The 144,179-nt window shown below is 44.1% G+C and overlaps 4 protein-coding genes across 7 annotated transcripts in view; 2 read left to right on the top strand and 2 right to left on the bottom strand.

Annotated features, from left to right (window-relative positions):
- The window catches only part of IKBKG (inhibitor of nuclear factor kappa B kinase regulatory subunit gamma), a 48,961-nt gene extending 3,582 nt beyond the window's left edge, over positions 1 to 45,379 (top strand). Inside the window, exons 2-14 of one of the 4 annotated variants that reach the window (XM_082262898.1) lie at positions 4,699 to 4,985; positions 11,020 to 11,130; positions 15,963 to 16,022; positions 16,111 to 16,172; positions 23,300 to 23,353; positions 23,522 to 23,624; positions 31,965 to 32,083; positions 33,846 to 33,986; positions 38,486 to 38,582; positions 38,659 to 38,808; positions 43,332 to 43,438; positions 43,530 to 43,588; positions 44,895 to 45,379. In XM_082262898.1, the coding sequence (XP_082119024.1) occupies positions 4,699 to 4,985; positions 11,020 to 11,130; positions 15,963 to 16,022; positions 16,111 to 16,172; positions 23,300 to 23,353; positions 23,522 to 23,624; positions 31,965 to 32,083; positions 33,846 to 33,986; positions 38,486 to 38,582; positions 38,659 to 38,808; positions 43,332 to 43,438; positions 43,530 to 43,588; positions 44,895 to 45,040 (1,496 nt within the window). In that variant the 3' untranslated portion in view covers positions 45,041 to 45,379. Of the gene's footprint in view, positions 1 to 4,698; positions 4,986 to 11,019; positions 11,131 to 15,962; positions 16,035 to 16,110; positions 16,173 to 23,299; positions 23,354 to 23,521; positions 23,625 to 31,964; positions 32,084 to 33,845; positions 33,987 to 38,485; positions 38,583 to 38,658; positions 38,809 to 43,331; positions 43,439 to 43,529; positions 43,589 to 44,894 lie in introns of all 4 variants that reach the window. The other 3 variants (XM_082262897.1, XM_082262900.1, XM_082262899.1) reach the window with 3 other exon arrangements.
- Positions 45,380 to 53,689: 8,310 nt separating this feature from the next.
- LOC309559584 (selenide, water dikinase 2-like) lies at positions 53,690 to 77,863 on the bottom strand. The gene is made up of 8 exons (XM_082262906.1): positions 77,585 to 77,863; positions 70,592 to 70,695; positions 65,717 to 65,824; positions 61,228 to 61,382; positions 58,659 to 58,749; positions 58,472 to 58,571; positions 57,624 to 57,836; positions 53,690 to 53,964 (listed from the first exon to the last, which is right to left on the bottom strand). The coding sequence occupies exons 1-8, from the start codon at positions 77,805 to 77,807 to the stop codon at positions 53,741 to 53,743; spliced, it is 1,218 nt and encodes a 405-aa protein (XP_082119032.1). The 5' UTR covers positions 77,808 to 77,863; the 3' UTR covers positions 53,690 to 53,740.
- A 370-nt stretch (positions 77,864 to 78,233) lies between these two features.
- On the top strand, positions 78,234 to 81,446 carry INVS (inversin). Its single transcript, XM_082264235.1, has one exon. The coding sequence runs from the start codon at positions 78,344 to 78,346 to the stop codon at positions 81,401 to 81,403; it is 3,060 nt and encodes a 1,019-aa protein (XP_082120361.1). The 5' UTR covers positions 78,234 to 78,343; the 3' UTR covers positions 81,404 to 81,446.
- An 8,644-nt stretch (positions 81,447 to 90,090) lies between these two features.
- UBL4A (ubiquitin like 4A) lies at positions 90,091 to 100,691 on the bottom strand. The gene is made up of 4 exons (XM_082263454.1): positions 100,533 to 100,691; positions 94,542 to 94,647; positions 91,518 to 91,693; positions 90,091 to 90,290 (listed from the first exon to the last, which is right to left on the bottom strand). The coding sequence occupies exons 1-4, from the start codon at positions 100,578 to 100,580 to the stop codon at positions 90,180 to 90,182; spliced, it is 441 nt and encodes a 146-aa protein (XP_082119580.1). The 5' UTR covers positions 100,581 to 100,691; the 3' UTR covers positions 90,091 to 90,179.
- Between the last annotated feature and the right edge of the window lie 43,488 nt (positions 100,692 to 144,179).

Here is a 144,179-nt window from a genome sequence, read left to right as displayed (position 1 = left end):
ATCTGTCTGGGTTTCTTTTGTTTCGGTTCTTCTTCCTGGACAGGTGAAGTGCCTAAATCGTGTGGATATGTAAAACATATGGGATGGTGCATGAGGATTAAAAAAAGGTCTCTGGTTCATTCTAAAGTTCAATTGCTGGTCTGGGGGACATAAAATCCAGGATACTCATGAAGTTTGACTGAATAAAAGGGCATATATGGATCCCCCCCCCCCCCCCCCCCCGAAAACCTGGTCCAGGGACACAGTATGGATTGTAAAGTTGGGTACGGTACCAAGATTTGGGAAAGGTAGTTGTGCTGTTGGCTGTGCATAAAAGAAGCGATGTGGAATACTGCCCACTTTCAGGAGGTGGCGCTGAACTGTTGCACTGTATATCCTAAACAACCAGCGCAACCGCTTTTGCTTTCTATCAGAAGAGCATCATAACATGGTGACAACCTAGAAGCACATTTTGAAGATGGGGGCAGAGTGTTTTCACCCCGATACAGGAGGTGACTGTATGAGTTCCATTGTGGCACAATCACCGGATATGATTTTAAAGTGTTACTAAACCCACAACGGTAAAATCAGTCTGTATATGCAGTAAAGTATGCTTGTTATACTCACTGCGGAGCCTAAGGGGTTAATCCTCTGCATTGTGTAAAACGGCTGTTTGATCCTGTATGCAGAGATCCTCCTCTTCTTGCATTGTTCACATAACCTGTCTCGATAAGACATAAGTTACTGGTGTCCAGGCTGCAGATGCTCAGTTTGTTTTGCTAGAGTGTTTTTTTTGTTTTTCCCTTGGAAGGGGGGGGGGGTGCATGTAATCGGCTCAGGGCCAATCGGCACTATCCAGACAGAGTGTCAGGGTTCCTGTAGCCTCATAGGACAGTCGGAGCAGAATGAAAAGTCCTGCAAGCTTTAACCAGACCCTGATGGAAGCCACAAGTCTGCTATATACTGCTGATGAGAAAAGCGGTTTAAATTTACTAAAACTATTGCATTTCCATGTTCTGTGTATTATGGGAGACCAGATATAGTGAATGCAGGCTCCTGGGTTTACCAACAATTTAATGAAAGCTACAGATTGTTTTGTTTGTTTTGTTTTTTGTTATACATTCTTTTTTTAGGAAATGTCTGAATTTAAATACAGCATATAGCAAACACAGTACTAGGGATAGACAGATATGTTTTTTTTTCAGGGCCGATACCGATATATTGGTCACAACGTATCGGTATCGGCTGATATGGGCAGATGTTTTGTACATCCTATGTCAGGGTCCGAGACTAGTCTTCTCCTCCTCCAACCATTAGGTGGTGATGCTCATGTAAGGGTAAAATGATGTCACATAGCGTAATTCCGTTTACAAATGTTATTGAATATGCCACTCACATATGTACAAAAGATATAAGCTATTCCACATTAGCAGATCTGCTGGCAGATCGGTATCTCTCACCCACTTGCTGTAAGTGATACCCAAGTGATACCGCTCCGTTCGGCATTCACTCAATACTGCTCTGTCTCCCAAATACCGCTCCGTCTGTCACTTGCCGTAAGTGACACCCGGGTGATACTGCTCCTTCCGGCATACGATCTCGGAGGTCACGTGGTCACGGCGTGACCACATGACCTCCTCAGAAATAAGTATGCCGGTGTAACGTTAAAAAACCATACCCCGTGGAGAAACCATACCCTCGTCACTTCCGGTCTGAAACAGCTGAGCAGCGCAGTAGTGCGCATGCTCAGAGCCCCGGATACGTGATTGAAGAAGAAAGAATTTGAGAAGTGCGCATGCTCGGTGGGCATGAATTTATCACGGCACTGTCTCTAAAGTTATACTTGCGGCGGGTACATTAAAACACTTCGGGTGCAACATAAATCATGTCCTCTCCTATCGCTGTAACTTCCCTCATCTCCGGTAATAAATATAAAAGCGGCGGCGGGTGTATGAGACGTAAATGTGACGGCGATCGCGGCTCCGTGATCCGCTTTTATATTTATTACCGGAGATGCGGGATGTTACAGCGATAGGAGAGGACATGATTTATGTTGCACCCGAAGTGTTTTAATGTACCCGCCGCAAGTTTAACTACCGTGAGAAATCCATACCCTCCGTAGCGGAACCGGAAGTGACGAGGGTATGGTTTTCTCACGGGTATGGTTTTTTCACGGAACACCGGACGGAGCAGTATCACCCGGGTGTCACTTACGGCAAGTGGGTGAGAGACGTATCGGGTGGGTGAGGGACGGAGCGTTATCGCGTACGGCAAGTGGGTGAGAGATACCGATCTGCTAATGTGAAATTGCTTATATCCTTTGTACATGTGTGTGTGTGTGGCAAATTCAATAACATTTGTAAACGGAATTATGCTATGCGACATCATTTTACCCTTACATGAGCATTATTTGGAATATCGGTAATATTGGCCAGTTCTGGGGCCGATAGAGATATATCGGCAAAAGTGAATATCGGCCCTCCGATAATTGGCCTTGCCAATAATAGGTCGATCCCTACACAGTACCAGTGGTATATAGTAGAAAATCAGCACAACATTTCACGATTAGTGAGACGTAATAACACCAGACATTATTGATCTACCGAATATCTGATTGCCTTCGAGGATCAGGAAGCGTTTTTATACTTGTTGGAACAAATCCAAAAATGCTTTAGCTACATCATTTCACTGGATCATATAGGATACAGCCAACCTGTACATGTCAATTTCAGACTGGCTGTAAAGGTAAATCCCACAGTTTGCATGTGTGTTTGGACTTAAACACTGCCCGAATGCTGACCCTCTATGCATTGGTCCCATATAAATTGCATATATATGCATATAGCCACAGCTTCAGTCAGCCTACCGTTGATTTGCACATGCTGTATGAGCCTGACTAACCATGGGTTGGTTGCGGGGGTGGGGGGGATTGGTAGTTGGCCTGGATAGGAAAAGTGATAGTCTCATTGACAAGGGAAGCCGAGTAATTGCATACCTCCCAACTTTATGAAATGGGAAAGAGGGACATTTATTAGCAAACGTACTGTATGTAGACATAGGACATGCCCCCTTAAAACAGAATTATGCTAAAAAAAATGATTAGCTAAACCCACAAGTGCCTTTTTTTTTTTTTAACACTACTATTCCTTTTATACCAGCTCTTTAAATTTACAAATGCAGCCATTTAGAATTTGGATGAAAGGTTTACCGCTGTAAGGCCCCTTTGACACAGGGAGTCCGTCAGGCGGACTCCGTTTTTCTCAGCGGGGGATCGATCCGCCGCTCCCCCGCTGAGCAGGAGGATGGCAGCTCTGTCTCCACGCTGTGTGCGGAGACAGAGCTATCGGGTCCCCATGCATCTCTATGGGGGAATCGGATGAGAGCGGACCGTCTGTACGGAAAATAGGGTTTCCATCCGTCCGGTTTTGACGGATTGGATCGGATGTCAGCGGACATGTCTCCGCTGACATCTGATGCCCCATAGAGATGCATGGGGCATCCGTTCAGATCCGCCAAAAAAGGACAGGCGGATCTGAATGGACTCCCTGTGTGAAAGGGGCCTAAAACACTTTTTGAAAGATAAATAGTGCATTTTTTATATACAACTAAATAGATGAGACCAAAATGAGGGACAAATGTGGAGGAAAGAGGACAGAGGAACTTTGTTCGAAATCACGGACAGTTGGGAGCTATGTAATTGCAGATTTATTTGCACCCCTAGTGGGTAATAAACACAAATTCTGTAAATAATGCAAATAACAATGGAAGAAAACATGTAAAGCTGCACATATCTTACAGAATGACCTGAACAAAATAAGAGTGGGCAACGACATGACAAATGAGGTTTAATGTGGAGAAGTGTAAGGTTTTGCACTTGGGGACTAAACATAAAAGCACAATACACTTTAGGGGGAATCAAAAATGGAGAAGGATCTGTGAGTCTTAGTAGAGGATAGACTAAGCAATAACATGCAATGTCAAGCTGCAGATGCCAAAGCCGGCAGAATATTAGCATGCATAAAGAAAGGGATGTTTTCCAGAGATAAAACTATAATCCTTCCACTTTATAAAACTCTGGTCCGACCACATCTGCAGTATTCTGTCCAGTTCTGGTCGCAAGTCGTCAGGAGGGATGTGTTGGAGCTGGAGAGAGTCCAGAGAAGGGCAACTAAACTAATTAGGGGATTGGAGGACCTTAATTATGAAGAGCGTCTGCAATCGCTTGATTCATTCTCCCTGGAGAAGAGACGCCTGAGAGGGGACATGATAGCAATTTATAAATATCTCAATGGTGATCTCAGCATAGAAAAAAAGCTATTCAGTCGCAAGGATTGCATGAGGACTCAAGGGCATACAATGCGATTAGAGGAGAAGTGTTTTAACCTCAGGCTACTTGGGGGGTTCTTTACTGTTAGGGCTACAAGATTGTGGAATTCTCTACCACAAGATGTGGTTTCTGCGGGAAGTATGGCTACTTTCAAAAGACTCTTAGACTTGCATCTCAAGGATTAGAACATTAAGGGGTATGAGAGATGATTACAGCCACACACACCTACACAGGTTGAACTGAATGGACTATTGTCTTTATTCATCCTCAACTACTATGTAACTATGCATAAAAAATTAGCTTTACAGTAAACATGATAAAAATGCATTGAAAATACACTGTATGCTTTCCTTTAAATGTTCTGATGGGTTTCTTCTTCTTTTCTCCCCCAGTGGCCTTAGAACAGAGTAATGCAATGTTGCGGAAAAGTCACAGCGAGATGGTTGAGTTTCAGACTACACAGAGGAGAGAGAGGGCATTCGTTGCATACAAGGTCAACGAGGCCAAAAACCTTGTAGAAAGACTGACAAATGAACGGGATTCTCTGCAAGCCCAATTTGAAGCGGCTAAAAAGCAGCTGGCTGAGGTGACCTCTAGGGATGAACAAATTACAACTGACCGAACTGATATGGAGGAACCTTTCTGTCCCGAGATTGCACAGAAGAAAGCCTTCGAAGAGGTACTAAGGCCATGTTTTCACCTCTTAGATTTAACGCACAAGTGGATTGATCTTCTTTTTTTCCTAGAGGGCCTATTCACACCTCTGCACTGCTATGTTTTGGGGAAAAATCGTACAGGTGTTTTTTTTTGGCACAATAGACTTCAATGGCAGGGCATGAAAAATGCATTTTTGCACGTGACCAAGCCCCCCATCCCCTAGAAACCTTTACTACTTGTCCAAAAGAAAAAAAAAAATTCAATACACATGAAAACGCACATCAGTGCTTGTTAAAACGTGCATCAAAAATGCAGACGCAAAGGTGTGAACCTAGCCTAAAACTCTTCTCCTCTTTACCATTACTGTGTAAATGTAGCTGATGTCTACATAAGCATAGAAGCAAGGTGTCCTTTCACTAGGGTGACATACATTCACTTCTGAGATGCTTCCATCATGACATTTCTCTGTGAAAGAGGAGAGAGGTGTTGTGAGCGGGAAGATGTCTGAAAGATGTGTGTCTTAACTTTAGAAAAGTGACATCAGGAAAACCACAATTCATGAATTCAGTGGTGGCCTTCATGGTGTGCAGACATCAACGGCAAAGTTTCAAAATACCAAATGCAAGGGGTTTGCCTCCAACTAAGAGCCGGTTCACACTGAGGCGACACGACTCCTTACTACTTCGGGGGCGACTTGTGCATTACCATGCACCACGACTTCGGAGCGACTTGCAGGGACTTCACATAATGGAAGTCTATGCAAATCGCTCCAAGGTCGCCCCGAAGTAGTACAGGACCCTTTTTCTAAGTCGGAGTGACTTGTGTCGCTCCTATTAGAACGGGTCCTGTAGCGGTCAATGGACCGCGAGGGAGTGCGACTTGTCAGGCTGACAAGTCGCGCTAGTGTGAACCGACTCTAAATGTTCATCTTTTATATAATTGTTAATCTTGCAGCTGAAATGTGAATAATGTGGACTAGGACCTGATTTGGTTGCTATAAATTGTTTGAAAAGGCACTGTTCATGTTGTGACAAAAATCTCAATGGTCATTCCTAAATGCTTTTTAATTGCACAGACCTATGAAAGATTTATATTTGACCCATTTATTTGGTGATGACTGAGGTCTGATTTGTTGCTGCCATGTCAGTTGTCTGACCTCAAGCTCCGGAGTCTGCATAGCAGTATCAACACCGCTCCAGATCTTAGGTATTTGGTACTTAGTGTGCACATGCACTGTTTTAGGCAGGTGTGAAAAAATGCTGTAAATGAAGAATTCTTTCAGAAATAAGTGTTTTTAATAGTTTTTTTTATCAATTAACAAAATGAGTAAAAAAAAAAAAAAAAAAAATGAACAGAATAGAAAACCAAATCAACATTTGGTGTGGCCACCCTTTTGCCCTAAAAAAAAAAAAAAACATAAATTCTTCTAAGTACACTTGCACACAGTTCTTGAAGCAACTCGGCAAGAAGGTTGTTCCAGACATCTTGGAAAACGAGCCATTGATCTTCTGTGGATGAAGGTTGCCTCCAAATCCTTCTGCCTCCTCATAGAATTCCGGACAGACTCGATGATGTTGAGATCCGGGCTCCGTGGGGGCCAAGCCTTTACTTCCAGGACTCCTTGTTCTTGTTTACGCTGAAGATAGTTCTTAATGACATTGTATGTTTAGGGTCGTTGTCCTGCTGCGGAATACATTTAGGGCCAACCACACACCTCCCTGATGGTATGGCATAATGGATAAATATCTGCCTGTGTTTCTCAGCATTGGGGACACCATTGATCCTGACCAATCTCCACCCAATTAGCAGAAATGCAGCACCAAAGTTTGCAAGGAACCTCCACCTTGGTTCACTTTTTGCCTGCAGACACTCATTGTACCGCTCTCCAGCCCTTTGCCAACAAATTGCCTACCGCTACAGCCAAATATTTCACATTTCCACTCATCAGTGCAGATCACCTGCTGTTCTTTTTCTGCAGCCCAGTTCCTTTGTTTTTGTACATGGTTGAGGCGCTTAGCCTTGTTTCCATGACGTAGGTATGACTTTTTGGCCACAACTCTTCCATGAAGACCACTTTTGGCCAGAATTCTCTGGGACAGTAGATAGGTGTACCTGGGTCCCACTGGCTTCCGCCAGTTCTTTACTGATTGCACTGCTGGACGTCTTCTGATGTGGAAGGGAAGTTGGCACGATGTGTCTCATCTTCTGCATTAAGTTTTCTTGGCCGACCATTGTGTCTATGGTCCTCAACGTTGCCCATTGCTTTGTGCTTCTTCAAAAGAGCTTGAACAGCACATCTGAAACCGCAGTCCGTTTTGAAATCTTTGCCTGGGTTATAAACTAAAAAACGAGCGACAATTTTGAAAAAAAAAATATATATATATATTTTTCACATGTGCTATATAACCTTCCCCAAAAAAAATTTAAAAATCACATTTTTTTTTAACATTTTATGTCTTGTTTTCTGCTACATATTTTTGGTAAAAAAAAATCGCAATAAGCGTATTTTAAATGGTTTGCGCAAAAGTTATCGCGTCTACTAACTACGGGAAAGATTTGTCATTTGTATTGTTGTGGTTTTATTTTTTTTTTTTTTTTTATTAGTAATGGCCACGATCTGCGATTTTTTTTTTTTTTTTTTTTTTTTTTTTTTTTTTTTTTTTTTTTCCCGACATTGCAGCGGACAGATCGGACCCCTAACTGACGTTTTTGACACTTTTGGGGGGACCAGTGACATTACTACCGTAATCAGTGCTAAAAATATGCACTGTTACTGTAATAATGACACTGGCAGGGAAGGGGTTAACAGTATGTGATCAAGGGGTTAAATGTGACCCTAGGGGAGTGATTCTAACTGTGGGGGGGCGTGGCTTCTGAGATGACCACGGAGACATGTGATCCTATATAGAAGGATCACGGGAGCTCTGCGATCATCCCAGGGAGAAGAACGGTCAGATGTGTTTACAACAGCTGACCGTTTTTCTGTCTCAGCGGGGAGCGATCGCGGGTGTCAGGCGGCAATCGGACTGCGCGCTCGCAGGCGAGCCATTGTAGATCTACGTCATTTTGCCTGTATGAGCCACCCTGCCGCTGTAAAAAGGTGGCGAATGGTCGGGAACTGGTTAATCTTGCATTTTGTAACTTTTCATAAAAATAAACAATTAAAATATAGATTTTGAAAGCATTCTTACTTTACAGCATTTCTTCACACCTGCCTAAAATCTTTGCACAGTCCTGTAGGTGCTGGGGCATGAAATGTTTTATGTGCTTTTTGTCAGACAGCTGACATGGTATTAGTTGTCAGTGCGAAGTGGGTGGGGCTCTGAAATCTGACATTTTTAGCTTTGGATTCATCTTCAAAGTGGTTGAGTGTAAATAAAAGACAAATATACATCTTTCATAGAGGAGGCTTGCACAATTTTTACCATATGAAGAACCAATCTATAAATTCTAACGTAACCCCAGTTGTCACAGGTTTTCTTTAAAATATTTTCTTGAATGGCTTAAAGCTTCCCTTCATGCATGCAGCAGCCTCTCTAAAACTGCCTATTTGGTCTTAATGCTTTTACCGCTTTACACATTTTATATGTATAGTTCTAGTTTTAGTGGGCGAGTACTTGTAAATAAGTGTCCTTGTCACCCACATTCCCAATGGAAGCTCGGGACTGGTTTTCCCTGGTTTAGATTGGTAAAGTGGAATGCCTTCCAAAACTTTTCTGCATAGAGTGGAGAAACTGTGTCAAATGTTATCACTGTACCAGTGACACGACAGCAAGTTGGAGTGAATCTCCCCAGTGTGAAAACCTAAAAGAGTTGGTCAATCTTTTATTCTTCTCCAACCAGGTTGAACTGGATGGACTATTTTGTCTTTATTCAACCTCAACTACTATGTAACCAAAAAAACTGTCAGAAATTATACAGCTACTATTCTCGGCCTATTTCTATACATTCTAGTGGCTTGGCTCTTTGATTATCCCAAAAAAGTATGCAGATTAAAGTCAGAGTAGTGTGAGAAATCTTTATCTGCGTAACTTTTCTGGTCAGTGACTCAAAGTTTTGCAGCAAGAGGTCCAACATAACTGCAAATGCCAGCAATGCGGCCTCCAACTTTCTTAAAACAGATTTCCTCAAGAAAAAAAGTTTTGGCTGGAGTTCTAGCTTTATTCTAAACACTGATTGGCTGCTAAAGGCAGGCAACTTTCATTTCCACATTGGGGGCTTTTTGTATTTAGACTGCTAGTTTAGTACAGGCCTGCCTGTGTTCACCAAGCATAATATGGATTTCTGCACAAATTGGTCAAAAAATGTGATCTGATCATCATCTAAGTCAGAACAATAGACAATCACAGTCTGCTTTAACTAATAACACACAAGGAATGAAATGTTGCCATGTTTTTATTGCACACCCCATGTAAACATTCACAGTGCAGGTGGAAAAAGTATGTGAACCCCTAGACTAATGACATCTCCAAGAGCTAATTGGAGTGAGATGTTAGCCAACTAAAGTCCAATCAATGAGATGAGATTGGAGGTGTTGGTTACAGCTGCCCTGCCCTATAAAAAACACACCAGTTCTGGGTTTGCTTTTCACAAGAAGCATTGCCTGATGTGAATGATGCCTCGCACAAAAGAGCTCTCAGAAGACCTACGATTAAGAATTGTTGACTTGCATAAAGCTGGAAAGGGTTATAAAAGTAACTCCTAAAAGCCCTTGCTGTTCATCAGTCCACGGTAAGACAAATTGTCTATAAATGGAGAAAGTTCAGCACTGCTGCTACTCTCCCTAGGAGTGACCGTCCTGTAAAGATGACTGCAAGAGCACAGCGCAGACTGCTCAATGAGGTGAAGAAGAATCCTAGAGTGTCAGTTACAAAAGTCACTGGCAAATGCTAACATCCCTGTTGGCGAATCTACAATACGTAAAACACTAAACAAGAATGGATTTCATGGGAGGATACCACAGAGGAAGCCACTGCTGTCCAAACAAAACATTGCTGTATGTTTACAGTTTGCACAAGAGCGCCTGGATGTTCACAGCAGTACTGGCAAAATATTCTGTGGACAGATGAAACCAAAGTTGAGTTGTTTGGAAGAAACACACAAAACTATGTGTAGCGAAAAAGAGGCACAGCACACCGACATCAAAACCTCATCACAACTGTGAAGTATGGTGGTGGGGGCATCATGGTTTGGGGCTGCATCAGGGCCTGGACGGATTGCTATCATTGAAGGAAAAATGAATTCCCAAGTTTATCAAGACATTTTGCAGGAGAACTTAAGGCCATCTGTCTACCAGCTGAAGCTCAACAGAAGATGGGTGTTGCAACAGGACAATGACCCAAAGCATAGAAGTAAATCAACAACAGAATGGCTTAAACAGAAGAAAATACGCCTCCTGAAGTGGCCCAGTCAGAGTCCTGACCTCAACCCCGATTGAGATGCTGTGGCATGACTTCAAGAAAGCGATTCACACCAGACATCCCAAGAATATTGCTAAACTAAAACAGTTCTGTAAAGAGGAATGGTCAAGAATCACTCCTGACCGTTGTGCACGTCTGATCTGCAACTACAGGAAACGTTTGGTTGAAGTTATTGCTGCCAAAATAGGTTCAACCAGTTATTAAATCCAAGGGTTCACATACTTTTTCCACCTGCACTGTGAATGGTTACATGGTGTGTTTAATGAAAACATGGCGGCAACATTTCATTCTTTGTGTGTTATTAGTTTAAGCAGACTGTGATTGTCTATTGTTGTGATTTAGATGATGATCAGATCACATTTTATGACCAATTTGTGTAGAAATCCATATCATTCCAAAGGGTTCACATACTTTTTCTTGCAGCTGTAGCTGGGCTTGTTGGCGGATGTCATTGGCGTTGCAATCTATATATAGCTGCTGTTGATTTCCAAAATCCCGCTGTAGATTTGAATGCTTGAATCCAGTTGCTATGCACAACACAATCGCCTTTCCATTGCATTAGAGCCTCCTGCATTCTTTCCTCTGCCTGACCCCTTGGCTTGGCCCCTGCTTGACTGCTGTGCTATATATCATTAGGCTAACAGCCCTGGGAGCTCTCTGTCCTCCTGTGAAACGCTAACCCCCAGTATGTGTGAATCCATCAGAGAGTCAGCACGACATCACCAGGGGCCACCCCGAGCTGAGCAGGTGAGAGGTCCCGTCTTTTACTAAGTGAAGCCTCTTTATAAGTACTACAGAGTGCAGAGTGTTCAAAAAGAAAGATCACATTGTTATCTTGTAGTACAGTCCAATGCCGAATGAACCCTTCTCTTAATGCCTGTCCTTTATCAATGTTTTGCACCAGGGAGTGCTTGGCGCTTGCCAGAAATGCCTATCCGGGGGTTCCTTTTTATTGCTCAGGTGTTTAAAGCATATGGTGGTTTGTTACTCTGGAAGAAGGTCCTTTTTTTTATCTGCTCAGCTTAAACCCGCCAGAAGTTTTCACGGCACGATGAGTTTGTTACTTTAGTATTTTTTTTTTTTTTTTTTTAATAACCCGTTTTGCCATATTTCCCTGAAAGTTGTCCACATTTTAAAGCAAACTTTTGAAAATGCACAGCCGTTGCCATTAGCAATCCCTGTCTCCAAGATGCTGATTTGTAAAGTCAAAGATAGACCTCCTTATTTGCATGTTTGTTCCGGGTAATGGGCAAAATATTGAAGCAAGAGGATCAATATGGCAGGAAACTAGCTTTTTGTAAAATGTTGGATGGCATTGTGGCAGCCTCCAGTTTTCTCGAACTTTTCTCCTCAGCGCAGGTATCGATGCCGGTCAGCACCCTGCGTATTCTATGTACAGGATATACTTTGTATATTCTCTTTAACTAAAGCAATAAACCTGCATACCTCTCAAAGTTGGAATGGAATGCATGCTTCACTTTGTGGTGTTCTATGGGATGCCAGACCTCTACCTAGGTAGAGTGGCCAATGGTCTGTGGGGGAACGCTAAGAGATCCTTAAGGGGTTAGCATAGGCTGCTTGTGAATCGCTTTTAGGAGTGTAGGTACTGAGTCAGACCTCTGACATGAAGCTTAAATCGGGATGAATATATAATATAGGTAAGATCTATTTAATATATAGGTATGTTGGGGCGGTGGGGTCCTTCAGAAACACAGAGGACAAAGGTATGCACAAGCGCCTTTCCTGCAGTTAGTTTGAAGAGCATGTTCAGCAATTTTTTTTTAAACATTTTATTGGTAATAAAAGGAGCAATAATAGAAAACATGAAATGGAAATGGAAATACAGACATAAACGGATAAACAATGCCAGTACATCAGCATAACATATGACAACTATCCCAGCCTATACCGGATCAAAAAGCAATCAGTCTCCGGGTAGGTGGAGGGCATAGGAAGCAACTATGTAGAAAGGCCAGTGCTCCAATGGGTACAATGAAGACAAAAAGGAGCCTATGGGAAGTGAAAAACCCTTGGACTGAAGAGCGAGGGTGGGGCGGGATCCCAGCGGCAGGGGGGGGGGGCGTGAAGGCCTGTGGAATTATGGGGATCCCTAAGGTGGGAGCACGGGCCTACAGGGAGCAGGGTGGTGTTGTGTACTTCCGTCCCCCGGGCAAAGGAAGCCCAGGAGCGGGGGGGATAGTCATCAGCGTAGGGGGGGGGGGGAGACCCAATGTTGGGCCCCAGGGGGAAGGGCAGGAAAGGTGCGAGCGATATGGACCAGCCAAACCACCAAATGGCACCTGAGCAGGCCGGGGGGGGGGGGGGGGAGAAAGAGAGGGGGGGTAGTAGAGAGCCAGGAGTAGAAACCATGGGGAATGTTCAGCAATTTTAATTCCTAGATTCAAGGAAAGTCTTTATAGAGGCAAAGGAGGAATTCACTTCACACAGGTGTAGAAATTTGTGTAATGGCATTGGAAAAAAGGGTTTGTATTTATGTCTATTTGGCCCTGAGATTTATGTAGCCTGCCAGACCCCACAGCCACCTTGGTGATCTAACTTCCCTCTGCTGCAGCATGTTCCTTGTCTGCACATGTGCATGCAGCTCACATGCTTTGGCTTCTAGTGCTTTCCCTCTTTCTTATAGTCTCACGTGCTATTTTTGAAGACTTTACAAGAAGCTTATACCGAGCCATATTCTAGTACTTGCATTACTTGCCGGTAAAATGTGTTTTTACTGTTACCTAAATTAACCAATATGTTAAAGAGGAGCCATAGCAAATGGCCATCAATCAAATTTCATCTTTCTTTCACTAGGGCAATGAAGAAAGGCATTTAGTTGCAATGAGACACAGTCCTTATGTGATGGACTTATACCCTTGGGTAATGGATGTCTTCTTCTACTAAGAGCAGCTTACCTTGTTTTTTCTTTTTCCCAAGAATCTTCTATCAATATTCTTAGCTACTCTATAGCCACTGTAACTCTATCTCTGCAGCTTTCCAGATAGGGTAACTCTTTTTGGCTAAGCCTTGGGAGACCAGACCCTAGAGTTGCCACCTCATCCCTTTAAAACAGAACACAAATTAATTACACAGGTTCTGAGGCTAATTTAATGCAGAGAAGGCTCCAAGTGAGTTTAATTGCCACCTTAACCAGCCACAGAACCTGTGTAATTAATATGTGTTCTGTTTTAAAGGGATGAGGTGGCCACCCTACCAGACCCTGACTGGAAGAAGATGTACGGGTGCCTGTAACATTGCTTTGGATACTGGATCATGCGTGGGTGCTGACCTTGGCATGTAGTGCATCTCATTGAGTTAGCCGCAGGGTGCTACAGTATACTGGTCCAGGATTGTGGTCCATCTGCAGTGGAGACCAGACCCTGAGGAACCCTTTGAGGGTTATGTCCATTTTGGATCTCTCTCTCCAATAGTACTGTTTGCCCTGACCACTGCCTCTAGTCTGATTTTCCAGCCTTGATTTGAGTACCGTAGTTTATTTACTGTGTTGCCCACCCCTCAGATGGACATATATACACATTCCATAGGCTTATAGACATTCCATAGTTAAGACTGAGATCCTGTGTACCATTAACAAAATTGGACATTTGACTTCTAACCCTTTGCTTGCAGTACAATAAAGGACATGGGTGCCCCCCCCCCCTTTTTTTTTTTTTTTTTACGATCTCCCTTTTGAGTGCTACAAAACCTGAGGCTTGCCAAAAGTGGTAGGGGTTATATAGGTGATGGAGCATTAGTGTCCCGTCCCTTATAGGAGGCTGCATGTAATCCATGGCTAAGACTAGGATCCTGTGTCATATATACAGTACTCCCAAAGAGCATTTTACAGGTAAGTCCAAATCCTATTATTCCATCTGAAATTTAAGTGAGAGCCTTGTTGAGGTCTACTAAATTGATTGTAAAGTCTCTTTAAAAACAACAAATATGTTATACTTACCTGCTCTGTGGAGTTGGTTTTCCACAGAGTGGCCCGGATCCTCCTCTTCTCGGGTCCCTCTTCTTTGCTCCTGGCCCCTCCCTCCTGTTGGGTGCCCCCACAGCGAGCAGCTTGCTATGGGGGCACCCGAGCCGAGTCACAGCTCCCTGTGTCCATTCAGACACAGAGCTGTGGCGCGGCCTCGTCCCCTCTCTCTCCTGATTGGCTGGCTGACTGGCTGACTTTGATGGACAGCAGCGGGAGTTAATCACACCGGCTGCTGTCTCAGCCAATGAGGGGAGTCCTGGGTAGCTCGGCCACTCCTGCAACATCGCTGGATAGAGATCTCTTTAAGGTCTAAAGCTAGCCATACATTGCCATGGATGGGTAGAATTTTTTTTACAAAAATTTGTAGTAAAAGAATGGTCTAAGAAAGCTAGTTTGTTTTCAACTGCAGTGACAAGAAAAAATGAAGGAGCAGGATCGAAAACTTGTCTTGAACAAACTGATTTCTAACAGTATATGTGATTTTCATTCAGTAAAATCCATTTATTCCAAAATCAAATCATGAAAGCAAACAAAATCTTTGGAACAGCATTCAAATTTTCTGAGAATTTTCCTAAGACATTTTGTTAGAAGTTCTATCCATCTATTGCCAGCTTAACCGTATGGCTTTTCACAAATGCCTGATTTTTATGCTCTTGGGGGGGGGGGGGGGGTGTATGCTATGGTACGGTACGGTTCAGAACGGTACACCGCCAATAGTACCCTTTCATGATAGGCGTGGTGTAGCCGGAAAGGTGTGATAGACGATTCTCTGTCAACCAATCAAAGTTCTGCAGAGTGTAGCTCCACCCTTTTGGTACGGTACTAATATGCTTGGTACCCAAACGAAAGGGTCCCAAAAAAGTGATACGGTTCGGAATTGGGGTACCATTCATAATGGAAACTGCAAAAATTGTGTACCGTACTGTACCGCTCAGTGGAAACGAGCCATAAGAGGACATGTGGCCACACAATGAGATTAGAGGAGAGGCGGTTTAACCTTAAGGCTGCGTAAGGGGTTCTTCACTGTAGAGGCAGTGAGAATGTGGAACTCTGTTCCACAATTGGTGGTAGCTACGGGGAGTATGGCTACTTTTAAAAGATTCTTGGATGTACATCTCACAGATCACAACATTGAGGGATATGGGAAATGATCACGTCACTGACACACACACACACACACACCTGCACAGGTTGAACTGGATGGACTGTTGTCTTTATTCAACCTCAACTACTATGTAATATGTTGCAGAGATGTACTGCATATTTTTTTCTTTATTTTGCATAAGCCCTTTTGCGATTGGTTCTCTTTAAGAGATTCATCACGTAAATTCTACAATTGCTGCATATTTCCTGGAAAAACAGTTGCAGCAGAAAGGAGAGGGGTTTTGTATCCCACTCCATGGAGAATTGAAAATTATACATTTCACTTTATTTTAATTTAAAGGTTTTTTTTTTAATTTCTTTTTTTTTTATTGTACATAGTTTAAAATATAGAAGAGAATTCTACATTGCTTTCTGTTTTATCACAGTGCATTTAACCACTTATGTTTTATTATCATTTTACGGTGTTTATTTTTTTTGTCCTTTCTTGTCACAGGATGATATCTTAAAGGGAAGTGAAAAGAATCGACTGTTTGGATTGCCAACTAAAGACTGGGTCAGGATTCGGGTGAGGGATTGTCAGATCAGTGGGCTGTTCAGTATTTTTCTTGTTTATATCAACTGACGGTTTGTGTTGTTTGCAGGAGGAACCCGCTGCCCGGAAGGCGGTTACAGAAATAGAAGTCCTGCAAGGAACAAATGAATGGTGAGTTTCTAGGGTGAGGGGAGAATGGCGATTTGTGTGCAAGGTTAGGGCACACACTTTCAGATGTGATTTTTGATTTTTTTTTAAAGCAGAGTTCCACCCAAAAGTGGAACTTCCGCTTTAGGGAGTCCTGACCCCCCGACATGCCACATTTGGCATGTCATTTTTTGGGGGGGGGAGCGGGTACCTAGTTTTGACAGGTACCCGCTCCCACTTCCGCTCGGAGCGCCGCGGCACCCTGAGCGGAAGTTCTCCTCTCCCCCTCCCTCCCTGCAATCTTCTGGGACACGTCAGAGGTCCCAGAAGATTGCCGGCCAATCACGGCACGCAGCACGACTCGCGCATGCGCAGTGGGTACCCGGCTGTGAAGCCGCAAACTGTAACAGCCGGGTGCCCACAGCAGTGATGCCGGCGCCGAGGGAGAGGATCGAGGCTTCTGGCGGCCGCATCGCTGGACCGTTGGACAGGTGAGTAAATGGCTGGAACTCCGCTTTAAGTCTGGAATATTTAGCAAAGACTCTGGAGTGTGAAATCCTACCCGATCTAACTGATGAAATTCTAATTACTTGTGGACAGCTATAAGCTAGGTAGATTGTTTGCCACAGATTTATTTGCCACAGTAATGGTCAGATCTTGACAGATTTGGGTGACCCAGGTGGATTCCGATCACCAAGACTGTTAGGCTCCATGTACACGGGATGTTGTTAAAAGTCCCTTTGAATGCTGGAATTTTTAGGACGTTTGAAACGTCCGTTCAGTCGCGTTTGTACCCGCGTTTAGAACCGTTCCTAGAGGTCAAAAAAATGATTCCCCTTTTAAAATGGAAAAACGCGAACGCTAAACGCGGGTCATCGCGTTCGGACGCGTTTGTGCGTTTGAAACGCCGGGAAACACACGTTCGAACGCAAATAATTGCGTTATAAAAAAAGTCCCTGAACGCAACTGCCTGCAAATGACTGTAAACGACCTGGTGTACATGGACAGATAAGATAACATGTAGATGGGTTCAGGGGCTTCTGAAAAAAACGCCCAACTGCTCCTAAACGGCCATTTCCAGCGTCCCGTGTACATGGTCTTAAGGGGACACTGGAAACCATTGTTTAAAACTAAATTCTAAGTAACCATAAACCATGGGGCAGACAGGGATCAGTCCCTATTGGTGGGTGGGATGGGGAAAAATGAGGGGGAGGGCTATGGCAGGTGATAAGGTTTCCATGTTACAAACAAAGATTGGAAATAGTAAAATTTATACTAAAATAAAAAATATGCAAAATAATTGTGCAGAATGTGACAATGAATTAAAGTTTGTTCACCAATGGCAAAAATCTGCCAAGCAAAATAGGTAGTTGGAAGCTTTGGTAGAGGAAGAGAACTATGATTAAATTGGTATTGCTGAATCTTGGCTTCATTATTCACATAACTGGGCTATTAACCAGTTGCCGACCGCCCCACGCAGACCATCCAGCAGGAGTCAGGCAGCGGGAGGAGCGTCAGCGACCGCCCCCGGCCTTCCGCAATCGTCAGAGAAACTGACAGAAGACCCGCCTGCTTATGTAAACAAAGCAGGTGAGTCTTCTGTCAGACAGGCAGAGAGAGATCAGGAGTTTCAGCTAAGCTGAAACTCCGATCTCCATGTGCCTGTCACAGAGCCCTTCCCCCCCCCCACACAGTCAGTAAGCATTATCAGGCATACATTAACCCATTTTAAAAACCCCCCGTATTAAACCCTTTCCCTGCCAGTGTAATTTATACAGTAACAGTGCATAATATTTAGCACTGATTATTGTATTGTCACTGGTCCCCAAAAAGTGTCAAATGTCAGTTAGGGGTCCGATCTGTCCGCCGCAATGTCGCAGTCCCGCTAAAAATTGCAGATTGCCGCTATCACTAATAAAAAATAAATAAATTAAAGTCCAAAAATAATAAAATTAAAATACGCTTTTTGGGATTTTTTTTTTACCAAAAATATGTAGCAGAATACAAATTAGCCTAAACTGATAAAAAAAAATTCGATTTTTATTTATTTTTTTTATTGGGAATGTTTTATAGCAGAAAGTAAAAAATATTGTTTTTTTGTTTTCAAAATTGTCGCTCTTTGTTTATCGCGCAAAATCTAAGGCTCCGTTCACATGTAGGCGTTTTGGGGCGTTTTTGGAGACTTTTTCTGCTCTGGGATCAGCTCTCAAAACGCCCAACAAGACAAATCCTATTCATTTCAATGGCCCCTGTTCACATCTGAGCGTTTTGACGCTGTAAGCAAAACTCCCAACGCTCAAAAAAGTACATGAGCTTCTTTTTGGGCAGATTACAGGCGTTTTCCATTGGTTTCTATTCAATCTAAAAACGCCTGCACAAAAAACGCCTGTAAATCGCGGTAAAAACGCTACGCTCAGGTGTGAATGTAGCCTAAAAACCACAGAGTTGATCAAATACCACCAATAGAAAGCTCTATTTGTGGAAAAAAAGGACATCCATTGTATTTTAGTACAGCGTCGCATGACTGCGCAATTTTACGTTAAAGTAACGCAGTGCCGAATCGCAAAAAATGGCCTGGTCATTAAGGGGGTAAAACCTTCCGTAGCGGAAGTGGTTAATATTCCCGGCTATGCTCTATTTCGGAGAGACAGGGTAAAACAGAAAGGTGGTGGTGTCTGTCTCTGTGAGAAGTGATCTCAAAGCGAGTGTGAAAGAGGACCCAATTGATGGGGAGTGTGATGAGGCTGAGGCATTATGGGTGGAACTGTACATGGATGTGCATACTACATAGGTAATGGTTGGATTTTGTTATAGGCCATGCAATGTTAATGAGGAGGTGAAGAATTGGCTTCTTGTACAGATAGAAAGATCCCTGTGAATCAATGAACTACAAGTACCAACAGCCTTTGTGGCTGTCGACTTGTAGTTCTCAATGATCTACCAGGGTGCTATTGATCTTCCTGTCATTCAGTAACTGCCTGCCTGTATTGCAGGCATGGACAGACAGTCTGCAGGACCATGGGATTACACCCACAATCTGCTGATCATGGGTGCAATGCTTTACAGGTGCCTAACAAAAAAAAAAAAATATTTACCTGCAAAAAATGTGCAATTATTATTTTTTTATAAAGGTGAACTTTCACCTCCCAAACTAGAGCTGGATGGTACTGTTAAAGACTTCACAAAGCTGCTAAAAGCTTGGCAAAAAAAAAACCTTACTGTGCACACTGCTCTTAACCACTTAAGCCCCGGAGGATTTGGCTGCTAAAGGACCAGGGGTTTTTTTGCGATTTTTTTTTTTTTACTGCGTGACTTTAACGGACAATTGCGCGGTCGTGCGACGCTGTACCTAAACGAATTTGACGTCCTTTCTTTCCCACAAACAGAGCTTTCTTTTGGTGGTATTTGATCACCTGTGCGATTTTTTGATCACGCGCTATAAACAAAAAAAGAGCGTAAATTTTGCAAAAATAACAATATTTTTCACATTTTTTTATATGAAATTCCCCAAAAAAAAAGTAAAAATCTAAATTTTTTAACATTTTTCGGCCAATTTGTTTTATGCTACCTATGTTTGGTAAAAAAAAAATCGCAAAAAGCGTATTTTAATGGGTTTGCGCAAAAGTTATCGCGTTTACTAACAAAGGGAAAGATTTTTGTCATTTTTGGTGTTTTTTTTTTTTAACGCGTAATGGCGGCGATCTGCGATTTTTTTTTTTTTCGGTACTGCGACATTGCGGCGGACAGATCGGACCCTTGACTGACATTTTTGACACTTTTGGGGTTACCAGTGACATTACTGCAGTAATCAGTGCTATACATATGCACTGTTACTGCAAAAATGACACTGGCAGGGAAGGGGTTAACTTTATTGGACAGGGAGGGGTTAAGTGTGTCCTAGGGGCGTGATTCTAACTGTGTAGGGACATTCCTATTGGTGTAAAAGCAAAGATCAACCGTTCTACATAGTAGAACGGACAGATCTTCACTTTTACACAGGGAGAACTGACAGGCAGCTTGTTTACACAAGCCGCTCTGTCTTTCTCCCTTCACAGGAGCGATCGCAGTGTGACTGGCGGACATCGAGTCCGCCGGTCACACGCACTGACTTGCCTGTGAACGAGCCGCGGCGGGCGCGCGCCCGCCCGCAAGTCAGTGACAGGCGAGTGACGTACCGATACGTCACTCTGCCTGGCCGGGGCTGACCGCCGCAGTATATAGTCGTGCGGCGGTCGGCAACCGGTTAAATAAGCTGAACCCTGAGTGAATAAGGCTAAGAGTGTGTCATGTTTTGGCATTACTAATACAGGTGTAATCCTACCAGAGTGCCTGATTTAACCACTTTACCACCGGAGGATTTTGCTGTCTTACGTCCAGGCCACTTTTTGCGATTCGGCACTGTGCAAATTTAACTGACAATTGCGCGGTCATGCAACGCCGTACCCAAACAAAATTTACGTCCTTTTTTTCTTACAAACAGAGCTTTCTTTTGGTGGTATTTGATCACCTGTGAGATTTTCATTTTTTGCGATATTAATTAAAAAAGCAACAATTTTGAAAAAATAACAATATTTTTCTACTTTGACAGTTAAAAAATATCCAATATATTCAATTTTTGTCATATATTTAGGCCAAAATGTATTTAGCTACATGTCTTTGACAAAAAAATTCTCAATGAGTGTATTTTTAACCACTTTATGACCGGAAGGTTTTGCCCCATTTCTGACCAGGCCATATTTTGCGATTCGCCACTGCATTACTTTAACGGACAATTGCGCGGTCGTGCAACGCTGTACCCAAATTAATATTTTTATGTCCTTTTTTTCCCCCATAAATAGAGCTTTCTTTTGGTGGTATTTGATCACCTGTGCAATTTTTACTTTTTGCGCTATAAACAAAAAAAGAGCGACACTTTTGAAAAAATAACTATTTTTCCCATTTTTTTTTTTTTATATATGAAATTCCCCCCAAAAAAATTTAAAAATCTAAATTTTTTTATCATTTTAGGCCAACTTGTTTTCTGCTACATATTTTTGGTAAAAAAAAATTGCAATAAGCGTATTTTGATTGGTTTGCGCAAAAATTATTGCGTTTACAAACTACGGGAAAGATTTCTGTCATTTTTGGTGTTTTTTTTTTTTTTTTTTTTTTTTTTTTTTGCGGGACTGCGACATTGCGGCGGACAGATCGGACCCTTGACTGGCATTTTTGACACTTTTGGGTGTACCAGTGACATTACTACAGTAATCAGTGCTATAAATATGCACTGTTACTGTAAAAATGACACTGGCAGGGAAGGGGTTAATTTTTATTGGAGAGGGAGGGGTTAATGTATGCCTGGTGCTAACTAACGTGTGTGGGGGGAGGTGACTGAGTGACACAGGGACAGATCGCATGTTCAGCTATGCTGAACCCTGCAATCTGTCACTGCCTGTCACTTAGGAGATCCGCCCGCTTTGTTTACACAAGTGGGCGGATTTCCACACTAGATCCCTGATGATCGGGGAAGAGCGGCGGTGATCACCACCGCTCCTCCCCTGGCCCGACTCCCGCTGTGACTGAATACAGCGGGAGCGAGCCTCCAGCAGCGCGGGAGCGCCGCCGAGAGAGGAGAATGTCTGGTGACGTAGGTCTACGTCGCCAGATGATAACGAGCCACTTTGCCGCAGTACAGTCAACGTGACTGGTCAGCAAGTGGTTAAATATATAGACAACCCCAAACGCAATAATCAGCTCTGCTGGGCCATAAAAATGAGGAAGCCCATAAAACAGCCAGTTATCCACATAAAAGAAGCTTCCCTGATTTGTGTAGCTGTAGTGTGTTCACATTACACCGTCTGCAGGATAATGTGTGTAGCACCCTCCTAGGTAGGTGCTAGGAAAAAGCTTCTATTTCTCCTGCTTCTTATCAGGGGAGCCTGATCTGTTATCTGACAGGTAGGGTCTTTCAGTCTGTATTCAACGACATTCAGGTCAGGACAGCTTATATACAGTTCATAAAGGGGATGTGACATTGGTTTCCTAAACCAACTAAAAATATACATGTAGCACCCTCCTAGGTAGGTGCAAGGTAAAAGCATCTTATGCTTCTTCTGCTTATTAGGGGAGCCTGTATTAGTTTGCCTGTTGCATGTCTCCAGGTGGGATTCACTGGGTCTTAGGGAGTGTCCCCACTGCATCCAAGGAGGGAGATTGTTGGACAGTGGAGGAAACCCAGCCAGTGACACATCAGGTTTTATGGCAGTCCCAGTGGGAAGGCACCACCGCAGTGAATCCTGGGATTGACCTTAAATACTGAGGGGACATGCGACAGGGCGTCTTTGAGGGAAGCAGAGTCCCAGGAGATGATGGACGGCTGTCTCTCCTCCTGCTGAGTGTGAGGAAGGTGGTCTTGGGCAGTCGGCCTAGTGAACCCGGTGTGTGGAGCGGACGGTGGAGTTGCTGGCAGAGTCTCTCTGGAAAAACAGTGTCTGGGAGTACCAGGGGACTTGCCTAAGGGTCTGCCCAGGAAGGGGGACCACTCCAGTGAAGTCAGGGGATCAAGGAGCTAGCTCACACAGGGAGTGTTACAGTAAAGTGGGTGGCGTGTAGAAAACCCTAAAGAATAGGAACAAAAGGGGGTGCCAGGAAGGGCCCTGAAGTGTGTCCTGCAGTACCGTTCAGCTTATCTCAAACAGTTCACTAATTACTACTTCACTGCTAGTGACAAGGGGAAGCAGCGGCCTTGCCGCACACAGCAATTCTTAGTCGTCCCAGCAAATTGTGCATAGTTTATTCAAGTTGGAGTCTCCCACTCATTCCCTTCTCCTATCCAAGTTCTCAATAAAACACAAAAAAACAAAACCCCTAGACTGTTTCCTGACTGAGCCAGAGCACTTTGAAAATGCTAATCTGCTATGTTGTTGCTAAGGGGAACCTGTAACATGTGAATCGTTCTTTCTATCCTATCCCCTTTTCTACATGAATCTCTATTTCAACCACTAATATGCTTAAAGAAACTATATGCCATTGTAGCCACAATCCTGAACATCACCATATAAGTTATTGCATAATATACAAGGATGTCTGTGTTTAGTATTAGCAAGGCTTTCTTGTGTTTGTTACAGCTCTGCACCTGACCATACACAGCACTAACAGCCTGTCTGTTTTAGGTGTACAGCAAAGGAGCAGGATCTGCAGAAGAAGCTCCAGGAGGCAGAGAACCGGTGAGCGTCTCAGAAGATCTATACATAAAAGTGATGACTGGGTGTTTATGTACAAAACCTCTTTCTACAGAGGATCTGATGGGTTGCAGGACTACACAGACATGTTTGAAAAGGTCCAGTTTGTTTATTAAACTGATCCCTGAGTCTGCTTTTTTTCCTTTTTAACAGGAATGCTCAACTGCAAGAAACCATTACGGAGCTGCAGCTGGAGGTGTCAGGCCTGAAGGACCAGCTGAAAGAGGAAGGAGTCGAAGCTCAAAGACAACTCCAGGTTAACCATCTATCATACTACAATATGTTAAATGACCGAACTGGATTGGCTTGTAAGACCTCATGCACATGGACCTCCTGTGTTTCCCAGAGGAATTTATATGGGAAGTATAAACAAACTTTATACTTCCCAGATCCATTTCTCCTGCATGCAGATGTCCCTGGGATGCACAAATGTTTTTTTTCTGTAAGCGCAGCGAGACTGAATGCACATAGGCACAGCTTGAACCGGGTGTGAATTGAGCTTAACCAAAGCAATGCATGCTTCCAAATGTGCTTTTACATATGATTTCCAATTTCAAAATCTACAAAAGGGCATGAATCCACGTCATGCCTGCTAGATAGGTGGTGTTAGGAACTCAGGTGCAGACATCTCGCTGCCAGCATATCCAAGAGCTTTAGGAAGCCAGGTAGTGGTTCAGACTGCCAGCATGTAGTCCGACCTGAATTTTCTGTTTTGGGTGGTGTTACTGTTAAGTGCAAGACTGGACAATGCACAGTTCTACCTTTTTACTCTGGCTTTGTAATGTTTTTATTAAGAAAATTCTCCACCACCACACGTTCCTTCCTTCACCTCCACTGCACTGACATGCACTCCTTCACTCTCCTCCGCTACACCAACACACATTCCTTCCTTCACCTCCACTGCACAGACATGCACTCCTTTACCCTCCTCCACTACACCAGCACACGCTCCTTCCTTCACCTCCATTGCACAGACATGCACTGCTTCACTCTCCTCCACTACACCAACACAGGTTCCTTCCTTCACCTCCATTGCACAGATATAGTTACATAGTAGGTGAGGTTGAATAAAGACAATAGTCCATCCAGTTCAACCTGTGTAGGTGTGTGTGGCTGTAATCATCTCACATACCCCTGAATGTTCTGATCCTTGAGATGTACGTCTAAGAGTCTTTTGAAAGCCACCATACTACCCGCAGAAACCACCTCTTGTGGTAGAGAATTCCACAATCTTGTAGCCCTAACAGTAAAGAACCCCCCACGTTGCCTGAGGTTAAAACGCTTCTCCTCTAATCGCATTGTATGCCCTCGAGTCCTCATGCAAACCCTTCGAATGAACAGCTTTTTTTCTAAGCTGGGATCCCCATTAAGATATTTATAAATTGCTATCATGTCCCCCCTCAGACGTCTCTTCTCCAGGGAGAATAAATCGAGCGATTGTAGACGCTCTTCATAGTCAAGGTCCTCCAATCCCCTAATTAGTTTAGTTGCCCTTCTCTGGACTCTCTCCAGCTCCAACACATCCCTCCTGAGGACTGGCGACCAGAACTGGACAGAATACTCCAGATGCGGTCGGACCAGAGTTTTATAAAGTGGAAGGATTATATTCTTATCTCTGGAATACATCCCTTTCTTTATGCATGCTAATATTCTGCTGGCTTTGGCAGCTGCCGCTTGACATTGCATGCTGTTGCCTAATCTATCATCAACCAAGACTCCCAGATCCTTCTCCATTTTTGATTCCCCCAGGGGTTCCCCTCCTAAAGTGTATTGTGCTTTTATGTTTTTAGTCCCCAAGTGCAAAACCTTACACTTCTCCACGTTAAACCTCATTTGCCATGTCGTTGCCCACTCCGTAATTTTGTCCAGGTCATTCTGTAGGATATCTGCTTCATGCTGTGCAGTTATTGCCCTGGCCAATTTTGTGTCATCTGCGCTCCTTCACTCTCCTCCACTACACCAACACACGTTCCTTCCTTCACCTCCACTGCACAGACATGCGCTCCTTCACCCTCCTCCACTACACCAACACACGTTCCTACGTTCCTTCCTTCACCTCCACTGCACAGACATGCCCTCCTTCTTCACTCTCCTCCGCTACACCAACACACTTTCCTTCCTTCACCTCCACTGCACAGACATGCACTCCTTCATTCTCATCAACTACACCAGCACACGCTCCTTCCTTCACCTCCTCTGCACAGACATGCACTGCTTCACTCTCCTCCACTACACCAACACAGGTTCCTTCCTTCACCTCCATTGCACAGACACGCGCTCCTTCACTCTCCTCCACTACACCAACACGCTCCTTCCTTCACCTACACTGCACCGACATGCACTCCTTCACCCTCCTCCACTACACCAACACACGTTCCTTACTTCACTTCCACTGCACAGACATGCACTCCTTCACCCTCCTCCACTACACCAACACACGTTCCTTACTTCACTTCCACTGCACAGACATGCACTCCTTCACCCTCCTCCACCCTCCACTACACCAACACATGTTCCTTCACTTCCACTGCACAGACATGCACTCCTTCACTCTCCTCCACTACACTAACACGCGTTCCTTCCTTCACCTACACTGCACCGACATGCACTCCTTCACCCTCTTCCACTACACCAACACACGTTCCTTCCTTCACCTACACTGCACCGACATGCACTCCTTCACCCTCTTCCACTACACCAGCACATGCTCCTTCCTTCACCTACACTGCACCGACATGCACTCCTTCACCCTCCTCCACTACACCAACACACGTTCCTTCCTTCACCTCCTCTGCACAGACATGCGCTCCTTCACCCTCCTCCACTACACCAACACATGTTCCTTCCTTCACTTCCACTGCACAGACATGCTCTCCTTCACTCTCCTCCGCTACACTAACACACGTTCCTTCCTTCACCTACACTGCACCAACATGCACTCCTTCACCCTCCTCCACTACACCAGCACATGCTCCTTCCTTCACCTACACTGCACCGACATGCACTCCTTCACCCGCCTCCACTACACCAACACACGTTCCTTCACTTCCACTGCACAGACATGCACTCCTTCTCTCCCCTCCGCTACACTAACACATGTTCCTTCCTTCACCTACACTGAACCGACATGCACTCCTTCACCCTCTTTCACTACACCAACACACGCTCCTTCCTTCACCTACACTGCACCGACATGCACTCCTTCACCCTCCTCCACTACACCAATGCACGTTCCTTCCTTCACTTCCACTGCACAGACATGCACTCCTTCACTCCCCTCCGCTACACAAACACACGTTCCTTCCTTCACCTACACTGCACCGACATGCACTCCTTCCCCCTCTTTCACTACACCAACACACGCTCCTTCCTTCACCTACACTGCACCGACATGCACTCCTTCACCCTCCTCCACTACACCAATGCACGTTCCTTCCTTCACTTCCACTGCACAGACATGCACTCCATCACTCCCCTCCGCTACACAAACACACGTTCCTTCCTTCACCTACACTGCACCGACATGCACTCCTTCCCCCTCTTTCACTACACCAGCACATGCTCCTTCCTTCACCTACACTGCACTGACATGCACTCCTTCACCCTCCTCCACTACACCAACACACGTTCCTTCCTTCACTTCCACTGCACAGACATGCACTCCTTCTCTCCCCTCCGCTACACTAACACACGTTCCTTCCTTCACCTACACTGCACCGACATGCACTCCTTCCCCCTCTTCCACTACACCAACACACGTTCCTTCCTTCACCTCCTCTGCACAAACATGCACTCCTTCACCCTCCTCCGCTACACTAAGGCTCCATGTACACGGGACGTTGTTAAAAGTCCCTTTTGAATGCTGGAATTTTTAGGACGTTTGAAACGTCCGTTCAGTCGCGTTTGTACCCGCGTTTAGCGGGCGTTTAGGGGCGTTTGTGTTTAGAACCGTTCCTAGAGGTCAAAAAAATTATTCCCCTTTAAAATGGAAAAACGCGAACGCTAAACGCGGGTCATCGCGTTCGGACGCGTTTGTGCGTTTGAAACGCCGGGAAACACACGTTCGAACGCAAATAATTGCATTCTAAAAAAAGTCCCTAAACGCAACTGCCTGAAAATGACTGTAAACGACCTGGTGTATATGGACAGATAAGATAAAATGTAGATGGGTTCAGGGGCTTCTGAAAAAAACGCCCAACTGCTCCTAAACGGCCATTTCCAGCGTCCCGTGTACATGGAGCCTAACACACGTTCCTTCCTTCACCTCCTCTGCACAGACATGCACTCCTTCACCCTCCTCCGCTACACCAACACACGTTCCTTCACCTCCTCTGCACAGACATGCGCTCCTTCACCCTCCTCCACTACACCAACACATGTTCCTTCCTTCACTTCCACTGCACAGACATGCTCTCCTTCACTCTCCTCCGCTACACTAACACACGTTCCTTCCTTCACCTACACTGCACCAACATGCACTCCTTCACCCTCCTCCACTACACCAGCACATGCTCCTTCCTTCACCTACACTGCACCGACATGCACTCCTTCACCCGCCTCCACTACACCAACACACGTTCCTTCACTTCCACTGCACAGACATGCACTCCTTCTCTCCCCTCCGCTACACTAACACATGTTCCTTCCTTCACCTACACTGAACCGACATGCACTCCTTCACCCTCTTTCACTACACCAACACACGCTCCTTCCTTCACCTACACTGCACCGACATGCACTCCTTCACCCTCCTCCACTACACCAATGCACGTTCCTTCCTTCACTTCCACTGCACAGACATGCACTCCTTCACTCCCCTCCGCTACACAAACACACGTTCCTTCCTTCACCTACACTGCACCGACATGCACTCCTTCCCCCTCTTTCACTACACCAACACACGCTCCTTCCTTCACCTACACTGCACCGACATGCACTCCTTCACCCTCCTCCACTACACCAATGCACGTTCCTTCCTTCACTTCCACTGCACAGACATGCACTCCATCACTCCCCTCCGCTACACAAACACACGTTCCTTCCTTCACCTACACTGCACCGACATGCACTCCTTCCCCCTCTTTCACTACACCAGCACATGCTCCTTCCTTCACCTACACTGCACTGACATGCACTCCTTCACCCTCCTCCACTACACCAACACACGTTCCTTCCTTCACTTCCACTGCACAGACATGCACTCCTTCTCTCCCCTCCGCTACACTAACACACGTTCCTTCCTTCACCTACACTGCACCGACATGCACTCCTTCCCCCTCTTCCACTACACCAACACACGTTCCTTCCTTCACCTCCTCTGCACAAACATGCACTCCTTCACCCTCCTCCGCTACACTAAGGCTCCATGTACACGGGACGTTGTTAAAAGTCCCTTTTGAATGCTGGAATTTTTAGGACGTTTGAAACGTCCGTTCAGTCGCGTTTGTACCCGCGTTTAGCGGGCGTTTAGGGGCGTTTGTGTTTAGAACCGTTCCTAGAGGTCAAAAAAATTATTCCCCTTTAAAATGGAAAAACGCGAACGCTAAACGCGGGTCATCGCGTTCGGACGCGTTTGTGCGTTTGAAACGCCGGGAAACACACGTTCGAACGCAAATAATTGCATTCTAAAAAAAGTCCCTAAACGCAACTGCCTGAAAATGACTGTAAACGACCTGGTGTATATGGACAGATAAGATAAAATGTAGATGGGTTCAGGGGCTTCTGAAAAAAACGCCCAACTGCTCCTAAACGGCCATTTCCAGCGTCCCGTGTACATGGAGCCTAACACACGTTCCTTCCTTCACCTCCTCTGCACAGACATGCACTCCTTCACCCTCCTCCGCTACACCAACACACGTTCCTTCACCTCCTCTGCACAGACATGCACTCCTTCATTCTCCTCCACTACACCAGCACACTCTCCTTCCCTTACCTCCGTGCACTTTGTGTTTATCCCATTGTTGTTACAAGTGCAGAAAGTCTCTTTCCAGCTACTCCTTGGCAGCCCTGACAGCCGCATTTGCCTACCAGGAGCACAAATAAAGAGAGATTCTCCTTTTGTTCTTCTGGCCTCACTGTTTTTCCCGTCCTTCCTAGAGTAGAGAGACAAGGCACATATGTGCATTTTTAGGATGTTATTTTTCAAGGAATCTTTAGTTGGATCTCTGTAGTTTTGTATTCAGTAGTCCCCTAACCTGTCTAGAGTCCACTAGTTTTGGGTTTCCTCCTACCTAATCAGTGTGGTACTGGAAAATAGTCTTACTCTTCAGTCCTGCTGGTTCCTTGGGCTATGTTACAAATACAGTGAGGTAGGTGCTGCAGGCCCCGTTTCTTGTCAATCCACAAGGCACAAAGGATCAGTGCTTCACTGTCCTATCTCTGGGTGTAAAGTCTCCTGGCTGGGCTGAACATGCACTGTATAAAACCCATGCATTTCTGTTAAAGGCCATTTACCATTGGAACTTGTGTTGGATGGTCCTTTCATAGGATCTACTAGAGATTCTAATGCATATTGTCCAGCCAGGAGAAATTTCACAAGGAGGCTGTGCAGCTTCTAGCAGGTCACATGGTAAAAGTCTATGTGGATAGGTATGGGTACACTCTAGGGCTGATGCTAAGGATGAGGGTTATTTAAAGGTGAAAGTTGTTGGCTTTTACCCACTTGACCTCTGGAAGATTTAACCCCCTTCACGACCAGCTCCCGCTGTGTATAATCACAACAGAAATAGGTTGCTGATGGGCGCGCATGCACGCCCTAGACCCTGAAATGCAGGATCGCTGCCTTGCCACCATATACAGTGGGTACGGAAAGTATTCAGACCCCCTTACATTTTTCACTCTTTGTTATATTGCAGCCATTTGCTAAAATCATTTAAGTTCATTCTTCTTCCTCATGAATGTACACATAGCACCCCATACTGACAGAAAAACACAGAATTGTTGACATTGTTGCAGATTTAATAAAAAAGAAAAACTGAAATATCACATGGTCCTAAGTATTCAGACCCTTTGCTCGGTATTTAGTAGAAGTCCTCTTTTGATCTAATACAGCCAGGAGTCTTTTTGGGAAAGATGCAACAAGTCTTTCACACCTGGATTTGGGGATCCTCTGCCATTCCTCCTTGCAGATCCTCTCCAGTTCTGTCAGGTTGGATGGTAAACGTTGGTGGACAGCCATTTTTAGGTCTCTCCAGAGATGCTCAATTGGGTTTAAGTCAGGGCTCTGGCTGGGCCATTCAAGAACAGTCACGGAGTTGTTGTGAAGCCACTCCTTCGTTATTTTAGCTGTGTGCTTAGGGTCATTGTCTTGTTGGAGGGTAAACCTTCGGCCCAGTCTGAGGTCCAGAGCACTCTGGAGAAGGTTTTTGTCCAGGATATCCCTGTACTTGGCCGCATTCATCTTTCCCTCAATTGCAACCAGTCGTCCTGTCCCTGCAGCTGAAAAACACCCCCACAGCATGATGCTGCCACCACCATGCTTCACTGTTGGGACTGTATTGGACAGGTGATGAGCAGTGCCTGGTTTTCTCCACACATACCGCTTAGAATTAAGGCCAAAAAGTTCTATTTTGGTCTCATCAGACCAGAGAATCTTATTTCTCACCATCTTGGAGTCCTTCAGGTGTTTTTTTTAGCAAACTCCATGCGGGCTTTCATGTGTCTTACACTGAGGAGAGGCTTCAGTCGGGCCACTCTGCCATAAAGCCCCGACTGGTGGAGGGCTGCAGTGATGGTTGACTTTCTACAACTTTCTCCCATCTCCTGACTGCATCTCTGGAGCTCAGCCACAGTGATCTTTGGGTTCTTCTTTACCTCTCTCACCAAGGCTCTTCTCCCCCGATAGCTCAGTTTGGCCGGACGGCCAGCTCTAGGAAGGGTTCTGGTCGTCCCAAACGTCTTCCATTTGAGGATTATGGAGGCCACTGTGCTCTTAGGAACCTTAAGTGCAGCAGAAATCTTTTTGTAACCTTGGCCAGATATGTGCCTTGCCACAATTCTGTCTCTGAGCTCTTCAGGCAGTTCCTTTGACCTCATGATTCTCATTTGCTCTGACATGCATTGTGATCTGGAAGGTCTTATATAGACAGGTGTGTGGCTTTCCTAATCAAGTCCAATCAGTATAATCAAACACAGCTGGACTCTAATGAAGGTGTAGAACCATCTCAAGGATGATCAGAAGAAATGGAAAGCACCTGAGTTAAATATATGAGTGTCACAGCAAAGGGTCTGAATACTTAGGACCATGTGATATTTCAGTTTTTCTTTTTGAATAAATCTGCAACAATGTCAACAATTCTGTGTTTTTCTGTCAGTATGGGGTGCTATGTGTACATTCATGAGGAAGAAGAATGAACTTAAATGATTTTAGCAAATGGCTGCAATATAACAAAGAGTGAAAAATTTAAGGGGGGTCTGAATACTTTCCGTACCCACTGTATGTAAGATATACAGTTGGCAATTGGTTAAAGTCGTACAATAATGATTCAAAATGTGTGCTTCAAATATGTTTGCCCAGTGAAGTCCATGTTTAAATATGTTAAATTTATTGCAAATATCAACCAGTTTATGTAGGTAATGTTACATTGTTGTCTTGTAGCTATTGGCTGAGCAGAAGGCTTCTGTCAAGGCTCAGGTGACTTCTTTACTGGGAGAGTTACAGGAGAGTCAGATGAGTCTGGAGTCCACTCAGCAGGAGCTGAACAAGGTGGAAGGGAGGTAAGGGAGCCAGTACTGGCAGGTATGACCAGTCACAAGGCATATGGATGGTAATCTGCACTGTACTGTGGCTTCTGGTGGGACAACTTAAACACAGAATGACTTTATACCTGAAATTGAACTGGACTTTAAAAAGGTGCAAGCATTTTAACCAACCAATGTCCATCCTGGTGCTTACTGCGAATACTTTCTATACCCTATTCTACTGGTTTACCTTTAAACCATTTTTTTTTTTTTTTTTAAAGAACCGTATATTGTCATTTACAGTTCTTTCTTTGGCTAAATGTTGCGGCTCTTGACATTTTGTTAAATACGTTCTCACCTAAAAATTTAAATAAAAAAAAAAAATAAAAAAGGTGAGGGCAGTAGGGAACAGTGACCTCTATGCCTACCTGATCACACAGAGACCTTTCAGTTATTAGAGGAAATTATTACGAAATCTATTATCAGCCTGGAGATGGCACTTCAGTCGTCTTGTTAAGAAAAAACATTCCCCCCCCCTGGGTGATCTATGTACTGTACAAGGATTTTAACAAACTTTGCTGCAGATTCCAACCTTTTTGTTATGCTGAAGAAATCACGGTTTGCACTTCTGTGCCAAGTGAGTCTAAGGCCCCTTTCACATATGGGAGTCTGTCGGCGGACTCCATTTTTGTCAGCGGGGGATCGATCCGCCGATTCCCCCACTGAGCAGGCAGATGGCAGCTCTGTCTCCGCGCTGTGTGCGGAGACAGAGCTGTCAGGTCCCTGCTGTTCTCTATGGGGGAATCGGATGAGAACAGACCGCCTGTCCGTTCTCTTCCGATCCAATCCGCTGGACGGGTGGAAAATAAGGTTTCCATCCGTCCAGATTTGACGGACCGGATCGGATGTCAGCAGACATGTCTCCGCTGACATCCGATGCCCCATAAAGATGCATGGGGCATCCGTTCCGATCCGCCTGAAAAACTCACAGGCAGATCTGAACGGTCCGCTAGTGTGAAAGGGGCCTAATGGGTGCAGTTTCATAATTATCAACCAGCTGCTGCAGAATTAGGGCTGTAATGAAGAAAGTTTCAGTTCTGCATCCCTTTAGACATTATTTCCTTTTGGGAGTATCTCACCAAAAATTACTTTTTTTGTTGGAGGGGATGCCAAAAATCTGACTTGTATCTTAGTGTAGACTTCTGGGAAAATCAGTGAGCCAATCACACAAGCAGGAAAATAAAGATTATATGTAATAAACGGTCAAAAGTGTGAAAAACATGTACACAAAATAATACTATAAAAAATGTTTACGTTAAACCATTCTAGTATCCCTTTAGAAGTAAAACGAGGAACAGGTTGTGTGATGGGTTAATTTTAGTTGGTAATTATGCATGGATGATGAAATCTGAAGGATCGGAAATTGAACTGCCCTGTTATTGTGTGAAGCCTTCGATATATGATGATTGAGATTCCGTAGTTATGGATGATTTATTGGCCTACGGTTTACAAAAACATACACTGGGCACATCATTTAATATAACAGAGGAGATTGTAGGCATAAGACCCAGGTATGATAGCAGCAGGAGGGAAGGGCGGAGGAGCAGATCGGAGCTGACAGGCAGGCAGGCAGGGAGGAGAGGTGCGGATCAAAGGATTAGTCCGCCTAAAACTGATCATTTAGATTGGACAGTGTTCATTCTCTGTTTTAATTGGCCACGCTGTAATGTGTATGCCACCATTTTAAATGCCTGTAGATGTGAAATGTGATCTGACTCTGGTGTGTGTTCTACTGCAGCCTGCAGAAACTGAGAGAGCAGCAGCGAGAGTGGGAGCTCCAGATAAAGCAGCATGTGATACAGCTGGACCAGCGGCGGATGCAGGTGCAGAGTCTAGAGACGGCACTGAAGGTGGAGCGGCAGAATGCCAGTGAGGAGATGTAAGTAGATTTAGGATGAGACTGATGGGGACCTATCCTTTTTATCCTGAGGTGGTCAGTGCCCACTTATGTTTAAAATCAAATTTAATACCCATGTCATTGTTTTGGGGCCTTATCCTAATATAAAACCTCCACTATGAATATTATGTCCAGCTTTCTAGGAGTTCAGAATCTGATTGTGGTGCCCTGATGGGCACATAAGCCATACACCTAGGACTTGCACAACTGCTAATGGCTAGTTGGAATCATTAATGCAAGTTTGTTTTTTTGTTTTTTTCTTGTAACGTGGAGGAATCCTCAGTTCCTTCCCTGTTGCTCCAGTATAATAAATCTTTGTATCCGCCCTCACAGCCAACAGACCCAGTGCACACAGGGTGGAAGCATGGCACATAAGGCATCGACTTTTTTTTTTTTTTTTTCTCAAGGTGGCTGAAAAGCTTGACATCCGTCCTTTATTGTATACAGGCGGTCCCCGAGTTACAAACATTCGACTTACAAACGACTCCTACTTACAAACCGAGAGAGACAACAGGAAGTGAGGAGAAATCTACCCCTAGGAAAGGAAATTCACTCCTGTAAGAGTTCTCATGGGAAAAAAGCGTCTCCAAGGAAGCTTTATCACCAATCCTTGTTTCAACAACCCAAAATTTTCAAAATTCAGTTGTCATAGGGTCAGAAAGTGAGGTGAAATCTTCTGAACAGGGGTACAGACAGGAAAATAAATGGTACAGGTTTGTTAACCCCCCCCCCCCCCCCCACGCTATCCAAAAGACTTAAAAACTATACTTTTGGCTGGGGTTACACTTAAAGTGGTAGTATCCCGCTTTTTTTTCACTTTTAACTACAGGTAAGCCTATAATAAGGCTTACCTGTAGGTACAATTAATATCTCCTAAACCGGCACGGTATAGGAGATATTTGCAGTCCACGCAGCCGCTCACGCGCTCTGACGGTCCGGCGGACCTTCAGCTTCCCTTGCCGGAAAATCATGCGCGCGGGAGTGACGTCATCGCGGCTCCGGCCAATCACAGCGCCGGATCCGCCGAACCCGGAAGAGACGCCGTGGGATCATGTCAGCGCCCACAGCGGTGTCCGGGGGTCCGTGTCGGGGCTTCGTTCTAAGGTAAGTACGTAATTCATAATGAGCTAGTATGCGATGCATACTAGCTCATTATGCCTTTGTCTTGCAGGGTTTGTTTTTTTTTCTGGGTTTGCAACCGCTTTAAAAAAATGTACCTGTTCCGACTTACAAACAAATTCGACTTAAGAACAAATCTACAGACCCTATCTTGTTTGTAACCCAGGGACTGCCTGTATAAGAGAAGTTCAACTTACATTTTGTCACTGAGGATTCTACCTCCAGTGGTCATTTCTCTTCCTATTTCTTCCCTGTTGGAACCCCTTGTGATCCCACTACCTTCACCTCTTCCCTTTAGCAGGCCCTAAACCACGCTCTACCTCTGAAGCCAAGCACAAGGCAGGTGTAGAGGTTGGTGCTGATCCCCCAAAAAGCAATACTAGTCCAAGATAGGAAGGTGCACTCCCAACATATGTCATTGCTAAAACATAGTAAATTAGTCCTTCTAAAATAAAGGTGAAAGCCCTGTGCAAAAGTAAAAATATGTGCACACTGCAGTCAATCTCAAAAGAACAATCCTGCCGCCAGAAGTAGTATACAAACTCAGGCTACTCGTACGCCATCAGAAGAGAAAACTTCACTCTGAATGCCTACTAATGCTTCACCCTATGCGTTACACCATAATGGCTTTTTCAAGTGAAAGAAAGCCATTTCTGAGTAACACGTAGGGCGGAGCATTAGGAGTTCAGTCAGCACTGAAGCCAAGGAGATTTGTGAGACCCTGGATACGTCCCGCTCTGCAACCTTGTTGTTTTCCCTCTGAATACTTTGTGCTTGTGAATGTGATTCTTGGCTTTAGTAAAGACTGATATTGTTTATAAAATAAAGAGAGCACTATTTCCCTTTTTGTAGGAGAGGAGTCTTGAATGAAATATCATCAGCTTGATGATGCTCACCACGGACACCTAATGTCAGCAGCACATGTGCACAATGGCCGACCCTTGACCCTCTTCACTCCATCCCCTGATCTTCATCCATATTAAATCCCACACATGCCTGGACCATTCTCATGCAGTGTCTTACAATTTGCCATAGTTGAAGGTTAGGGCTCTGTAGACCTAGGCGAACGCCTAAGGCCACTAAGACATGGGGGCCCAAGTCACCTGCCGTACGATACAGTAAGGAGTTCTTCTCACGCCACCAGGAGGGCCACCACTTCCCCCAATAACCACCAGGTCCTGGGTTGATCAGATTTGCACTTTACACATGAAAGCGTTTCCTTAGCTCTGCACTTTATTTGCCTTTCATTCAGCTGTGCATTACAATACTTTTTGAACACATTGCTTGGCTTATCTTGCATACATGGACAATGGTAATTTTAATCCCAGACCCTATATCATTTATAAAGATATTAAAAAGTAAGGGTCCCACCACTGAACCTTGGGGTACACCACTGATAACCTTAGACCATTCAGAGTAAGAATCATTAACCACTACTCTCTGAATTCTATCATTTAGCCAATTTTCTATCCATTTACAACTGATCTTTCCAAGCCTGTAGACTTTACCTGGCGCATTAGCCGTGTGTGGGGAACTGTGTCAAACGCTTTTGCAAAATCCAAGTATACTACGTCCACAGCCACCCCTCTGTCCAAGGTTTTACTTACCACCTCATAAAAAGAAATCAGGTTTGTTTGACAACTTCTGTCTTTCATGAATCCGTGCTGTCTGTTGCTTAAAATATTTTTTTTCAGCAAGAACTCATCTAGGTGGTCTTTTATTAAACTCTCCAATATCTTCCCAACTAGAAGTTAAACTAACAGGTCTATAGTTACTTGGTAAAGACTTTGATCCCTTTTTAAATATAGGAACCACATTGGCCCTACGCCAATCCAGTGGTACTATTCCAGTCCTTAACGAGTCCATAAAAATTAGAAACAAAGGCTTTGAAATTACAGCGCTCAATTCTTTTAGGATGCGTGGGTGGATGCCATCTGGTTCAGGCGCTTTATCCACCCTTATTCTGTCTAAATATTTCTGGACCATATCATAATAATAAGACCAGACATACTAAACTGTACTTATTCTGGGTCATTGCCATGGAAATGATTGAAGCGAGAAGGTTGGCATAATGCTAGGTAACTACTATTTTTAGCAATAAAGTGAAGTGATTTCCCCTAAAATACATTAACCATGCTTGATCAGTTTGCACTATACTCCTTTTTTCTTTTTTTTTTTTTCCAGGGATTTTTTGTCTTCCTGTCATTGTTCCTGTCCTGCAGATTGTGAAGCATCATCCTGGCTCATGCCCTGCTTGAGCTGCAGCAAACTCTTTAGTTGATAGAATTTCTGCATCTCCCTTCTTTTAATAAAATTAATACTGTTATAGTAACAAGATACAGTAACGAGAGCTATCATTTATGAGAGCTTTTATGAGGACTTAATAGCAATAAGTGCCCTAAGTGGCAGCTTTGAGTTGGTTAACAAATACCCCATAAGCAAAATAGTTATTTGCAGTACGCCTTGTTACAGGTTTTTCTGCAACATGTAGCCTTTATTTGAGGATGCAATGATGGAAAAATATGTCCAATGACTTGGGATGGGACTTAATGGAGAGCCCTAGCAACAGGCTAGAAGATGATTAAAGCTATAAGGCAGACTATAAATAAGCGCTGTTAGACTTTACCTAGGGCTACCCTTCTACATCCATCACCCAAAAAATCTAATTGTAATGCTAGATTATCAAAATTGTTTTCAACTTTTTTTTTTATACTCTCAACGAGAGCGATGTCAGGAGTCAGCAGATATTCTACAGAATAAAAGATCTTCTACCAAGTTGCAACAGAATCTTTATCATATAGGAGTGGTTAGAGCGGGTGAACAGGAAAAATATGGTAGAAAGTGGACATTATTTTTTAGGGGAGCAGTTGGGTAGACCAACTAATTACTGACAAAAGTAGGTATCAATCAGAGCAGCAGAACTGGCGGGCCTGTAGATTTGTCCACCCAGGGTACCCAGGAAGTGGCTCCAGTTTTCTCCCATCTGTGAGCCCCTGTTGGGATAATGGGGTGGTAGGTTTTGTGACATGTTGGGTGCTCCTTACTATGCGCCAGCACATCACATACGATTCCTAACCCAAATGCATGCTAGGGTTAGGTAGGTGTAAACAGACAGCCGGCATTTGGTGTTTTCATTCTTGTGCCACCAGGAATAATACTGGACTTTATACCTGTATTTATGCTGCTTCACTTTTTTTGTTGTGTTTAGTCAGCTTAATTGCCACCAAGAAATGTATAAAGAGAGACCCACTAAAGAAGCATCTAAAATCTGAAAATGAAAAATGTTTGATAAATTTATATTCGGTAGGTTGGTCCAACTGAAAGGTATCTTTTTTTTTTTTTTTTTTTTTTTACTTTCATAGGAGGAAGCTGGCCCAACTTCAGGCTGCATACAGCAAGCTGTTTCAAGAATACGATGCTTACATCAAGAATGGCCTTAAGCAAGAAAAACACATGAAGGTGAGAAGAATCCAAATCATGCCTGGAGTGGTTAGTTCTGAGAATGGTTCACTAACATGGAATTTCTTTTAAACAGGGCTTGGACCTCCAGCTGCAAGAACTAAAGCAGCAGCTGCAGGAGGCCGAAGAGGCTCTGGTAGCCAAACAAGAACTCATAGACAAACTAAAGATTGAAACGGATGAGCAGAAGAGCCTGAAAGAGACAATTGGTGTGCTCAAAGCCCAGGTAAACCAGTCTACAGTGCTCATGTTAAAAACAGCAGTTCCCCTTCAAGTGCTGCCAACAGTTTGTTCATAATGAGGGCAAAAGCAAACAAATGGCATTAAAAAGTGGATGCTGCCATGTAAGATCTTTTACTAAAGGTGCAATCTTGCAGGGTCCTCACATTTATCCTTCCTTTGACTTATCGTAAAATCCATTTCTCTGATGTTCATTGATGGACTCAGCTCCTAAATCTTCCTAACTGTTGGGTTATACTGCCCCCTACAGGAGTAGCACATTAGTTAGGAAAAAGCTTGAATACGCCTATGGGCAGTCCCAGGGGGTATACATACACCCACTCTCCGCTATATGCACTCAGAGAAATGGATTTTACGGTACGTCAAAAATCCAATTTTCTATTTCGTTAATTGACGGACACAGTTTCTGATTCTTCTTAACCATTGGGACGTCCCAAAGCAGTGTTGGGGTGGGAAAAAAGCAGAAAAAAAAAATACCCAAGGCTAACAATAACCGACCAGGTAACATTAAGTTCAACCACAAACAACTGGAGCTGACCTGAAAAAAACAATACACCCTCAAAGCGGACCAGGTCCTCTAAACAGCTGCAAGTAAAACCTTGCAGCCAAAAGAAGCATCCGCAGATGCCAACACATCCACTTTATAAACCTTTTGTAAAAGTGGGCACCAAAGACCAGATGGTCGCCTTGCAAACCTGCGTCACTTACACTTGATGACGGAAAGCCCAGGAGACACTAAGCACCATGGTAGAGTGCTCCTTGACAGGGAAAGGAGAAACCTGACCCCTGATGCAATAGGCCTGAACCACCGTCTGTCTGATCCATCTGGAAATGGTCGCAGAAGAAGCAAACACCCCTTTGTGAGGTCTGTCCGTGAGCACAAATAGAGAGTCTGACTTTCTAAAAGACTCCGTAGCTGCCAGGTACACTCTTAATTGCCCGGACCACATCCAAGGTATGCAAGGTAATTTTCCTTCGAATGTTTAGCCTGGGACACAGGAAAGACAACACAATGTCTTCATTCAAATGACAGTCCGACACCATCTTAGAAAGGAATGACAGACGTGGCGAAGTACCACCTTATCCTTGTGAATCACCATAGAAGATAAACGACAGGATAACGCCGTCAGTTCCGACATCGTGCGCGTAGAGGTGATAGCCACCAAAAAAAGGCCACCTAGCGCAAGCAGGGAAACCTCCCAAATATTTTCAAAAGGAGGCTTCTGTAGAGCTGAAAGCACCACATTAAGATTGCACGGCGGCAATGGAGTCTGCACTGAAGGAACCCAACATCGGACACCCTGAATAAAAGTACGCAACAGGGAGTGTGAGGCCAAAGGTCGTTGGAAAAGGACTGCCAAAGCCGATACCTGGCCCTCGATGGTACTTGAGGCCAATTTCTGTTCAACCCCTTGTTAAAGGAAGGTTAGAATCCGATCCACCGAGGAGCAGCGAGGATGAACCCCAAGTGACTCACACCAGACAATGTACGTCTTCCACGTACAATGGTAGATCTTCCTAGAAGTAGATATCCTAGCTTTCAACAGCGTAGGAATCACCGACTCAAACAAAGCTCCATCCTTCAGCACCTGGCGCTCAACAGCAAAGCCAGCGACCTGTAAAGCGGGATGGAAGGTTGGTCTTTGGGACAGCCGATCCTCCCTCAGAGGAAGCCCCCAAGGGGGAGCAGCGACCAGCTGTACCCCATCGGCATACCCAGAGGTCAGTCTGTACGGAATCCCTTCTGCATTGATCCTGCACAGGAGTCGTGGCAGAAATTTGAGAGGGCTGGAACGAAACGGTCAGCCCACCTTAGGATGCCAGCTACTTACCGAGCCACCAGGACACTACTTGGGCCCCCTTGGTGAGTGACATAGACCACGGTATTGTCCAAATGAATTTGTACCGGACACCCCTGAAGCCGAATTGTCCAATGAGCCAGACAAAGGCTGATCGCTTGGAGCTCCAGGACATTAAATCGGTAGTCTGGACTCTGCCAGAGTCCAGACCCCCTGAGCACATCTGTGCGGAGGACGCCTCCCCACCCGGACAGACTGTCATCTGTGGTGACCATCCAGTACAGGGGGAGAAAGGATTTTCCCTGTTGGGTTAAGTGCCAGAGAATGAAGCCACCTCTAGAGACTGTGGATCTTAGTCCCATTTCACCAGATTCTCTTTAGCAGAAATCTTGTGTGGAACTGGGCAATCAGACCGCTTTGAGGGTGGACACCATCAGGCCCAGCACCCGTATGCAAGCCCGGAGGGATGACATCTGCTGAAAAACAGAAGCTGAATTGCCTCCTGCAATGTCTGGAGTTTTTCCAGAGGAAGAAACACTCTGGCTGAGGCCAAGTCCAGAGTCAGACCCAGATATTCCAGTTTTTATGGACAGAACCAAAGCAGACTCTTGAAGGTTCAGAATCCAACCGAACTCCCTCAGTTTGCAGAACAATCTTCATTTGTCCATCAGAGCAGTCGGATACTCTGCTCATAGAAGAAGATTGTCCAGGTACCCCAGTACCGTGCTCCCCCGCTGACACAAACAATGCCAACTTTTTTGTGAAGACCCGAGGAGCGGAGGCGAGACCAAAGGTCCACGCTCCAAACCGATAATGCTCCTCGCCCACGGCAAAACAGAGGAAGCATTGGGAACTGGCACATATTAGAATATGCCGGTAGGCATCCTTGATTTTCGATAGAAGCAAGCAGAAATCCCCCTGACGTAGGGACACCACTACCAAGTGAATGGACTCCACGTGGAACTTCTGTACTCGCCCCAGCAGTTTAGCGCCTTGCGGTCCAGAATTGGAATGTACCTTGCCTTCCTTCCTGGGAACTGTAAAGAGGTTAGAGTAAAAACCCCTGAAATCGGAACAATCACCCCTTGAAGGAACAAGTCTTGCACTACCCCAAAGAGACCTGCAAGTGATCTGGGGTCAAGTGCAGGTTGAAAGGGAAGAACCTTTCCGGAGGATAAGACTGAACTCTATCTCGTAGCCTGACTGAATAACGTTGTGGACCCACGTGTCCTATATCAGGGAGGTCCATGGATCCGGAAACCAGCGAAGATACCCAATGGTTAGGAAGAATCGGGAGCTGTGTCCGTCAATGAATGAAAGAGAACTGTAGATTTAGGTGTTGGACACTGAATATGCACTTGCTTGGCTTAAAAGGATTGTAAAGGCAGAAGCTTGTTTTTTTTTTTTTTATCTTAATGCATTAAGATGAAAAAAAAAAAAAACCTGTGTGCAGCAGCCCCCCCGAATACTTACTTGATCCTGTCTTTATCCAGCGATGTTGCAGGAGTTTCTCAGCTTCCCAGGACTTCCCTCATTGACTGAGACAGTAGCATGGCACGATTGATTTCTGCTGCTGTCAGCCAATCAGAGAGAGGGGCCGGGTTGTGGCTCCGTGTCTGAATGGACACATGGATGTCCCCATAGCAAGCTGCTTGCTGTGGGGGCACTCAATAGGAGGGGGGGCAGGAGCAAAGAAGAGGGACCCGGGAAGAGGAGGACCTGGGTCACTCTGTGCAAAACCAACTGCACAGCGTAGGTAAGTATAACGTGTTTGTTATGTTTTTAAAAGGAGACTTTACAATCACTTTAAGCTGGCCACACAGTGTTTAAAAAAAATCAGCTGGTTCATCCACCTTGTTTGTATGGATGGAGGAAACTGTTAAGCCAGCTGGCTGAATGAAGAAACAAATCCTCTGGCTAGCTTTAGGTTTGTAGTGGCAGCTTCCACATTACTAACATTTAAGGCGAGTGTAGTGATTGTACCGAGATACGGTGGCTGCCATATGTTTCTTTCAGAAAATGCTGGGCAATCTGCCCGTTTCCTGGCTTCCGTTTGTTACTGCATTGCAGTGGTGTGCACTGGAAGAAGTACTGCATGTGCAGTGTAGCAGGTTGTGGCTGAAACTGCCTCCCCTCCCCTCCAATACATAGGTCACCTATTGGCCAGAAGTGCTGATCTAATGCTTGTTTTCCATCATAACTGTTCGACAGAAGCCGGTTATTGGATCAGCCAATTTTCAGCCCCTGTATACCCTGCTTTAAGAAAATGTGACATGACATTTCATTAAAATTCTAAAAAGAAAAAGTAAATAGCATGATGTGCCAGGATTGGCTTGCTTTTACACAGTGGGGTTTATTTACTAAAGCTGGAGAGTGCAAAATCAGTCTCACTTCTGCATAGAAAGCAATCAGCTTCCAGTTTTTATTGCCAAAGCATAATTGAATAAGCTGAGATTAGAAGCTGATTGGTTTCTTTGCAGAAGTGAGACTGATTTTGCATTCTCCAGCTTTAGTAAATACACCCCACAGACTTCCCAGTACAAACCAGGGGGTCGTGCAGTCAGCACACCCGCAGGTTGTGTGTGTAAACCTCTTACCGTGAACTTGTCTGTGTAAAGAGTTGGAAAACAAACTTGTGGTCATATCTTGTAAACAACATAATGCTTAAGTTTGTGTATATAATTTTTTTTTTTTTTTTACACTACTCCAGGCTGATATTTTTTGCGCAGACTTCCAGGCTGAAAGACAGGCGAGGGAGCGGCTTCATGCAGAAAAGGAGCAGCTACAGGAACAACTGGAGGAATTAAAGCGAGAAAGGTAAAGGAACAAGTCTGGGGAAGGCAAATCTGTGTGTCCCCCCAAATACAGCTGATTGTATTTTCGATAATGTTCTCTGTCTGTGTTGTAGGTTGAGGATGGAAGACATGAGAAACAGGCATGTCGACAACGCACGACCAAACCAACCCTGTGAGTAGCACTAATGTGTCCTCTGTATTTTGCTGTAATTTTTTCTACTTTAACCACTTGCTGCCAAATCATGTACCTAGAACATAATTTTCCTTCAAGTGGTTGTACTGGGGTGATGCCTGCAGCTATCACCCTGGTACTGTTTTTAGAGCCAACTAGCCACGTGATTGCTAATAAGATACTTCCACGGCTCTCTCGTCCCACCGGGAGACCCGAGCTAGGCTAGTTAGTCTAAAGGCCCGTGCACACGATATGAAAATCCAAAGGTAAATTTAGTTCGAACGATCTGATGATTTTCTGATTGTTAGTGTTGTGCTTTCGACAGCCGATTACGAATTTTCGGACGACAAAAACTGGATGTGCAGGCTATACATTTTTTAATCTTAAGTCACCACAACGTCCGATTTTCGTTTAATTAGTACAGTTTTCATCTGAAAAAAATCATAAGAGCAAGACTAGGCATGCTCAGAAACGAAAGAACACATACAAAACAATTCAACACATGACATCACTTCTGAAGTTGAATTCTGTTGTATGGGAATTTTCGTATGAAAATAACCTCTTCACTTTCGACATGAGACTAGCATGCAACAAAAAACGGACAACAGATCGTTCGATAATCTGATCGTGTGTACGAGGCTTGACTCATACAAGGCCGGAATTTGCTTTGATTGGGTCTCCACTATGGTGACCTGGAATTGATAACATGCAATCACTTCCAATTTAGCTGGATGTCAACAGCACCAGTTTTTTTTTTTGGGGGGGGAGGGAGGGAAATGAAAGTATTCAAAAACATGCAAAGAAGGGATTTGGGGTCTTATTGACTCCAGATCCCTCCATAAAAAGTACCTGTCGCATGTATTGCTGTCACAAGGATGTTTACATTCCTTGTGACAGTGAATAAAAAAAAAAGTAAAGTAACTGTGTAAAAATTAAATACATTAATAATTTTACGTACACAAACTGCAATCATCCCACACGTGCGGTATCGCTGCGAACGGCCGATCATGCCCAGTAATTGTAGCACCAGACCTCTCCTCTGTCAATCTAAACTAGTAACCTGTAAAATTTATATAATTTGTAGCTATGACGTGGGCAATTTTAAAATGTGATATGTTTGGTATCCATTTACTCAGCTTATCTTTTAAAAACCTGTGACATAAATTGCAAAACCCACCAATTTATTTTCTAGGGCCTCTACTTTAAAAACACAATCTTTTGGGGTTCTAAATAAAAAGATTGTTACATGTGAACAGAAAAGGTCTGGCCTTCAGAATGGTTAAATACGTTTTTAATTTCTTTACAGCCCTCTACCCTCTGCAGTACTCCAATGTGCCAGCGCCTTCTTTCCATCCTGTAGTAGAACCTCAGGAATATCGCTGCCCCAAGTGTCAGTACAAAGCCCCAGATATGGACACGCTGCAGATCCATGTCATGGATTGCATACAATAACCACTCAACACTAAGGACTGCTCAGCCTGCTGCCTTATGCGCCATACACCTCAGTGTGCTGAAGACTGCAGATCACAGCACCCCTTGGAAATATAGACCTGCTCCTGATTGCACGGTACCTGCAGCAGGGTTTGTATTCCACCACATTGAAGCTTGGTGTTGCTTTGTGAAAGATTCCTTGGTCTGTTTATGTGATGTGCACTGGAGTTCTCTTAATCTGACAAACCTAGTTATTGAAGGATGATTAACAAAATATGCTGTTTCAGCTACTTTGGAGGGGGCGCTCCCCTTTTATTACTGTAAATATTTACTACCATAAGAATGTATATAATATATATATTTTAGAGAAAAAAAGTTGATGGTGTTTTTGGAACATTGTTTTTTTTTTTTTCCCCCCAAAGACCCTGGAAAGATGTCAACTGACTAAGGACAGTTTGCTTGGTCAAAGTTAAGTGTTCTCTAGTTAAAAATGTTAAACAGTGTTAAATCAATTGATTTACAGTCATCATAAAAACTGTGACCCAGAAGTGATTAAGCATCTGTTGGCCAATAGAAACCAAGCAGATTCTTTGTTTTAAGCACTAGATCAATCACAGAAGGAATCTGGTTGGTTTCTACTGGGCTGGGTCCTATTATCAGACTTGGTTCTGGCATACTGGTGTCTTCCTTTCTCAATAAAACACAGCTGCTTATAAAATATTGCTTTAAAGGAATCCAGATTTTTTTTTTGACTAGCTTGAAGAACAAAATGGGAGCTGCACTCTTCTTACTAACGTGGAAATGTTAGTTGCCTGGCTGTGTCTGCCTTAAAAGCCTGAGTCAATGACCAGCAAAAATTCTAGGTTATTGAAGGTAAGCATGTAAATCGCACGCATTTCTACAACCAAAGCAAAAATATGCTATTTAGCTGAAGCACAGGGGCGCTATTCATTCACGACGGCCTCACCACGCATTGGAAAAAAAAAAGTGGCATGTTTTCCCCATGCGCAGAAATGCATTGTACCCAAAGCACCATGTGGTTTCTGTGCTGCTGCAGGTTTTAGTAAAGGATCAGGGACCTTTTTCCCCACAGGTATAGCAGCCTATTCAAATTAATGTGCTGCTATGCCAGTGCAACTGTGGCTGCACGGAAATGCATAGAAGTGAAGTTAGGCTAAGTGTGCAGATCATAGGAAGCAAATAACATCAAGTTGTTAAGCATAATTAGTCCCCATTTTTTTAAGTTTTATACACGTTAGGAATAGCATATTTTATATGCAGGCTCTGTGTAAAAGTACAACTGATTGTGCTTTATGGTTTTCTTAGTGAGCAGTGAGCATATTAAATGTGTTTGTAAAGCTGATCTCCAAGTTTCCTGTAACTATAATTGGATTTTTGTCTTACCGTAAAATCCTTTTTTCTGATGTTCATTGAAAGACAGCTCCAGAAACTTCTTGGTCATTGGGTTATGCTGCGCCCTACAGGAGTAGGACATTAGGCAGGAAAATTTTTTACCATACCTATGGGGCAGTCCCAGGGAGGGGGGATATATACTCACCCACTCTGCTAAAGGCATTCAGTATCAGAAGAAATATAACCTAACTCAGTAGAGGGGTGGGGTTTCCGTCAATGAACATCAGAGAAAAGGATTTTACAGTATACAAAAATCCACTTTTCTCTTTCATTCTTGGACAGACATAGCTGCAGAATCTTGACCATTGGGACGTTCCAAAGCAATGTCAAACATAAGGGGTGTTGTGGGGGGGGGGGGGGTGAACTACACCCTCAGAGGACTTAGTCCTCTCAAACAGCAGCCTACACACTTGCGACCAAAAGCAGCATCTGTAGATGCCAGCACATCTAGTTTGTGAAAGTGTGCAAAGACAACGAGGTGGCTGCCTTGCAAACCTGCCTCACTGATGGCAGGAGGCACTAAAGCCCCGACAGATCGGCTGTCTTTTGTCCAGGGCTGTCGGTGTCTGTTGAAAACTGCACAAGAATTTTGTCTGCCGACTGCAGAAGTGATGTCATGTAATGGTTAACTTTCCCTGTGTTTTCCCTATTCTGAGCATGCCCAGTCTTGCAAATCTGTTTTCTGTCGGCCGAATTCTGTACTGACTGGCGAACAATCGGCCGCTCTGGTGTCGGCATACAAAAATTTTAATGCTTGCATGACAGATTCTTTTCGGCCGAATGTGCGCTGTCGGAGGCATCATACTAACAATCCTACAATCGGCAGGTCGGTCGTCGGCCGAAGCTTTTCGGCCGACGATCGGTACGTGTGTACGGGCCTTTAGTGTCTGTAGAATGTGCCTCAACAGGGAAAGGAGGAACCTGACCCTTGATTAAATAGGCCTGCACCAGCCTCTGTCTGACTCAGTTACCGCCAGGTACCCTGCTTGCCTGAACCACACATCCAGAGAATGCAAGGCAATCTCCTTAGGCCATAGGGAAGGCAACACAATGTCTTTATTCAGATAGAAACCAGAGACAACCATAGGAAGGAACAACTGCCAAGGGTGAAGCACCAAGTAAGGTGAATGACAAGAAAGCAGCCAGCCCTGACACCCTGAGTGCAGAAGTAAAAGCCACCACGTGGGCTACCTTCTGGGACAAAGTAAGCAGAGAAATCTCACAAATATTTTCTAAAGGTGGTTTCAAAGAACTGACAGTACCAAGTTGAGATCCCACACGGGCACCAGAGACTGCAATGGGGGGGCGCTAAGTGGCAAACCCCCTGAACAAAAAGGTGCAAACCAAAAAAATGCATAGCCCAAGCACGTTGAAAAAAAAAATAGCCAAGGCTGAAACCTGGCCCTTAATAGTACCCAAGGCCAGGCGTTGTTTCACACTGCTTTGGAGGAATGCCAAAATTCGAGCCACCAAAAAAAAGGGGGGGGGGTGTAATCCCCAGAAACTCATACCACGCAATGTACAACTACCAGACAGAATGGTAAATCTTTCTAGGAGGTAGATTTTCTAGCTTTTAAAAGCGTTGTTCATACAACCCCCCCCCTATCCTTCAGCACCTGGCTTTCAACAAACAAGCCGTTAAAGCCAGTGACTAAAGCAGGATGGAAGATGAGCCTTGAGCCAATAAGTCTTCTCTGAGACTGAGTCTCCATGGGACATCAGCGACCAGTCCTACTAGATCCACATCCCAAGACCAGTCTGGGGGCATAGGATGACAGTAATTTTCTGCCTCAATCCTTTGCAGAAGTTTTAGAGGGGGGAAAAGTGTATATATATCAGACGAACCTGGCCCCCCAAGGAGCCACCAGTGTGTGTCTGTGGCCAGAGGATCCCAAGACCTCGCCACTAACCTCTGCACGTTCCTGTTGAGATGAGAGGCCAACCTGCCCACCTCGGGACTTCCCCACTGGAGACGCAGCTGATGAAACACCTCTGGATGAAGTGACCATTCCCCCTGGTCCAACGCCTGCCAATTTTCCACCCCCTGGCCTATGCACAGCAGAGGGGGCTGGAACGAAACACATTAGAGTTGTCACCTTACCACTTTAGAGTTCTGGCTACTTCCCGAGCCGCTAGGAAACTTTTTGTGCCTCCTTGGAGATTGAAATATGCCACAGCCGTGGCATTGTCCGATTGAATCCATACTGGGCCCCCCTGAAGACAAACTGTCCAATAGGCCAGACAAAGTCTGATCACCCAAAGTTCCAGTATATTGAGTAGTAGTCTGGACTGCTCCAGTGTACAAACCCCCTAACCACAATCCATGCCCAAGACACCTCCCCACCCAGACAGGCTGGCATCTGATTACCACCAACCTGTAAAGGGGACGGAAGGATTTTCCCTGTCGGAGCATCGGAGAGCGAAGCCACCAAATTAAATAACTTCTCGTACCCCCAGCTCAACAGAATCCAATTGTCTAGAGACTGTGAATTCTTGTCCCACTTGGCAGGAATCTCTCTCAGCAGAGGTCTCATGTGGATTTGTGCAAACGGAACCGCTTAAAAAAAAAAGGTAGACACCGTCAGGCCCAGCACCCACATGCAAGTGCTGAGAAAGGATCGACTACTGGACAACAGAAGTCGAATTGCATCCTGCAGAAGAAACACCCTGGTAGAGGCCAAGTCCAGGGTAAGGACCAGAGCAGATTTCCAGAAATTTAATGTCCATCCAAACTCCTGCTCCTTTAGAGCAGTCGAAGATCGTCCAGGTAACCCAAACCCCCGTTGTCGCAACAGTGCCAACAACGGGGCCAACACTTGAGGCAAGACCAAAGGGTAACACCACAAATTAATAATGCTCCTCGCCCACGGCAAAGCGGAGAAAGCGCTGATTTCCGACATAAATCAGAATATGAATGAAGGTAAGCGTCCTTGATATCAATAGAAGATCACCTTGATGAAGGCATGTCACTACTGTACAAATGGACTCAATCTGGAACTTCTATACCCGCACAAAACGGTTCAGGGCTTTGAGGGACAGGACGAACTTTGACTTCTTTCCTGAGAACTGTAAACAGGTTTAAATAACAACCCTGAAAACGTTCCAACCGGTATAATCACCCCTTGCAGTAGCAAATTTTGTACCGCCCCGAGGAGACCACCCAAATGGTCTGGGGACAAACACAGGGTGGAAGGAAAAAACCTCTCTGGAGGATAAGACCAAAATTCGATCTTGTAGCCAGACCAAATCAGCTCTTGGACCCACCTGACTTAAGTCAGGGAGGCCCAGAAAGAAGCAAATACACCCACCCCCCCCCCAACACAGGTGAGGGCACCCCTTCAGGCAGAAGAGGGCTTGTCTGCAGGCCTAGAAGGACCTACTCTTGGCTTACCAGGCCAGGGTCTCTTAGAACCTCCAGAGGCTGACCTAACGGCTTTGTCCTGAAGAACGAAAAGTCCCCTTATGAGCCGAGAAAAAAAGACCACGTCTGCAACGAGACTCCTTGCCCCTGGAAGCCTGTGGGAGGAGAGTACTCTTCCATCCTTAATGATTTCGTCCAGGGAATACCTAAACGGACAATCCCCCCCCACAAGTTGAAGATCCGATAAGACCTTCTTGGAAGCTTGGTCCACAGACCAGCATTTCAGCCATATCATGCACTGAAGGACCACTCCTCTCACAGACAGCCTAGAAACCAAGGGAACCGCATCCAGAGAGGCATCACAGACAAACTGCAACCCCCAGACTAACTAGTCCGCAAAGGCAGGGGGAAGCGGTACCCCCTACAGATCCTGGCGCAAAAGCTTTGCCCATTCCGTCCAAGGTCTGCGACACCAAGGCAATGGTGAACATGGGCCTAACAACATGTCGGAGCAATGTCTCCGCTCTATCAAAAGGGTCTTCAATTCCAGTGGATGAGTCTCTGGCTTTTAGAGTGGATTTATTCAGCCTTGAAACCTGAGAATCCCCCCCCCCCCCCCCCACAGGTAAGACTGTCCACTTTAAACAGGGACTCTTCAAAAGGGATACTTTCTAGTAAAACACTAAGGCACCGCCACATTGCGTTTAGGGCAACCCCACTGACTCAAAACAATTTTGTCAAAATAGGTGGGAAAAGGAAAAACCTTTGCTGCTTTTGAGTATTTTCGGGATTTTAAAGTGACCGCCGCCTACATTTTTAAAGTTTCCCACACCGATACAATTAGTGCATCCACCAGTGCTTTTTCATGCATGGCTGTAGTAGAAGAGGAATTCTCCTCATTATCAAGAGCACTCAGGAATGCGTGGGAGCAGACCCAGTAGCACAACTCACGCCCGCCCAGACTCCGGATCTAAAGAGACAGATGGGGGTGGTCCACTTGGGACCCAGACATATGTAAAGGAGGGGATTCCGGGGTTATGACCGTCCCAGGGGGGGGGGGGGCCAAAACCACCCCAAAAGGCCATCAGGGAAAGGGGGGGAGAGACACTACTTACCATGGAACCGGGTGGGCACTGCTCCAGGCAGACCACCGCACCATCGGATTGGAGGCACACTGACTCAGGCCTGGTCCAGGTTGTGTGCGCCCTTGCGAAAAGTTTAATTCGCAGGCCAGCCCCGGTCCTGTGGGGCTATGTCACGGCCGACCTAGCACAAAGCTGAGGCCTGCACGCGCTCACTGGCCTGACTGGGGAGACCGTAAGGATCTAGAATATCCAGTTTGCCGCCTAGTCCAGCAGTTGATTGTAGTTCTCACAGGAACAGAAAAATTATTAAAGAAAAAGAAAATATTTTTAAAAAGGAAAAAAATGCTAGGACCAGAGATCCCCAGCAAGGAACTAGGTCCTCACTGCTGACTAGGCAGAAAAATAAAAACTGAAGACCTATAGCAGGAAGAGGGAGTATACCCCCTGGGACTGCCCTATAGGCGTAGTCAAACTTTTTCCCTCTTAGTGTCCTACTCCTGTAGGGGGGCAGCATAAAGCTAGGGGTCAAGAAGATTCGGAGCTGTCAATGAACAAAAGAGAAAACTTTTTTTTTGGACCAAGCTGGTGCAGATGAACCAATTCCTTCACAAAGTGCTGCACTGGCTCTAAGCACTGTATGTACTGCATGTGGGTTCCGGCATTGAGACAAACTTCCCCTCTCCTAAACCCAACTACAAAACAGTTAGGCTTAGTGGCGCTCAACCATTCAGAGGCAGCTTTACATTCTGTGAATAAATATAAAGCTTTCTTTGATGGGCTGTGGATGTCCCAATCATCTATTCGGCCAATCAGGAGGCTTGGGTTTATTCACAGAACACAAAGCTGCCCATGAACAGCTAAGCACCATTTATCAAGATTCGGTTTTGTTTCAGTATGAGACAGGAAGTCTGTCTCACAGCCCGAACCCAGCACTGTGTACTGTATGTAGCTGAGGCCATATACAGTTCGTTTGGACCAACTTGGTCCAAACAAACTGTTAAAAGTGAGAGGAAACCTGGAGATCAGCTTTAGGCTGGGTTCACACTGCAGACAGATGCGGCTGACAGCCGGGGACGGGTGCGTCCCCATGATCTGTTTCAGGAACTTTTGGCTGGATTTGGACCTGAAATGGAGCCAAAGATGCACAGGACCTCTGTGCAGTTCACTCTGCCGATGTGTGAACAGACTCCATTGAGAGCCGGTCAAAATCTGTCATGCAAATTAGATGTGGAGAAATCCGCATCCAATTCACACTAGTGTGAACCCAGCCTTAAAGTTGTGCAGCCTAATAAAAGGAGCTGTGAAAATTAACTCCTGCCACCCATGCCCCAGATCTTCGTTATCTTGATGAATTAGGTTGGTCAAATTTTAAGCATCACACTGGGTGCATCAGGTGCCTGGTATCCTGTTGTGGGCTGCGGCATCTCCCTCTGCGTCATTCACACAGTAGCACCAAGAGTCAGTCATTCAGAAGGTACTTTAAGCTGCCTTACTCCTAAAGATCTAATGCACGGACTGCAAGATGTGTAAGTGCTGTACCTCTAAATACAGGTGTTTTGTAACAGATTTTTTTATTGATCTTACCTCAGCAGCCATTTAATAAGACTGCCAACTGTACCACTTTGGACATACAGCCAACAGAGGGAAAATGTTAATTAAAGCTGCAAACAAAAAAACAAACACCACTTTCTCCCCGCAAGGTAAAGCATATAGTGCTCGTAGCACATGAAAGACTTCCCTTGAAGCGAAACCCTTCAGCAGTATGCCATCACCACTGCAGAGGCTTCCATCTTCACTCCGTCTTCCTTCCAGGTAAGCCACAATGGTGTCACTGCGTGCAGGAGTCTCAGCCACAGCACCCAGCTCTGAAGAAACAGCACAGGTACGCCATTCCTTCAGAGCGCATGTGGCGGTTACTCAGTAGAATGTCTCCTAAACGGTGCAAAGTTTAGGAGATATTAATTTTACCTACAGGTAAGAAACATTCAGGAGTTTACTAAAACATTACATTTTTTTTTTTCCAACCTGAAAGAGAAACGTATAATGAGCTAGTATGCATCGCATACTAGCTCATTATAAAATACTTACCTTAGAACGAGCCCCCGCCATGCCGCCCGCTTACCTGTATGACAGGCGAAATGTTCAGTTGCCAGTGTTCCGGGATCGCGGCATCCAGCCATCTGATTGGCCGGACCCGCGATTACGTCACTCCCGCGCGGGAGCCGACGGGCACGGCCCGGGGCTCTGAATGAACGGCACCAGCGGCCATTCCTTCAGAGCTTACTTCCGCTTTAAAAAGATGCAAATATGTAATACTGGGAATGTCACATTAAATGACCTTCAAGCAATGTTACAATACCTGAAAACATGACCGTTTCTGTAAACAAAAGAAATGGGAGTATAGCCAATGTACAAAGCAAGAACAAAGATTTATTTGGTTCGACATGAAATTTATTGAAAACAAATGTGAAAGCCCAAGCCAACATTGTTTTTCACCGTCTTCCCCCTCTTCTGAGTTCTCAGCCTTTTCTAGCCCTCCATGGGATTTAACAGAAACAGGCATCATAAATAGACGAGGGGTCCTCAGGGCTTTGGTGGATATTCTTCATATCACACAAACCCAGCTGCTCAGGCCTGGGCTGTGGAGTGAAGGTAAAAAAATAAATTAAAAAAATAGAAAGATGGTCTTTGGTGGGCTTTTGGAAATGTTTCCACTATGAAGAAGAAAAAAAAAATTACCCAAAAAAAAAAAAAATCAAGTTTCAGATCCAGGTTCATGGTTCGCTCCCATAATAATTTCCCAATGATAGCGATTAAAAGGTCCAGCTATAAATTTATAACCGTTACAGGCACTATGCTTATTTAGCACTGTCCATCAAGGCTCTGTGCAGTGCTGTTGTCACTACTCCCAGCCCCTCTTGGTGTCACCTCAATGATTCGTGGTTTTTCAATAATCCGGGCTGATCGGTTTCCTTTTTCCACTATGCCAATGATCCATGCTTGGTGTCCCTCTCCATACTTTGGTGATTTGATCTCTGCACAGAAGCGAGCAGCCTGCTCTCGGGGAAGGCAAATGAGCAAGCCACCTATGAGACAGAAATATTAAAAGCCAAATACACAAATAAAATACACGCATTAAATAGTTTTCTATATAGTTTACTGGAGGACACATGGTTTATTATTCTGAGACAAGGAGGGGTTATACTGCCGACTACAGGAAAATGGATACTAGAAAATGTAGCACCCTCCTAGGTAGGTGCTGAGAAAAACCATCTATTGCTCATTCTGCTGATCAGGGCAGCCTGATCTGTTAGGTTGCATGTCTCCAGGTGTGATTTACTGGGTCTGAGGGAGTGTCCCCACTGTATCCAATGAGGGAGCTTGTTGGACAGTGGAGGAAACCCAGCCAGTGACACATTGGCTTTTGTGGGAGTCCCAGTGGGAGGGCATTCTTGCAATGCCTCCTGGTATTGCTTATAAAAGCCGGGGGGACATGTGACAGGGTGTCTGGCGGGAAACAGAGTCCCAGGAGGAGGCAGACGGCTGTCTCTCCTCCTGCTGAGTGTGAAGAAGGTGGTCTTAGACAGTCGGCCTAGTGAACCTGGTGTGGAGCTGAGCTGCAGAGGATCCAGTGAAGCTGCTGGGAGAGTCTCTTGGGAAAAACAGTGTCCATGAGTACCAAGGGACTTGCCAAAGGGTCTGCCCAAGAAGGGGGATCACTCCAATGAAGTCAGGGGATCAAGGAGCTAGCTCACAGAGAGATATACAGTAAAGGGAGTGCCGTGTAGAACCCTGAAGAATAGGAAGGGGTGCCAAGTTTGGACCTGAAGAGCAATTCACAGAGCAATACAAGTTTAATTAAATTCTTCTTCACTGTTAGTGACAAGGTGAAGCAGCGGCTTTACCGCACTCAGTTATGTCTAGACGTCCCAGCATATTGTGCATAGTTCATTCAAGTTGGAGTATCCCACTCATCCCTTCTCCTATCCAAGTTCTCAAATAAAACTACAAAAAAACAAAACCCCTGGACTGTTTTCTTACTGAGCCAAGTACTTTGAACATGCTTTATTGTTGCTATGGGTAACCCAGGGGAATCCGTAACCAGCAGCTCCCAAGGGAGTAGTGCTGCACAAACACAGCTGTCAGCCAGATATACCTCCTTTCACTCCTATCATGCGCCAGTTTTAGGTTAGTGTCCTAATTGAATGCAGATATTCTCTAATAGCAAACACCTTTCCTAATGGACATTACACTTTAACCTTCTTATCTTCAAGTCAAGCTTCTACACTTACTAGAAAGCCAGAGCTTGTTTCTTTCACTTTTTCAGTTCAGCTGAGCCTTGCAGACCCCACCATGCTGAAGATATGGGGCCAGCTCTCCTGCAGAGGTTAATGCACAGATTCAGTGACATGGTTTTCCAGTCAGGTGGGTAGCAGATGTTGCTCTGTCTTTGAATTAGACACCTGCCTTACTGATGCTGCACAGCTCCCCGTTAAGGTTTATTTGTATTGAGCATGCACCTTTAGCTACTCCTACACTGTGCACATGCTTTCACAGCCTTTCTTATTCTCCACCTGAACCATGCAACGTTACTGGCACACTTCTATTCAGACACCAGCCAGGTGCCTTACAATGGCTAGGTCACAGATGGCCATAAACCTTTCCTGTAGCTGCACTCTTACAGTATGTGTCTCCCAACAAACAGATTTCTGTACAGAACTTACTTTATATTTTTTGGACTTCATTGGGTGACCCAGCTCACATACCCCCTTCTCTGTTTGATTCACTCCTACTACTGCTTTTCCACAAAACATGAGCATGACGGGAGTGGGAGGATGGTTTATCTGGCTGACTGACAGCTTTGTTTGCTAGTGTCCATTTTTTGTAGCAGAACCACCTTGTGTCAGAATTAATGGAATTTTCTTACACTTCCTGTCCCATAACCAAAACAGGAAGTGAGGAAATCCCTCCAAAGTGAAAAAATTCCAGACTAGTACCACATAGTTAGTGAGGTTGAAAAAAGACATCAGTTCAACCTATGATGTGTGTGTGTGTCTACTGTTAACCGTACATTGTATACCCCTGTATGTTGTGGTCTTTAAGGTGCCCATCTAATAGTTTTTTGAAACTATCGATACTCCCTGCTGATACCACTGCTTGCGGAAGAGAATTCCACATCTTTACTGCTCTGACAGTGAAGAACCCCCTGCGTATTTTAAGGTTAAACCGCCTTTCCTCTCGTTTTAGTGAGTGGCCACGTGTCTGAGCCCCGGTTCACACTGATGCGAGTGCGGGGTTTGCATGTAATGTCGGAGCGCACTGACATGCGATCGGCTGTGCGGTGCGAGTTTAGCCATACACTTTGTATGGCTAAATTCGCACCGCACCCGCAGCAAACATGCACAGGGACCCTTTTTGGCAGCCGCATCAGGATCAGATCGCACAGCGGTTCACACTTGTGCGATCCGATCCTGTGCGAACTGCAAGATCGCACTGCGATATGCGATCAAACGGGGGGTGTCGTTAAGATTACATTGACACCCCCAGCGTATCGCATATGGCAGTGTGAACTGCTGGGGGTGCGTGTGTGATGCGGGAACAGGCTGCGGATTCGCAGCCTTCCCGCATCGCATAAGTGTGAACTGGACCTTATTGTATTCCCTTTCTCTGAATAGTTTGTTCCTTATGCTAAGGTCGCCAGTACAGTATTTGTACATTGATATCATATCCCCCCTCAATCATCTCTTCTCCAGAGAGAATAAGTTCAGTGCTTGTAGTCTTTCCTCATAGCTGATGTCCTCCATTCCCCTAATTAATTATTTTTGTTGCCCATTGAAAGATTTCCCCTCTATTACTGGTTCTGGTGTCAACCCAAAATTTGGAAATTTTCCTCTACTTTCATTTTTGATAATAATGGTAAGCAGGACAAAATAGCGAGGGTGAATCTCTCTAACTGGAACACAGATAGCAAAAAATATAAATAAAACAGATAGTTTTGAATAGAGTATTAGAACAACTAATAAAAAGGTTTTGCATTTAGTTACACTTTTCTGCCTGGTGTGCTTCTCCTACAGGGGGCAGTATAACCTGATGGTCAAGAATGACAGGAGCTGTGTCAGTTAATGAAAGAAATTCCTGTTTTACTTGCCTAGCCTAAGGAGCTTTTGTTTTTTTGGATGCAGACACACCTGCCAGACAACACTGTTTACACTGTAAACTAGCTACCTTAAGCCTAGGGCTGTAGGGCCAAATAAATGGCTCATCTCCAAGGCAAAAGCAAAGATCTAAAACTTCTCACCAACTCTTTACAGAGATAATTCTAATTCCTGCAGTGCCATTGCAGGGGCTCCATTACATAAACACTTCCGGGGATGGTTTGGCTGACTGCACATATTGGGGTGCCCTGGCAAACAAACTCCTTCTTGCCAGTATGCAAATTTTTTACTAAGTAAAGGAATGTAGCATTATATATGCAGGCTTGGATCCTGCTTTACATTGCTATTCAATGGCTGCATTTCCTTCTCCTTACCAAAATGAAAGTCTAGTAGTTGGCCAACCTAACAAAAAAAAAAAAAAATACAATACAGGGCAGAGTCACTGTGCGGTTTTCTTCCTTGCGGTTAAATCCACCTCCCAGAGACACTTTATTGGCAAGATCTCCCTCCAGTGGTTGGGTCCACCCCCTTTATACAAGGCCACAGTTTTGCATTTCTCAAGTCATTCATCTTTGGAAATGTTTACTCACCAGATGTCTCTGCTGATGTTCCTTGAAGTAAACTAAATCGGTTTCCACAGGCTTTTGTGATGGCAGTCATTTTGGCTATAATGGGCAAATTGTGGATAACAAAGCTGACCTCGCTGTGCTGCTGTTTTGCAAGGTTCTGCGCATGGCCCAAAATCCCAAATCCAGTGATATCGGTGGCAGCATGGGCATTAAACGTGTGCATCAATGCTGCCGCTGAAGGACAAGATAAACAAAGAGATAGAACAGGTAAATTCTTCATGCTCAATTCAGATCATTAGCTGTGGCTGACGGTGATCTTTGGTTTCTTAGTATGATTCTATACATTCATTTATAATCTAAAAAGCTTTCCCCCAAAAAGGCGGTTAACCATTTAAGAGGTTCTTCACTGGGGGGGGGATGAAAGTCAGCAGCTGCAAATCCTGCAACTGCTGACTTTTAATATAAAGACACTTACCTGTCCAGGGATCCAACATGGTCCTCACCCTGGCCAGTTCTCCGCTAGTCTCCAGGTTCCAGGCAAGGGCATCTTTAGTGTGTAAAGGCAGCTGTGACAGCTTATAGCTGGCTTCCTACTGCGTATGCTGCACGGCACTTCGTAAATGGTCCCGCAGCCTTCTGGGAACTGTGATGTGTCCCAGAAAGCTGTGAGTGAAGAGAGGGGGTTGAACTTTCGCTTGGATGGCCTAGGCTAGGGGTGTGATTTAAAGCAGAACTTCCCCTTTTGGGTGAAGTACTGCTTTAGCCATTGCAGGTCTCTATATGTAGCTAAACTGAGCTTGGGAGGGTCTCACAGACAGAAAGCTCAGTTTTGGTCCTCCTATGAATCTGACGGGGACATAAGTACATACCTGTACGGTTAAGGGTAGCCATATTAAACATGGCTTCCTGATATCCCAGCTCAACCTCTTCTCTGGTCACCACTAGACGGATCTTATTCCAGCGCTCAGGCTAATGACAGAAAAAAAGAAAAAGGGAACTGACTATGAATCATTCCAGAATTGGTCTTTGTTGCTGTATCTTTCTATTACCACTTACATTATCCAACCACTGATGCGCATTCACAGCCACTTGTGTACCTAGAGGTTTCGTCAGCACGAGGACATCCCCAGGAACTGCGTTGTGTGGCCTGGGGAACAACAAGTTACATTGGCTAAGCTAAGGCCACTACACCTACTAGTTTATAGATCACTTGCATCTGGGTGTAAATAAATAAACCAAAACCTCTAAGTACGATCTGTATCCAGACAGACAACTTAACAGCCCAGTGTAATTTGATAGGGAACCAACAATTCTTTCTTGAATTATAAAAAAAATAATTTAATTGTTTTTGTTTTTAAGACCAGCACCCCAGTCAGGTCTTTATTGCTTTCAGTATTATCAATTGGGAGTAGGGGGGGGTCGACCGATTGTCGGCATATCGATGGCCGATAAGCACTTTTCTCAATATATCAGAATCGGCCCCGGAGGTTACCAATATTTCAGAAAGTGCTTGTACTGGAGTGATGCCTGCAGCTAGAGGCATCATCCCGGTATCGGCGTCCATAGCCGACGGTCAGCTGTCTTTTAATGACAACCGATGCGGCTGAGAGGCGGCTCAGCTGTCATAGCAAGGAGCGGGAGAGGACGTCGTCACCCCCTCCCGCGGCTCGCCTGGGTCTGCCATCCCACCGGGAGACCCCGGCAACCAGCCTGCAGGGCCGCCAAAGACCCGAACAAAGCCGCATTCAGCTCTGATCAGGTCTCCATGTAAAAACACAGAAGTGATGTCATGAGTGACATCACTTCCGGGTACTGTCTGGTGCCAGATTCAAAACAAATGACAGCATTTAAAACAGCCAAACTTGGTGTTTTGAATGCTTTTAAGTGCAGAGGAGGGGTTTAGGGTCTTTATGACCCCCAGATCCCTCCACAACAGTACCTGTCAAAAAAATTAAAAAGTGTTTTTTTTTTAAATGTACAAAAATAATCGGCCAATACCGATATGCATTGACCAAAATATCGGTATCGGCAACAAAAAATAATAATGGTCGATCACTAATTCGGAGATGCTCTCTGTTCTGGTGATCTTTTTCACTGGGAAATATAAAATGTTTTCAAATTCAGAACTTTTCCAATTCGGACATCAATCTAGTAAAAACTAGATATTCTCTCACTTTGAAGAGATTTCCTCTCATGTCATATTGCATCTCAGCGAGGAAGTGAAAAAAATCCCCCCACTGGGACGTAGCAAAAACTAAACTAACCCTACTCCAGTCAAAACAAAGGAAATTGGGGCTTTACAACACATATATGTCCTTTGTTCCCCCAGTGATCTATTCAGCCTGAGTGGAGAGACTACCTGAAACTTCTTGTTATGAAGTACCATGCATCAGTAATGTCACAAGGCCATAGCTCACCTACAACCTCAGTGACTATACAACGCACAGGCGGCTTCTTCTCCGGCAGCTGAACTGAGCGGGAAGGAAAGGAGGGTACGTTCTGCTGGGAAGGGGGATATAAAGGGCACCTGTTGATCTTCCTTGCATGGGCAAATAAGCATTTAATGGGGCGCTCTCATAAAAGTAAAAACACCTGTGTAGTCAAGCTCTGATGAAAGCCTCCATTCTCTTAATTATGGGCCATACTATTTCTGGGATAGCGAAGGTGGGGCTATCCAATAGCCTAGAATTATGGAGCCACTTGTTTTCTTTTACCCTGCAATGGGCTACCAACATCTATCAGTTCTCTGCTCTTTCATATGGCAAGCTAAAGAATCTTGCAGAGCAGAAAAATGCCTTGGGACACACAAGTCTCTAACAGTGGTTCTCAACCCCGGTGCTCGGGACCCACTAACAGGCCAGATTTTAGGTATTACCTTGGGGAGATGCAGACTGGAATACTGCAATCACTGAGCGGCAAATGAGATCACCTGTGATGTAATTTAGTTATCTTGCAAACCTGGCCTGCTGGGTCCCAAGGACTGGAGTTGAGAACCACTGCTAACAGAACCACATGACCTCCTCCTGAGGTTTCCCAGAATCCTCCTCCCTGTGGCACTTCAATGGTGTGGTTGCAGTCTTATCTGTGCACAGTTGATTTCCAGAGTTTAGCTTCTCATCAATATAAAAACACACCAATTACTTTTTGGACTAAACAGCAAAATCTTTGGGACGGGCGTCCTGGGTTTGTCTGGATCTTGTGGCCTAAATTATTTTATTTCCCCATCCAACTTCATGCAGAGTAGTGGGCCATACACACTATACAATTGTCTTTAGATTTACTAAAAACCATAGAATAGGAGTTCAAATCTAAACACTTTCAAATTGTGTGCAATCAGGTAGGCCCTTGCACAACATATTTGAAGGTAATTCTAAAGGAAATCTAACAACAAAAGTTGAATAGTGTGTATCCAGCTTTAGGCAGGATGATCAAGACTTCCCAGTAATCACAATTACTCCAAAGTGAAGGCAGGGAAGTCCCAGAACATAACCTGCTAGTGAATTGTTCAACCCACCAACATTAACCTATAACTGAAATATCAGTCATGGACATAAAAGTAACACTATTCATTAATATGAAGCTGCAGATATTAAATGTAAATAGAACATATTAAAGTGGAGCTTACATGATGAATTCATTTGACTGGCAAACCACTGTAGCCACTCCACCAATGATAATCCAGGGATTAACCACGGTCTGCCCGCCAGTTACAGATGTTCCTCCCTCTTCAGCTGCATCTTTAAAGCCTTTCATCATGAGGGGTGTGACCTTCTCCCTCTCCTAGGAGTAACAAACACAATGCACGCTACTTACATCTACAATTCAGTAAAGGGAGGATGGATTTCAAGATGAAAAAGGATATAAGGACATTACATGGCACAGAAGATCAGAACATCTTTAGGCTTACACTTCAGCATTTTTTACTCATACCAATGGAAACTTTAGGCTTCTATTTTAGCACGAGTACATCTCAGTGTGGCAATAAAAATACTTGGATTTTTTTTTCTGTGCTGTTATCTGAAATTTTTAACCACTTAAGCCCCGGAAGATTTTACCCCCTTCCTGACCAGGGCCTATTTTGCGATTCGGCACTGCGTGAATTTAAACGGACTATTGCGCGGTCGTGCGACGCTGTACCTAAACGAATTTGACGTCCTTTTTTTCCCACAAACAGTGCTTTCTTTTGGTGGTATTTGATCACCTGTGCGATTTTTGATCATGTGCTATAAACAAAAAAATGAGCGTAAATTTTGCAAAAATAATATTTTTCACATTTTTTTTATATGAAATTCCCAGAAAAAAAAAAAAAATGTAAAAAATCAAAATTTAACATTTTCGGCCAATTTGTTTTATGCTACATATGTTTGGTTAAAAAAAAAAAAAAAAACTTATCTTGATTGGTTTGCGCGAAAGTTATTGTGTTTACTAACAAAGGGAAAGATTTGTCATTTTTGTTGTTTTTTTTTTTAACGCGTAATGGCGGCGATCTGCGATTTTTTTTTTTTTGCGGGACTGCGACATTGCGGCGGACAGATCGGACCCTTGACTGACATTTTTGACACTTTTGGGGTTACCAGTGACATTTCTACAGTAATCAGTGCTATACATATGCACTGTTACTGTAAAATTACACTGGCAGTGAAGGGGTTAACTTTTTTTGAGAGGGAGGGGTGGTGTGTCCCTAGGGGCGTGATTCTAACTGTGATTGGCTGTGGCTTGAGGTGTAGGAACAGTGATCAACGGTCCTACATAGTAGAACCGTATGATCACCATTCTTACACAGGGGAGAATGACAGGCGGCTTGTTTACATCAGCCACCTGCCTTTCTCACTCTGCACCGACAATCGCCGAGTGACCGGCGGACATCGGGTCCGCTGGTCACACGCGGAGGGGGGGGGGTCCGTGACCTCGCTCCCTAGACCCTCACAGGCTAGCGACGTAGATCTACGTCACTCTGCCTGTGAGGGGCTGACTGCCGACGTAAATAGTCGTGCGGCAAGTGGTTAAGTTGGTGGCAGGGTCTCTATTAGGACATGTGTGGAGTCTGTACCTTGGCACGTCTAGAAGGCATACAACTCTGGTTTCCCAACGCTTACAGAAATACCTTCTAAGGGCAGACTAACCTGCCTGCAGCATTGATAATGCCAACTTTAGATGTGCCAGGGCACACCAGGCGATTAGGGGGTTAGCATAGGCTGCTCTCATGGGAATATACAAGGCTTCTTGTAAATTGTTACTAGAGCGCAGGTACTGAGTCAGACCCTTAATATTAAGCTTAATAAATTATATATATATATATATATATATATATATATATATATATATATATATATATATATATATATATATATATATATATATATATATATATATATATATATATATATATATATATATATATATATATATATATATATATATACACACACACACACACACATATATATACACACACACACAGCATGCATAAGCAGCATAATATATATAATATATAATCTTTATTATCTATATAAAATCTAGATAATAAAGTATATAAATGTAGATAATATACGGAGTGCTCCTTGCTTGAGGGAGGACCAAGGTTCGCACAATTGCCTTTGTTATATAAGCAGGTTAGATTTTAAAGATTTTAATTCAAAGCAAATAAGGGGAAATGCAAAGACAGTTCCATTTTCTTGAGAAACAATCTAAGTAATACTCAAACTAAAGTATGAATCTATAATAAATATGTGCACGTGGGAAAATTTGTATTTTTCCCTAAGATTTAAAAAAGGTGGAAGTTTAAAAGACAGATACAATACAAAGTAGGACAGGGGCTTAAAAATGGCTGCAAGTACAAAGGTAGCCATAAAAAGTAAAAGTGCATCTCACAAAATTAGAATATCAAAAACATAATTTCAGTAATTCAATTCAAAAAGTGAAACAAATTTTATCTAGATGCTTTACACACAGTGATAGATTTCAAGCATTTCTTTCTTTTAAAAAGGTTGTAAACCCATACAACTTTTTTTTTTTTTTTGCAACCTGTAAGAGAAACACATAATGAGCTAGTATGCATCGCATACTATCTCATTATGAAATACTTACCTTAGAACGAGCCCCCGCCGTGCCGCCCGCTTACCTGTATGACGGGCAACATGTCCAGGCGCCCATCTTCCGGGATCGCAGCATCTGGCCATCTGACTGGCCGGAGCCGCGGTGACGTCACTCCCGTGCGTGGGAGCTGACAGTCACGGCACGGGGCTCTGAAGAAACAGCACCAGCGGCCGTTCCTTCAGAGCGCATGCGCCACTGACGACACTGGCTGCATGTAAGGTAAATATCTCCTAAACGGTACATGTTTAGGAGATATTTACAGTACCTATAGGCAAGCCTTATCATAGGCTTACCTATAGGTACAAGTGTCAGAGGAGGGTTTACTTCCTCTATAACTTTATTATGGCTTACAGCTAGTGAAAACCCCAAATTCAGTACCTCAGAAAATTTGAATATTGATAAAACATAACAAAACAAAAAAGGATTTTTAATACAGAAATGTTGGCTTACTAAAAAGTGTGTCCATGTACAGTATAGTATGCACTCAATACTTTGTCGGGGGCTCCTTTTGTCTGAATTAGTGCATCAATGCAACCTGGCATGCAGGCGATCAGCCTGTGGCACTGCTGAGGTGTTATGAAAGCCCAGGTTGCTTTGATAGCGGCCTTCAGCTGGTCTGTATCGTTGGGTCTGGTGTCATCTTCCGCTTGACAATACTCCACAGATTTTCTATGGGGTTTAGGTCAGGCGAGTTTGCTGGCTAATCAAGAACAGTGATACCATGATCATTAAACCAGGTATTGGTACTTTTGGCATTATGGACAAGTCCTGCTGGAAAATGAAATCAGCATCTCTATAAAGTTGATGAGCAAAGAAAGCATTAAGTGCTCTAGAATTTCCTGGTAGAGGGCTGCGCTGACTTTGGACTTGATAAAACACAGTGGACCAACACCCGCAGAGAACACGGCTCCCCAAATCATCCCTGACTGTGGAAACTTCACACTGGACCTCATTCAACTTGGATTCTGTGCCTCTCCAATCTTCCTCCAGACTCTGGAACCTTGATTTCCAAATGAAATGCAAAATTTTCTACAGTCAGTGATGATTTGGGGAACTGCTGGTGTTGGTCCACTGTGTTTTATCAAGTCCAACGTCAAAGCAGCACTCTACTAGGAAATTCTAGAAAACTTCATGCTTCCCTCTGCTGACCAACTTTATGGAGATTTCACTTTCCAGCAGGACTTGGCACCTGCCCACACTGCCAAAAGTACCAATACCCGGTTTATTGATCATGGTATCACTGTGCTTGATTGTCCAGCAAAGTAGCGTGACCTAAACCCCATAGAGAATCTGTGGGGTATTGTCAAGAGGAAGATGAGAGACACCAGACCCCATTAATGCAGAAAAGCTGAAAGCCGCCATCAAAGAAACCTGGACTTCCATAACACCTCAGCAGTGCCACAGGTTGATGGCTTCAATGCCACGCCGCATTGATGCAGTAATGCATGCAAAAAGAGCCCCGACCAAGTATTAAATGCATACTGTCCAAACTATGGCCCTCCAGCTGTTCAGAACTACAATTCCCATCATGCCTAGTTATGTCTGAATGTCAGAGATTTGCAATGCCTCATGGAAATTGTAGTTCCGGAACAAGTGAAGGGCCGTAGTTTGGACACCCCTACACTACACATTGACATGTTTTTTCGGTAAGCCAACATTTCTGTATTCAAAATCCTTTTATTGGTCCTATGTAATGTTCTGAGATACTGAATTTTGGGTTTTTACTAGCTGTAAGCCATAATCATCAACATTTAAAGAAAGAAGAAATGCTTGAAATATATCTAATATAGAAGTTTCCCTTTTTGAATTTAATTACTGAAATAAATGAACTTTTTGACGATATTCTAATTTTATCAGATGCACCTGTAGATCCCTACATCCATGAGATGAGTATTGGCTGATAACGATTGCTACTTCAAAACCTCGATATCCTGTTGGTCTTTGCCTGTCTCTCAGACATCAATGGACAAGCGTCTAACTAAACTACATCAAAGCTTAGTTTAAAAGGTGACACTTACCTCCTCTGTCATCTTCTGACTGACACTAAGCAACATCAGCATGTTGTCACATTCTGTGATTCCCATGGCATACAGGTCACTCAGCACGTTAGCACAGGCAATGCGTCCCTGAAACAGTATTTAGTTCATTATTCATCAGATTCAATATGGTTTTAAACTCATTAAATTTTAAAATTCATCTCTAGAGAAACCGGTAAATACGTGGTTGAAATGTATTTATATTTCCTGTTACCCTCTAAAGGATTTATTTCAGCCCTTTAATCGTATGGCACACAGCCCTCTGCTAGTCAGGACAATCACTCTGCGACTGTTTAGAATTTCTGCTTCCTCCTGATTGGACAGAGTAGAGGATGACAATTCACTGACCAATGAGGGGGCTGCATTTCTGAACCAAAAAGATTAGTCACTTAATCAGGAACGACTTGTGTCACCTGTGTGGAGGTGGTGTGAAAAAAAAAGTCTATTAAATCAGAAGTGTCACTTTAGAGGTGTAGCATTTTGTTTAACACCAGTGACTAGCTCGGGCGTGTACATATTAGATTTGGAAGCCACGTGTGTGAGCCCACCAGGAAGCTGTCGCCTGTAATGGCCAATAACCTTTGACCGGGCATCCTCCATCCTGCAGCCACACATACATGCCCCTTGTAAACATGAGGCTATGGGGCAATGCCTTAGCTGCAGATGATTGGCCCTTACAGGTAGCAGCTTCCCGGTAGGCTCGCACGCATGGCTTCCGAATCTAGTAAGAACACGCTCAAGCTCATCACTTCTTAGCACCAGGATGCCTGCAATCTGTGAGTGAACTTCCCCAGGCACAGCACAGAGGATGCATGCTCATGAGTGGACAATAAGTTTGCATTACCATCTGGACCCCTAGTGCCCAACCTGTGGCACCGTTTGGCCCGAGGGCCACGCAATCTGCGTTAACCTACTGCCCTGTTATAGTCATAATTTCTAGCCGCCTCGTGTCTCACGTCCGCGGATTCGGAATATATCCTACTGCGTGTCTACAGTCTCTAAAAATGAAAATTCACTGAATTTTATCTGCTTCCCCCTTGGTGATGTCAGGGGCCACACTTAAAGCCCCCCTCCCCCATTTCAAGAAAGTGGACAACACTAATCAGGACTGTTACATAAAAGCTTTAGAAATCTGAGCATGTTAGTGCCCAGCTCATCAAAGAATGCTGCACCAATGAGGCTAGTAGCGATAGTCTTTTTCTGTATTTCACAGCCCCATAGGCCTGTGTGTATATACATACATATACACATATATACACACACACACATTATATATATATATATATATATATATATATATATATATATATATATATACATACACACACACACACACACACACACACACACACACACACACACACACACACACACACACACACACACACACATATATATATATATATATATATATATATATATATATATATATACACACACACACACATATATACATACACACACACACACACACACACACACGTATAGGGTGTGTGTCTGTATGTATGTGCGTGACATAACAGTCATCCGGTGATCCCCTCAATTCAAATCTGTAAAGAAAAGCGCACGCAACCTCGGGCAATAACGCTTTAATAAAGGACAAAAACACAGTACATAGGAATTGCACTCACACTTTTCCTTTAAGACAATCGCTTTACAGCATTCCAACAGGAGCTACTCGCTCCTCCCGTCCCTCCAGGTGGTGACTCTGCGGTCTCCTCATTCGCGGCTGCCGCCGCTGTATCCCCGCTCTCCTTCACTTCCTGTGTTGCCTGGTCACCGGATGCCGGTTCTAGTGCGCCTGCGCACTATACCAACGTAATCTACGGCGCCTCAGGAGAGCCTCAGCCAAAGCCGGAGCCACAAGTTGTACGGAGCTGCGAGGTGGGAGATTCAAGACACGGGTGCACTGCCTCTGCTGTTACTACGGACAATGTCCCCTGAGGAAGGAGGCTCCGCCTCCGAAACGCGTTGTCCGTAGTAACAGCAGAGGCAGTGCACCCGTGTCTTGAATCCCCCCCCCACTCGCAGCTCCATACAACTTGTGGCTCCGGCTTTGGCTGAGGCTCTCCTGAGGCGCCGTAGATTACGTTGGTATAGTGCGCAGGCGCACTAGAACCGGCATCCGGTGACCAGGCAACACAGGAAGTGAAGGAGAGTGGGGATACAGCGGCGGCAGCCGCGAATGAGGAGACCGCAGAGTCACCATCTGGAGGGACGGGAGGAGCGAGTAGCTCCTGTTGGAATGCTGTAAAGCGATTGTCTTAAAGGAAAAGTGTGAGTGCAATTCCTATGTACTGTGTTTTTGTCCTTTATTAAAGCGTTCTTGCCCGAGGTTGCGTGCGCTTTTCTTTACAGATTTGAATTGTTTTGATCCCCCCCCCAGTGGAGTGAGAGAGGAGCAGCAGCAACCAGGACATTTCAGCTAATAAACATACAAACAAAGGAGGTGAACACATGGACAGCGCCATGGGCTGGTGAAGTACTCCTCTTTGTACTTGTTGTATATCAGCATGTGCAGGATTTGTCCTTTTTGATCCGGTGATCCCCTGCATGTTGTTCATGCATTGTATGGCCTGTGCCTCCTTGTTTATGCCATGTGGTTACTTTCATTGTGGCTCCATTATATACAAGAGGTTAGTGCTGCAGGTTTGTCACAGGGATGTTCTAATCTCCTGTAGGCTTCTAAGCACATTTTTCTTGTGCGCTGACCAAACCACCATAATTCACTAGATACCGGTCACTGACATACCAGAGAAGTCTCCCCCATGTGTACATCATAAGTCAGAAACATCAGCTGTTGCTGTGTTAGGGGCAAATAAAAGTAGTTCTAGGATGCGGGTGGTGGAGCTATTAATGATCCCCCTTGGGGAGCGACTTGGTTGGTTCTGAAGAGAACTGGTTAAGCCAGATGGATTAGTATCGGCTTTCATCCCAACTATGTACCTTGTACCCAACGTAGAGATTTGCCTATAAAAGTGCCATGTAATCAGTGCAATGGGAAGCACTAATACATGTGAATAGATGGTAGAAATAAATATTTAACCAGTTTTACACTATCTTTTGGGATAGGAATAATGAGAGCCTCTCTCATAGATAAAAAGGTAAAGCAGCAGTGTAAAAAATGTGGGTGAATAGCTCTAATAATCAGGAAATAAGTACTTCACTATAACAAGTAGAACATTCCAAAGGCAAGCCATGAGAACCAGGAGCTTCAGTTTTACATTCTGTTGAGCTGTTTATTAATTTGGCATGGCTCTGATCAGATTGGCTGAGGAAAAGAAAACCAGAGTAAAGCCCCGTACACACGTACCGATCGTCGGCCGAACGATCGGCTGTCTTTTGTCCCCGGGCTGTTGTGTCCGCTGAAAAGTGCAAAAGACTGCACACTTATTTTGTCCGCCGACTGCAGAAGTGATGTCATGTGATGGTTAACTTTCCCTGTGTTTTTTCTTTTCTGAGCATGCCCAGTCTTGCAAATCTGCTGTCTGTTGGCCGAATTCTGTACTGACTGGCGAACAATCGGCCGTTCTGGTGTCGGCATACAAAAATTTTAATGATTGCACGACAGATTCTGTTCGGCCGAAAGTGCGCTGTCGGAAGCATCATACTAACAAGCCAAAAATCGGCCAATCGGTCGTCTGCCGAATCTTTTCGGCCAACAATCTGCACGTGTGTACGGGCCTTAAGGGTCCTTTCACACAGTCCGCCTCCGCCGGCGAACTCCGTGCTGCTCAGAGGGGGATCGTTCCGCCGATCCTCGCTGAGCAGGCGGATGACAGCTCCATCTCCGCTCTGTGTGCAGAGACAGAGCTGTCAGATCCCCGCTGTCCTCTATGGGGGAATCGGATGAGAACGAACCGCCTGTGTTCTCATCCGATCTGCTGGACGGGTTCCCATCCGTCCAGATTTCATGAACAGGATCGGAATCAGATAGCAGCAGGTGTCAGTGGAGATGTCTCAGCTGACATCCGCTGCCCCATAGGGATGCATGGCAAATATTTATGGTGAAGGCTTTAAGGGTTAAAACAGGCGCTAAGGAGGCAATATATTTCCTCCCAGCCACCCTCTGAAGAGTGGAGCAGCCGCTAACGTGAAACAAACTAAGCATTAGAAAATATATTTTATGCAACATTGTTTAGGTCGACATTTTGAATATATTTCGCATTAATGCACTATATATTGTGTTGGCTGATAATTTATGAATTGCTGTATAAGGGTCATTCTGCATTATTGTATTTGGGCATTGCTATGGAGGTGTCCATGCCCCGTTCTCGGGTACCTCAAACATGCTCAACTTGACTGAATATACTACAGGAGCGAAGGCATATTGTATTAAAAAGCACACCTAGATCCTTTTGCACAGGGACTGAGCTAGACTGTGTAGAGCAAACTATATCCTGATCAAGTCTGTAGTAGTCCCACACAAGGCCGAGCACCAACAGAAACCCAATCAGACTCTGCCCTGTTATATTTTCTATATACAATGCATTAAGAAGCCCCCTACTAATGGGAAAGGGTAAAGATCTTTCCACCTTTTTAAAATGTTCCAGTTGTTAGGGGTTAAGGTAGGTAGGGTAGTTATCCATTTATTGCAGACACGGCTGACTCAGTAGAGAAAGTTCACAAAGGCAGTTTTATTCTTAAACTTTAACAGAACTGATTATGGAATAACGGCCAGCAGAATATGCATCAGCCGCACATTCCCTACCCCTCCCCCCTCAGGAAGAGACAGGAACGGTCATGGTTACTCAGCACTTATTATGCCCAGAATATACTGTATACACAACACCAGTCACAAGGCAGTCATTAAGATTACGCTACACAATGATTTTCTTTCTAGTGCCACTCTGTCACCTGCATGTAGGGGTCTTCCACCGATGGATAAAAGAAGTCTGTGGTTTGAACCAGGGACAATCCCCGATGTCTAAGAGGTATTACACACGAGTCCATTCCGATTCCTGGAGAAAGAGCAAAGAAAGCCATCAGTAACAGAGCTAACTTTACACCTTTATACAAAAGATTAGATTATAATATATATATATATATATATATATATATATATATATATATATATATATATATATATATATATATATATATATATATATATATACAGTGGGTACGGAAAGTATTCAGACCCCCTTAAATTTTTCACTCTTTGTTATATTGCAGCCATTTGATAAAATCATTTAAGTTCATTCTTCTTCCTCATGAATGTACACATAGCACCCCATACTGACAGAAAAACACAGAATTGTTGACATTGTTGCAGATTTATTAAAAAAGAAAAACTGAAATATCACATGGTCCTAAGTATTCAGACCCTTTGCTCAGTATTTAGTAGAAGCCCCCTTTTGATCTAATACAGCCAGGAGTCTTTTTGGGAAAGATGCAACAAGTCTTTCACACCTGGATTTGGGGATCCTCTGCCATTCCTCCTTGCAGATCCTCTCCAGTTCTGTCAGGTTGGATGGTAAACGTTGGTGGACAGCCATTTTTAGGTCTCTCCAGAGATACTCGATTGGGTTTAAGTCAGGGCTCTGGCTGGGCCATTCAAGAACAGTCACGGAGTTGTTGTGAAGCCACTCCTTCGTTATTTTAGCTGTGTGCTTAGGGTCATTGTCTTGTTGGAAGGTAAACCTTCGGCCCAGTCTGAGGTCCAGAGCACTCTGGAGAAGGTTTTTGTCCAGGATATCCCTGTACTTGGCCGCATTCATCTTTCCCTCGATTGCAACCAGTCGTCCTGTCCCTGCAGCTGAAAAACACCCCCACAGCATGATGCTGCCACCACCATGCTTCACTGTTGGGACTGTATTGGACAGGTGATGAGCAGTGCCTGGTTTCTCCACACATACCGCTTAGAATTAAGGCCAAAAAATTCTATTTTGGTCTCATCAGACCAGAGAATCTTATTTCTCACCATCTTGGAGTCCTTCAGGTGTTTTTTAGCAAACTCCATGCGGGCTTTCATGTGTCTTACACTGAGGAGAGGCTTCCGTCGGGCCACTCTGCCATAAAGCCCCGACTGGTGGAGGGCTGCAGTGATGGTTGACTTTCTACAACTTTCTCCCATCTCCTGACTGCATCTCTGGAGCTCAGCCACAGTGATCTTTGGGTTCTTCTTTACCTCTCTCACCAAGGCTCTTCTCCCCCGATAGCTCAGTTTGGCCGGACGGCCAGCTCTAGGAAGGGTTCTGGTCGTCCCAAACGTCTTCCATTTGAGGATTATGGAGGCCACTGTGCTCTTAGGAACCTTAAGTGCAGCAGAAATCTTTTTGTAACCTTGGCCAGATCTGTGCCTTGCCACAATTCTGTCTCTGAGCTCTTCAGGCAGTTCCTTTGACCTCATGATTCTCATTTGCTCTGACATGCATTGTGATCTGGAAGGTCTTATATAGACAGGTGTGTGGCTTTCCTAATCAAGTCCAATCAGTATAATCAAACACAGCTGGACTCAAATGAAGGTGTAGAACCATCTCAAGGATGATCAGAAGAAATGGAAAGCACCTGAGTTAAATATATGAGTGTCACAGCAAAGGGTCTGAATACTTAGGACCATGTGATATTCCAGTTTTTCTTTTTTAATAAATCTGCAACAATGTCAACAATTCTGTGTTTTTCTGTCAGTATGGGGTGCTATGTGTACATTCATGAGGAAGAAGAATGAACTTAAATGATTTTAGCAAATGGCTGCAATATAACAAAGAGTGAAACATTTAAGGGGGTCTGAATACTTTCCGTACCCACTGTATACACATACATATACACACACTCACATATACACACACTCACATATACACACACACACACACACACACTATATCTAAAAATCAATAATATACAAAATAATATCAATTAGCGCAACACAGTGGATGACTAATGTAAATAATAAGTGTACTGATAAAGTGCAAGTAATGTATAATAAATATAACAAAAAATTAAGTGAATAATATGCAATAAATAGAGCGGCTGCTAACACTATGTATGTTTCCACTGCATACCAGATACATTAAAATGATCAAGAGAAGTGCAGGGCCACTTAAATAAAATATACATTTCATATAGATTAAACAATCCGTGCAAATTAAAATATAAATTTCATATAGATTAAAACAATCCGTGCAAATTGAGTGAAATTTGGTAAATGGTAAATATAATCAAAATATATGTAAAAGTCCCATCCAAGATGAATAAAATAATTAGATGAATAAAATAATAAAAATATAAAGTCCAGTGCAAAAAAACTTGTGCAAAAATGCCAATATATTATCCCAAAATAGAAAGGCGCCGGTGCCTGAAAGTGAATCTTCTAAAGTGCAATCCTTCACCATATATAGAGGCCGCTCACCTCACGTTCTGACCCCTGTATTACCAGTGGGTCAGAGCGAGCGGTTCCCAAAAAAGGGATGTGATCCTATGAATGGTCAGCCAATAATCCTGTGGAAAAACGATCCTCCGGTCTCGTTTCCCCTAGGATATGACTCCAGTATAAAACGAAAAGGAGGGACAAATCTAGTGCTCTCCGTATATTGTATTTTAACGGGGACAACAATAAGTATCCCACTCACATTTACAGACACAATAAGCCGTGGGAGCTCTATAGAGCAATCTGCTCTCAAATCACCCAGCGAAGAAACATCCGACAGCAGGCTCCGCCCCTATACGTGTTGCGTCATCCTTTGACTTCGTCAGTAGGGGTGGTCCCTCTTTTTGTTTTACACTGGAGTCCTATCCCTTTGTTGGAAACAGCTTGCTCTGGCCCACTGGTAATATATGGGTCAGAACGTGAGATGAGAAGCCATTCTATATATGGTGAAGGATTGCACTCTAGAAGATTCACTTTCAAGCACCGGCACCTTTCTATTTTGGGATAATATATTGGCATTTTTGCATGAGTTTTTTGCACTGGACTTAATATTTTTATTATTTTATTTATCTTGGATGGGACTAAAAAATATGAAGACCAGTGCAGAAAACTCATGCAAAAATGCCAATATATTATCCCAAAATAGAAGAAAGGTATCGGTGCTTGAAAGTGAATCTTTTAAAGTGCAATCCTTCACCATATATAGAATGGCTGCTCACCTCACGTTCAGACCCCTATATTACCAGTGGGTCAGAGCGAGCTGTTTCCAAAAAGGGCTAGGACTCCAGTGTAAGACAAAAAAGAGGGACCACCCCTACTGACGAAGTCAACAGATGACGCAACTCGTATAGGGGGTGGAGCCTGCTGTCGGATGTCTCTTCGCTGGGTGATCTGAGAGAGAGCGGATTGTTCTATAGAGCTCGCATGGCTTATCGTACCTGTAAAATGTGAATCGGATACTTTTTATTGTCCCAAATAAAATTCAATATACGGAGAGCACTACATTTGTCCCTTTTTTTTCCATATTCATTTTATTTATTATTTTTACACCATTTTTTTTTTTTTTTTTTTTAAAGTGATTTTTTTTATTCCTATTACAAGGAATGTAAACATCCCTTGTAATAGAAATAGGCATGACAGGTCCTCTTTATTGTGAGATCTGGGGGTCAAAAAAAAGTGGTCGGCCCTTTAAACCGGTAGCTAGGCAATGACGTTTGACAAGGCTCCGGTCCTCCAAGACCATAGGGTCGTGGGAGGGTCATCTTGCCCTCACTCGACTTCCTGTCTCGGAGGATCCGGGACCGGACCGCATTCCCCTCTGCTGGCGGGTCCGGTAAGCAGGGGAAATCTACCGGGACGCGGCGGGAGGGGGTCACCTCTTCCGCCACATTGTAAGGGTGATCCCGCGGCGAATCCTGGGAACACCCTTATCTGAAAGCCAACAGCCCGCCGTTAAAAAAAAAAAAAAAATACCGGGGTTATGGCAGCTATCTGCTCCCATAACCCCGGTATTTAGCGTCAAAGGACAGACGTAAATAGTGGTTAGGAGGTAAGAGATCAATATGAGGGCTTTTCCGCATCCCCGTTTTTTTATTTTATATTACAGAGTGGAGGTATTGAAGTAAAATTGAGGTCCAGTCAGTAAAATATTTCTCCAGCAGAGGTCTAAATGGCATGTTTGCACGATGACTCAGATCCTTCACATCACAGCCCTCCTCTTTTAGGTTAGGTTCACATCTCCGTGGTTGGGGAACATATGTAAGATAGCATGCATTCCTGACCTTTCTGATGTGCGGGGGTGCCAATAATTCCTAATTGGCACCCCGGGTACATTTTGGCCATGCTGCTTGGTGTGACAAGATAAGAATGTTTTTTTTTTTACCCCGTGTATATTGCGGGTAGGGAAGCCCTTTAAAATGAATAGGGTGGCCTACCCATGACATTTCAATCTCGTTCTGCCCCTCCCCTTCACAGTATTGTTCTCAGCTCTACTCCACCGACCCCCACATCACTGTCCTCAGCACCCCCCCCACACTTCCTGCCCTACCATACACAGACAGGACAGAGGGCAGGAACTGCAAGTTACTGATTGGTTGCTAGGACTGCCCTGTATACCAGGAACCAATCACCTATTTGTTAACACGGCAGCCTGCCACCCCCCACCCATAGCTGTCCTGTCTCCCGCTGTCATGGCTATGGCGTTGTCCGATTGAATACGCACTGGAAATGCCTGAAGACGATCCGTCCAATGTTCCAGGCACAGTCTGATCACTCAGGGTGCCAAGACATTGATCGGGTGCCAAGACATTGATCGGGTGCCAAGACATTGATCGGGTGCCAAGACATTGATCGGGTGCCAAGACATTGATCGGGTGCCAAGACATTGATCGGGTTAGTCTGGACTCTTCCAGTGTCCAGATCCCCTGAGCAGAATATTTGCTGAGGATGCCTCTCAAACTGGACAGGCTGGCATCCGTGGTGACCACTGCCCAATACATGGGGAGGAAGGATTTGCCCAGCCAAAGCACGAAGCCACCATATCAGGGACTCTTAAGTGATGACTGCTGTAGAACTTTAGTCAAAAGAAATTTGTGCTGAGCAGACAAGAGGCTCCCAAGGTTGATGGCTCCTTTTTGTAAAGGTTAGTAGGGCGGTTTTCATGCTGATCAAACATCGTTATTACTTTCAGTATTCAGTCCAGGAACCAGCAAGGGTGGAAGCAGAAGTATAATATTGCAGCACACATTTCTCCCAGAAGAGCTTTCCTCTTATTGCACCACTTCATAAAACCACAGGCAGCAATGGACAGTTACACAAGCATTGCAAAGTTCAACAATAGAAAGCCAACACCAAAACCGAGAAGAAGGAGAGAGAGAGCGAAGAAGAGAGAAGAGAGAGAGAGAGAGCGAAGAGAAGAGAAGAGAGAGAGAAGAAAGAGAAGAGAGAGAGAAGAAAGAGAAGAGAGAGAGAAGAAAGAGAAGAGAGAGAGAAGAAAGAGAAGAGAGAGAGAAGAAAGAGAGAGAGAGAGAGAAGAAAGAGAGAGAGAGAGAGAAGAAAGAGAGAGAGAGAGAAGAAAGAGAAGAGAGAGAGAAGAAAGAGAGAGAGAGAGAAGAAAGAGAAGAGAGAGAGAAGAAAGAGAAGAGAGAGAGAAGAAAGAGAAGAGAGAGAGAAGAAAGAGAAGAGAGAGAGAAGAAAGAGAAGAGAGAGAGAAGAAAGAAGAGAGAGAGAGAGAGCGAAGAAGAGAGAGAGAGAGAGCGAAGAAGAGAGAGAGAGAGAGCGAAGAAGAGAGAGAGAGAGAGCGAAGAAGAGAGAGAGAGAGAGCGAAGAAGAGAGAGAGAGAGAGAGCGAAGAAGAGAGAGAGAGAGAGAGCGAAGAAGAGAGAGAGAGAGAGAGCGAAGAAGAGAGAGAGAGAGCGAGGAGAGAGAGAGCGAGAGAGAGCGAGGAGAGAGAGAGCGAGAGAGAGCGAGGAGAGAGAGAGCGAGAGAGAGCGAGAGAGAGAGGAGAGAGAGAGAGAGAGAGAGAGAGGAGAGAGAGAGAGAGAGAGAGAGAGCGAGCGAAGAAGAGAGAACGAAGAAGAGAGGAGAGAGAGAGAGAGAGAGAGAGAGAGAGAGAGAGCGAAGAAGAGAGAAGAGAGAGAGCGAAGAAGAGAGAAGAGAGAGAGCGAAGAAGAGAGAAGAGAGAGCGAAGAAGAGAGAAGAGAGAGCGAAGAAGAGAGAGAGAGAGCGAAGAAGAGAGAGAGAGAGAGAGCGAAGAAGAGAGAGAGAGCGAAGAAGAGAGAGGAGAGCGAAGAAGAGAGAAGAGAGAGAGCGAAGAAGAGAGAAGAGAGCGAAGAAGAGAGAAGAGAGAGAGAGCGAAGAAGAGAGAAGAGAGCGAAGAAGAGAGAAGAGAGAGAGAGCGAAGAAGAGAGAAGAGAGAGAGAGAGAGCGAAGAAGAGAGAAGAGAGAGAGAGAGCGAGAAGAGAGAGAGAAGAGAGAGAGAGAGAAGAAGAGAGAAGAAGAGAGAAGAAGAGAGAAGAAGAGAAGAGAGAGAAGAAGAAGAGAGAAAGAGAAGAAAGAAAGAAAGAGAAGAAAGAAAGAAAGAGAAGAAAGAAAGAAAGAGAAGAAAGAAAGAAAGAAAGAGAGAGAAGGGGGGAGAGAGAAGAGATAGGTGGAAGGGGGGGGGAGAGAGAAGAGATAGGTGGAAGGGGGGAGAGAAGAGGGAGAGGAGAGAGAAGAAGAGAGAAGGAGGAGAGAGAAGAGAGAAGGGGGAGAGAGAAGAGAGAAGGGGGAGAGAGAAGAGAGAAGGGGGAGAGAGAAGAAGAGAGAAGGGGGAGAGAGAAGGAAGGGGGAGATATAGATGGAAGGGGGGGGGGAAGAGAAGGGGGGGGGGAAGAGAGGGGGAGGGGGTGTCTTTAAAACATGCACGCTCCTGTGGCCCTCAGGGGCCCCAGCACTGAAGAAGGAAAGCAGTGGACGGTGAAGAGAAGAAATCTGCGCTCTCACCTAGTCTGGGAACTCCGACCTCCTCCGGTTCCCCGGGCTCTCCCTCCTCCAGTCCCGTCAGGAGTCTGAGCAGCGTCTCCTGCGGGACTTTACAGCCTCATCCCTTCATGTCGGAGAAGGAAGTGAGCCGGAAGCCGGCCCCCAGCCCCAGAGACTCCGGATCGAAGGGCCGGTATCCCGGGAAATAAGGAGCCATGGAAGGCTGCAGAGAACCGGCCGCCATGACAGCTGCGCGTGGGTGACACTTCCGAGGTCGGAATCCAACTCTGCTGACGCGCCCACCACGTGACTCTCTGTGCGCGCTCGATCCCGCCCTCCGGACATACCACTGAGCTGAGCAGTGAGGGAAAGAGCGTCCTTTACCATAAAGATGCGTAAAAGAGCGCCAAATACCATAGAGAAGAGCGCAGCGGCGCGGGATAGAGCGTCCTATAACATAGAGACGAAATGAGCGGGCCACAGTGTCTCAGACCATAGAGAAGAGCCGAGCGGCGCGGGATAGAGCGCCAGGTACCATAGAAAAGAGCTAAGCATACGCAATAGACACATCCTATATCATAGAGAAGTGCTGGATAGAGCGCCCATTACTATAGAGAAGAACTGGGAGGTGCGGGGTAGAACTGCCCATACCATAGAGAAGAGCTGATTAGAATGGTCGTTACTATGGAGATAAGAAGTGGACTTAGAGAATGAGTTGGGCTCCTGGTGGCCTTGTGATAGAAGCTGACCGCTGTCCTGGGGAATTCAGCTTGTAGGAAGATGAACGGTCCTCCCCAGGGCTCCTCCTTGGCCTCTCCTATCCATGCAGCAGCTGTGACAGGGGACAAGGCCACTCTGCTGCGCCTGAGTGGCTCCAACTCGGATCTGATAGACCAGGAGGACCAGCTGGGGAGAACCCCCCTGATGTACAGCGTTCTGGGTGACCGCAGAGCATGTGCAGAGGCGTTGCTGCGCTGCGGGGCCCAGGTGAATCGCTCCGATAGAAGCGGGCGCACCGCTCTCCACCTGGCCGCCCAGACGGGCAATCACCGCCTTTTGAAGCTCCTCCTGTCCCGAAGAGCTGACTGCACCCACCGCGACCTGCGTGACATCACCGCGCTGCACCTGTCCACCCGCCACAAGGACACCCATTGCCTGGCCCTGCTCCTAAAGCACACCCCGCCGGGCCAGGTGGACGCTCAGGATCAGAGGAAGCAAACCGCACTTCACTGGAGCGCCTATTACAACCGTCCCCGGCACGTCAGGCTGCTGGTGAGGCACGGCTCCAACATCGGCATCCCCGACTTGGAAGGGAAAATCCCCCTGCACTGGGCAGCTGGACATAAAGACCCCGAAGCCGCACTCACAGTGCGCTGTTTGCTGGAAGCCGCGCCAACGGAGTCTTTACTGAACTGGCAGGATTACGAAGGGCGCACGCCCCTGCACCTGGCCGTAGGCGATGGGAACCAAGAAGTGGTACGGCTTCTGACGTCCTATCGGGGGTGTAACGTGACGCCCTATGACAATCTGTTCCGTACCCCTCTGCACTGGGCAGCGTTATTGGGTCACACGCCCATCGCAAATCTCCTTCTGGAAAGAAATCGCTCCCCCCACATCCCTTCAGACAGTCAGGGAGCCACCCCTCTCCATTATGCTGCTCAGGGAAACTGCCCCGACACCGTCCGGGTTCTGCTGGCCCACCCCTCTGTAAAAGATGAGGCTGACTTAGAGGGAAGGACTGCGTTTATGTGGGCAGCAGGGAAAGGCAGCGATGAAACCTTAAAAGTCATGCTGGAGCTCGACTCTGAGTTGGAGATGAACAGAACGGACAAATATGGCGGTACGGCGCTTCATGCGGCGTCCCTTTCCGGCCACATCAGCACCATACGAATATTGCTGCAAAATGGTGCCCAAGTGGATGCCGCAGATGTAATAAAGCACACCCCACTCTTCAGGGCTTGTGAAATGGGGCACCGAGAGGTCATCTATACATTAATTAAAGGAGGGGCGAAGGTTCATCTTGTGGACAAAGATGGCCGTTCCCCCCTTCACTGGGCAGCATTAGGAGGCAATGCCAACGTATGTCAAATACTTATAGAAAATAACATCAACCCCAATGCCCAGGACTATGAAGGCAGGACTCCCTTGCAGTGTGCAGCCTATGGAGGCTACATCGGATGCATGGAGGTATTAATGGAGAACAAAGCTGATCCAAATATCCAGGATAAAAATGGCCGCACAGCTTTGCATTGGTCATGCAACAACGGGTACCTGGATGCAGTAAAGCTGCTACTACACTATAACGCCTTTCCTAACCAAATGGAAAGCACCGAAGAGCGGTATACACCCCTGGACTATGCGCTGCTTGGTGGGCATCAGGAGGTCATACAGTTTATGCTGGAACATGGTGCCCTCTCTATTGCTGCAATCCAAGATATCGCCGCCTCTAAAATCCAGGCTGTGTACAAGGGACACAAAGTACGAAGGGCTTTTAGAGAAAGGAAGAACTTGTTGATGAAGCATGAGCAGCTGAGGAAAGATGCAGCTGCCAAAAAGCGGGAGGGCGTAAGCAAAAGGAAAATCAAAGTCAACCAATCTAGCGAAGGTGGGCAGGATGAGGACAAAGAGGCCAAGGCTTCTGAGAGATTCATGGAGCAGAGGGAGCAGCATGGTCACCATACTGAGAGATTCATGGAGCAGAGGGAGCAGCATAGTCACCGTACTGAGAGATTCATGGAGCAGAGGGAGCAGCATGGTCACCATACTGAGAGATTCATGGAGCAGAGGGAGCAGCATAGTCACCGTGAAATACAACAGGAGGAAAAAAGAATAGAAAGTGCAGGTAGGACCAAGATGAAGGAGCACCAACGCCAAACCAGGGCTGGCCAGGCATCTCCAAGACCGGGAGAAGTCTGTGATCCAAGCAGGATAAATAATGCCATGTCCTGTCCAACAGAACTGTCCGTAAAGGAGTATGATGGAGAAGGTCAAAATAACAAATCGAAGAGAAGCTCCAGACATGGAAAGGAACACTGTAACACTCCAGTTCACGAAGAAAGGTGCCAAAGCCAGAAGGACCACCATAGAACATCTCCCAAGGAGATTAAAGAAGGATCCCAGTTGTCTTTAAAATCTGAAAGTAACACTAGACAATATGTAAAGGAAAAGGACACTCCAGAAAAGGTCACCAGCAAAGAGCCGATTGTGGAAAAGCCACTGAAAGGATCGAAAACACATAAAAATAAGAAAACTGATACAGATCTGGTTACCCAGATAATGGCTTCCTGCAGTATTACAGAAAGTCACTCGCCCAGGAGAAACAAAGAACCTGAAGGTATAGTAATCCAGGTGACAAGTAATGGAGACAATTCTTCAAAGCACAAAGAAATCTCTGGTAGACGGCGTTCAGAAAGGAAAAGTAGCTCAGCCAAATCTGGACAGCAGAATGCCTCTGGAAGACAGACTACATGTGAGGAAGACAGACCAAGAAAGACGAGACAAAGAACATCAAGTTCACGCTCCAGACATGGCAAACAAGCAGATATTGAGAGAAGGGGCGCAAACTGCTCCCCAACAAGACATATTAATGCCAGCAGAATGTCAGCACATCCAAGGGACAGTTTAGGAGTAGGTCTCAGTCTTGCTCAGTGGCAGCAGCTGGACATTGAGCTGATTCCCTTAGAGGCGAGACTACAGTTAGTAGAGAGAGAGAAAGCCAGGAAACAACTTTTCCAACGCAAGAACCAAGCGGCAGTCCTTATTCAGAGGGCCTGGAGAAAGCACAGAAGCAAAAAGAGGGGGAGCATTGCGAGGACTGTTCACTCAGCACGTGTTCTCTGACTCTCAGCAATACTAGCAGACACCTATTTAACCTATTTAACTTTTCACAGTGTTTACAAAAAGATAAGGGGTTGGTACGCCCAAACTTAGGCCCCTTTCACACGCGCGATCCGATCCGCCTGTCAGTTTTTCAGGGGGACCCGATCGGAATGCTCCATGCATCCCTATGGGGCAGCGGGTGTCAGCGGAGACATCTCCGCTCACACCCGCTGCTATCCGTGAAATCCGGACGGATGGAAACCCCATTTTCCATCCGTCTGGAGGATCGGATCGGATGAGAACAGACAGGCGGTCCGTTCTCATCCAAGCTCCCCATAGAGGACAGCGGGGATCTGGCAGCTCCGTCTCTGCACAAAGAGTGGAGACGGAGCTGTCATCCGCCTGCTCAGTGGGGATCGGCAGATCGATCCCCCGCTGAGCAGAATGGACTCCGTTGGGCGGTGCGCCTGTGTGAAAGGAGCCTTATTATGTTTATGTTAAATGCCAGGAGGCGTAATTGCCCCTCAACACCTTCTTTTCCTATAGCACTTTGAGATATCAATTTTATAATTCATATAATATAACTGAAAGATGAAGGGGTTGATTTACTAAAGGCAAATAGACTGCACACTAAAAGTGCAGTTGCACTCATTTTCCCCAGGGCTTTGTGAATACGTTGAAGTTTCATTTTGTAAAGAATACGAAATCGGATGCGGGGGGGGGGGGGGGGGGTACTGCAAATGATTGGAAGAGGAAAAAACTAAGCTCTGGGGAAAGTAAGTGCGACTTCACTTGCACAGAACGCAGTGTATCTGTCTTTCATGAATCAACCCCGAAGTGTCACCCTCCTCCAGCAAGAGAAATGAAACTTCATGAAATATTTATTTTGGGTGTACGAAGTCTTTAAATCAGACCTTGTGTCACACTTGAAATCTATGCAGCTGTTTATTTTTTCTAGACCAGGGTTCCTCAAACTACAGCCCTCCAGCTGCTGCAGGACTACACATCCCATGAGGCATTGTAAAACTCTGATATTCACAGGCATGACTTGACATGATGGGAATTGTAGTTCCTGAACAGCTGGAGGGCCATAGTTTGAAGACCCCTGGTCTAGATTGAGACCTTCAGGAACTGTTATTTTAAACTGTCTTAAAAGGGCAACTCCGCTCTCAGCTTCAAATATAGGATCAAGGATAATGTGTAGAGTTCATACATTTAAATTAGTAATCAACCGATATTTTGGTCATCGCATATTGACTGATATTTTCGTACATTTAAAAACATTTCTTTTTTTTTTTTTGACAGGTACTGTTATGGAGGGATCTGGGGGTCTAAAAGGACCCAAAACCCCCTCCTCTGCACTTATAAGCATTCAAAACACCAAGTTTGGCTGTTTTGAATGCTGTCATTTCTTTGAATCTGGAGCCAGTGCCCCGAGTGAAGTCACTCATGACATCCCTTCCAGGTTTTTACATGAAGACCTGATCAGAGCTGAATGCGGCTTTGATCGGGTCTTCGGCGGCCGTGCAGGCTGGTTGCCCGGATCTCCCAGTGGGACGGTAAACCTGCGGGGGGGCATCCCCTCCCACTCCTTGTAATGACAGCCGAGCGGCTTCTCAGCCGCATCGGTTGTCATTACAAGACAGCCGAACATGGGTTATGGATGCCGGTAGCGGGGTGATGCCTCTAGCTGCAGACATCACTCCAGTACAAGCACTTTCCCGAAATATCAGTAACCTCCGGGGCCGATTCCAGTATATTGGGGAAAGTGCATATAAGCCCCCGAAATATCGGCTTTGCCGATAATTATTCAAGCCCTAATTTAAATACTTCAGCTAAGTCTTTATCACGTTTCAGTGTATTCACATCCAAGGACTGCATCGGGTTCTATATCTTCCCCTTGCAAAATCCAGGGGGGAACTATCGCAACATCTGCAGAGGGTGTAGTAGGTGAACATAGGTCCTGGAAGGACCTGCAAGCAGCACAACAGAAACTCAGTAAGGGGAGGATGAGTGTCATTTCTATCCTAAGATTATATCTCTTGTGTACCTGAAACTGGAGATTTCCTTTAATGTGGAAATCCATCTATATCCTTCGTTTTGGATTGAGCAGGAGAAACATTAAACCCTCTGGCAGGTTTTTATTCTGTTTCCCAGCTGCAGAGTTTTCCCCTCACTTCCTATATGGTCTCTCCACACAAGTCTTCAGGAATGCAAAAGCAGCTGAAGGAGGTCAACTGTACCTGCACTGAATTCTAAATGATTTCAAAAGTCTCAAACTGACATGAACAGCACTCTGCCCCTGCCCATTGAAGTCTGTGAACAATGGTCATTACAAATTCTTCAACGACTTTTTTTGGCAAAGTTGTTGGGCAGATTAGAAAACGCAAATCGCAGTAAAAATGCATTACCTGCTTTCCTGTAGCTTCTCCTTTGAAGTCTATTGATCCAAAAAAAGCACCGTTTTGCGTTTAAAAAAAGTCCCTGACCCTTTCCAAAAATGCGAAGGCAAAAAAATGCATTGATGTGAACGTGTTCCATAGGAACCCATGTTAAAAATAATGCCCTGCGTTTCTGCAAAAAAAGCATGAAAAAACACATTGATGTGACTGGAGCCTTAAGGCCCGTACACACGATACGAAAATCAAAAGTAAATTTTCATCCGACGAACGATCTGCCGATTTTCGGATTGTTAGTATGGTGCTTTCGACAGCCGATTACGAATTTTCAGATGACAAAATTTGCATGTGCAGGCCATAAAAATTTTTATCGTACGTCAACACAATGTCCAATTTTCATTTAGTACAGTTTTCATCCGAAAAAAATCGTAAGAGCAAGACTGGGCATGCACAGAAAGGAATGAACACATACAAAGCAATCCAACACATGACATCACTTCTGGGGTTGAATTCTGTCGTATGGGAATTTTCGTATGAAAGTAACCTCTTCACTTTCCACATGAGACTAGCATGCAACAAAAATCTGAGGAAAGATCGTTCAATAATCTGTTTCGTGTGTACGAGGCTATAAAGCAGTGTGAACACCAAACTTTTGACAAAGCATTTACATAGCTTTTAGCAAGCTTTGTTTGAAGCTGGGTTCACACTGATGCGAATTTGATGTGGGTTTCCCCGCATCAAATTCGCATGTCTTGAGACTGTGACCGGCTCTCAATGAAGCCGGTTCACACAGCTCCGGGATGGCTGCGGAGCTGTTTGCAGGAGGGTCCTGTGCGTCTTCTGGTCTGTTTCAGGTCCGAATTTAGCCAAAAATTCAGACCCTAAAACGGTCAACAGGGACCCCCTGTTCGCACACAGTGTGAACCCACCCTTAAAGTACCATTCAGCTCCAGTTTGTAAATGTTGAACACAGATCCTAATAGGAGTGCTGATTGCCACTTTAAGCAAGCTGCTAGCAGGCTTCCAAGAAGTGCTGAAGCCTACCAGCAGCTTGTTTAAAGTGGGAATCAACACTCCCATTAGATCTAGGTTCAACATTTACAAATTGGAGCTGAATGGTAGAGTAAAAGCTTCAAAGTTTGCTTAAAGCTCTTCAAATGCACACTACTCTTATCCAAGCTGAAGCCCATGTGAAACAGGCCTTCTGGGCAGGGACTATGAGCTTTGGGCTTGTGATGGCATCAGTTTGAGATACTTCTGAGATCATTTAGAATTCACTAACAGTTACAGTTGATCTGCTTCAAGTGGGTTTTACTTTCTCATAGACACAGGCCTCTATGATTGTACTATTCGTAAAGCCAAGAGAAAGGAAACATGCTTGTGTGCAGTGGTGCTGCCCTCACGACAAAAGGGTTAAATGCTTGGGTCTAATGTCCTGCAAAAAGCATATTTATGTACCTGATCCTCCACTGCTAGACCAGTCCCGAAAGCCTCTTCTCCCCTATGCTTCAGCAGTTGCAGGTCCTCAACTTGAGGTCATCAAGTCCATTGCAGAGCCTATGGCCCTGCACTGGATGTGAGGATACAAGGAGATAGTCTACCGCCAGAGCATAGGGTAGGAGAGGAGTGAAGGATGGGGTAAGTAAATGCAACAATCAGCTAATCTGGGGACTACCCCACTGCTCAGGACCATTTTTCCATTCTCCAGCGACAGGCATTAAAGTAGACTTCTCATGGCAGTACACTGAATAAACTGGCAGCAAGATTCAAAAAGCAGAGCCCTCAATGTGCCCGAACTTCTTCCAAGGTCAAATAAAAAAAAAAAAAAATCATGGGAAAAATAGGAGAGATTTACTAAAACTGGTGCACACAGAATCTGGTGCAGCTGTGCATGGTAGCCTGTTTCTTCAATTAGGCTGCGTCTCCACTAGTGCGTCGCTAAAGTCGCACGGTTTGGAGTGCAATTTTAATCTAACTTTACACTCGCTGACTCAGTCGCATTAAAGTAGTGCAGGCACCGTTTTCAAAGTCACTGCAAATAAGTCGCATAGATTGGAACTGGTGCCATTGAAATCAGTGGGATGTGATTTGTCATGCAACTGTGTCCAAAGTCACACGACAAGTCGCACTAGTGGAAACGGAGCCTTAAAGCGGAGTCCCCCCCCCCCTCCAAAAATTAAAAGTCAGCAGCTACACATACTGTAGCTGCTGACTTTTACCTGTCCTGGAGTCCAGTAATGTCGGCACCGCAGCCAATGTTTTCATTGGCTGTCGGGTGCTGCCGCCGCCACTGCCGGTAAGAGAAAACCCGGCAGTGAAGCCTCGCAGCCTCACAGGCGGGTCCCTACTGTGCAAAGCGTGCTGCGCATTCGGATTGGCTCGGCGGCAGGGGGCCAAACTTCTGAGGGACGGCGCCGTCTCCCGGAAGTGGGGAAGAGTACCTGTCAAAAACAGGTACCCATTCCCCCCTCCCCCCCTGAAGGTGCCAAATGTGGCGGGGGGGGGGGGGGGAAGGTAGCAAGTGAGTGGAAGTTCCACTTTTGGGTGGAACTCTGATTTTAAGCTTTGACAAACGTAGAAGCTCATTGGTGCACCAGATTCTGTGTGCAACAGTTTAAGTAATTCTCCCCCACTAGCTTTAATGGCGAGCCATGGCATTTTTTTTTTTTATTTTATAGAACATTGCATGTATTAAAAATGCAACAGCGTAAATGGGTCCCAAGGCTGGATTCATGTCTTTGCATTTTTGCTTAATGCATTTTCCATTAAAATAAAGGAAAATGTATCTTAAGTGTGAAGACATGCAGGGACATTCAATACATAGCACTGGACTAGCAAAAAAAAAAAAAGTCAGGTTTTGAAACGCTTCGCTACTCTACCCAAAAGTGAAACAAAGTTTTGGTTATAGATACAGTTTTGTTATCTTATGGTTTGTTTCTGAGAAGGGCTTTGTACAGTTCTCATCAGGCTTTCCATAGAATGTAACAAACTCAGAAATGCAAATGCCAGAACAACCCTCCCCATAAGCAGAAAGTCCAAATCCAGATAAAAATGTTTTATTCTAATTTAGATGGACCAATGAAGCATTAGACCCTTTCACACAGGCGATCAGATCCGCCTGTCAGTTTTTTAGGCGGATCTGATCGGATCCTCCATGCAGCTCTATGGGGCAGCGGATGTCAGCAGAGACACCTCCGCTGCCATCCATATCCGATCCTGTGCGTGAAATCCGGACGGATGGAAACCCTAATTTTCTATCCGTTCAGGGATCGGATGAGAGCGGACAGGTGGTCCACTCTCATCGGATCCCCCATAGAGAGCAGCGGGAGCTGTGACACCTCCCTCTCCGCACTGCAAGCGGAGAGGGAGCTGTCATCCGCCGGCTCAACAGGGATCGGCGGATCGATCCCCGCTGAGCAGCATGGATCCGCCTACGGAGGCGGACCGTGTGAAAGAGCCCTTAGGCTAGACTTGACTTTTTTTTTTTTTTCTTCGGCAGATGCATTTTACAATGTAATAAATGGAAATGCATACATCAGCGTGCCTTAAAATGTGCATCAGCAGCACCTCATATGCCATAATAAAGTACAATATGACGTGCAATGTAGCGTGCACTACAACTTGTACTTTGTGTGTATATATATATATATATATATATATATATATATATATATATATATAGCATGTCAATGGAAAAAAAACATCAGGCAAAAATGCTCAAGTGTGCAAATAAGCTTTTATCAGGTTTATATCACTGTGTCCCTATTGGAGAGATTTCCCCCCACTTCCTGTCCTTGTGACACCCCTCCCGCACACTTCAAGATTCAAATTTTAGCTGTAGATGGACTTTAATGCTTTTGTGAAGATGCTCTTGAACACCCATTTTTATACTAAAAGCCTTATAATTTAATTTTAGAAGTAAATTGTATGCAAATGTTTATATTGTTTACATGTATATAGTATATTTATTGAAACAAAGTTATATACCAAAAGTATTTTGTAAATGTGCCTTCAGACATGTATGCCAAATAGAATAAATATGGTTGATTTACATAATGTGTCACCATGAGTACGGAAACATTTTGCGTCATTAGATTAAAAAAAAAAAAAAAAAAAAGGAAAAAAAAAAGAAAAAAAAAAAAAAAGGGGAGTATGCAGCAATGGCAATTTATCAAAAGTCATGTTTCAGCAGCATTAGGTGAGCGCATTAATGAAAACCAATATCCATCTGGTTCCTGCACCTTGCTGTTCTGTGCAATATCCCAATTATAGACTGCCATCATTATATATAGATTATTGTACTTGGATAACTTGGTGTTTAAAGAGCATCTAAATCCACACATTTTGACTGCAGTGGTGCCCAGCTACAACCTTCATTCTTCTGCAGTAAATCAAGGCACCTTCCCTTGTTAAAAACCCCCTTCCTATCTGCGTCTTCCTATGCCAATAACCCCCTTGCTGTCTGCGTCTTCCTATGCCAATAACCCCCTTGCTGTCTGCGTCTTCCCATGCTGGGTACCCCCTTGCCATATAAATCTTCCCACGTTGGCAACACTTTACGGTCTGCATCTTCACACAATGGTAAGCCCCTTGCCATTTGCTCCTTTCCTTGCTGGTAACCCCCTGGCTATGTACACCTTCCTGTGCCAGTTAACCCCCTTTCTGCCTGTACCTTCCTGTGCACTTCTTTCTGTGCCTGTAACCCCCCCCCCCCCCTCTTGTCTGCACCTTCCTGGGCTAGTAACCCCCTTACCTTCATTCTTGCCCTTGCTGTACAGGAAAAAAAAAAATCCCTTCCAAATAATCAACAGAAATAAGTTAAAACCAGACAAGCTGTGTTCAGAGTTGAAAGTAAATGCAAACAAACTGTACCCCAAACTGATTCCTAGTTATTAGGCATGTAAGCAGGCGCACAGCCACCTGCAGGTACTAAGTAAATCCAACAAGTCATGAATGCCAGCAATTTAAGGTCACATCTAGAGAATTTACTGTTCCATATCAAACTTAAAGCGGCGTTCCACCCAAAAGTGGAACTTTCGCTTATCTGCTTCCTCCCCCCCTCTGGTGCCACATTTGGCACCTTTCAGGGGGGAATGTGTACCTGTTTTTGATAAGTACCCTTCCCCACTTCCGGGAGACAGCGCCGTCTCTCGGAAGTTTGGCCCCCTCCTTCCCCCGCCACCGAGTAAATCTAAATGCGCAGTTTTGCGCATGCGCAGTAGTTACCCGCCCATGAAGCCGCAAGGCTTCACTGCCAGTTTCCCTTACCGGCAATGGCGGCGGCAGCACCCAACAACCGATGGAAACATCGGCTGCGGTGCCGACATCGCTGGACTCCAGGGCAGGCAAGTGTCCTAATATTAAAAGTCAACAGCTACAGTATGTGTAGCCGCTAATTTTTGGAGGGGGAGGGAGTGTGGGTGGAACACCGCTTTAATAACTTGTACCTATTACGGAAGCCTATAATAAGACTTACCTATAGGTACTGTAAATATCTCCTTGCACCGTTTAGGAGATATGTACTTTTATTGCAGTGATGACGTCATCGGCTCATGCACTCTAAAGGAACGGACACCTGTGCCGTTCCTTTAGAGCCCTGTGCCATGAACAGCAGCTCCCGCGCATGTGCAGGAGTGATGTCATTGTGCCTCAGCCAATCAGATGGCCGGAGGACGCCAACCAGGTAGCAGGATGGCCACGCATATCAGCCGTGTCACTGCTGAACTGAACAAAACTGCAGGGGCTTAGTTCTAAGGTAAATCTTTCATTATGAGGTAGTACGAGATGCATACTAGCTCATTATGCCTTTGTCTTACAGGGTTTTTATTTTTTTTTTGAGTTTACGACCTCTTTAAACGCTTTGTAGATTTGGGTGTCACCTTGATAAAGGGGACCTCTGTGTCTCCGAAATGTTAGACGTTTGATGTGGAACTTTTGTAAATCCTCTGGCTGTGACCTTCCGAGTTCTGGCTTTCATTACTTGTTAGCAGGTAAAACCATTCCATACAATTAGAAAAAAAAAAGCACCAGGCAGGGGTTTCAATGTAATACCCCAGCACTAAGATTCTGTGCCAAGTGCACGGATCCATGGTAGCCAATCAGATTTCACCCTTCAACAGTTAAAGTAACAAAAGATTGCTGATTGGTTACTAGAGATTTTGACATCAGTATTTACTTTAATAAGTAAACCCTCATGTCTTTGCTCAGGTGCCAAATATTGGATAAAAAAGGATCATCAGTATACAGAAAATCATTGGCTAGAAAGGCAGAACATAGCAGCGTCTGGAAATAAACTCAGTGACTGAACACTTGCTCATTTTTGTGTTTTATTGCAATAGTGATGCAATTTGAGTACTGTACAGGACTGGGAAACAAGTACATAGTGAAGGGAAGGAGTGTCAGTCCAGGAATCCGAGGTCTATGGTTTCTGGTAGCTGTGGGTGAAGAATTCGTGTCGCCAGGCGCTCAATGTCATCCAGGCTGAGTAGCGACAGGCTGCGTTCATAGTCCTGAGGAAGAGAAAATAAAAAAGGGAAACGTTTTTACGTAAGAAAGCAACAAACACATTACATGTGCAGAAACTGTAGCAGTTAGAGGGTTGAGACAAACCATTTACCACTCTCAGGAGGGGCTTACATTAGTCAGCTTTAATTGTTTTCTTAATGGCAGACATGTGACCGCTATTTTCTTTTAAGGAGTGTGATTTGCACGGGCAGTGGCCAGAAATGATCAGTGCTCTGCATTTTCCACCAATGTCACACATCAGGAGGCTGCTGCTGTCAATCCCCTAGGAGGAGGGGTCAATCCCCTAGGAGGAGGGGTCAATCCCCTAGGAGGAGGGGCAGTACCGGGCATCACTATATCAATGTGATCGGCGTCTTTTTCCCCGGATGACAATGCTAATGCACAAGAACAAGAGGCTTCGTCATTACCCAACAAAGTAATTCAGAGGTGGGGCAGCCGTGGCGAGGGTGGCAATGCTCTCAATATTTAAATTAGCCCAATAGAGTGTTGCCACTTTTGAATACGAGGAAACCCTTGGTAGTAAAACTGGCAGGATCAACAGTTATGTATGGAAGGATTACTAGGTATAAGAAAGAAAAATGGGGGGAAAAAGCCCGTAGGGTTCAATATTGAGCTGGCCCACCCATTGCAGCTATAACAGCTTCAACTTTGCTGGGAAGGCTGTCCACAAGGTTTAGGAGTGTGTCTATGGGAACATTTGACTATTCTCCCAGAAGCACATTTGTGAGGTCAGGCACTGATGTTGGAGAGAAGGCCTGGCTCACAGTCTCTGCTCTAATTCATCCCAAAGGTGTTCTATCGGGTTGAGGTCAGGACTGCACCCCAAACTCACTCATCCATGTCTTTATGGACCTTGTGTGTGCACTGGTCCAAATCATTTGGTGGAGGGGGGGATTATGGTGTGGTTTTTTTTCTTCAGGGGTTGGGCTTGGCCCCTTAGTTTCAGTGAAGGGAACAATTGGGCCGGCCCTGTGGAAGGTTGGTGGTCTGGCCCAGGCCTAAAGCTGTGTAAGGGGCCCCAAAACTTCTGATGGCTGCCTTGCATGTAGCTGAGGCTACACACAGCCACTGCATCTGTTAGTAAAGTAAACAGTTCATTTCGACCAACTTACTAAAGTTAAATGAAACACGGAGATTAGCTTTAAATGTGAAGTGCTGTCTGTTGAACTACGCTTTTGTCTTTACATACCCTTTGTTTGTTACAGCCTTACCTTCTGTACATACTCCAGAATTCTCTCTGCATCGGAGGGGCCAAAATGCCTCCCTAAGATGACAGCTAGTGATTTCCATACTGCGTTTCCTCCCGCCTCGGGGGACGCTCGCTCTTTTACCATCAGGTTGAGCCTGGAGTCGGGTCCAATGGAGTAAAAGGATAGGCTATGTTCATCTGAATGGCAATCAGAAAATATTTTATTAGAACAATGCAGTGAAATTAGAGAAGAACAGTAAGAAAAAAGTTACTCCTGGATCATGAAACTAAAACAAGTAAACTAATACTCAGCTAAATTCCCTTTTTAAAGGGGAGAGTTAGGGGTTACATTTTAACTCGAATTAAATGTAATTATATTTCAATTTTTATACCTGCTTTTCTACCATCTATACAATCTTTGCTTTACAAATAAACATTAAAAGCACATTTCCAGCTTCAGCTAAAACTTTAAGTGTTTGTAAACCCTACATATTCCCAGAGAGGTGACTACCATCAGGGGATACAGGGAGATGAAACAAATCCTCCTACATAAGTTGTATCTGTTTATCTGCAGCTCTCTTATCTCTACAGCCTCCTAAAACACACAAATTAAAGGCTTTTTCTCAGCTCCAGCAGGCAGGGGACAAGGATCTGACATCACACACTGCAGGATAGGAGAGCTCAGTGTAATCTGAGATCTGAGTGGAGGGAATAGACACCCCCCTCTATTCTCACTCCCAGGGAATCATGTACAGCTGAGGCTGTCAATCAACTAGGGAAGGGGGAGGGGTGGGGGTGTTAGGACCATTCCTCAGAATTGCTTGGTGTTGAGTTGGAATGTCAGAAATGATTCATGCAGGCAGCAGAGGAAGTGGAGGTCAGAATGGAACCAAACTAGGTGCTTTGGGTTGAGGCTAGTACATACTATATAGAGCAGGGATGGCGAAAATTGGCCCCCCAGATGTTTTGGAACTACATTTCCCATGATGCTCATCTACACTGCCGAGAGCATCATGGGAAATGTAGTTCCAAAACATCTGCTTTATAGGTATATGCTTTGTTCATTTTTCATTGCAGAGGTTTACAACCACTTCAAAAATTAAATAGTCCAAATGTTGTTGAAATCTGCTGTGGCTTTACTTGACAGGATAGAGTGCACTCCTGTCTTTGCTTTGTTTCCCTACCTACTCTCCTTTCTTCCCCTTTTCTTTATTCTCCGGTCATTTGGGCAGGTGTAGTATTATATGCTACATTATAAGCCTATTTCTATACCCTGGGGATGTGCTGCATTCTGCAGAGAACTTTGCTAGCATCGTGATGTAAGAAATGTTTTCTGCAGGATAAAGGACTGTCCCCCTCAGAGAATTGGAGATAAGGAGAACCGGCACATCAAGAGTACTAAACTAAAGTTGGGGGGGGGGGGGGGGATAATGGATCAGGAGCATTAAAAAATTTCCAGAGCATGGTTTTGTCTGACAAACTGGGACAAAGGGCATGAAATAAAAGTAAGAGTCACTTCTCCAACTCATTCCCTTGTGTGCAAAATTCATCTTAGGCTACTGAGCTCTGTAAACACTTTTTTTTTTTACAGCAGACGGTTAGAAGAAAAAATAAACTATTAAAAGGAGCCTGCCATAATATGGATGGACAGAAGACTTGTTATAAACATCAAATACAAATATTTACTGAACATGGTTTATACTTACCTTGCCTTCGCATGCCAGCCATTTGGTTTGCCTTCTGCAGTGAAGCGATACACCTTGTGCTTCAGTGTATAAAAGGAACATGCATCCTACCACCATGAAGTGCTGGGTGCCCAAGCAGCAAATTGCAATGCCCAACTGATGTTATGTAAATGGCTCAGAGTCTTTAAAGCGTTTGTTACCCCAGCATTTCATATTCCTGATATGTGCCTGCTGTACCATGTGCTTGTATGAGGAAGTGTCCTGTTCTCTTCCTATTGCTTTCTTTGTGTGAAATCTCTGGTGTTCCTGCCAGTCCCTCTGCTTTCCTATTAAAAACTGACCACACTAAGCAGGAGAACACAGTGTTGCCAGTTCTCTAGCTATACTGGGAACTCAGGCTGCTCTCCTCCAACTTGCACAGTTTAAGAGATATTTACATTGCATGCAGCCGATGACATCATTGGCGCATGCGCACTGAAGAAACAGCCGCCCGTGCCGTTTCTTCACAGCCCTGTGCCGTGACCTGCAGCTCCTGCGCGCATGCGTGGGAGTGACGTCACGCAGCTCAAGCCAGTAATACAGTCAGAGTCCGCAGACACGGAAGAAAGATGGGCAAATATGCAGCCGCCAGTGGGGACAACGCGGGCTTTGTCATTATGTGATGCATACTAGCACATTATGCATTTACTTTGTAGATATTTACATTGCATGCAGCCGATGACGTCATCGGTGCATGCGATCTGAAGAAACGGCCACCTGTGCCGTTTCTTCAGAGCCCTGTGAGTGACGTCATGCAGCCCTGGCCAGTAATACAGCCGGAGTCCGCAGACCCGGAAGGAAGACGGGCAAAGATGGATGCGGCCGCCAGCAGGGACATCGCGGGCTTCGTTTTCAGGGAAGGGTCACAATAATGTGCTAGTATGCGATGCATACTAGCACATTATGCATTTACTTTGCAGGGAAGAAAAAAAAATCACGGTTTTACTTCCTCTTTTAAAAAAAAAAGATAAAAAACCTTTACACCTCCTTTAATTGGCCAGCATGATTTGATGCAATCCCTATGCATGGGGATTCATCCTGGCATTTAGCAGATGCGCTTATTGCACACACAGCTTCACATGTGCAACTCCGAAGTGGATAGTGAACAGGAAGGTAAGAAGTCTTTGCTGTAGAAGAGACCTGCTATGTCTTTTCTGCAGTAAAAAAACCTTCCTGCTCAATTATTATTATTTTTTTTTTTTAAAAAGTTCCACTTTTTGCCTTTTAAATCAGATGGCGGACGTATTCCAGGAAGTTACAGGATGATATCTGATTAGTCCCCAACAAGTTCACTTAATGCATATTTACAAGCTACACTATACCTGAGAGGGCTTTGCCTCTAAACAGCAGCCTCTGTTGGGACACGGGTACCTGTAACTTGTCTTCTACCAGTCTTTTCACTGTGAGGATGGAGTCATTTTCAGAGACCTGGAAAAACAACAAAGAGAGCACTGGATGTGATTATGGCACAATTCCGCTATACTCTATGCAGACAGAGCACGCTACCAGTCCGTTCAGTTCTTGGCAATAATGGGTTGGACCAGAGGCATAACTAGAACCTTCAGGGCCCCGGTGCAAGAAACCATGAAGGGCCCCCCGGACCCCTGGCTGGGGCCCTTCCCTTCAAGCCTGGGGCTCTTCCTACTGATCCTGGGGAGCTTTACTCTCGTTGCGGGGCCCTTTATTACAGTCCCGTGGCGGAACCCTTTCACAAGTTCTGCAGTGGACCCCCTTCCTGCCATATTGGGGCCTCCCCACGGTGGTGGAATGCCAGGGCCCGGTTGTAAGTGTGACCTTTGCAATCCTGGAAGTTCACCCACTGGCAGCCCTCAAAATTTGCACTCGCCTACATGCATTTGGCGAGTGGAAATAAGCTGAGGGCGAGTGTGGAGTCGCATTGTGGGGAGGCGGGTGCCCCAGGCAGGGGGTTGGATGGGGCAACTGGTGGCGAGTAACTCTTAAGGCCTGGCTAGTAGCTCAGGACTTGAACTTTTGTGCCCTGCACACTGGTGTCCGTTTTTATTTTTTGGTACTTTAATTGTATTTTTTATATCATTTTATATTATTTTTTTTACAATGTCACTGACTATGACTCTGTCCATTCAGAAAAGGAAGGAGCTGGTAAATTACATATTTACCGCCCCTCTTCCTGGTTCCTTCCTATTGTGACACAGCCCCTGCAGCAGCCATCAGTAGAGGGGAGGGAGCACAGTGGGGGGGACCAGGGGAGCACACAGAGGCCCAGAGACAGCAGAACACAATTGAACTGGATAGGAGGAGTGGCGGGGGCAGCATACAGAGAAACCAATCTCCTCCATTTTCCTCCTGCAGCTACAGGAGGACAGTGATTTCTCTACATGCTGCCCCCACCGCCCCTCCTATTCAGGTGTACAGGGGAGCCACACAGGCCCCCAGGAGCATGGGGCCCGGTTGCAATTGCAACCCCTGTAGTTACACCCCTGGGTTGGACAACTACATGGCAAATTAGGTTCAATGTTGAAAAATATTAAGTAATGTATTTGGGTGCCAAAAATACGAAAGCAAGTTACTCTTGGGGGAGATCCTCTGGGGGAATCTAGGTTGGAAAAAGACCTGGGGGTCCTAGTAGAGGACAAGCTCAGCAACAGCATGCAATGCCAAGCGGCTGCAAGCAAAGCTCAACAGAATATTAGCATGCAATAAAAAAGAGGATTCACTCCAGAAATAAAGAGATTATTCTCCCTCTCTACAAGACTCTGGTCCGGCCACATCTGGAGTATTCTGTCCAGTTCTGGGCACCAGACTTTAGGAAGGATGGGCTGGAAATGGAGAGAGTTCAGAGAAGGGCAACAAAGCTTATAAAGGGACTAGACGCAGTGATGGCGAACCTTGGCACCTCAGATGTTTTGGAACTACATTTCCCATGATGCTCAACTACACTGCAGAGTACAGGAGCATCATGGGAAATGTAGTTCCAAAACATCTGGGGTGCCAAGGTTCGCCATCACTGGTGTAGAGGGTTCTTTACTGTCAGAGCAGTAAGGATGTGGAATTCTCTTCCACAAGCAGTGGTTCTAAAAGAAGGGAGCGTTGATAGTTGCAAAAAGCTATTAGATGGCCACCTTAACAACCACAACATACAGGGGTATTCAATGTACTAATGACATAAAAACACACACACACACCACAGGTTACACTGGATAGACTTGGTGTCTTTTTTCAACCTCACCAACTATGTAACTATGTATTGCCCAGATCTGGCACACTTACAGAACTGCTTAATTTCTGAGCCCTTTGACTGCTGATACTTACCATGCCTGTGCTCTCTTGGTTAGCCCACACGAGGCCAATGACACATCAAGTAATTCCAGATATGGGGAGCACACGAGTGGCCAGACTCCATCATTGTCACAGAAGTATGGGGAGGACCGTGATCCCTGTGTAAGCTCCAAATAGGAACTAGGGATGCACCGATCCGACTTTTTTGGACCCGATACCGATATCTGGCGTTGTAAAATCTCCGATACCGGAACCGATCCGGAGATACACACAAAGCAAGCAGCTGCAGTACAGAGAATAACCGCTGCTTCATGTGTGTGGCTCCTCCATTCACAGGCGGAGTGCATCTGATATCACTCCGCCTGTGACCCGGACCTATAGAGGAAGTAGCGGCTCCCATCCCATACAACTACTGCACCTAGTAAGGGATGGCTGAGCCGTTATCAAGCAAAAACCGGATCGGCCAGTGGATCGGTCAATGTTACCGATCCCCCGATCCATCTAAAATGGCCATATTGGCGCCGATATCCGATCCGAATATCGGATCGGTGCATCCCTACTAGGAACTTAAGGCCCTGTTCATACTGGAGGGAATTTCAGCTCATAAAAACGCTCATCTCTAAAGTCTCAAAATGCCCAACAAGCAAAATCCTATTAATTTCAATGGCCCCTGTTCACATGTGAGCATTTTGTCGCCTAGCGCAAAACACCTGAAGCTCATAAAAAATATATGAACTTCTTTTTTGGCAGATTACAGGCGTTTTTTTGTTAGATGTCAGTGCCTGCCTCCAAACGCCTGCAGAAAACGCCTGTAAAAAGCCAAAAAGAAAAAAAAAAAAGGCTAGTCTTCAAAATGCATTAGCTTATTGGATCTTCACCTTCTTCTACCACATGATATGATGCAATGTGGATTTAATGAAGCCGTACCATGTGATGCTCTTGTTACATTTGTCATCTTAGGAATATAATACTTACTGTTTTTACATTAATAAAGCAATGGTTTTAGGATAATGCCCTAAGTCTGTCTACCCTCTCTCTCTGTGTTCATGTTCAGATCCTGGTCTGAACTTACCTGAGTGATCCCGCCAGAAAGCGGTCATCTATACTGGGCCAGTCATAAGCAGCTGGGGCATTCGCCAACCCATAGCCGCACATATACAAGGGGCTGCAGGGAAAGGAATTCCCCGATCACAGGTATTTGCCTCAATCTTTCTGGCAGGATCTGACCAAGATCAACACACCCTATTACATCCCTTGTATAAAAGCAGCTGAGGGGCGGGGCAAGTCTCCACCACCTGTGATTGGCTGTCCACTTTGACAGCTTCCTTGCGGGATCATTCAGGTAGATCTGAACATGCCTCCTGAGTTCAGTAACAAATCCAAACATCCCTGAGCAATCCCACCAGAAGCTGTCAAAAAGAGGCCAGCCAATCATAGATGGCAAAGGTTGGCCCCGCCCCTCAGATGCACATATACATGAAATGAGCATACATGCGTCTGGGTGGGGCTTGCTTCCGCTGCCTGTGATTGGCTGTCCGCATTAATCTCCTTCTGGTGGGATCTCTCAAATAGGTTCAGACTTATCACTGAGCTCAGGCATGTTCAGAGGTCCAGAGTCTGAATCTACCTGAGCGATCCCCGCAGGAATGTGTCAAAGCAGACAGCCAATCAGAGGTGATGGAGGAGGCCCCCCAGCTTAACGTATACAAGGAGCATACTTGGAGACGTTGGGATCCAGGTCCAAACTTACTTGACTGATCCTGCCAGAAAACAGTTATTGTAAAGAGCCAATTATAAGCGACAGAGGCATGGACCAAACCGCAGCCACATGTATGTGTGCCTTTTCTATGTGTGTGGCTGAGGGGCGGGGCAAGCCTCCACCACATATGATCGACCGTCCGCTTTCACAGCTTCCTGGAGGGATCACTTTGAGGGTTCAGACACTTCTCTGAAGACATCTGTGCTCATCCCTGGTCCCCGAGCAGGATTAAGCAGGGTGCGGTGCAAACCTGGGCACAACCCATGAAAGGCTGTCACATAATCACATCCCAACTGGCCCAATCAGCACACAGGGTATTCCCTGTCCTGAAACTGCATGTAGACAAAGGAGATGCTTGTGACACCGTGGACTCAATATGTGCCGACACCGTGGACTTAATGTGTGCCGACACCGTGGACTTAATGTGTGCCGACACCGTGGACTTAATGTGTGCCGACACCGTGGACTCAAAGCAGTTGTATACTCATAAAAATAAATAAATTAAAAAAAAAAAAAAAAACCCTGCAGGACAAAGGCATAATGAGCTAGTATACATCGCATACTAGCTCATTATGAAATACTTACCTTAGAAGGAACCCCCCACATGGTCGTCTGGACAACGCTGAGGGAGCTGACATGCTCCCTCGGCGTCTCTTTCTGCATTGGCGGCTCCGGTGCTGTGAGTGGCCAGAGCCGCGATGACGTCACTCCTGCGCATGCGCGCGGGAGTTTCACTTTCCGCCGGACCTTCAGAGCGCATGCGCCGCAGACGTCAGCGGCTGCATGCAGGGTGAACGGGTAAGCAGGTTTAGGAGATATTAATTGTACCTACAGGTAAGCCTTATTATAGGCTCACCTGTAGGTAAAAGTCAAATAGCGGAGTATACTACCGCTTTAAGAGATTGTAAAGGCATACTTTTTTTATCTTCATGCATTCTAAAAAACCTGTGTTCAGCAGCCCCCCCCATACTCACCCGAGCCCATCTTCATCCAGCGATGTTGCAGGAGTTTCTCAGCTGCTGTCAGTCAGCCAATCAGAAGAGATAGGGGGCGGGGCTGGGTCACAGCTCCAGGTCTGAATGGACACAGGGAGCTGTGATTCGGCTCAGGTGCCCCATAACAAGCTTCTTGCTGTGGGGGCAATCAACAGGAGGGAGGGGCCAAGAGAGTCAAAGAGAGACCTGAGAAGAGGAGGCTCTGTGCAAAACCAACTACAACAGAGCAGGTAAGTAGAACATGTTTGTTATTTAAAAAAAATGTAAAGGCTAGTTTTCTTTTTTAATTACTTTAATACGCGTGACATCAAGGACCTAATATGTGTGACACCATGGACTAGGAATTAACGATTGTCGGTGAGGCCGCTATTCACTTTTTTTGAAGTATCGGCCACAAACTTGCCCAAATGACCGCTATTGATCCAAGTGGTTATATTTATTTGACCCCCAAACCCCTCCTCTGCACTTAAAAGAATTCAAAACGCCAAGTTTGGCTGTTTTGAATGCTGTCATTTTTTTTAATCTGGCGCCAGTACCTGGAAGTGATGTCATGAGATCACTTCTATTTTTTTACATGGAGACATGATCAGAGCCGAATACGGCTTTGATGGGGTCTTCGGCAGCCGTGCAGGCCGGGTGCCCGAGTCTCCTGGTGGGACAGGAGACCCGGACGAGCCGTGGAAGGCGGATCAGTTGTCATTACAAGACAGCCGACCAACGGCTATGGACGCCGGTACCGGGGTGTACTCTCTAGCTGCAGACATCACTCCGGTACAGCACTTTCCCGAAATATCGGTAACCTGAGGAGCTGATTCCGATATATCGGGGAAAGTGCATATCGGCCCTCTATATGTCGGCTTTGCCGATAATCGATCGATCGATCAGTATTCTGTAGGTCTCTTTTTTTTCTTTTCTATGAATTAATAAACGTAACATTTTTAATAAAAAGATTTTTCTAAGAGTCAGGGAGGCGCAGCGTATAGATGAGACAATCGAAGGATTATTGGAGCGAATGGCGGCGCCCCCATCCCAGTATAAGGCTGGGTGGGGGGATGGAGAGCGGTACACGACACACCCGGAACACTGACCAGGCCCAATACATGAACAGGGACTAGAATGTTCCACACCTCATCACCAGGCCTCAGCACATCCCTACAATGGCTCTCTATGGGAGGGCAGGGACAGGTGCTCTTTGTACAGTGCTGCTCATGTCTATTAAACACCCTTATTAAGCATAGCAGAGACGTGGGGAGTCTCACTTCCAACGCTGCATTACATCCCACACAGGACCCCCCTCTCACCTGAATATTCGTCTCTTTGCCTTTTAACGCTTTCACTGTGAGCTGCATCTCCGGGTCCAGCCGGGATCACCATAGAGTCTGCCGAGCGGGCTAGAGCGGCTCTCCACCCAGCTCACTGCTGAAGTCCTCCAAGATGACAGATCGGTCACGTGGAGCTACGGACGCTCCTGGAGATGGATGTGGGCGGAGCCGAACGTAACGGAAGCTCCAGACGCTGGGCTGTAACTCCATCCTGCGTATCAAGCTGGCCCCGCCTCCCTGCTGTATGGAACAGTTGCCGATCCCGACCGCCAGAGGGAGCTGCTGGATTTTAAGTGCCCGTGAGCTCACAGACAGCTTTTTAACTTTTTAAACTTTGTAACTTTTCTCTCTTCCAGGAAGAGGGTCCAGGATACATTGTCTGCATGCATTAACCACGTCTGGACCAGGAGCTTGTTGTTTACAAGTTAAAGTCAGTTTTTTTGCTTGGAAATTACCTAGAAACCCCAAACTTTATATATATATATATCTATATATATCTATCTATCTATCTATATATATATATATATATATATATATATATATATATATATATATATATATATATATATATACAGATATATATATATATATATATATATATATATACAGATATATATATATATATATATATACAGATATATATATATAAATAATATCTATATAAATATATATATCTATATATAAATATATATGTATATATATATATATATATATATATATATATATATATATATATATTTACATACATATATATATATGAATATATATTTTTATATATATATATATATATATAATAATATATATACAGTATATTTTTTTTAGCAGAGACCTTAGAGAATAAAATGGAGATCGTTGCAATATTTTTTTATCACACCGTATTTGCGCAGCGGTCTAACACAATTATTTTTTTAGAAAAAAATCACTTTTTTTAATAAAAAAACTAAGAAAACCGTAAAGAAAGCCAAATTCTTTTCCATAATGTGAAAGATAAGTGTTACGCCGAGTAAATAGATACCCAACATTTCATGCTATAAAATTGCGCACGCTCGTGGAATGGCGACAAACATTGGTACTTAAAAATTCCCACAGGCGACATTTAAAAAATGTCTACAGGTTACCAGTTTAGAGTTACAGAGGAGGTCTAGGGCTCAAATGATTGCTCTCGCTCTAACGATTGCGGCGATACCTCACATGTGTGGTTTGAACACCTTTTACACATGTGGGTGTGGCTTGCGCATGCGTTCGCTTCTGCGCGCGAGCTAACGGACACAGGGCACTTTAATTTTTTTACCCTATATATTTTATCTTTTATTTTTTATTTTTACACTGTTTTTTTTTTTAACCACTTCTGGACTGGAAGATTTTCCCCCTTAATGACCAGGACCTATTTTGCGATTCTGCACTGCGTTACTTTAACGGACAATTGCGCGGTCGTGTGTCACTGTACCCAAATAAAATGAATGTCCTTTTCCCCCCACAAATAGAGCTTACTTTTGGTGGTATTTGGTCACCTGTGCGATTTTTTTTTTTTTTTTTTTTTTTTTTTTTTTTTTTTTTTTGCGCTATAAACAAAAAAATAGCGACAATTCTGAAAAAAAAACAATATTTTTCACTTTCTGCTATGACATTCCCAAAAAAAAATAAAAAAATCGAAATTTTTAAAATTTTAGACCAATTTGTTTTCTGCAACTTATTTTTGGTAAAAAAAAAAAATCATAGCAATAAGCATATTTCAATTGGTTTGCGCAAAAGTTATCGCATTTACTAACTACAGGAAAGATTTATGTCATTTTTATTGTTTTGGTTTTTTTACTAGTAATGGCGGTGATCTGCGATTTTTAGTAGGACTGCGATATTGCGGCGGACAGATCGGACCCCTAACTGACATTTTTGACACTTTTGGGGGAACCAGTGACATTACTACAGTAATCAGTGCTAGAAATATGCGTTGTTACTGTAATAATGACACTGGCAGGAAAGGGGTTAACGCTGTGGGTGATCACGGGGTTAAATGTAAGCCTAGGGGAGTGATTCTAACTGTATGGGGGGTGGGGCTTGTGAAATGACCATAGAGACATGCGATCCTATATAGAAGGATCACAGGGGCTCTGTAATTATTACGGAGAGAAGAACGGTCGGCTGTGTTTACAACAGCTGATCATTCTTCTCTCTCAGCGGGGAGCGATTGCGGGTGGCCGGCAGCAATCGGAGCCGCCTGCCCCGTGCATCGGTGTCCCCGCTGCCGAGTGGGGGCGGGAGCGCGCCAGTGGCGGCGCATGCTCGCCCCCTAGCTGCAGGCGCATGACCGATGTGGCCCTAGGAGGGGCTGCCTGCCGCAGTATATATGCGGTGGGCGGTCTGGAACCGGTTAAGCTGGATACACAATATACAATTGTCTTTAGATTTTTTCCTTTAGATTTACCAAAACCATATAATATGAGGTCAGACCTAAACACTTTCAATTTGTATGCAATAATGCCGGCCCTTGCACTACATAGTTGAAGGTAAATCTAAAGGAAATCAAACAAGTGTATCCAGCTTTACAGACCCCAGAACCTTATATATTTTCTGAAAGCAGAGGGCGTGTAGAATATAACATTTTTAATGTCACACAATATTTGTCAATTTTCAGAGAAAAAATACAGTCAAACTAATCTCAGCACATACAAGCGCAATATAATCCCCAATTTCTATTTTTTTTTTGCACAAAATAAAAGATGAGGTTGTATCAAGTAAATGGAAAGTCCCAAAACAGGGAAAAACTACAATACCCAAAATCATCAATAGGTGGCGCTTTAACACTTCTACCGCCACTACCATTAACACTTCATCAGTGGCTTTAACAAAGTTAAAAGCATATACATTGTAATGAACGGACTCCAATAGATGTCCATATATTGTATATCAACAAAGGCTCATCGTTCCATTACACTTTGTGTACAACACTTCACCGCTTAACCACTTCAGCCTCGGAAGGTTTTACCCCCTTAATGACCAGGCCATTTTTTGCGATTCAGCACCGCATTGCTTTAACTAACAATTGCACGGTCGTGCGGCGCTGTACCCAAATACAATTGATGTCCTTTTTTCCCAACAAATAGAGCTTTCTTTTGGTGGTATTTTATCACCTCTGCGGTTTTTATTTTTTGCGTTATAACCAAAAAAAGAGCACAAATTTTGGAAAAAAAAACAATATTTTTTGACTTTCTGCTATAAAACATTCCCAATAATTTTTGTTTATCAGTTTAGGCCAATTTGTATTCTGCTACATATTTTTGTTAAAAAAAATTCCCAAAAAGCGTGTATTAATTGGTTTGTGAAAAAGTTATAGCGCTTACAAACTAGGGAATGGATTTTTGGACTTTTTTTTTTTTTGTTTGTTTTTATTAGCGATGGCGGTGATCAGCGTTTTTTAGCGGGACTGCGACATCGCGGTGGACAGATCGAACCCCTAACTGACATTTTTGGGGACCAGTGACATTAATACAGCAATCAGTGCTAAGTAATATGCACTGTTACTGTATAAATGACACTGGTAGGGAAAGGGTTAATATTGGGGGTGATCAAAGGGTTAAATGTATGCCTATTTGTGCTTACTAACTGTGGGGGGGAGGGCTCTGTGACAGGCACACAGAGATCGGTGTTTCCTCTTAGCTGAGACACACAATCTCACTGTGCCTGTGTGACAGAAGAGCCGCCTGCTTTGTTTACATAGGCAGGCGGGTCTCCTGTCAGTTTCCTCGAAGATCGCGGTAGGCCGGTGGCGATCATGCCAGCTCCTCCCGCGGTCTGGCTCCCGCTGTGTCTAATCACAGAGGGAGCGCAGCTTCGGCGGCGGAGACCGCGTGCACGTAATCAGGTAAATCTACGTGATTATGCGCAGCTGAGCCGCCCTGCCGCAGTAAATCAAGTGGTTAAACAAGGATGTATATATGGGGGCACATACGCATATATACAGTTTATCCATCTGTACTAAGACATACTGTATATAAAATATACCACTCTGAAAATAAAAGTGAATGTAACCAAAAACTCCTTCCTAATAATTGTGGAATTCCTATGTAAATAAATGGAGTATGTAGCTATAATAGCAATTCGCAGATGAAGACACCATTGTGAACTAAAGGAGACCAAGTCAGGAACACCACCATGGTAGACAGGACCGCTGATAGGGGGGGACCACCAGCCCTCTTGTAGGGGGGCCAAGCACACAGGGGGGCCCACACAGAGAGGGGGATTAGTGATGGACAACAAATACAGAAATCTTCCTCCAGCACCTGAATCTGATCTGTCCCTCTCCCTGCTATCAGCTTTTATCTGTTGAGAAAGAGACAGTCGTCCCTCACTAATCCCCCTCCCTTGTGTGGGCCCCCTCCCAGCACTGGCTCTAATGTTATCTCTGCTCAGGAGTTTATTTGTAAATTTTAACATTGTTTCTCTCTCTGTCTCTCTGATCACTGAACTCCAAATGCCCAGCCTGTATATTTTTTTCCTCTCATCTTCTTTTTTATTTAACATAGTTTTTTTTTTTTAGATTTAGCAGGAATTATGCGAGTTATGTTATATTTGTGTCTGATAATAGTGATTTTGTTGTAATTTTAGCTAAATATATCTTTAATATTTTCTTGGGGGGGCCCTGCCAGGTAGTCTGTACGGGGCCCCGCGATTTCTAACAGCCTGATGGTAGATACAACATATATTGTACATCCCAAAGTTAACCACTTAACCCCCGGAAGATTTTACCCCCTTCCTGACCAGGCCCTATCTTGCGATTCGGCACTGCGTGACTTTAACAGACAATTGCGCGGTCGTGCGACGCTGTACCTAAACTAATTTGGCGTCCTTTTTTTCCCACAAACAGAGCTTTCTTTTGGTGGTATTTGATCACCTGTGCAATTTTTTTGATCATGCGCTATAAACAAAAAAAGAGCGACAATTTTGCAAAAGTAACAATATTTTTCACATTTTTTTATATGATATTCCCAAAAATGTAAAAATCAAATTTTTTAACATTTTTGGCCGATTTGTTTTCTGCTACATATGTTTGGTAAAAAAAATCGCAATAAGCGTATTTTGATTGGTTTGCGCAAAAGTTATTGCGTTTACTAACTAAGGGAAAGATTTTTGTCATTTTTTTTTTTTTTTTTTTTAACTAGTAATGGCGGCGATCTGCGATTTTCTTTGCGGGACTGCGACATTGCGGCGGACAGATCGGACCCTTGACTGACATTTTTGACACTTTTGGGGGTACCAGTGACATTACTACAGTAATCAGTGCTATACATATGCACTGTTACTGTAAAAATGACACTGGCAGGGAAGGGGTTAACTTTATTGGAAAAGGAGGGGTTAAGTGTGTCCCTAGGGGCGTGCTTCTAACTGTGAAGGGATGTGGCTAGTGGTGTAACTACAGAGATATACGATCCTGCATAGCAGGACCGTATGATCTCTGCACTTACATAGGGGAGAATGACAGGCGGCTTTGTTTACACTAGCCGCCTGCCTTTCTCCCGCTGTACTGGACGATCGCGAGTGACCGGCGGACATCGGGTCCGCCGGGCACACGCGCAGGGGTCGTTGTGTTCATGTACAATAAACATTTTATAGCCTGCACATCCAGTTTTTATCGTACAAAAATTCGTAATCGACTGTCGAAAGCCCCATACTAACGATCCGAAAATCGGTAGAACGTTCGTCGGACAAAATTTTACTTACGATTTTCTTATCGTGTGTACGGGCCTTAGCACTATGTGGAAAGGAGTAGAGAAAGAGACATATTATCTGGGCTTGTCATATGCATATAGCTGGTGAGTGGGGGCACATACGGGGGGGGAGCACGCCAAGTTGGAGTCACTTTCACAAAAGTTTGATGGACTTTTAGATGTTTATGGACTATTTTTATTGCATGGAGCACTTTATTCACAGTATTGAATTTCATCTTGCTATAACTTTTTTTAATTTCAGCACTTTATTTTATGTTTTAATTGATTCTACACTTATTAGAAAAATGTATTGTATTATTTGTATCATGCACCTTTAAAAACTTGCCGACCAGTAACATTAAATGTACTGCGGCAAAGTGGCTCGTTATCGTCTGACGACGTAGACCTACGTCACCAGACATTCCCCCCTCTCGGTGGCGCGTGCGCCGCCGCCGGAGGCTCGCTCCCGCTGTTTTCAGTCACAGCGGGAGTCGGGCCAGGGGAGGAGCAGCGGCAATCGCCGCCGCTCTTCCCCGATCGTCGGGGAATCGAGTCTGGAGATCCGCCCGCTTGTGTAAACAAAGCGGGCGGATCTCCTAAGTGACAGACAGTGACAGATTGCAGGGTTCAGCATAGCTGAACCTGCGATCTGTCCCTGTGTCACTCAGTCACCTCCCCCCACACACGTTAGTAAGCACCAGGCATACATTAACCCCTCCCTCTCCAATAAAATTAACCCCTTCCCTGCCAGTGTCATTTTTACAGTAACATTGCATATATATAGCACTGATTACTATAGTAATGTCACTGGTACCCTCAAAAGTATCAAAAATGTCAGTCAAGGGTCCGATCTGTCCGCCGCAATGTCGCAGTCCCGCAAATAAAATCGCAGATCACCGCCATTACTCGTTAAAAAAAAAAACACCAAAAATGACAGAAATCTTTGCCGTAGTTTTTAAACGCAATAACTTTTGCGCAAACCAATCAAAATACGCTTAATGTGATTTTTTTTTGCCAAACATAGGTAGCAGAAAACAAATTGGCCAAAAATTAAAAAAAAATTTGATTTTTACATTTTTTTGGGGGGGAATTTCATATAAAAAAATGTGAAAAATATTGTTATTTTTTCAAAATTTACGCTTTTTTTTGTTTATAGTGCAAAAAGTAAAAATCGCACAGGTGATCAAATACCACCAAAAGAAAGCTCTATTTGTGGGAAAAAAAGGCCGTAAATTTCGTTTGGGTACGGCGTCGCACGACCGTGCAATTGTCAGTTAAAGTCGCACAGTGCCGAATCGCAAAAAAGTGGCCTGGGCGTAAGACAGCAAAATCCTCCGGTGGTAAAGTGGTTAATTATTAGCTTCACCAGATTAGGTTTCCAACCATCAACACAGCAGCAGCCTAATTACCCAATCTCACAGAGCATTGAGCGGGGCTACACCCATTAACTTCAGAACTGTTTTGTAAAATTCCACCCTTGGATGTTCTATTACAGGTACACTTTTGTTAATATTGGTTATTATGACTCTTTTGTAAATACAGCTCTAAACCTCTGCCTTTATATCACCAGCTAGAATATAACCATGGATATGTATTGCGGCTGATGTGTTTTTTTTTTTTTTTTAAGTTGACATTTGTTGATCTGGATACAAAGAACATTGTCTACAGGACCATGTTTAATATAATGGCTATGCTTTTCACTGTCACAACGCTTCTCTATTATAAAAATGAATAGGCTCTGCTATTCAGTCTGTATATTTGAGTTGTTATGAATTTGTGCATTGGCCTTCTTTGATTTCCGGTGAGCTCAATACCCTTGCAGTGTATTAATAATATCCAGCTGAAGCTTAAATGTCTATACCATTTACAGCACTATATGTATTAAAGTGAAATGCTACTTCTGTGGGATTTCAGCTCTTTAGAGGATTACTCTATATAATGGACAAAAAGGGTTTTCTTTGTGATTGAAACCCATAGTCTGCTTTCAGGCTCCTCTAACTAGTACTTAGCACACAGTTGGCAATGGTCCTGGTTTAAGTTGGTTGTCATGAATTTTCCTTCTTGATATAAAACCAAACTGGATGTGGCTTATCCATGTATTTACCATTTATGGTGTGATTGTTGCACATATATATTGATGCGGAAAAGGGAACAGCCCTTTTAGTTATATACAAAATATATTTTATATATAATATATTTGTAATAAAGCAGATTGTCTAACATCCTTTATTTCTTGTTAAATGTCTGAGACCACCAGTTTCACACCAGTTGCCCAGCCCTTCATTTGCAAGATTGTTATTTCAGCCTTTGAAGACCTGTTCAGCCAACGAGCCTTGGAAGTGAAAAGCCTATGTGAATGACCATCTGCATATCAAAGAATGTCACCAAAGACTCAAATGGGACTTCAAAAGAATTTATATAGATAGGTCCCACCATTTGTAAAACATATAAATTGTAAAACAAGTCCTTAGCTAGATAGAGCAATTGTTTTTAAGCCAACACAACAAAATGTGACTGAATTGCTCTCCAAACATGTCTTTCTACCTACATCTTTGTAAAATAAATATATTTTTCAATCTGGCTTCAACAGTCAAAATGTTACTGAAACCCATGCGTTTTGGGGTTTCCCAAATATATATATATATATATATATATATATATATATATGTATTAGAACGCCTGCCTTTACACGCACGTAAACTTTAATGGCATCCCAGTTTTGGTCCGTAGGGTTCAATATTGACTTGGACCACCCCTTGCAGCTATAACAGCTTCAACTCTTTTGGGAAGGCTGTCCACAAGGTTTAGGAGTGTGTTTATGGGAATGTTTGACCATTCTTCCAGAAGCGCATTTGTGAGGTCAGACACTGATGTGGCTGAGAAGGCCTGGCTCACAGTCTCCGCTTTAATTCATTCCAAAGGTGTTCTATCAGGTTGAGGTCAGGACTTGAGGGCAGGCCAGTCAAGTTCCTCCACCCCAAACTCGCTTATCCATTCCCATAGACACACTCCTAAACCTTGTGGTTCCTAGTTTAAGCTGTTCTAGTTGCAAAGGGTGGGCCAACTCAACATTAAACACTATGGACTAAGACTGGGATGCCGTTGAAGTTCATGTGCGTGTAAAGAAGGCAGGCATTCAAATACTTTTGGTAATATATTGTGTATGTGCATATATGTGTGTGTGCATATATGTGTGTGTGTGTATATATATATATATATATATATATATATATATATATATATATATATATATATATATATATATATATATATATATATATATATATATATCCAAATCTGTTCTTGATATCAGGATAATTTGATATCCCTGAAGCATGCACTTTTAACCACTTGCCGACCGCCCCACACAGATTTACTGCGGCAGGACGGCTCGGTGTAATGTTCTGGTACCTCTGGTACCCTTGTTCCATATTTCTCCTTTGCTAATTGCGTCCCATCTTGTGTAACAAGAGACGCATATACCTTTAAGACCGGATGACATCATTGCCGAGCGCCGCTATGAGCGGCTATTTCAATCGCCGGCTTTCTCTCACTCATCGCTCGTTCAAACCACATGTTCACCGCACCTTCTCCTGTGAAGTCAGAGCTGCTGACATTTCCTTTGCTGAACTGACGCCGGAACCTCGCCGCTGATCCGTATCTCGCTACGGGATCACCACTCTATCTATGGACATTGTTACTACTAACCTATCTAAGTGATAAGTACCCCACAGGGGATTCCTTACTAACCAATCTCCTACAATCATCTACTGCAATTACCAGGACTATCTATCTATCTATTCCATACCATCTGCATAGACTGTTAGCTCTTGGGACTACCTTCAACTATCCTTGCACTAGGTTACTCTGTCTAAGTATACTCCATCTGTGTCCTCTTACCATCTGCACTATACTAGACATCAGAACCTATCTGCTTTACCATCACCTGCAACTCTCCTAATATTACTCCTAGTAATCACCATACAACCTGTCTCTCATCTATACATTCTCATATGTTCTATCCCTCCACTAAAACATCTGATTGAGTATATGTATATTGCATAACAGGCTGTACACCGTGATGAAGTCCTGAGAGTTGGATAGGTTTATTCAACAGTGTGAAACTAGTGTACCTCGCGCTTATGGTAAATAAATTAAATTAATTAAAACAGATGAATGAGCTGCTGGCTGCAATAAAAAGTGCAAGTGCTTTTTGAATGTGTTGGTCTGTGTTTGCAGCGCTGCTCAAAAGTGTTAATGTGCAAATATACCATAAATTACAATAAAATTCAAAAGTGCATAATGAAATTCATATGTGCATAATAAATAAATAAATAAAACTGCATAATGAAATATATCATCAAGTGCAATGGTGCTGTGCTAAAAGTGTGCATAAACGACCTGTTAAATATCACCATAAAACAAGTGCAGTAATAAAACTTATATAAAGTCCATAATAAAAGTCCTTTTTCAAATTATAAAGTGCTGGTGCTCATCCGTGTTGCTTGTGGGGTCTCCCCCTTTGTGGATGTACTTACCACAATCTGGCTTAAACTGAGCAGGAAATGATAATCATGGTGATCTTTGAATTCATTAATGTTGGCTAGAAATCCAATTAAGACTCCTTTTCCTCTTTGAATACTCCCAAGTGTCCTCATAAAAAGAAAAAACTTTCCATGGTGAAGCCCGTTTAAAAATGCAATTTATTAGGGTTAACAGACAATGGGATACTCACAAACATAGTGTTATAAAAGACATGTAAAACACTCGGCTCGGTGGTTAACTGCTCCCGCAGCGTGCGCTTCACCGACCGGATATCATGTGACAGGGCTCTCGGCCAATCGCTAGACGCGTTTCGCTGTTGAACACAGCGTCTTCTGTAGCTAGCTATCCGAGCCTGTCACTAAGCTTAAATAGTATTGTACTGTGCATCTCTTCCGGTTACCACTATCTCCTTACTTAAAAGTTTCTCTTCACTACCTAGTGTAATATTTAGTTATATCTTATGGCTTGATGTATTAGTCTAATTTTTTATCAAATGATAATATAATTACGATCGTTCTGAAAAGCCTATTTGATTTAATGGACACCCTGCCCTCTAGTGGTGAGATGAGGAACCTCCTCTCTCTGAGTGACATCCATTCGAGTTGTGCTACAATTAAACCCTTAGGTTGATACCGTCTATTTGCATACATAGTGCAGGATGGCATACGATACCTGATTCTATATTACTGGTTAAGATATGTTCAATGTAAATATAAATATGATATATTAGTATACTTAGTTGCGATATTTACTTATGCTGCCACCTAGCGGTAAAGGCTAGCATTATTCCTATGCTCTTTGTTACATGATTGCACCCATACACCTTCCAATGGCGTACAATCTCTGTTACTTTTATGCATACATATATAAATAAATAAATATCATATAGATATAAGGAAAACAGGATTTTTAAAAGGTTTCAAGCTTAAATTAACTGAGGTTATTGTAAATTCATGTTAAAATTATATATTAAGATTATATATTAAAATTAAATAAATAAATAATAGCATCTCTAAAATCATTTAAAAATCATTTATGAAGCAGTTAATATCTATTTCGATATTTAATCCCTTCGGCGTCATGCTGTCAAGTTTATGGATCCACCATGTCTCATTCCGAGAAATGGCTCTTTTCATGTTGGTGCCTCGCCAATGTTTTTCTATAGTATCTATAGCGCAGAATTTTAATTTACTTGGATCCTTATTATGGTAGATTCTAAAGTGGTTTGATAAACTGTGCTTTTTGAAGCCTTTTTTAATGTTGGCCACATGCTCTCTCAGTCTTATCCTTAGCTCTTATTGATCTACAAAAGTTCGTGAGAACTTTGAACATCAAAAAAATATATGCCAATAAATCAGATAACACAAATGAAGCAATAGATACAGAACAAAAGAGATTTATACACAGTACCCTAAAAAATAAATCTACATTCAACCCTAAACCAAACAATAATCAATGCCTAGACGTCTTCAAACTTATGGTACAACAGGACATTGAGAAAATATCCATACATCCAGTCCCAGGAAGTAAGAAATTACAGCGAAACATAGAAGCATTAGAAAAAAAGAAAAATATTATTATAAGACCTGCGGACAAGGGGGGGGGGGATAGTAATTTTAGATAAAGACCAATATACAGAAGAGTTGGATCGAATTGTTCATGATAGTGAGACATATCAAAAACTAAAAGGAAATCCACTAAATAAATTAAAAGCCAAATTAACAAAAATAATCAAAAAAGCCTACAAAGATGATATTTTAAACAAAAAAGAAATGAGATACCTGATACCTGACGCCCCTAAAATGCCAATCATTTATCAAGTACCAAAAATACACAAGGATTCAATAAAGCCCCCAGGACGCCCCATTATTAATGGTATTGAATCCATTTTTGCAAGAGTGGGTGAATACATTGACTACCATCTGCAGCCCTTAGCACAAAAAAATGGATCATACATTAAAGATAGTAAAGATGTAATTAACTATATAGAAAAAATAACAACAACTGATAATACAATCTTAGCTAGTGTGGATGTGAATTCACTCTACACAAACATCAGACAAAATGACGCCCTGGCAGCAGTGGAGTGGGCCCTCAAAGAAGATAAGAAATTACTTTCGCCCCAAATAGAATTTATACTCGACATTTTAAAATTGGCAATGTGCAATAATTATTTTTGGCACAATAAGCACTTTTTTAAACAGGTAAAAGGCGTAGCTATGGGGGCAAAGTACGCACCGACAGTAGCCAACATATTCATGAATAAATGGGAAGCGGAATATATCTTTAACAACCCACACCCCCAACTAAGAGGATTCAAGAGATTTATAGATGATATTTTAATTATATGGGAGGGCTCCCAAGAATCGCTCGCAGAATTTTTAGAACAATTGAATTTTAACACGTATCAAATCTCTTTTACTGGCAGCATAAACAAAACGGAAATTAATTATTTGGATCTAACCATTTTTAAATTGAACAACCAGATGGCCACAAGAACGTATTTTAAAAGCACGGATAGGAATAGCTATATTCCAATGAGCAGTAACCACCATCCCAAATGGCTATCCGCGGTTCCCAAAGGACAGCTACTTCGAATCAGAAGAAACTGTCAAACCGAACAAGATTTTCTACAACAATCTAAAACTTTAATAGAAAGATTTAAAGATAAAGGATACAAGTCATCGACCTTACAGCAAATACAGAAAAAGGTAACCAATATGGACCGTAAGGAATTGTTACAAACCACAAAGAAAAAAACGGAAAAACCTTACCAGATAGCGTTTTGTACGGATTTTAATAGGCAATACAAACAATTGGAACATGTTTTTAAAACACATTGGCCGATTTTAATGAGAGATCCAACTTTTAGTAAAATTTTACCAAAAAAAACAAATTTTATTTACAGAAAACCCCCAATTTTAAAAGATATAATAGCGAAAAATATCCCCGATCCACCTAAGAAAATGGTAACATTTTTGGATCAAAAAGGATACTTTAGATGTGGTGAATGTGTTATTTGTCGCACATGCAAAAAGAAAAATAAATCAAGAAAAGAAACTGAATTCAGATCCACAGTCACAGGTCAAAAATTTAAAATAAACAAATTTATCACATGCAGAAGCTCTTACGTTACCTATTTATTGGAATGTGAGTGTGGACTCCAGTACATAGGACGCACAACAAGAGAGCTAAGGATAAGACTGAGAGAGCATGTGGCCAACATTAAAAAAGGCTTCAAAAAGCACAGTTTATCAAACCACTTTAGAATCTACCATAATAAGGATCCAAGTAAATTAAAATTCTGCGCTATAGATACTATAGAAAAACATTGGCGAGGCACCAACATGAAAAGAGCCATTTCTCGGAATGAGACATGGTGGATCCATAAACTTGACAGCATGACGCCGAAGGGATTAAATATTGAAATAGATATTAACTGCTTCATAAATGATTTTTAAATGATTTTAGAGATGCTATTATTTATTTATTTAATTTTAATATATAATCTTAATATATAATTTTAACATGAATTTACAATAACCTCAGTTAATTTAAGCTTGAAACCTTTTAAAAATCCTGTTTTCCTTATATCTATATGATATTTATTTATTTATATATGTATGCATAAAAGTAACAGAGATTGTACGCCATTGGAAGGTGTATGGGTGCAATCATGTAACAAAGAGCATAAGAATAATGCTAGCCTTTACCGCTAGGTGGCAGCATAAGTAAATATCGCAACTAAGTATACTAATATATCATATTTATATTTACATTGAACATATCTTAACCAGTAATATAGAATCAGGTATCGTATGCCATCCTGCACTATGTATGCAAATAGACGGTATCAACCTAAGGGTTTAATTGTAGCACAACTCGAATGGATGTCACTCAGAGAGAGGAGGTTCCTCATCTCACCACTAGAGGGCAGGGTGTCCATTAAATCAAATAGGCTTTTCAGAACGATCGTAATTATATTATCATTTGATAAAAAATTAGACTAATACATCAAGCCATAAGATATAACTAAATATTACACTAGGTAGTGAAGAGAAACTTTTAAGTAAGGAGATAGTGGTAACCGGAAGAGATGCACAGTACAATACTATTTAAGCTTAGTGACAGGCTCGGATAGCTAGCTACAGAAGACGCTGTGTTCAACAGCGAAACGCGTCTAGCGATTGGCCGAGAGCCCTGTCACATGATATCCGGTCGGTGAAGCGCACGCTGCGGGAGCAGTTAACCACCGAGCCGAGTGTTTTACATGTCTTTTATAACACTATGTTTGTGAGTATCCCATTGTCTGTTAACCCTAATAAATTGCATTTTTAAACGGGCTTCACCATGGAAAGTTTTTTCTTTTTATGAGGACACTTGGGAGTATTCAAAGAGGAAAAGGAGTCTTAATTGGATTTCTAGCCAACATTAATGAATTCAAAGATCACCATGATTATCATTTCCTGCTCAGTTTAAGCCAGATTGTGGTAAGTACATCCACAAAGGGGGAGACCCCACAAGCAACACGGATGAGCACCAGCACTTTATAATTTGAAAAAGGACTTTTATTATGGACTTTATATAAGTTTTATTACTGCACTTGTTTTATGGTGATATTTAACAGGTCGTTTATGCACACTTTTAGCACAGCACCATTGCACTTGATGATATATTTCATTATGCAGTTTTATTTATTTATTTATTATGCACATATGAATTTCATTATGCACTTTTGAATTTTATTGTAATTTATGGTTTATTCAACAGTATCTCTACAAGGCTACTGAGTGTGATAATTCTGCAGCTGAAAATCCATCCATTAACAAAAACGCATGAACGTTACACTCGGCTGCACATAATCACGTAGATCTACGTGATTATATGCACACGGTTTTGGCGGCGCACGCACGCCGCCGTAGCCGCGCTTCCGCTGTGATTAGACACAGCGGGAGGCAGACTGCGGGAGAAGCAGGCTCGATCGCCGCCGGCCTCCTGCGATCTTCGGCAATACTGACAGGAGAGCCATCTGGTATGTAAACAATGCAAGGAGTCTGATCAGTCTCCGGCCACATCAGCTGACCTGGTAGCGATCATGCAGGCTATCACTACCTGCCAGACCGCTCTAACAGATAAGATTGACCATCTGCAGACAAATAAAGAGACTCTTTCCACAGTCTAGTAACTGAGGTAGAGCAGTGGCTTTCTACTGTGTAGGATACTGTCATAGATCACAGCGTGGACCTGCACACCTTGAAAATTAAAGTAAAATCCCAGGAGGCCTGGGCCGAGGATGCTGAGAATCGCAACCGGAGAAATAATCTGCGAATCCTGGGCCTCCCTGAAGGAGCTGAGGGTAAGGATCCTACAGGGGCGTGGCCAGGAACGGCATGTGAGAGGTCGCATCTCACTGAGCTCCCGCTCGAATCCGTACATTGATCCTTTCCCCGGTCTCCTAAGACACCTACCGGGTCTCGGCGACAACCTTGTACCGTCGGGCACACGCCTGTGATGTCTCCGGCTGGTCTTCGGGCGATGCACCGCCGCAAATTGCGGGAGGAATCCGGGATGTCTGGGCCCCAAGATGGCGCCGCGCACGGCCTGCCCCAGCGGACGAGAGGCTCCGAGAAGCCCGCCACCTCCAGTAAGGATCCTACAGCCTTTACTGAGCGGCTCCTGACCATATTGCTCCCTAATGCCTGCTTCTCTCAATTTTTCACAGTGGAGAGGGTGAATCGCATACCTGCTACTAAAAAGGTGCCCAGGAGGCGCCCCCTTGTACCTTCATCTTTAAGCTGCTCCACTTCAAGGATCAGGATCTTGTTAGCTCCGCTATGAGAAAGCTAGGCTTCTGATATTCCCTGATTATTCTGTGGAAACCCAGCGACAACAGAAGTCCTTTGATTCATTCCATGCAAAGTTTAGGGCAAAAGGCCTCACGTACAGCATGTTATTCCCAGTCATGCTGCGCTTGATGAGACGGTCAGATTCCTGACTTCTCCAGAGGAGGCCTCTGCCAGGATAGAGACTATTCATTGGCAGTGAGTGGGTCCATGAGCCTTGGTGTGTTGTTGAATACGTATCTGTTGTGTCTCCACGATTTAGGTGCAGTCTCTCTGCAATGGGGAACTTTGCTACCTTTTTGCTTCTACTCCTTTACAGTGCCTTGTTCCCTGGGGCTTCAGGAAATATTTGGTGGAAGCAATGTCAGAAGCTTCATAGTTTCTGTGTACTTTATTGCATACCTAGCCACTATCTGTGTTACTCCGTTGTTAATCTATGGCTAGGCCAAAAACGGAGGCAGAAATAGTTTGGATAGCCCTATTACCCTAAAAGAACTTCAATTTGCGGTGTCATCTCTTCAAGAAGGGAAAACCCCAGGCCCTGATTTCCTTCCAGCCAAGGTTTTCAAAACATAATGTATGGATCAATTACCACTATGATCTCGGCCAAGGATCATTTTATACAGCTTAAAATGACCTACGAAAAAAGAATCCTGAGGGTACAACATTGGGGGTACAGTCCCCCAATATAGGAATTATTTATATGATGTTATTACTATTGTTTATCTTGCTTTGAATGCTCCTTCAGAGTTCTTTGCAGATAATATAATAAAATATAATATTCAATTATAATTTTTTTAATACTATATATAATTTTTGCAGCGGGCCTGCTTTTTCCTTTTTATGTTTGACTGTTTTTTAATACTTACTTTCCTGGTCTATTCAAATATAGCCGATGGATCATTTATAGCCTCGATATTTGAATTACCACGACAGGGAGTATGAGGCTAGGCTACAGAAAGATGGCGGACGTTGACACAAGAGGACCACTTGATAATGTCCAAATGGACGAAACAGGTTGGATGGAGATTCTAGCGCTGAAAAAAGACATTAGACAGTTTTTGACGGATCCTATATTTTTATTAAAAAATAAAAACGTCCCCTGGTGTAGAGCCATCGTGAATCATAACACCTGCCGCCACTGTCGACGTGAAGAAAACAAAAAAAAGCTCCGCTCATACTGAAGGCTCCCGCTGTCTGCCAGTACTTAAAAAAACGTAGTGGCTTGGCCACCCGGTGACCCCACCCCCTTGTGATGCTATAAACCCAGCATTCCTCTGGCAAATGACACACGGGGACAGAAGGGCCTAGTATGGATTTCCTGGGGGACCCCACGCTTTTTCCCTGATTTTGTAATTGCCTGCAACTTTTTTTTTTTTTTACTCCTAGCTGGCAGCAGGAAACCCAGCTGACAGCTGATTCATCAGTTGTTAAGGATGCGGCAGCTGCCAGTTCTTTAAATATTGCGTGCCGGGACCACTACTTATTTATCACATGCATTTTTTTTTTTTTTTTTTTTTACTTTCACTCACGGTGTTATGCGGTATTTACCCAGCGTTTTTGCTTTATGCGGTAAATACCACATAAAGCAGTAGTGAGTTGACATTTTCAGAATCACATGCAGTATTTGGGAAAACACCTGAATACCGCATGCAATCTGGTTCTGTGAACGGAGTGTGTCTAGTTCTGGAGATCTAACTTACAAAAAGATATTGATAAGATAGAATGAGTCCAGAGACGCGTAACAAAATTGATGAAAGGTCTGGGGGATAAAACATATTGAACGACTTCAGGAACTTAAAGTGGTTGTAAAGGCAGTTTTTTTTTTATCTTAATACATTCTATGCATTAAGATAAAAGGCCTTCTGTGTGCAGCAGCCCCCCTCAGCCCCCCTAATACTTACCTGAGCCCTCTCTCTATCCAGCGATGTTCACAAGTTCCTCAGCTGACTGAGACACAGTAGCAGCGCCATTGGCTCCTGCTGCTGTCAATCAAACCCAGTTAGTCAATCAGGAGAGGGGGGACGGGCCGAACGGCAGCTCCGTGTCTGAATGGATACATGGAGCTGCAGCTTGGCTTGGGTGCCCCTATAGCAAGCTGCTTGCTTTGGGGACACTCCAGGAGTGACGGGCTAGGAGAGTTGAAGAGGGACTCGAAAAAGGCTGCCCTATGCAAAAACCACTGCACAGAGGAGGTAATTATAATTTGTTTGTTATTTCAATCACTTTAAGAGCCCATTCACACTGAGGCGACACGACTTCGGGGGGCGACCTGTGAAGTCGCGTGCACCGCTGTCGCCTGACAAGTCGCGCTAATGTTAATGGGCTCTAATATGTACAGTCTGGAGAAAAGAGAGGAAAGGGGAGACAGATTGAAACCTTTAAATACATCAAGGGGGTGAATAAGATTCAGGAAGGCAGTTTTTCCAATATGAAGCTAAAATCAAGAACACGGGTCATGATCTCAAACTAACTGGGGGAAAGTTCAAAACTAATCTTAGAAAGTATTTTACTGAAAGGGTAACTGATGCTTGGAATAAACTTCCAGCAGAGGTAGTGAGTCAGTCAACAGTAAATGGCTTCAAACATGCTTGGGACAAACCTAGATCGATACCTAGACAAGAAAAGTTAATGAAAAAAAAACCCCAAAACAAACAAAATTGGGCAGATTCAATGGACTACTCAGTCTTTTTTCTGCCTTCACTTTTCTATGTTCCCCTAATTCCTACATAGAGCCTACTATACCCTGCAGAGATTGGCAGCCATCTACCCTGATGTCTCATCATCTTGCCCCCCATTATGGTATGCTAGAGGTATCCTTTCTACACATGGTTTGGTCCTGTCCCTCACTCCAATTGTTCTGGGAGCAGGTGCTGGGCGACCTTAATAAGGTTACCGACTTAACCCTCAAGTGGGACCCCAAATGTCTACTACTGAATATTTTTGAAGATCAAACTATGGGAAGGTATACTACATTGGTAATATTTTATGCCACCTATTGCACACCGACTGTTTCAGCCTCTCTCTTAACTCTGCTCTACCATTGTAAAAGCTCACATACACTAAAAGAAACTGCCCCAAAAAGTTTGACAAAATCTGGTCCAATTGGATAGACTACATGGGGCTGTATGCTGATTGATGTTTCTCCTCCAAGCCCAGTTGTGGGACCTTGATCATTTGGTTTCCCCTTCCCTGGCTGCTCTCTCTAACCCACTCTTCTGGCTATCCCCCCCCCCCCCTCCATTTTCTCCCCTCTTTCCTTTCCAAATTGTCGTCAATGATTTCTCCTCCCTTACCCTAGTCCTCTCCCACTTAACCTTTTTTGTCCCCCTCCCCCTACTCCGCTTACTCTTTTTTCCTCTGGTATCATATTTTTGGCTTTGAATATCTATGGAGTTGATATATATCTTACTTTCTGGTGCTTCTCTCTATGGTTATATCTGGGTTTTTTTGGTTATATGATGCCTTGCTCATGTTGCAAGTACCTGTATACTGCTTAGACCAGGGGTGTCAAACTCGATTTAAGCGCGGGCCTCATCAGCATTATGATTGCCCTCAAAAGGGCCGCTTGTATCTGTAAGACTAGATGTCAAAGGCATCCCCTACCCTTACATAAGACGTCAAGAGCACCCCCACCATCAAAAGTGGAGTCCCCCACCCTCCCTTAAATCACAGTGAACCTCCCTTACCTTGTGGTGCTGCTGGGAAGAAGCTGGAGGCATTGCTGGAAAGCAGAAAGTATAAGGTCTGGAGGAGGGCTGGAGCTCTCCTGCAGCTACAGGAGAGGTGCGAGGGCCACATAAAATGGCCTGGAGGGCCGGATTCGGCCCGCTGGCCTTGTGTTTGACACCTGTGGCTTTGTAACGCTCCTGCGTTTTATGTATAATGTGGATTTACAGCTGCAGAAATATTCCACTTCAGTAGTCATGTAGAGAAACGCTGAGACACCAATCCCAACTCCCAAGACTCATCATGTGTGGATAGTCTCAATTCAGCAAGTAGATACACACACTCAATAAGATGTTCCTAGAGTGACTTATATGTATAGTAATATAGTGATGATAGGCTGAAGAGACAGGTTGGGTAGAGATGGTAGATGACAGACACTTGAAAGGAATGTTCTTGAAAGTAAGATAGTAGCAGATGGGATGCAGATAGGTTAAGCAATCATGTATGGTAGCAGATGATAGAGTAGCAGGTGAACATACAGGATAGACCAACCCAGTGCAAGAGCAGATGGTATTAGGCTCAAGAGCTAGCAATCTTAGTTAATGCAGATGTAGTAATAGTCCTTAGTATGCAGAGCTAGATAGTGTAAGCTTTAGTATGAAGGTTATAGAGGTTTCCCCTGTGGGGTACTTATCACTAGCAGCAATGTAGTAGAGGAGAGGTTCGGCAAGAGCGGATGATCCGGTAGCGGGATACAGGAATCAGCAGCGTGGTTCCGATAGCGAGGTATGCTTGCAAGCATGAGAGCTTCAAGGCAGATTATGTGGCGTTGAACGAACATGTGAGTGAGACCGCCGGAGGTTGAAATAGCCGCTCCAGCGGCGCTCAGTGATGACAGCATCGGTCTTAAAGGTGTATGCGCACCTTACCAAAAGAGAATGGTGGGGCGCATACACTTAGGAAAAGTGGAATTAGGGTACCAAAGGTACCAGAACATTACAGGCTTAGACCTTTGATTCCTAAAAAAAAAAAAAAGTTTCATAGGATTTGTAAATGTAGCAGGTTTTCCAGGCATTGGGCCTGATATGGGTCTGCCATTGTTACCGGTGACACCTTCAGCCCATTTAAGCTCAATACCCAAGTGTGAGATTTGAGTCAAAGACCAGTTCGGCATCTTTGGTTTGTTTTGTTTGATAATGGGGATGGGAGAAGGGAATGAGTGGGATACTCCAGGCTCAACTAGGTACAATTGGGAAACTTTGCAAAAAAATGCCTTTCAGCGCTGTCTTGATGCCAGCTGAATGCCGACCAATGCTTGCTGGCCCTTGAAAAATACTGACTTGCTGAACTTGTGCTTGAACTTGACTTTTGACACTCTGGTTAGCTCAAAAGTCCTGTAAACAGCTTCCTCCAGCCATTCACTGACTGGGGTAGCTCTTTGTAACTTTTGCTCACCGCGGACCCCTACTGGGAGAGCACAAAAGCTTCACGGGAGGGATTCCTCCATATACACTGTTGGTGGACTTTCAGAAAGCACACGGTCTAATAGTCTAGAGCACATGTGTCAAACACAAGGCCTGCGGGCCGAATTCGGCCCTCCAGGCCATTTCATGTGGCCCTCACACCTCTCCTAGAGGTTCAGTAGAGCTCTAGCCCTCCTTTGGGCCTCCCCCAGACCCTTCACTTTCTGCTTCCTAGCTCTGCTCCCAGCTTCTTCCCAGCAGCAACACAAGGTAAGGGGGTGCACATTGATGAAAGGGGTGGGGGTGGTGGGGAACTCTTGACATCTGATGTAAGTGGGTTGAGATACAACCGACCCTTTGAGGGCAATCATAATGCACATGTGGCCCTCGATGAAGTTGAGTTTGACACCCCTGGTCTAGAGGAAAAGAGATTTCATCTCCAAATACGGAAAGGTTTCTTCACAGTAAGAGCTGTGAAAATGTGGAATAGACTCCCTCCAGAGCTGGTTCTGGCCAGCTCAGGAGATTGCTTTAACCTCTTGCCGACCGCCCACCGTAGTATTACTGTGGCAGGGCAGCTCGACTGCGCAAAATCATGTAGTACTACATAATTTCGTGCACGAGGTCTCGGCGGTGTGTTTAGCCTAGTGTTTGCCTCCCGGGATCGTCAGATAAACTGACAGAAGGCCCGCCTGCTTATGTAAACAAAGCAGGCGAGCCTTCTGTCAGACAGGCAGGGAGAGATCAGAAGTTTCAGCTAAGCTACAACCCCGATCTCTCTGTGCCTGTCACAGAACCCTCCCCCACACAGTTAGTAAGCATATTTAGGCACACATTAACCCCTTTGATAACCCCCAGTGTTAACCCCTTCCCTGCCAGTGCCATTTATACAGTAACCGTGCATATTATTTAGCACTGATTACTGTATTAATGTCACTGGTCCCCAAAAAGTGTCAAAAATGTCAGTTAGGGACCCGATCTGTCTGCAGCAATGTCGCAGTCCCGCTAAAAAAAAGCTGATCGCCGCCATTACTAATAAAAACAAAAAAAATATATAAAAATTCCAAAAATCTATCCTGTAGTTTGTAAACGCTATAACTTTTTCGCAAACTGATTAAAATATGCTTTTTGGGATTTTTTTTTACCAAAAATATGTAGCAGAATACAAATTGGCCTAAACTGATAAAAAAAATTAGATTTTTTTCAATTTTTTTTTATTGGGAATGTTTTATAGCAGAAAATAAAATATATGGTGGTTTTTGTTTTTTTAAATTGTCGCTAATTTTTTGTTCATAGCACAAAATCTAAAAACTGCAGAGGGGATCAAATACCACCAAAATAAAGCTCTATTTGTGGGGAAAAAAGGACATCAATTGTATTTGGGTACAGCATCGCACAACCGCGCAATATTTCGTTAAAGTAACACAGTGCCGAATCGCAAAAAAATTGGCCCTGTAAAACCTTCCTGGAGCTGAAGTGGTTAAAAAAGGCCTGGATTCTTTCCTAGGTGTACATAATATAACTGGGTACTAATAATTATAGGTAAAGTTGATCTAGGGAATATCTGATTGCCTTCTGGGGGATCAGGAAGGAATTTTTCCCCCTGCTGTAGCAAATTGGATCATGCTTTGCTGGGGTTTTTCGCCTTCCTCTGGATCAACTGCGGGTAGAGGATTGTGTATATGGGATTATATGATTGTTTTCTTCTTTTTTTTTTTTTTTAATTGGTTGAGCTAGATGGACTTGTGTCTTTTTTCAGCCTAACTATGTAATAGAAGTCAATGAAAGGGCACCTAAAAATCACATGTAAAATTCACTGCACCGAAATGGTAGCACATTGCTTTTAATATGGCCTCAGTACTGATTATAATACAAAAGTGGATAAAACAAGACACTATTTATTCCATTTAATAAAACTTTTCAGCTGGGCTAAGCTCTACTCAGGCTCACTAACCCTAGGATTTTACCAATTATGTTAGTAAATATGCTCTTCAGCAGTAATTGCATAAGCTTATTCCTTCCAATCCTACTTGCTTTCTGGAAATATGTTAAGATTTAGGACACAGAGCTGTCATATTACCATATTGTCTTTCTGTTTCCTAGAAACAGAACTCACTAACGATTCGAAAGTAAAAGAATGATATTTAGGAGGATGCGGTACATGCTGTACTAAAGGACAGAAAGCGTGTGTTCAAATAAAGATCAGATCAGTCCCCCCTGGAACAGAGAGATACATCCTTTCTATTAGGCTTGCTTTAATGATTATCACGCTGCAATCAGAATAAAGCTGACCTTACGTGCATAGAATTTAGGCTGGTTCCTGCTGAATCAGCTGAAATTCATTCCATGGGGTGGCCCTGGTGGAAAATCCCAGATTGCAAATGGCATTTTTTTAAATTGACGTTTGTTGAGGGAGCTGGGTGGAAAACAACAAAAAAGGCCTGCATCCAATCAGCCTGTTCTGAGTATTCTACCAATTAGGGGCATTGGTGTAACTAGAACCTTCAGGGCTCTGATGCAGGAAATCAGGAAGCGCCCCTCCGGACCCCTGGCCTAATAGGCTTCAAAAAAGGGTGGGCTCGGGGCGCAGAGCACTGCGCCCTGAGCCCACCCAGTTGTATGGCAATAGGGCAATAGCGAATAAATATTCGCTATTGTCACACGGATCCTAATCCAAGCCATTTAGGAAGCGGGTTATAAGACCCCTTTCGCAATTGGCCTAAAAGAGAAGCGATCTTACTTGCCAGTGGCCAGGAAGAGGCAGAGGACACACGGCTGGAAGAGAAGCACAGTGGCTCAGCAATCCAGCACTCCCCAGCTCCGACAGGAGGAAGTAAGGAGGCAGGCCGTTCGGGGGGAGGGGGGGTGTGTTGCCTGCCTGCTGACCGATCGTCGGGGGGGGGGGGGGCATTGGTTTTCCGCCCCCTCGAATTACCAAGCACCAGCCGCCACTGTCCTTTAGACAACTGCATATCCCCCGAACCGCCCAACTGCATATCCCCCGAACCACCCATCCAATCAGCCTGTTCTGAGTATTCTAACAATTAGTGGCAGAGGTGTAACTAGAACCTTCAGGGCCCCCGATGCAAGAAACCATGAAGTGCCCCCCCCCCGGACCCCTGGCCTAATAGGCTTCAAAAAAGGGTGAGCTCGGGGCGCAGAGCACTGCGCCCTGAGCCCACCCAGTTGTATGGCAATAGCGAATAAATATCCCAGCCAATCAGGAAGCGGGTAATGAAACCCCTTTCCCGATTGGCCAAAAAGAGAAGCGATCTTACTGGCCAGTGGCCAGGAAGAGGCAGAGGCACACGGCTGGAGGAGAAGTACAGTGGCTCAGCAATCCAGCACTCCCCAGCTCCGACAGGAGGAAGGAGGAGGTGAGGAGTCAGGCTGTTTCGGGGGAGGAAATGTATTGCCTGCCTGCCCGCCAACCGACCGTCCGGGGGGTGCATTGGTTTGCTGCCCCCTTGAATTACCAAGCACCAGCCGCCACTGTCCTTTAGACAACTGCATATCCCCCGAACCACCCAACTGCATATCCCCCGAACCACCCAAGAGTTAAGTCCCAGCTTGTACAACTTTTGTATTAGATCATTATGTACGAAATGCCTTGCTGTAATCACGATAGGTCCACAGCACCACCCTGGTCCAAAACATTTTTGATATAGTCAAAAAATTAATACAGATTAGTCTGACATGATCTGCTCTCAGTAAAGCCATGCCGCTTTGGGTCCAGCAAGTTGTGTGTTTCTAATCAATGAGTCTTCTTTTAGGATTGATTTTATTACTCCTTGTGCTGTTCCTCCCTCCTCCCAGTCTGAGCTCTGCTGTACAGGGACTGCAGAAAAACTGATACAAAGTAAGATTCAGATGCTAACATTAGTTACATTTTATGAAATATTAAAAGTGATTGAAAAGTCTCGTATTTTTTTTTTTTAATAATATGTTCTACTTACCTTCTCTGTGCAGTGGTTTTGCACAGGGCAGCCCAGATCCTCCTCTTCTCGGGTCCCTCTTTGCTGCTCCTGGCCCCTCCCTCCTATCGAGTGTGCCCATAGCAAGCAGCTTGTTATGGGGGCCCCTAATACGAGCTGCAGCTCTGTGTGTCAATTCAGACACGGAGCTGCCGTTTGGCCCCACAGTATTGAGATGAAATCCTTGAACCTATTGTCAGACCCTACACTGGTGCAGTGGGTCCTGAGTTCCTTCTGGTGCATGACAATGCCCAGCCTCATGTGGCAAGAGTATGCAGCCAGTTCCTGGAGGATGAAGGAATTTATACCATTTAAAGGCCCCCACACTCGCCTGACCAAATCCAATGGAACACCTCTGTGACATTATGTTTCAGTCCATCCAACGCCACCAGGTTGCACCTCAGTCTGTTCAGGAGCTCAGTAAGGCCCTGGTCCAGATCTGGGAGGAAATACCCCAGGACACCATTCGTCGTCTCATTAGGAGCACGCCCTGACGTTGTCAGGCATGCATACAAGCATGTGGGGGCCATACAAACTACTGAGTACCATTCTAAATTGCTGCAATGAAATTTCAGCAAAATGGACTAGCCAGCTGCATCATTTTTTCATTTTTTTTTTTTCGGGGGGTCTTTGAATTTAGCGCTCTGTAAGTTGATAATTTTAATTTCCATCAAACGATGTGACATCCTTACGTTTTTAATACATTACCCAATCCATATCAGTATAGATATCCAGCATGAGATTTATCCCCATTGAGAACTGATGTGTTTTGAAAGTGTTCCTTTTATTTTTTTGAGCAGTGTATCTTGGGCAGTGGCAGTTGGTGCTCCATGGGCTGGGGGGGGGCGTCAGGCGGACCACACCATGCTCCCCCCCCCGGACCACACCACCCCGCACAACATACTTTTTAAGAAGCAATGGGCTTGAGTCTCGAGGACATTGTAAGGAAATTTAGAATAGATGCTTTCCTTTCCTACAGAGGAACATCTGGACTCCCCCCCCCCTCCGGTCGCCGGCTCACTCACCCTGCCTGGACGTGTGGAGGGAGGGTAGGCTTCTTCATCTTCCCTCAGTCTGCTGCGTCTCCCCCCTCCTCCTCCATGGCCAATGGCATAGCTTCTCCTTTCGGACAATCGGGAAACGGGTCTCAGGACCCGCTTCCTTATTGGCTGGGAGGAGAATCAGTGTGATAATAGCGAATATTCATTCCCTATTGTCACACAACTGGGTGGGCTCAGGGCGCAGTGCTCTGCGCCCGAGCCCACCCTTTTTTTGAAGCCTATTAGAGCCTCTGGCTCTAATCACGTGCTTCAAAAATAAAATTAAAAACCCCATTGGAATCCATGCGTCCGGCACCCAGTATGTAGATTAGGGGGCCGGACGCATGGATGGGGGGGGGGCGGCCCCCCTGATTTTGGGGTTTTCCCTAATCTTCAGGCCTAAGGTGTTTTAACCACTTGCCGACCGCTCACATGGAGCGTACTGCGGCAAAGTGGCTCGTTATCGTCCAGCGACGTAGGTCTACGTCGCTGGACTCCTCCCCTTGTGGGCGCTGCGCACGCCGTCGGAGGCTCGCTCCCGCTGTATTCAGACACAGCTGGAGTCGGGCCAGGGGAGGAGTGGCAGTAATCACCGTCGCTCTTCCCTGATCGTCGGCGATCTAATGAGGCAGTCACAGATTACAGGATTCAGCATAGCTGAACCTGCGATCTGTGCCTGTGTCACACAGTCCCCTCCCCCCACACACGTCAGTAAGGACCAGGCATACATTAACCCCTTGATCACCAATAAAAGTTAACCCCTTCCCTGCCAGTGTCATTTTTACAGTAACAGTGCATACTTATAGCACTCATTACTGTAGTAATGTCACTGGTAACCCCAAAAGTGTCAAAAATGTCAGTTAGGGGTCCGATCTGTCCGCCGCAATGTCGCAGTCCCGCAAAAAATAAATCGCAGATCGCTGCCATTATTAGTTAAAAAAAAAACAATAAAAATTACATACATTTCCCGTAGTTAGTAGCTGCGATAACTTTTGCGCAAACAAACCAATCAAAATACGCTTATTGAGATTTTTTTTTTTACCAGAAATATGTAGCAGAAAACAAATTGGCCTAAAATGTTAAAAAATTTTGATTTTTACATTTTTGGGGGGGGGGGGGGGGGGATTTCATTTAAAAAAATGTGAAAAATATTGTTATTTTTTCAAAATTGTCACTCTTCTTTTGTTTATAGCGCAAAAAGTAAAAATCGCACAGGTGATCAAATACCACCAAAAGAAAGCTCTATTTGTGGGGGAAAAAAAGACATACATTTAATTTGGGTACAGCATCGCACAACCGCACAATTGTCCGTTAAAATAACACAGTGCCGAATCGCAAAATATGGCCTGGTCAGGAATGGGGTAAAATCTTCCGGTCTTAAAGCTGTTAAAAATACGCTCATTGAGAATTTTTTTGTCAAAGACATGTAGCTAAATACATTTTGGCCTAAATATATGACAAAAATTGAATATATTGGATATTTTTTAACTGTCAACGTAGAAAAATATTGTTATTTTTTCAAAATTGTCACTTTTTTTTATTATCGCAAAAAAATGAAAAGCGCAGAGGTGATTAAATACCACCAAAAGAAAGCTCTGTTTGTGGGGAAAAAAAGGACGTAAATTTAGTTTGGGTACGGCGTTGCATGACCGCGCCATTGTCAGTTAAAAGTCGCACAGTGCCGAATCGCAAAAAGTGGCCTGGACGTAAAGCAGGAAAATCCTCCGGTCCTAAAGTGGTTAAATTGTGCGCAAACAAGTTTCTGGCAGGGAAAGAGTTAAGGCAATCATGTGTCCTTAGGGGAAATAGTCTGCAGTTGCCCTTTAAAAATAATAGATTACACCTGCTGCAAAGTGGTGTACAAATGTGGAATTTCGGAAGGTGATTAATGAATTAACAGAATACACTGAATTCAAGAAAAAACTGTGTATATATATATATATATATACAGTATAAAAAAAATAATATTTTAGAAAAAAAAAATGTCATGACATACACAGAAGGCACAGCAATGTACAAACCGTGTCTGTGTTTTATATTAGGATTGGTGACCATGGTGGAACTGAGAGGTGACAACATTTTTAATGTTAACCCTTGGTGTAATAGTACTCCTCCTAGTTTGGATGTATCAGTCAACTGCAAACAATCAGTTTCCGTTATTATCAGAGCCAGATGTACATAAATACCATCCCAGGGATGGAGCCCATCAATCTATTTTGTAGCGCTGACATGGTGACGCACTCTCCGCCCTCCGCTGTCCAAAACACATTCCCATTGACGGCTGGATGTAATGGATCCTTCTAGATTTTGTTTGTTACTATGTATCTAATCGAGCACTCACTGCTCAGCAGAGGTTTACCAGGATATCACCATGACAACCTACCATTCTAAACTCCACACATAGAAATATCTATGTTCAGATACTTTACAGATGGGATTCTGGGTCATTGTTCTGTAATTGACTTCAGTTTGACCAGAAAAAGGGATTCCTTTTCAAATAATTTCAGTATCAAAAGGAATCATCTCTATTTATTTATTTCTACCTTTCTGTTTATCAGTAGTGATCAATTTTCATCAAACATAGGTGTGTGCAGCCTGTTGCATTAGGGCATCGTTTCTCAACCTGTGGGTCGCGACCCCTTTGGGGGTCGAATGACTCTTTCAACAGGGGTCGCCTAAGACCATCAGAAAACACATATTTCCGATGGCCTTAGGAACCGAGACACCGCTCCTCTATCAGTCTCCAGGCGCAGACATCCCAAGTCTCCCGCCAATCTCCTGGCTGCTGCGGGAGACTTAGGATGTCAGTGACAGGGCCACTGCTTCCTGTATAGTTCCGGCTCTCACAGGCGGAGTGATATGAAATGCACTCCTCCTGTGGAAGGAGCCATATAGGAAACAGCAGCTTTGCTCTCTACCTCAGCCGCTGCTTCCTCCAGCAGAGTGCACACATCTTTTCTGTGAGGAAACCTCACAGAAACAAGGAAGAAAAGAACAATTGGGCTCACCAAGGAAAGAGAAGAGGCACAGTTACCTGCAAGAGTAACAAGAGTGAGTTTGAATTTCTTCCCCAATCCCACTGAACACGGAGGGTGTCGCCACTATTACTTCTGACACTTTCAAGGTGTGCATCTGCCTTGGCTGTGACCCTTAAAGGAGTCCATGTCATATTCTGGCTTATTAGTGGACTTTTTTTTTTTTCTGCACTTTGCACTTGTTTTCTGGACTTGTTTTTTGCACAATATTTTTGCACACAACTTGTATATTTATATATCATTTTCCATGTATTTTTAATTGAATTTTCTTAGTGTTTATATGTATTTATAGATTTAACACTTTGCACTGAAACGCTTTATCACCCATCTTTGAATATTAGTTACATAGTTAGTGAGGCTGAAAAAAGACATCAGTCCATCCAGTTCAACCTATGATGTGTGTGTGTGTTTGCTTTTAACCGTACATTGTATACCCCTGTATGTTGTGGTCTTTAAGGTGTCCATCCAATAGTTTTTTGAAACTATCAATGCTCCCCGCTGATACGACTGCTTGTGGAAGTGAATTCCACATCCTTACCGCTCTTACAGTGAAGAACCCCTTACGCACTTTAAGGTTAAACCGCCTTTCCTCAAGTTTTAGTGAGTGGCCACGTGTCTTATTGTATCTCCTTTCTCTGAATAGTTTGTTCCTTATGCTAGGGTCGCCAGTACAGTATTTGTACATTGATATCATAGGATTGTTTTGAGTATTTTTTGGCGAATATATATATATATATATGTGTATATGTGTGTGTGTGTGTGTGTGTGTGTGTATATATATGTGTGTATGTATGTGTATGTATATATATATATATATATATATATATATATGTGTGTGTGTGTGCGTGTGTATATGTGTGTATATATACTGTGTGTATATATATATATATATATATATATGTGTAAGTGTGTGTGTGTGTGTGTGTGTGTGTGTATATATATATATATATATATGTGTGTGTGTGTGTGTACACACACACACACACACACACAGAATCAGTGTGATAATAGCGAATATTCATATTCATATATATTCATATATATATATATATATATATATCTATATACACACACATAGATAGATATATATTTTTATAGTGTGTGTGTGTATATAGATATATATATATATGTGTGTGTGTATATATATATATATATATATATATATATATACATTTATTTAGAATACTGTATGGGTACACTATATTAGCACTGGAATTCATTATTGGAAGAATTTGCGCGGCTAAAATTGCAATTATTGCGATTTTTATTTATATGATCTGTTCCTCCAGCGGTACCCGCATGACCGGCATTACCCGCCAGCATCACCAGCCAGCAGTACCCGCATGACCAGCATTACCCGCCAGCATTACCCACCAGCATTACCAGCCAGCATTACCCGCCAGCAATACCAGCCAGCAGTCTGCAAAATGAGTAGAAAAGGTATGTGCATTAGCGTGTGTAAATTGTTGTGATATGTTTTTTAATAACTAGTTGTGTTTTGTCATATGTCATGTCCTTGTTCATACATGTATGAATAAATACATGACATTTTCTGGCTGCCAAAGTCATTTGTGTTAGGGGTGCAACTATCCCCCCTGCACATAACTGTAAATATCCCAGAGTGTTCTTTTAAGATCTCAGAAGAAGTATACCTCCATTTCATTTGATTATCCTCTAGTTGTGTTAAATTAGTGCGGGGGGGGGGGGGGGGCGGATGCAGGAATGGCACATAATCACTACGCTTTAATTATGTTCAATTTGTAACAATGAAAATACATCCTGTATATCAGATATTTACACCCCAAAGCTCGACCACACATGCATGTGCATACAGTATAATTATATATGGACACACACTCTTATAAATAAATGTAAACAAACATCTTAAAATTGTCATGTCAGTAGAACAGTGGATGGAGTCAGTAGGTAAATGGATGGTGTCAGTACGGTGGAGGTTGGTGTCAGAGAAACAATGGATTGAGTCATTAGGGCAATGAACAGTGTCAGCAGAGCGGTGGATGGTGTCAGTAGGACACTTGATAGTGTCAGTCAGTATTGCAGTGGATGGTGGCAGTAGGGCAGAGGTTGGTGTCAGTAGAGCAGTGGACAGTGTCAGTAGGACGATTGATGGTGTCAGTCAGTGCAGTGGACAGTATCAGTAGGGCAGAGGTTGATGTCAGTAGAGCAGTGGACAGTCTCAGTAGAGCAGTGAATGGTGTCAGTAGGACGATTGATGGTGTCAGTCAGAGTCGTGGACAGTGTCAGTAGAGAAGTGGACGGTGTCAGTAGGGCAGTGGACGGTGTCAGTAGGGCAGTGGACGGTGTCAGTGGAGCAGTGAACGGTGTCAGTGGAGCAGTGAACGGTGTCAGTGGAGCAGTGAACGGTGTCAGTGGAGCAGTGAACGGTGTCAGTGGAGCAGTGAACGGTGTCAGTAGGACAGTGTACGGTGTCAGTAGGGCAGTGGACGGTGTCAGTAGGGCAGTTGATGGTGTCAGTAGAGTGGTGGATGGTACCAGTCAGTAGAGCAGTGGACAGTGTCGGTAGAGCAGTGGCAGGTGTCAGTAGGTCAGTGTACAGTGTCAGGAGAGAAGTGGACGGTGTGGGTAGGGCAGTGGACGGTGTCAGTAATGTCCACTGCTCTACTGACACTGTCCACTGCCCTACTGACACCGTCCACTGCCCTACTGACACCGTCCACTGCCCTACTGACACCGTCCACTTCTCTACTGACACTGTCCACGACTCTGACTGGCACCATCCACTGTTCTACTGACGGCTCCATGGACCACTGGCTGGCGACCGCTGGCTTAGAGTCTGTCTGTTTGTCTGTCTGTCTATGTATATCTACAGTATTTATCTACCTATCTGTTGTTTTATAATTGTCTCGTCATTCTTGCTCATCTTTCTATATAGCTATATCTAATCTATCTTCTCAGCATGCGTTAATAATCTAAAAGTTTTGTTTTATATCTGATTTAGATATTCAGTCTCTGTTCTATAAATAACATTTAATGTACTACAAACATAAGGCTTTTTTCAAGAAGTTATGAATAGTTTGAGATACAAAGCTCACCTGCTGGCTCCGAACGAGAACTCAAAATTCAATGCAGTATTTCATATTTACCTAATATTTTCAAAAACAGATTTTTGTTAAACTCTGTTTTTTAGTTCTAATCATAATAACTAAAGATTGAAATTATGTACAAAATAACTAATCATTCCCTTTAAAGATACTGCAGCACACAAGAAATCCAGACAAGTTTGCAGCTCAAGATTTCCAATATGTAAGAGAAGAATGTTAGCCACTCAATCGGCTTTTAAATTTGGAAAAGGGGTGAACACGAGTGGGGCGATTTGCAAAAAAATATGCAAAAGGAAAATTCCCTAGCACTCAGACATGCTGCCCAACAAAGTGGATCCCTTTAAGGATACTTTTTACGATAACCCCTCCTTGAATGCAACTCACCTGGTAAAACACTTACCTTCTTCTACACTGTGGAGACCTTTACTGTTCAGCCCACCTGGTAAAAAAAAAATACTTACCTTTTGTAACTCCGGAAACCTTCACTGAGCAGCCCCACTGGCAAACAAATACTGTACTTTCCTTTTTATCTCCAGAGAACATCACTGTGCAGCCCCACTGGCAAACAAATACTTTCCTTTTTATGTTGAATCTGTGTTTATTAGAACAATCAGTTGCACATAGAAAGTTACATAATGTACATTGCTTACAATATCACCGAATCACACTTCAAACCAATGCCAGATAGGTAATGAACATCTATATGAACAGCGACCATAAATGACAAATCCGTTATAGTGGCTAAAACAGTATAGTGCATTGCATGACTCTTAGTTCTCGGTTTGACCGTGATGGGGAATCATAAGTATTAATAAAGACTATATATGGAAATATGCAAACAGAATTTAGTAAGGGAAAGCCAAAAGAGTTAGAGCATAGAAAGAAGAAATAGGAAGGGGGGGGGGAGCCTATGGGGGATCGCCCGGACAGTCAGAAACAAAAGTATCAAATTCGCTGGAAAAACGAAAATTGAGCCATACTGACCACATGATAGTGTGAGATTCTGATTTACCATTCTCCCAAGACACCCTTCTTTCAATATGTTCAATCCTGTCTACCTCACATGCCCATTGAGCCATAGGGGGCGCCAGTGGTTTACGCCAATGTCTGGCAATCACCGATCGCGCCGCGGTGAGAAAGTGGCGGATGAGGCTTTTTTTAATCTGTTTATAAGATCCTGGCAACATAGACAAGACTGTTATGAGGGCCTCATTGGGGAACCTGTCACCGACCAGTTTTTCATAGAACCAGTATTTTGTCCCAGAAGGGTATGATACGGGGACATGTCCCCCAAATGTGCGTCATTTTGCCAGGTGAATGCGAGCATTTCCAACATTCCTTCGGGATATTATGGTCTATCTCATGTAAGATTGAAGGGCATCTATACCATCTGGCTGCAATACGGTAGTTTCTTTCTTGGGCATGGGAGGAAAGTGACAATGTAAATGAAAGATTGTGCGTCTTGCTCCAATTTAGATCTTCAGGAGAGGCATTTAATTCTCCTTCCCATTTTGCAATATATTAAGGGGGGGGGGTCTGGAAGAGAGGCCTGTAGGAGAATTTGGTATAATAGAGATAGGGGATGCTCTGGTCTATTTTCCTCTGTTAGAAGCAGTTCAAATGGGGTTTTAGGTCTAGTGAGGTCAGATATCCTTGGTAACTTATTAAGGAAGCAGGAAAGCTGCGTATGTTCCAACCACACACCAGTCGGGTTGTGACAATTTGGTAATAGGTGGGGTAATAGTTTTATTTTGCTGTTAGAGATCGAATGGCTCAACAGGGGGGAGTTGGTTTTCTGCCAGACCAAAAATTTCTGATTCGTGAACGTGGGTGGGAAAGAAGGAATCCCGAATAAGGGGGTGAGGGGGCTGATTCTGGAGGAAATATCCTCCTTGGCCAAATATCTGTCCCATATCTGTAGTGTAGTAACAGTCATGAGAGGCAAGAGATCCGCAGATGGTCTGAGTTTAGGGTCCGTCCAGAGTAGGGAAGTTAGGTCCGGGCGACCAAGTCATTCTCCACTATCGTCTATAGCTTGGTCGAGTGGCTGTGATACCAGTCAATGATCCTAAGCAAAGAAGCTGCATGGAAATAGAGTGATAGGTTAGGAAGGGCAACCCTCCCTCTATTCTTAGGGAGTGTTAATGTAGAGAGTTTAATGCGGGGCTTTTTGTGTTGCCAGATATAGGTGCGAATCGCGCCCTGGATCGAGTGGAGGAAGCCCCTGAGAGGTGGGACAGGGACGGCCGGAAAGCAGTACAAACGTTTCGGTAGAATATCCATTTTAACAACGTTCATTCGACCAAACCAGGAGATATTCGGTTTATCGTAAGACTTCAGACAATTGTGTACCATCCGAAGTAGAGGGTTGTAGTTAATGCTGGCTAAAGAGGTCAGGTCAGTAGGAATGTGGATACCCAGGTATTTAATGGTCAGGGATTGCCATTTAAATTTAAAGTCGGTTTTTAATTTAGCGATCATGTGGCTGGAAAGTGATATATTAAGGGCCTCAGTTTTGTCATAATTAACCTTGAAATTACTGACTGCCCCAAAGCCTGCAAAGGCTTGAATAATGGCAGGTAAGGATTTCAGGGGGTCTGATATGTATAGTAGAAGATCGTCGGCATATAGGGATAGTTTATAGTGATTCTGACCGATGGATATACCCTGGATGTCAATATTTTGTCTAATTGCGATGGCCAGATGTTCCCTCGTAAGGATGTACAGTAGTGGGGAGAGGGGACACCCTTGACGGTACCATTACGAATCTGAAATGAGCTAAACAAAATGCCATTTGATCGGATCTGGGCACTAGGGCTGCCATATAATGCAAGGATCTTGCCTAGTATATTAGGCCCAAGGCCAATTTGTTTACGTGAGCTTTCCATGAAATGCCAATGTACTCGGTCGAAAGCTTTTTCAGCATCGACCGAGACTAAACCAGCTGGGATATGGCACTTCTGGGCATGTTCCATAAGAGTAACCGTTTTTAAGATGTTATCCCTAGCCTCCCTCCCAGGGGTAAAGCCCACCTGGTCGAGGTGCACCAGGTTCGGTATAGAAGGCGAGAGAGACGATTAGCTATTAATTTAGAATACAAACGGATGTCTATATTAGTCAATGAGATTGGACGGTAGCTAATGCAGAGTGTGGGGTCTTTCCCAGGTTTAGGTAAAACAACAATGTGGGCTTCCAGGGATTGGTTAGGGAATGGATTCTCAGGGAGATAGCGTTAGAGGACTTAGTGAGAAGGGGGATAAGGGATTCTTGGAAAAATTTGTAAAAACGTGCGGTGTATCCGTCGGGGCCCGGACTTTTATTGTTCTTGAGAGAAGCGATAGCAATCAAAATTTCCTCCTCTGAAAATGGTTGTTCCAATTCATTGATAGTTGAGATAGGAAGAGTTGGGAGGGGTGTGGCCGCAATATAGTCATCGATCCTTGTTTGAAAGGCCTGGGGTGACGTACTTTCAGGGTGTCTGGGTAAGTTATATAAATCAGTATAGAATGAGCAAAATGCGTCATTGATTTCTGTAGGATAGTAAGTAACCCGGCCGTTTTGGCGTTTGATCTTATGTATAGATGGAATACTATTTCTAGCATGGATAGCTCTCGCCAAGAGTTTCCCCGGTTTATTGGCTTCAGTGTAAAACAGTCTACGGGTTCCATCAATGACGGAAGCCGTTTTGTGCTCAAATAATTGCAATAGTTTAAGTCTGGTTTTGGAAAGGGCTGTATGAATGGCTGGAGATTGGATGTTCTTGTGAGAGCGCTCAATCTCCGGTATGCGGCGTGTTAGGGCAAGGATTTTAGCTAGTCTGATTTGTTTGAGCCTAGACCCGTGCTTAATAAAAATGCCACGTAGGACACATTTTAAGGCTTCCCATTGAATCGGGGGGGCCGTGGTGTCAGAGGTGTGATTGGAAATTAAGTCAGAGATGCTAGTGCGTATGTCCAGGGCACAGGTATCATCCTGCAAGAGGGATTCAATCAATCTTCATTCCCATTTAGTCGAGTCAGGCAAACAGAGAGATAGGTATACTGGTGCGTGATCCGACCATAGTATGTTCCCTATCCTACTCCGAGGTTGGTACATTAAGGCAAAATGACTGATCAGAAACAGGTCGATCCGGGAGTATGAATTATGTGCTGCAGAATAAAAGGAGTAATCCCTGTCTGTTACTTTCCTTTTTAATTCTGGGGACCTTCATTGTGCAGCGCCCCTGGTAAAATACTCACCATTCTAACTACTCCTGGGGCATTCACTGTGCAGCCCGCCTGGTAAAATACTTACCATTCTAACTACTCGTGGGACCTTCACTGTGCAGCCCGCCTGGTAAAATACTCACCATTCTAACTACTCCTGGGACCTTCACTGTGCAGCCCGCCTGGTAAAATACTCACCATTCTAACTACTCCCGGGACCTTCTCTGTGCAGCCCCCCCTGGCAAAAAAAGAATTTCCTTTTTTAACTCTGGAGGCCTTCACTGTGCAGCCCCCCTGGTAAAATACTTTCCTTTTTAACTCTGGAGACTTTCACTATGCAGCCCCTGTTGGAATTATGTTTTATTTAAATGGTATATAGTCATGCCTAATTGAATAATTGGAGCTATGCTTTAAACTTTTTAATTTTACTGAAAATCTCTCACTTTGTAACAGACATTTTTGCTGTTGAGGATGTCATTTTACTCCCATTGTTTCGGAGTTGTGAGAATATTTTTTGGTCGCACAGTATTTTGCTATTCTTTTTTTTTTTTTTTTATTGTTTAATATGTTTTTGTTTGAAAAAGGAACCGAATATTACAACAATTGACGTATTTTGCTATTCTGAGATGTTTCTTTCCTGAGTTTGCTTTCCTGTTATGTATACATCTATTTCCTACTATGTGTATGTTATGTCAATTGCGCCTAAATATTATATGTATATTTTTAGTTGGTCTGGGAAACTAATGTTACATCCCCTTTATGAACTATATTTAAGCTGCCCTGACCAGAATGTAGTTGAATACTGACTGAAAGACCTACCTGTCTTGATATCTTATTTCCGAGTGTTTATAAATTCTTTACAGGTTAAAGGGAGGCTGGTCAGCAGAAGTGTACCTACCAAGGGGTATTACCTTTTGAGAACTGGTGATCAGAAGTGGGATGTGACTTCGCCATCAGAGGTAAGTGAGACTTCTTGTCCTATGACACCCTGATTGCGGGCACATTTCAAAGAACCCTAGTGCTGCGGGAGCACAGGAGATAGGTCTGTTTGAGCTGAGGTAGCTCACAGACAGATTAGATTATTAGCCTAGGCAAATTTAAAAAGTGATAGGAATACTCCCTTTAACCTGTTAAGAGTGATATGCATGTATGGCTTATTGTGCTTTTGTTTGCTTATTGTGCTGTTGTTCGAATGAAATGTTAGAATTTATGTACTTTTGATCTCCTCAAGACGCACCATCTCTCTGGCTAGCTTAACGTCCGTGACCCAGAGAAGGTGAAAGCAAGTTGGGTAGAGACAGAGTGTTAGGGGTGTACTGAATTCTGTCCGATTTAAGCCATAGCTGCGCATGTGTTGAGAAGTTTTTGACGGAGGCTCTATGTGAGTGTTTAACCACTTAACGTCTAGCCACGTAGACCTACGAGTGGTTATACCGGGATGATGCCTCTAGCTAGAGGATTCATCCCGGTACCGTTGTTTGAAGCCGACGGTCGGCTTTCCGTCGGTAACGACCGATGCGGCTCGGGAGCCGTTCGATCGTTACCCGGGGGGGCGGGAGTGGACGTCCCCCCCCCCCCCTCCTGCCGCCTTCCGTGGCTTTGCTCGGGGCTCCTGTCCCGCCGGGAGCCCCGAGCACCCAGCCGGGATGTCCGCCGGCTGGATGGAGTCCCGATGAATGCCGAAAACGGCATCGATCGGGTCTCCGATTACGTAACCCGGAGGCGGCGTCCATGACGTCACTTCCGGGTTACTGTCCTGCAAAAGGCGGCAGATTTGAAAAACGGTTGTATGCAAAAATGCAGTTTTCGGCGTTTTGCATACAGGGAAGTGTAGTGGAGGGGTCTAGGGTCTTTTAGACCCTCGATCCCTCCATAAAGTGTACCCGTCACTACATATTGGTGTCACAAGGGATGTTTACATTGCTTGTGACAGCAATAAAAGTGATCAGATTTTTATTTTTTTTTAAAACCTGTAATAAAGTTAAAAAAAAAGAAAAAATAAATAGAAAAAAATTTAGCCGCCCCCGTCACCGTTAGCTCACGCACAAAAAAAAACGTATACGCAAGTCAAGCCGCGAATGAAATCGCTGTTCAAACCACACATGTGAGGTATCGCCGCGATCGCCAGAGCGTGGGCAATAATTTAAAAAAAAGAGCTACACTCTAACTCTAAACTGGTAACCGTTAAATAAATTTAAAGCATCGCAGATTGAGATCTCTATTGACTGTAGTTTGTCGCCATCCCACGGGGGGGGGGGGGGGGGCGCAATTTTAAACCGTAACATGTTGGGTATCTATTTACTCGGCGTGACATCCTCTTTCACAATATACAAAAAAAAATTGGCTAACTTTACTGTTTAGTATTTTTTAAATGCAGTGAAGTGTGATTTTTCAAATTTTTTCCAAAAAAATGGTGTTTTAAAGACCGCTGCGCAAATACCGCGTGACAAAAAATTTTATTCTTTGCTAAAAAAATATATATAATGTTTGGGGGTTCTAAGTAGTTTTCTAGGAAAAAATACTGGTTTTAACTTGTGAACCAAAAGTGTCCGAAAGTGGTAAAGTGGTTAATATATAATTAACAAACATGTGTAGCGCCAATGAATGAATGATAAACAGGTGAAAAAAACAACCTCTAAAACAATAAATTAATATGTGAGTGATGTGAACGACCTGAGGTGTAAATAATATAAAACAGTGTGCAGGAGGACTACAAGTCCCAGCAATACTATCATAAATGAGTCCTCAAATGTGATAAAAATTGATGGGAAAGTCCATAGGTGAGTGAAGAAGAAAAAACACAAAGTGCCCAAAAGGGAGTGATGAAAATTAAACTTGAAAGGAACCACAAGTCCCAGTGATGGCAGGGTGTCCAATTAGAAATCCATGAGAGGCACCCGTGATCAAAAGGATTATATGGTAAACTGCTTACCAGACCCTCATGGCCATCTAAACTAATAGATAGACCACAAATTGCTTTGGAATGGGGCAAGGCAAATGGATACCATGGAACACTCCTCAGGATGTACTTGGGCGACAAATCCAGTTGTCATCAGTGTATAGCCAATCCACATATTATGATAAGTAAGGCCCATACATGAACAATCAAGGAGAGGAAAAAAGGCACATAGCGTGATACCGTTGACAATAAAAAAGATCATTTATTAACCGCTTGCCGACCGCCTCAAGTACATATACTGCGGCGGTCAGCCCCGGCCAGGCAAAGCGACGTATGGGTACGTCACTAGCCTGTGAGCCAAAAGGGGGCGAGCGCGCGCTACCGGAGGCGCTCTCCCGCCCCCGCTCGTTCAAGGACACCTCCGCGCGAGTGTCCGCCGGTCACTCGCGATCGTCCGCTGTGAAGGGATTAAGGCAGGAGGCTAAACAAAGCCGCCTGTCATTCTTCCCTGTGTAACAGCAGAGATCTAACGGTCCGGCTATGTAGGACCGTAGATCTCTGCTGTTACATGTAAAGCCACATCCCTGCACAGTTAGAAACACGCCCCTAGGGACACACCTAACCCCTCCTTCTCCAATAAAGTTAACCCCTTCCCTGCCAGTGTCATTTTTACAGTAACAGTGCATATGTATAGCACTGATTACTGTAGTAATGTCACTGGTACCCCCAAAAGTGTCAAAAATGTCAGTCAATGGTCCGATCTGTCCGCCGCAATGTCGCAGTCCCGCAAAAAAAATCGCAGATCGCCGCCATTACTCGTTAAAAAAAAAACAACAAAAATGACAAGAATCTTTCCCTTAGTAAACGCAATAACTTTTGCGCAAACCAATCAAAATACACTTAAGGCCCGTACACACGTACCGATCATCGGCATACAAACGTCGGCGGACGAAAGATCTGCCGATTGTACGCGTGTTAGTATGGTGCCTCCGACAGATGTCTGCGCACAATCCGCGGACAAAAGTCTTTCGTGCAAACATGAAAATTTTTGTCTGCGGACACCAGAACGGACGATTGTTCGCCTGTCAGTACAGAATTCGGCCGACAGACCGCAGATTTGCAAGACTGGGCATGCTCAGAAAATTAAAAACACAGGGAAAGTTAACCATTACATGACATCACTTCTGCAGTCAGCTGAAGTCTGCAGACAAAATTCTTGTGCTGTCCTTGTGCTGTCTTTGCACTTTTCAACAGACACCGACATCCCGGGGAGAAAAGACGAACATTTGTATGCCGACGATCGGTACGTGTGTACGGGGCTTTATTGTGATTTTTTTTTTTACCAAACATATGTAGCAGAAAACAAATTGGCCAAAATTTTAAAAAAATTTTGATTTTTAATTTTTTTTGGGAATTTCATATAAAAAAAATGTGAAAAATATTGTTATTTTTGCAAAATTATCGCTCTTTTTTGTTTATAGCGCATGATCAAAAAATCGCACAGGTGATCAAATACCACCAAAAGAAAGCTCTGTTTGTGGGAAAAATAAGAACGTCAAAATCTTTTAGGTACAGCGTCGTACGACCATGCAATTGTCCATTAAAATCACGCAGGGCCGAATCACAAAATAGGGCCTGGTCAGGAAGGGGGTAAAATCTTCCGGGGCTTAAGTGGTTAAAAGTTACACTTACTAAAGCATGGTAGCAGGCGAGCATTACATAATGAACCCCACACATGTAAGAACCAAAGCTGCGGCGTCCCGCGTATACATAGAAGGTCTCGGACCGGCAATGGCGGCGTGGCAACGTCACATCTGGAACCACCCTTTTTTGATTTATTTTGTCTATGTGAGTGTTGTCAGCTACTCCAGCACAAAGAGTATCAGGCGGATTATCACTACACTAGGAACCGCTTGCATAACCACTTTTTTGCAACCAAAGGATGGGAAAATCCCTAGGTAAGGGGAAACTCCCAGATCCGCCTAAGCCTCCTAGAAAGGTTCTTAGAAAAGAAAATTGTTGGGTAAACTTGGTAAAATGCCAAAATCGGCTCCAAAACCAAATCTGGAAATTTAACATGTAAAGAGTATGTTGCATGGACATCCCCGTGGGATTATTATGTAAATCCTTGCGTAGAAAACCTGTCAGGATATACTGAGTTAATGCAGAGTTTAAGCCCCTTTCCCAGAGATGGCGCAAATGATCAGTTTTATATGAATATGGTGAAGGGTCTCTGTCTGGGAGACAGGGAAGCTTTCCCATGGTTTGACCCTGATCCAGAATGGGATAAAAAGTATATGATGGCGGGAGGATTAAACTGGTTGAAATATGCATCGGGATATGTTCCTTCACAGGACCATCCCAGGTAGATAAAAAAATGTAATAATCCTTTCCTTTTAGATACAATGGAGCTTATTGCTCCACCCCCCGAGGCCCCCTAATTATAGACAGATATACCCACAATTACCTCTAACATCACAGTTAACAGCAGAGGGATGCAGCTGTTTTTAGACAGAGTGCAAATCGTCCTCGGCCTCTGCATCCCAGGACCCCGCCCGTACAGCGGGATGACAGGGACGGGGTACCCCAGCAATCAGTTCAGGCAGGTAGTTCTGCAGGAGCTGCTGCCCCTAAGGTGTGGGGTGTACAAAGAGGGGCAGCCTATGGAGGTATAGTAACTCTACTAAGGAAGGAGGAGTGGTAGCTAACACGGAAGGGAGATTTGTTAGTCTGGTTCCTTTAACCTCTCCTAGTACTTTGAGAAGTGGTACTTTAATTAGACCTAGTGCCTCTACTCTCATTGCTGGGCCCAGTACCTCTTCCCCCCGTACCTCTTCCCCCCTTGCATGCCGCTTCCCATCTGCAGATTTCAAAGCACCTTATATTATAGTTGGAAATTATGTTATGGTTAAACCGATGGACATGCAATACTGCATGGACGTTATCAAGAATTCTACAGATCCTAGAAAAAGTCCTTTGGCTACCATGAACTATGTAACCACTTTAAGACCGGAAGGATTTGCCCCCTTAATGACCAGGCCACTTTTTTCAACTTGGCACTGCGTGACTTTAACTGACAATTGCGCAGTCATGCAACGCTGTACCCAAACGAAATTTACGTCCTTTTTTCCCCAGAAATAGAGCTTTCTTTTGCTGGTATTTGATCACCTGTACGATTTTTATTTTTTGCCCTATACACAAAAAAAGAGCGACAATTCTGAACAAAAAAAATATTTTCAAATTCTGCTATGACATTCCCAAAAAAAAAATGTAAAAATCAAAATTTTTTAACATTTTAGGCCAATTTGTTTTCTGCTACATATTCTTGGGAAAAAAAAATCACAATGAGCATATTTTGATTGGTTTGCGCAAAAGTTATTGCGTCTACTAACTACGGGAAAGATTTCTGTAATTTTTATTGTTTTTTTTTTTTTTTTTACTAGTAATGGCGGCGATCTGCTATTTTCTTTTTTTTTTTTTTTTGCAGGACTGCGACATTGCGACGGACAGATCGGACCCCTAATTGACATTTTTGACACTTTTGGGGGTACCAGTGAAATTGCTACCGTAATCCGTGTTAAAAATATGCACTGTTACTGTAATTATGCCATTGGCAGGAAAGGGGTTAAATGTGAGCCTAGGGGAGTGATTCTAACTGGGGGGGGGGGGGGGGCATAGCTTCTGAAATGACCATAGAGACATGTGATCCCATATAGAAGGATCACGTGGGCTCTATGATCATTCCAGGGAGAAGAACGGTTGGCTGTGTTTACAACAGCCGACCGTCCTTCTCTCTCAGGGTGGAGTGATCGCTGGTGTCAGGCGGCAATCGGAGCTGCCTGACCTGTGCATCGGCTTTCCGGCTGCCGACTGGGGGCTCACCCCCTAGCTCCCTGCTCGCGACCGCCGTACAGTTACGGCGAATCACGCAGTACATCTGCGGCGGGCGGTCGTAAAGAGGTTAAAGAGAGCTACAAAGGGTAGGCAGTGTTCATTGGAAGACTATAGACTAAATATAGATGGCATATTGGGATATGATATGGAATCAGGATGGAGTTGAGATAATGTGGATAAGTTAGACTTAATACGACCAGGCTGTAGAGCAGCAGATTATCTTTTGTTAACAGATACCGATGTGGAAGAAATGGGGAAGCAAGTTGAGGCAGAA

The sequence above is a fragment of the Pelophylax lessonae genome (genome assembly GCF_965119305.1).
Source record: "Pelophylax lessonae genome assembly, chromosome: 7".
NCBI lineage: Eukaryota > Metazoa > Chordata > Amphibia > Anura > Ranidae > Pelophylax > Pelophylax lessonae.
Note: the sequence above shows the minus strand (reverse complement) of the source record. Positions and strands in the feature narration are given on the sequence as shown.

Bases quoted from the DNA above. Each gene is read 5' to 3' on its own strand.
- INVS (XM_082264235.1), top strand. From the start codon at position 78,344: ATGAACGGTCCTCCCCAGGGCTCCTCCTTGGCCTCTCCTATCCATGCA.
- UBL4A (XM_082263454.1), bottom strand. From the start codon at position 100,580: ATGCAGCTCACAGTGAAAGCGTTAAAAGGCAAAGAGACGAATATTCAG. The intron at 91,694-94,541 runs GTATAGTGTAGC...ATTGCCATTCAG, and splicing joins TAGAGGCAAAGCCCTCTCAG to ATGAACATAGCCTATCCTTT. The intron at 90,291-91,517 runs GTAAGGCTGTAA...TCTCTTCCTCAG, and splicing joins TTCTGGAGTATGTACAGAAG to GACTATGAACGCAGCCTGTC.